Source organism: Vidua macroura, chromosome 4, assembly GCF_024509145.1.
Source record: "Vidua macroura isolate BioBank_ID:100142 chromosome 4, ASM2450914v1, whole genome shotgun sequence".
Taxonomy (NCBI): Eukaryota; Metazoa; Chordata; class Aves; order Passeriformes; family Viduidae; genus Vidua; species Vidua macroura.
Genome location: NC_071574.1, coordinates 26,548,237 through 26,691,869, shown reverse-complemented (window position 1 = coordinate 26,691,869; position 143,633 = coordinate 26,548,237). Strand labels below are relative to the sequence as shown.

General features: G+C 43.0%; 3 protein-coding genes across 6 annotated transcripts; 1 reads left to right on the top strand and 2 right to left on the bottom strand.

Annotated features, from left to right (window-relative positions):
- Positions 1 to 24,539: 24,539 nt before the first annotated feature.
- On the top strand, positions 24,540 to 95,668 carry LEF1 (lymphoid enhancer binding factor 1). Of its 4 annotated transcripts, XM_053976033.1 has the most exons (13): positions 24,540 to 24,732; positions 25,246 to 25,474; positions 26,306 to 26,369; positions 27,844 to 27,977; positions 65,860 to 65,992; positions 69,966 to 70,056; positions 72,286 to 72,369; positions 74,206 to 74,328; positions 75,053 to 75,215; positions 77,860 to 77,967; positions 81,564 to 81,612; positions 82,270 to 82,310; positions 94,555 to 94,643. In XM_053976033.1, exons 2-12 carry the CDS (start codon positions 25,265 to 25,267, stop codon positions 82,302 to 82,304), a joined length of 1,194 nt encoding a protein of 397 aa, XP_053832008.1. In that variant the 5' UTR covers positions 24,540 to 24,732; positions 25,246 to 25,264; the 3' UTR covers positions 82,305 to 82,310; positions 94,555 to 94,643. The 4 variants fall into 4 exon arrangements, with proteins under 4 accessions (XP_053832008.1, XP_053832006.1, XP_053832010.1 ...); XM_053976031.1 differs by lacking the exon at positions 82,270 to 82,310 and having other exon boundaries at positions 94,555 to 95,668; XM_053976035.1 differs by lacking the exon at positions 72,286 to 72,369.
- A 12,699-nt stretch (positions 95,669 to 108,367) lies between these two features.
- HADH (hydroxyacyl-CoA dehydrogenase) lies at positions 108,368 to 125,971 on the bottom strand. Its single transcript, XM_053976476.1, has 8 exons — positions 125,613 to 125,971; positions 122,261 to 122,389; positions 120,777 to 120,934; positions 115,961 to 116,087; positions 114,662 to 114,751; positions 113,076 to 113,148; positions 109,874 to 109,990; positions 108,368 to 108,841 (listed from the first exon to the last, which is right to left on the bottom strand). The coding sequence occupies exons 1-8, from the start codon at positions 125,739 to 125,741 to the stop codon at positions 108,723 to 108,725; spliced, it is 942 nt and encodes a 313-aa protein (XP_053832451.1). The 5' UTR covers positions 125,742 to 125,971; the 3' UTR covers positions 108,368 to 108,722.
- A 1,637-nt stretch (positions 125,972 to 127,608) lies between these two features.
- LOC128805952 (cytochrome P450 2U1) lies at positions 127,609 to 141,722 on the bottom strand. The gene is made up of 5 exons (XM_053974989.1): positions 141,138 to 141,722; positions 135,275 to 135,907; positions 131,899 to 132,060; positions 130,764 to 130,931; positions 127,609 to 130,522 (listed from the first exon to the last, which is right to left on the bottom strand). Exons 1-5 carry the CDS (start codon positions 141,574 to 141,576, stop codon positions 130,344 to 130,346), a joined length of 1,581 nt encoding a protein of 526 aa, XP_053830964.1. The 5' UTR covers positions 141,577 to 141,722; the 3' UTR covers positions 127,609 to 130,343.
- Between the last annotated feature and the right edge of the window lie 1,911 nt (positions 141,723 to 143,633).

Genomic DNA, 143,633 nt, shown 5'->3' with positions numbered 1-143,633 from the left:
CAGCTTAAAGGCTGGCTTTTCTAGCTCATCCACCACATTGTCAAACTTTTTATTAAACCTAATTTTTTCTTCTACTCAATAGCACAATTATGTATTAAATACAAAGAATTGTTAGATCATATTTATTGAGATTTTACCACTGTTGGAGACACATATTTTGCAACATTAAAAGCCTCAAAATATGTTTTAAATTATTTATAAGTATTTGTTTTGTCATATTGTTTGGTTTTGGGTTTTTTTTTGCAAATATAAATATGTTTTGAATAACTGATCTTTATTTTAGATGCATGGAAATCAATTATTTAAAACATATTTTGAGGTTTAAACAACTATACCATGTCTACCTCTTCCATAATCTCAGCCTGCATGTATTAAAATCAAGATGAATCTGCCACTTAAAGACAACTTGCTACAGCTAAATGAAGTATCTGATACAGCTCTGAGATCCCACTGCCTGTATCCCAGTTAAGTATTAAGCCCAGGAGGCTGATAGCAGTCTTTTTGCAAAATGTGATCCAGTAGGATTTTGCCATCCCAAACCTGCCAGACTCAAGATCTATATTTCTGTGGCTGCCATGGGAGCTCTTTGCAAAAAGGCAGGGTCTGAGCAAGAAATAGGAGACTTGAGCACACCACATGAGTTCTTCATGTTCCAGAGTCCAAACCAGCTTTATCTGGAGCCAATTTACCACGTGTAATTTATAGCAGACCCTCTCTGGAATGACTTGCCCTCTCGTGGTGCTTCAGATGTACATCCAATAGCGAGCTGCCACTCTCTGTGGGTGTTAATGCACAGGTCCAAGTACAAAATCCAGCACCCAGAGACACCATGGGGGTCCTCAGCTCTCCTTGAGAGAAGCTGAGCCAACAGCTCAGCAGCTGGGCTACACATATCCATGGATGTGCCAGGATGTATCCCCCCTACTTCTGACAGGTATAATACAGGTTATTTTCTTCTTTTTAAGATTTGACAGTGTTCTTCAATAAATAATGAGGTCCAATAGTTATAATGAGGTTTTTCAGCCTAAGAAATTTGGAGTTTTAACTTTTAACCTGGTCCTTAGAGATGCTGAGCACTGAATCCATGTAATGGAAGAAACGCATGAGGAATATGCAACTTATGAATCTGTGAGACTGCGGTAGCCTTTCACAGAGTTTATGAGCATGAAATTCAGAAGGCACTGTCTAATAGTCTTTTATATGCATCATGCCCAATCTATAAGTTGCATACCTGAACCTGAGCCACAGTGTGTGAAGCAATAGCATCCATCCAGGAATATCTGCCATATGTGAATGAGAAGTGCTTTGGAAATCACACACTGAAGGCATGTCCCCAGTGCACCCTGCATTGCAGGGCAGATACCCAGCTTTCAGCAAATCATCGCCCAGAGAAGTAGCTCAGATTAGGCAGCATCAAGCTCAGAAGATGACCTCTCTAGCAACATTGGTAGGGAACAAAAATAAGCAGAACATAGATAATTTTATTGAAATTACAGCATCAGAAGTCCTTAACTAAAAAAAACCAACCTAAAGCAACACTCTTGTTACTTTTTTTTTCAGAATGGTAGGAGCAGCTTTTGTTCAACCCAGTGCCAAGCTTTCCAGATATTAATATACACAAGGTAGATTATAATCCTCTGTAAAAACATCTTCGACCTGTAACACCACTGTGCTATGAAAAAGCAACCTTTAGCAATCTCACACCACCCCTGTATCCTCACTATTTTCAACAGGAAAGCAAAGCCTAACACTGCATAGGCAGTGGTGAACATAAAGCTGCTATGGCCTCAATCACCACCCTAAATTCTAGAACATCCTTTTGGCTTGACCAAAAGGAAGGAGATCCCTCATGCTGCCTGGGCAATAGTTCTTGAACTACTCAGCAAGACAACACATGCCTCACCAAAACTGAAACAAGTAGATTTTCACTAGCCAAATATGCAAACAACATGTCACATTCTTAGTTATTCATTTTAATCTGCCCACTACTCTCTGGGAAAGGACTAGAGACCTTTCCTGAATATTTTTTGCTGACATAGCAGAAATTGCTACAGCATCAAGTATAGCATGAGTATTTAATGTTCTTATATTGCAAACCCTCTACCACACACAGCCGTCTCACCAGCTTTGATATTTATCAGTGGTAAGAAAGATCCTTTTAAATCCTCACAGCAGTCAAAACACCCCACCAGAGAAAGCCTGGAGGACACCAAGGAGAAAGGACAAGGCTGGATTCATTATTATTTTAACAGCAGCCCGCTCTTTCTAACCAGTTGATACTTCTGAAGGCTGTTTGAGTGGTGGAACTGTTCCTAGGCTATTAATTTGGTGTAAGTATTTACTCTGAATAATATTTTTGTGATTCAGCTGCCAGATCTCTTTTATCTGTAGCAATTTCCAGTTAGTAGGTGTCATTTGCACATTGCTTTACATATATTTAAGGTTTTATGGCTTAGCCGTGTGTTTCCCAGCTTTGTAACAGATTTCCAAGCCTCTTGCAAGAGCTGATTCAGCAATAGGACACCACAGGCTACAATATCATCAAATATATCTTGGGCAACAGATGCATATTTTGACTTCGTCCCTCACATTGCATCAGAGGTATAAAGTATTAGGAATACCAGCTTTAGGGAAACAGCAGATGTTTTTGCTCCCATAAGACCATATAGTAAAATATGAGCTAGTAATGGAGAACATGCCTACAGCTTTCCATGGACTGTCACCATTTTAAGTAGCTAAAATAAAGGAATGTTTTTTCACTCTTTTGCCCTTGATTTTATGGCACTTTTTACAGTCTGCCTCTAATACCTCTAATATGGCACTGAGCAGTCACACAAGACAAGAACCAAGCCTCAGAAGGTTTACAGTTAAAAACAAAAGAAAAAATTACCTTAGGAGAAAAAAAGCCTTGTAAGATCAATAAATATTATCCTCCCATTTCATAGATGGATAGAGAGACCTCTCTGTGCTATATTTAATATACATAGCCTGCAAAGCAATACATCACAGGCTCTATCCAGGCTAGGGATCAACACAAGTAAGAAAATACAGAACTGCCTCAGTTCTTCAAGTAAGCATTTTTTAAAAGCCCCAAACTTCCAGTTATAACAGACTTATACCAGTTTAGATATCGCTTACCCCCTCCTCCTTTTTCAAAGCCTCAGCTTTCTCCATCGTGGAGGGCAGCAATCACCCACAGCAATCCCTGCCCACAGCACAGCAGGAAAGAAGGGAACCCACTTCCCCAGCCCCTCAGCCCTTTATAGTTTCTTTTGCCACCTGGTGTGAGACTCAGCTGGGATGAATCCTCCAGAACTGCTCCACCCAGAACACCAGGCTGTGTAATTCATGCAGCCTCATGGCTGTCAGAGCAGAAAAGGAACCAATCCATCTCCTACTGCAGTAGTAATTCTGTCTGCTAACCAGGGCAGCAGCAGGCCCAGAAGAAAAGTGTTGTGAGCTCCTTGCAAAGTTCCTGCAGAAATCTTTGCAACCTTCTTCAGTTAAAAAAAAAAATCTACTCCCTCTCCTCGATGAATAACACGGTCCCAAAGAAGTCCTGCTTGCAGTCAAAAGGACACTGGCACTTTGTTGGCACAGACCTTTCACAAAGACCACAAAAAGAGTTGAAAGTTGTCAAATTACAGGGAAGCACCAACATTTCCCAATGGAAAAGAAAAGGCTATCAGCAGCAGCCTAAAAACAAAAGGGTTGACTTTTGTTTACGATACTTGACTGTGAGAGCAAACTGGGCCACCCATTTAGAGCTGGATCCTGCTCCCTGACTGTGCAGCTATTTTTAACTTCTGTCTTTTTATAATAAGTCTGCCTATGAACTTTGCTACAGCTCCTCATACAAAGAGAATTTACAGACTTTCAGCAAGACTGCCATGTTTTACATTAGATGGCAATTTTAGCTGAAAAAATGGCAAGGAAAGAAAGTGGCTTCTCTTACTCGGCAGCTCTGTGCCTGTGTGTATTAGGTTATAACATTTTTGTGCTGATGACGAAACACAGTCCCCTTGTTCTCAATCATTCAGCCTGCAGAGCTCGGAGAGAGACCATCCATATCTTATGGCTTTCCAGAGCACATCTGTATGAAACTTGAAGTGTTATTTCCCTGGTTTGGGTTGTTTTTTTCCTAGGGGAGTTGTTTTTTTTTGTTGTTTTGTTTTTTTTTTTTTTTTTTGTGGGGGGGGGTGGTGTTGCTGTTTGTTTGGGTTATTTTTTATATTTCTGTATATAGCAAGCACGGGTGGATCTGCCCTACAGCTGCATAACCGCACTCTCTGTGTCCAGAATCTTGTCCTATCCAGGACCCTCAAGATCTGTTCTGCTACCAGTAGGCAAAACGTCAGGGGACTCACATTTAAGTTAAATTTATGACATTCTCACATAAATCCTCTGCCTCCAACAGCTAGGACTTTGAACAAAATTTGTAAGATTTACGATAAAAATCACCAGGCATACGAAAACGCCACTGAGGTTAAGCAAAAACTTGTCAAGAGGCAGGTCTGCAAAGCAAGCGTGTCTTTTGGCCACAGCACAACCTCCGTCCTCTGGGCCTGTTGCCACAAGAGCCAGCTTTGCCTGCCCCTGACAGTGAAGCCCAGTGCAAGCAAAGATGTCACAAAAGCCATGGTGTTGCCTGCCACACGTACTGCAAAGCACACTGCCTCTAAGAAAACCTGTAAGAGGTGGTGCAATGTCCAGGTCCCTGCAAAAAAAAGCAGGAGAGGACACAGGAGGAGCAGCCCTCCCTGTCCAGGGATGTGTGGGACAACCTGGTCTTGAAGACAAGCAACACTCCTACAACCTTTGTTCCATGTGTTTGTTTGGTGGCACGTGGAAGTGGAATTCCTCAAAGCTGGCCAAAACACAGATGACATAGGTGCAGCTGAAAACTCTGTTCCTCCCCAGTGGCTCCCTCCAGAGTCTAGCTTTTAGCTTCCTGAACTTTAAGGGAAAGCTTTATTTGGGGGATGGCAAAGGTGTTGATGGCTTGGGGTTTTTTAAATATCTATGTGATTTCATTCGATTACCTAAGATAGAAAACTTTAGAAATAAAGCAAGCCAAATACATAAATAAAAGTAGAGAAAAAAAATAAAAAAATGATGTCACCCTCAAGCAGTTCCATCAAGGAATGACATTTTAAATCACATCATGTCTCACACCCATTTCTTAGTGCAAAATAAATCACTTGAACAGAGTGCAAGCCAATTTTTACTTTAAAAAATGTTGTGTCCTAAGGCTCTCTTCTTGAACTTCAAAAGCATACTTCATAATTACTCTACCTATCAAAGGAAACTCAATATTTCACCTCCAACCTTGCTCTGCTTGTGTTATAATTTTTAATTGTTAATAAATTATATTAATTTTAAACTGGTTATTCTCTCTTGAAATTACATCTTTCAAATGGGTATGCAAACTTATTTTAAATTAACATATTTACCTTAAAATTATATATCAGTAATTTGTTTATGACTTTTCTTGCCTATTAATTCTTATATTAGGATTTCAGTCTTTGCTTACCTCATTTAATTTTATTTGAAATCTGTTGTATCAATTTAAGAGTCCAAACCTATTTTGTAGAGCTTGAGATCTCTGGCAAGCAAAAACTTTTATTTATCTGGCATATTTATATGTTTTTGTTTGGACTCATCTTTATGCACTGCAAGGTCTTTTGTCACTGCAAGCTTAAGACAGCTAGAAAATGTGGAGGTCTTGTTTGCAATCTAAAATCTGCCCTTGCAGGTGCATGCAGTCACTCTTAAAGAATACAACACATTGGTGTTTTTAGCGGGGCTACATTATTTTCTTTGGATCACAGATGTTTTACTTAATGCAGAATCCTTGCAAATGCATTCAAGAAAGTCAGGCATGGCAGGTAGGATGTTTTCTGTGGAGCAGAGGGTGCCTCTGGACAGGGAAGCAAGGTTCAGTGCATATTCAAGTGTGATAATGAAGGCATCATTCTTTGTAGATTCCCACAGTCAGCATTTAAGAGTCCTCACTGACTTATCAAGGCTGGTCACATGCTTAAATGGTTAAACAGTTGCAAAATGGTAGAAAAATTTCATCACGTTGTTGCCAAAATGACATAAATCAACACTCTTAAAATCTCCAGCATGCATAAAATACCCTCATGGCAGGACCAACCGAAATAACTTGCAGAATCTTGTGCCTAAGAGGAGCCTGTGCAGGGAAACAGGCTGGGAGGCTCACACCCAAGCAATGCTCAGCTGGATTCTGAAGCTCTCATCATGGACCAAGCCATCCTGGAGCACACTGCAAAGGGAAAAACACATCCTGTTGGTGAGCTCAACTATGTGGCTGAACAAAACATTTCCCCATTGAAAGAAAAATCTTCCCAGAGATGCCTTTGGGATTTCTGGGCAGAACACAGGAAAGAAAAGCAAAGCAGAGATTGTCAGTGTTACGTTAAGTGCCTACAGGATGCTACTCAGTGCCAGGTGGGTAGTCTTTAGTCTTCAAGGTGGTTTTTTAATAAAAATGGTAAGATGAGGACTGTCTCACCATTCCAGTAAATTACATATCTTTTTAAGAGATCTACATTCAATTTTTTTTTTCAAGTATCACTAGATGACTACTTTTTTTCACCAATTCTAGATGAACCAAATCTATGAGACAAATAGCCTCTGTCTCAGACTGCTACTCCCCAAACCTGCCACATTTTATCATCTTGCCCTCTTTATTCTTTATGCACCACAGTCTTCCTGTAGGAAAGAAACCTGGTCTTGCTCTTCCTTCAGCCAAGCTCCCTGCTCACAATCAAACCCACAGAGTCAATCACCTTTTGTGAGTCCTGGTGACACCCATCACAGGAAGCTGGAATAAATCACAGGAAGACGCAAGAAGTACAAGCACACTAAAGAAGAACAGTTTCAAACCAGCTTCATGGTCTTGAATAAATCTCAAGGCAGGCTCATAAGTCTCAGCTCATCAAGATGAAAATGTAGCTCCTAATTCTCCCCATGTGTCTCAAACAAAATTTTATGAATGAAAGATGGATCTTCCTCCCAGTTGCTCCCTTCTAGCGCAACCCACCCAATTCCAGATTAACCCACCTCCTTCTTGTTCCATCTCCTCTGTGTGGTCGAAAATAAGGCAGGGAGCTGCACCAACAGAGACACTGGATTTCTCCTTGCCAAAGGAGCAGGCGCATGAGGTAGGAGGCAACATTTGCTGGAAACCCAGATGTTGAAACACGTGTTTTTCTCCAGAAAAATGAAAGAGGAAAGAATCATGTGGAATGAGGCAGTGCAGCTCCTCTCTTTTATGTTTCGAGAACTTCCAAAAGAGAAGTTTCTTTCAAACAAAAGTGAGGCATGGGTAGTTTTCCAAATGTTCTCGTTTATTTATGATAGTTGTCTTCATTTAATGAGCAACGTGTTTTCTCTCAAGTCTGGCATAGCCACTGGCTGAAGCAACAGATGTACCACACTGATGATCCTGAAGAACAAAAACACATCTGTCTGCAGTAGTTTTTTTGGACTCTGAGGACCAAGTGTACAAGCCTGTGGGAACTTCACAGAAACTTGAAGTCCTAATTTATTCATTGTTGATTTATTTATATATCTTTATGCAAGAGCTTTCGTGCTACACGATACTGTATATAAAAAATTTTAGGATGCAAATTACATTTTTTCCATATTTTAATATATCAAGCAAAAAAAAAAAAAGAAGCATTAGTCATCTGTGAAATGGCATGTTGTTAGATCTTTGTGTTTTGAGGCAGGCATTGGACAATTTATAATGTACACAATTGACACACCTGGGAAAAAAAACATACACTGTTAGCTGAAATGCCTAATGTCTTCTTTAGCACATTTACGGTTTAATTACAAAACCTACTGAACAATTAAAATTCAGGTCAGCACACTGCAGCAATATCAGGCTTTGATGTGGGGTCAGTATTGGTCACAGTCCTGTACTCATTACATAGGTTAATCAATTTGGTGGAGTAAATATGACAGGACTGACCAAAAATCGATGTAATTACCATTGCTCTGAGAGCACAGGCAAGCACAGCTGGTTTATGTGTTTGTACGTAATATTTTTGTCAAGCAGAGATCCAGAGCTGTTGGTCTAAAGCAGATTTGTTTCTTCTGCAAGCAGAAGAAACTGCGCATGTGACATGCAGCAGGGTGTGCACCCCCATGCCAGCACCCTCACACACAGAGGCAGTCAAATTGTACAAATGGATTGGTACAGCTGAAAATGGGCTGGAAATATTTGTTTATGACTGCCCCAGCCACCTTCACACCCTAGCCCAGCTCATGAGACCTCCTGGTTTTGGACATCTTTCAAACAGTAATGACAGAAACTTAACAGAAACAGATTGCTACAGCCAGATCAAGGATTGCTTTCTTTTGCCCAGACATGGATTCTTCTCAATGCCCAAATAACAGAAACCCATCACAATCTGATCACCATCAGGCTCAATAATCAGGTCATTATTTGTTCAGCATGAGGGATGTAAAAGGCAAAAGTGTCAAACCCCTCCGAACTGGAGAAGAGAGATTGCTGCTGGTTTTGGGTAGGATGCACAGAGTTTGCTTCCTGCCCTGAAAGCCAGGAGTTATCAGGTTGTTCAGCCTGGGATTTTTGCAATAGTCACTGAATTTCCGCTGAAAAAAGAGTGACAGCGAGGAGGTTTGAGCTGGGATTTTTGCAACAGTCACCAACCTCCCAGGGAAATTCAGTGAGAGCTGAAGAGTTTTGATCCCTCGCATGGAAGTTGATAGCAAATTAATATGCATTTCCATGGGGGCAGGAGTAGGTCTGGGTGCCACAATCCCATAAGCTCTTTTGAAAATCACAGCCTTAAATGGTAATATTCTGATATTCCAAATATGTGGGGTTAGGTAATTTTTTCTAATTCTTAAAAATATATTAGTCATAATTTTCTTCTGCCTTTCAGTTCCTATGAGATAAAAGGAGTCTGGCTTTACAAGCAGCAAGATTTACCAAAGTAGTTCCAGAAAAGTTTTAAACCATTTTCTACAGTATTTCTGAATTTTTTGCCCAATTTTTCTTCCTGCAAAATGTGTGTCATACAGGATGTAGGACCGAGGACACTGTCCCAGCTGAGCATTTGCCTGGGCTGACTCTTGGGCATTTGCAATGGGTGTCACCTAAGCCCTGTTGCTCACCCTGGTGGCACCATCCCCAGGAACAGCTAGCCAGCCCCAAGTGACAAGAGACCACCTTGGAGGGGCTGCAGGGACAGCCGGCGGGCACACACAGCCAGACAGTGCATGACAACAGGGCACAGCATGGCACTGCCGTGGCCTGCTGGGTTTTCACTAGGGTGTGTCAAAATATTCGAATAGGGCAGTAAAGAAGAAAATGCTTTTTTAATAAACCATGGGTTGTCTCTTTGTAAACCAGAAGTTTAACTGCTGTAGAGACAAGGTCTGTGTGTTCTTGTGCTTGTTCACTGGTGCCTATTTCAGCAGCCCTTTTATAGACTATAGGAATAACAATAACAGGAGCCTTTAAGTGTTGCTACAGTGCGAATGCTTAGTACTAGGAAAAGGCGTTGATGAACAGATCTTTACTGCTCATTTTATGTTTGAGTCCTGCTCCCTACAACACTCTGCTCTCTCATGCTCCCCACCCACTGCATTTAAATGAACAAACCACGTTTTCTTTATGTCATCTCCAGCCATCCCAAGAACTTTGATCACCAAAGGAAACATGTCAGAGCTGGCAGTGTTCTCATTCTGGGAAAAATGTTGATATTTTGGGCTTACTTTTCTTGTGCATCAGAATGACAGCAAGTGTTTTCAACTGGTTTAGTTTCCCAAGGAAGAAAAGTTCTCTGGTCAGGTTAGCTTATTTCACTTAGCTGTAACATATCATTTGTAGGCTGACTTTATTTATTTTTTAAAACTGCTTTATAACTGCCTCCTAAAAAAAAAAAAAAAAAAAAGTAAAACAAACCTTCAAGGAAGAAATTGCTTGGAAAAAAAAAAACAGTGAAGGTGCTTATTGTGGCAGTAATCAAAAAGGAGATATTAATATCTTGCTTTTATATTTTCAAATAAAATTCACTATAATGACCACAAAGCCACTATACAATCCACTTTAAAGAAAAACAAAAGAAAGGCATTTAGTGTGGAAAAGCATTCTGAGCTATTTTTCATGGACAAAGCCCTCTCTCACCTCCCTTATTACCAAGTTTTACTCCCAGCTGTTCTGTGGACTTCAGCTGGGGTCACTGCAGACATGTGGGAGCAGACAGTGTGTTACCCCTGAACCGAGTTAGTGGAGTACCAGCACCCCAGCAGGGACTATAGAAATATGTATCTGTAGCAGACTGGGAAGTGTCAGTCCCTGGAGCCTTCCCTATCACCCTCCACAGCAGCAGAACTGGTCCCACGATGACTATTTTCCTCTATCTCCAGAAACCTCACATGGCTTCCTTTTTTATTCCCAAGTCCGGGAAACAAGGGCAGTGCAGTGCAGAGCCAGCAGGAGGTGCTCCTATAGCAAGGAAATCTGTCCAACAGAATAAATCCTACATCTGTGGCACCAAATTTCCCTTCTGCTATAACACAAAACACGTTTGGCATACTCAATAAAAGGGCTTTTGGCATGGCAAGGGAGCCAGTTTGGGCTCTCCTACTGCAGAAATCTAGATGGATGCAATATTTCTCTTGTTTTTAAGTTACTGTAATCAAGCATATTGCAAAGGAGAAAAAAAAATAAATGAAAATATGTTGTTAGGTTCTAGTAGACTTGCAATTTCTGAATTTCTTTTACAAATGCCCATAGAGTATTCTGTCTTTATCCTCCCAAGTCACTGAGAATAACACATCAAAGAGCATGTTTGCATTTCTATAATAGATAACAGCATTGACATAAGCTTCAGGGTTCATACAAACTATAAACTGAATTACCAATCGCCTGTCTCACATATTTATAAACTGTAAGTCAAGCCTGGAGAAAAAAATCCCAACTACAGGTGAAATAATTATTCCAAAGCTTTTAAAGAGTCACTTCTGAGGTGCGATCTGACTTCTGGTGGATGTGAATTATCAGTTTGGTTTGTACTAGCCTCTGATTGTATAGCAGGAGTCAAATGGCAACCTGGGCTCTGCTGATCACTGCCATGGCAAGGCTGACATCACTGTTTGAACAAGAGATTTTGTAAAAGCTGCAGGTCTCTGTCTCCCCTGGCTGAGGAAGGAAGGGATTTCCTCCTGCCACGCTCTTGCATTGCCTCCAAAGCTCAGGAGAGCTGGTGCTCCCGCAATCCTCTGAGACACCAGAGCCAGAATAGAGCAAGCACCGATAGCCCAGAGCTTCTGCTTACAAACCTAAAAGTATTAAAGACTATGACACTTCTCCTCATGCCTTAAGGTGGAAGAAGAAAATTCTCCTTATTTCTGTAAAGCTCACACAGGGAGTGCCCGTTTTGGGAGAAACCCTAGTTCTCAGGTGAGGATGCGTGTCAGTGGAACAAATATCTGCAGACAGCTTGAGTCATTCATGCAGCAGCTCTCTGTGCAACCACTTCAAGGGTTTTGTGCTATATTATCAGAAAGGAAGACAAAGTGAAGAGGAAAACATTGTTAAAAAGGGTTATCGTGCTGCCTCATGCAAATGTGTTGGAAGAGAAATTGAAACCCACAGGTCAATACCACTTTTGGAACTCCAATACTGGTCTGAGCTAGCAGCTCCTCACCAGAACTACCCAAAGCAACTCTTCTGCTGCAGCTGCTGCTCAGCATGTCCAAAAGGAGAAGTAACAACAGGAGCCAGAGGAAATAATGGCACAGGATTTGAGGTGGGATGTTCCTTTCCTGGGTAGTTTGACAAAGACTAACTGGATTCTAAGTTGGACATGTTTGTCTCTAGACCTCAAACAAAAAAGAGAAGACCCAATATTTTATATGAACTTCTCAGTAATATGTGGTTCTGGAATATACAACAGCATGTAGGCATTTAAGACATGCAAAATTAGTAGACTTTAATTATTACAGTTCTGTTCTGAAAATTCAGACCTCTCCTGTTCAGGACTTAAGAAACTATCTTGTCTGAAATTACTCTAATTTTTCATCTTAGAGACTTTATATTGCATCAGCCCAAAGTTCTTCTCCACCATACAGATAGGAACAATCCATTTCCTTGTGGATCCCCTATTACATTATGCAAACACTGGAAACCTATTAAATCCAATATTATTAATGACCCTGTAACTGAAATGATTACTTGGGGGCTTTTAGCCACATGACAAGAGCTTTTCTTGGATGTGTTGAGCATTTGCTTTTTTTAAAAAACCTTTTCTGACAGACAGGAGTGATTCCAAACAAGACCAGATGTAACATATCCAAAGTTTTGCCACGTGGTGACAAAACCAGCCTATAAAATTACCTTTTGGAGAGTCTCTTAGTCTTGTCAGCATGATCGATTATTATTCACTTATGACTGTACCACAGTTGGCATTAGGATTTGGGGTCAGACCAGCAAAAGGGATTCTGGTGACAATAGCAGCATTCACGAGGTCTGTCAATGCAGCATGGTTTATTTAATTCAGCAAACACTTAGCTTTGGCGGCAGAGAGGGGCACAGAAATGTAGACAGAAATACTAAGGTAAAAGTGCAGGGGAAGAAAAATTTTCCTGGTTAGACCACATCTAGATTCAAAGGTAAATTGAGGGGGGAGCAAGGGAGTGTTGTTTTTGTTGTTTTTGTTGGGTTTTTTTTGTTTGTTTGTTTGTTTTTTAATTAATTTTGTTCCTGGGTTGCTATTTTTCTGAAATAGAGTTATGCTCTTGTGCTGAAAGAAACATGAGGTGAGAATCATTCAGTGATGAAGGCTCTGCAGCTGACAGATTACAGGACAGATTCAGCTCCGTCTCTTCAGCCATGCTTCTCTGCAAACTGAAACACTCTCTCTCTTTGGATACATTATCTAAGAGGATCGATATACAGGAGTGAAGACAACTCAGCTTTCTCAGAAACAGACGCAGCACTGAAAAGACACTCCAAAGGGCTCTAAAAAGCACTTCACTCTTGAATAGGTTAGTATTTAAAACATTGGGCTGTATAAATGAAAAATTATGTATAAATGTTCCAGTAGAATATGCACCAACACTTTAAAATGGAAGTTTACAAACAAGAGACCCTTTGTTCAGTGGCACCATTTCCTTTGGTGTTTGGAGGCTTTTTTGTTCCTTTCTGGCTCCAAACTGCCTCAAAGAAACTGAAAATAAATCTTGCTCCAAAATCTTGCTGAAAAAAAAATACTTCTAGGTTGAAACACAGAAAAACCCACACAAACTTGATGGGATGGTGTACTTGAACAAATCCTGTCAAACAACTTAAGAATTTGGTAGCAATGGAGAAGTGGGGCATATCCTCATGCACATAAAGAAAAAGGCCAACACAACCCCAAAATATGGCTGATAAATAACATGCAGGTGCAATTACTATTGAATGCCCCTGATATTTCCATGTGACATCATACTCTCAGGTGTCAGCTGGGTTTTTTTGCTCCAAATGGTTCACAGCTTTTCTGCATGCACTACTCCATAGCCATCACATCTGACAGAGCTGCTTGTGCCAGGTGCTATGAAATTTGTGCTTGTGCTAAGAAATTTGAAGGAGCAAGGGCTCCTGGGTACTGTAGTTGTTGTGAGGCTCTTTCAGCTTTATGGAGAGTTCTTCTCACCTTTCCCAGGACAGCATCAGCAAAGGCTCATCATGGACTGTAAATCACGTTTTTCTAGGCTGCATTCAGCAGAGGTGGGTTTCTGAGAGAGGAGCTGGGCTGACAGAGTTGAGTGAGCAGATTTGTGTTCTTTGAACCATTTCACTTGGTTTGAGCTTTTAAAGCCTTACAAACTTAGAGAGCTGTCCTTGTATTTTTTATGTCAATTAAATAAATCAGTATTCCTGAAAAATGCCTACTGATAACACCTTCTGGTTATACTGGTGTGTCTGAATGGCCAGACCTACTCACCTTTACAAAAGAGATGGTGGACTGTTTACAGAGATGGTGGACTCTTTATCCCTCCTGGGATAAGCACTTTGGTTACAGGTATAGCCTAGTACAATAACTTGCACAGCAGAAAGCCTTTCATTGCTGAGGGAAAGCGCAGCCAACACACCAGCCCAGCTAGGTGTGCTCACATTGTCCCACAGCTATGTGGTCTGAACTCAGGCAGGGCGAGCAGGCAACAACAAATAAAATGTCTTGGTTTGGCTGCCTCTTGCCTTTCCAGGGAGAGATTGTGGAAACCACTTCCAACAATCCTGTTGGGGCATGGACTCTTTCTTCCTTGGCCTGATGGTAGCCCATGTCTCTCTCTGGGATCCTCCTGCCCCACAGCAATTTTGAAGGAAGCTCAGCCCTCGGGTCAATCTCAAGCCATGCAATTCTCACATCAAGTGATGGCTGGCATTTAGGCTCCTGACAGAAGAAAAGGGGCAGAGAAGTAAAATGTTAACTATTACACACTTACTAAGCTATATTACACTAATGTCTACTATCAGGGAATTTGGATACTGCAATAGGCTACACGTGGAGGTGGTGGAGTCACTGTCCCTGGAGATGTTTAAGAAAAGATTGGACGTGGCACTTGGTGGCATGGCTTGGTTGATGTGGTGGTGTTCAGTCATAGGTTGGACTCAATCATTTCAGAGGTCTTTTCCAACATCATTGATTCTGTGGCTCTGTGGTAGGGATGGATCTCAGAATCGGTGTGAAGTGTTGCTGCTGCTGCCATTTCCTCCTCTACCATATAATAAATGGGTGTTTGTGTTTTTGATGGGAGTAAGGCACAAAGGATCCTTTCCTTGCTTGACAGATGACAGCCACCACAGGGAGAGACCCTCAGCCTGGTGGGAGGATGCCCAGTGGGAGCTCTTGCATTTGTGCAGAGCCCCACTGAACTGACATGCAGGCACTGGCCCAAGCACGATGGTTACAGGCATCGTTCCGCACTGAGTTATATTTAACACAGGAGCCTAAATTACACAGCAGAGCAGGAGAACTCCCTTTGAAAAGGCTAATAAGGTGCCACCTGTTTCACAGGTCAGAGCCAGCACTTTTGAAGGCACATATGTTTGACAAGACCCAGATCAACCGAACAAAGTAACATTAATAGGGCCCCCTCCCCTGCTCGGGCACTGGGCAAGAGGCAGCTGTCCTGGTGCCTGGCGGGAAATCAGGAGCAGCCCCAGGGGATCTTGCAGGCTTCCCCAGCTGTGGGAAGAGTCCACAGGGAGGATGTGCAGCAGTAACAAGGGAGACAAAATTGTGACTGAGGGGACAAGGAACTTCTGAGAGATGAGAATGAGCTGAAGGAATTAATTTCCCTAGATGAGGATAATTTAAATAAGTTGAAGGATATGAACTTCCTCCAGAGCATAAACTTCTCTGGGGCAGAAACCTGTTAAATTGGAGAGCATACTATGTGTAACAGGGGCTGCTGTGTGGGGAGCTCCATAAACCATAGAGTGGAGCAAGAGGGGAGACCTTCCTGCCCAAACCAGACATTCATTCACACAACATCAAATCCACAGCCCAGGTCATGGTGTGGATGAAGTAAATCCATCTTATTGCAGCCCTGTGCAAGAGCTTGCATAAAGCAATCTACCTGGACATCTCCAAGTGCTGCCCTGCACCCTCTCTCTGAATCCACCTCTAGAGTCTGCTTCAGCTGTTTTTTTCAAAACATAGTAGTTTCATCATTTTAATACCTACCTGCAAAACCTCCCAATGCTTTGGGTTCTAGTGAACCACAAACTACCTTAAAAATGCAACATTAAATTTAAGAATTCACTGTTCATAGCTCCAAGTAGGGAACCAAGTAATTAATATACATTTTAATCTACAGCTTCTGCTATCCTTACATAGCTCTAGTGCTTTGGCCTGCAGCCCCTTTGCCTTAATTGCTCTCACTAAAGATAGCACTCTTCTAATGCAGAATAATCGGGTGAATCCTATGCCCATATCAGGGCTAAATGCACAGTGTTTAAGAGGAAGAGAACTCAAAATAACAAGATGTTTGTTTGCATTCAAGGAAAAATAGAAAACCTTACTGAAATTCAAAATAATATATCTTACATGAAATTAAGTCCCATTAAAAAATAATTTTTCTAGTTATCTAATATTATTCTGGTTATGGCTAATATCTCATGGATGGTCCTTTGCTGACTTATAATGGTGAGCCAGAGCCTGTCTGCATGCCAAAGATACCCTCTTTAAAGAAAAATAAATACCACGGAACGCTTCTGATCTTTCTTGTATAAAGATTTTTTTTTTTTAATGAAACACTATTAAGATGCTTCACAGCCAGCAAACATAAATAAGTGTAATAAAAAGTAGTCTTGGCTGTGAGAGAGGTCTGAAAAACTAAATTCCTCAAGGGACAGACAAATAAAGCAGGGAAAGTTTTATTTCATTATCAACATAAGTAGCAGCATGCATCCATCAGCTGGTATCAATCTTGGTTATAGCTTGAGGCCAGTGTCTGACAGCATGCTGCAAATTCAGATTCTGACTTTTCCATCACAGCATGCATTTGAGTAATTTTCTGCAGTTTTTGATTTTCCAATCTGCACTCCTCTGCTGCATCACCTTCCATGTGCCCGGGATGACTGCCTGCAATTGGAGGTTCAGGGACTTTTTAAGCTGGCAGTTGCATCCAGCCAGTTGTTTCATAGACAAAAATTAATTTGCTTAATCCTTTTGTGAATCCATTCATCCTGTCAGACTCAATATCGTATTGCAGGAAAAAAACTTCATAATTTAATTACACATTGTTTAAAAAGGTGCTGAAGTTAGTAAAAGTTATTAAAGCCTTTTAGCTAGGAAGAGTATTATCATCCAGAGTCTCTTGTTTTGTTGAAAAGCCTTGCTGCGTGGGCAAGGACTGTCAGCTCAGCTGCTGACTGGAGGCTCACCCAGACGTGCAACTTTTGCAGCTGCTCCTTCCTTCTGACCAGCAGAGGAGGCAAGGTAGAAACAGGAGAGAAAGTACAGCTTTCTGTGGAGATGTACAGGCCAGAAGCTGACTGATCAATCATGGTGTAACCTAGCAGATGAGCAACAAAGGCCACAATCTGAACCCTTGCTTCCACCCTCTGCAATAGCCCAGCCAGCCTAAAGGGTCCCCCTCTCTCATTACCCTTCTCCAGCAGGGCAGAAACCATTCTCCTCCTTAGGCAGGACTTATTTGAAGACAGCCTGAGCAACCACACTCTGGCTGAGCTCAGCAGGAACCACAAGCAGTCTGGGAGACTCAGAGCAGCACCACACAGGGAATTTTGGAATTTAAGTGACACCATTCACTTACAGTTTTCTCCTCTACCCCACACTGTCCCTAGTGTCATCCCTCTTTTTCAGCACGGGGTCTCATCTGTAGGTCCCTGCTCCAGCAAAATTATGAGTCAGGGTCTGCAGAATTTGACTGAAATCTCCTTGCATGTGATGCTCTCCTTTGACAACTTGCAAAACTTTTGCTCATATTTCTTTACTTCCCTTGGTCTTAGAGAGTCTTTCTGAAACTCTTAATTGCAAGCCAAAACTGCCTGTTTCCCCTGCACATGGACACAAGTAGTCCATGAGACCCATTCAAAGGAAAATGGAGCTAAAGGTGAAATGGCCAGCTGCAACTCAGACTGATCTTGCTCTTCATCAAAAGGTGAGCCCTAACTGCTGTGCCTATAGGTTGTGCCTCTCCGCCTTCCAGTCACCATGAAGACTTGTATTTTCTGATCATTACCAGACCTGAAACTATGAAGCTGTGATGCTGAGATCACAAGGCTCTGAACAATACCCCAGACTCCTGCAAACTCCTCTTTCTCTGGCACTTCCCAATCAAACAGTGCTGCCTTTGACTGGTATTCAGCTGTTTCAGTTTAATACCTCTGTCAGGCAAATTAATGCACTTACTTCCATGGGAAGTGAGAGATGGTACAGTAAAATAAGACCCAACTCCAAATAACTTTCTCAGCAAGAAAGAAAATTTGCCACCTCGTTACTTGCCTTAAACATTTTCCCTGGGGGAGTGCCGCATGTTTCACCCACCACAGCAAGATCCTTGGTACAGCCTGGCTGCTGTTCGCCCTCCCCATCCAGCTGCGTTTTGGCGACGGATTTGGTCAGACAAAGGTCAGGGAATTAAAAAAAGTAAATAGGAGTCATGTACTGCAAGCACACATTCACTGCATCGCTGAACTGTCTTACTAACCCGGGAGTAGCCTCCCACACTCCCATGCCGTTAGTGCACAGCTGCTGTTGGAAAGTTGCCTGCAGAGCCTCTGTCCCCTCCCACCTCTTTCAAAGGACCTTGTCTGGAGCTACCAGGCTTCTGCTGGCAATATTTGTCAGGGAACAGAGGACTACTGTCACTTAAAAACAAGCAAAGGATTACAAGATGCTTTGATTTCGTTGGGAGCACAGAAGGGGAACGATCGCCATTTCAAAAGCCAGAAGGAAACACTGATGCACAGTCAGCTCTGCATGTTCATTATATATTTGGCAGAATATATCAATTGGTGTATGCTGAATTCCAAAAGAGGTCAAGCTAGAGCCAAGCCAAGGGCTATTGTAAAAGGGTGACTGCTTTACAAAACACCTTATATACTTATGGGGCTCCAGATACTAATTTTGCACTGTACAATCAAGTAGAAATAGAAATAAACATTTTCAGCATAAGGCTTCCAACAAAACGTGCACAAAATCCCAGCAAAAGGCCCTCGGAGCTTTCCCTGGTGCATCCAAGAAGTTGCAGCATGAGACACTCACCAGCACTTCCAAGTCCAAGCTAGAGGTGCAGAAGCAGGACTCAGTTGGAGGGGCCTTTGAAAGCCTGTCCACAAACATTGCCCCTGGGTGTGGCATCCTGGCTCCCAGGGATGGAGAAAATCTCATCTGTTCTGGGACATGTATAACATTTATTTTCTTCGGAGCAGAACTTCCCCCTCCAAGAAAGTAGGAAATGTTGATGTAAATGGGCAAAATTGCTACCCTGAAATTAAAACACATTTCTTCAGCTAGAATATCACATTAATGTGGTGTCCCACAAAACTACTAAAGTTTGGATTTTCAAAGGCCCCTTCAGGGATATTTTACTCCACTCCCTTTGAACATCTCTTTGGTCCTTTCAAAAATGCCAGGCTAAAAATCCCTGCTGGGGGGCAGCATGTTGCCGTGCTCTTTTCAGGTCTTACCTTTAATACAATATTAACCTCACATTTTGCATTTTTCCAAGCATGGCTCTCTGGGTTTAGTTCAGAGTCCTGCGTCCCCTTTTATCCACATGCTGTGGATTATCTGATCTGATGAGTCATCAGAAATTATCCTGCAACGGCGCTGTTCAATGTAAGGGTTAGTTTGCAAGCTACTTTGTATCATCATTTATTTGAATAAACCATGCCACTTGCCCTGTATTTTATCTTGCACTTAAAAAAAAAAAAAAAACAAACAAAAAAAACCCAAACAAACAAAAAACCCAAACAAAAAAAAAAAAAAAAAAAAAAAAAACAGCCACTAACTACTAACTATTTAAATCTCAAAATAAGATAATAACACATTCATGAGATCTGAGCCACCAATGCCTTCCTCTAAATAAAAGCTCTTACAGTAAAAATGCACTGGCAAGATTTGCCCACTCAAATCTCATAAAGCCCATGTTGTTGCAAGAGCTAAGAAAACCTAGCTCTTTAAATAGAGTAATTCTGGGCTAAGAACATTAATGGCATCCCAGAACTGGAAAGCTGGATGTGTAAATTAAAAAGCAAAAAGCACATATACACTCTTAATATCCTAATACCTATTACATGTGATCTCTTTCAAAGTAGCTTTAAATGAGAAGTGCAGTTACTCTTTGATATAGCTGCTAGAAACATAGCCAGGATGCCCTTTGTTATAAATGTTAAAAATGAGTCCGTATTTCATAAAAGCTCATAATAAATGAGTCTTCAAAACCGGAACATATTATTCCCTTTTTGGTTTTTTTTCTCCATTTAAAATATAAATCTGCACCAAATACAGAGTAGTTCCCTTCACTTGGCAGAATCCTCTTGACTTGACTGTTGGAAAGAATCCCTTTCAGCCACCAAGACAGAAATTATCATAAGTGCAATGAGAAATCCCCTCCACACCACACCTAAGTTCCCTCAATGCAACCAGGAACTGGCATCAGCATCATCTGGAGGCCACAGCAGGTGACCCACCCCAATAAGCAGCTGGACATAGGCTATGGAGTGTGAGCCACCTTGTCTGCTATCTCAACCTGGACCCAAATCCAAAGGTATGCCAGATATCTGGACACTCTGCTTGTAAAAGGGACTGCACCACCAAAAGGACTGTCTGCCTGGTACAACACAAGAGTGAGGCAGGACACTGGGTTTCCCCCCCTCAAAATCCTGATCTGTTATTTACAGCTTTCCCTATGGCGTTCATCAGAAGAGTCTCTTTAAACACAACAATGCATTTATTCTCACAGAGTAAAAAAAATGCCTTAGAAGTATTATCCTTGTTTTAGAGGCACAGAACAGGTCCATATTTGCAAACACATCCATACAACCTGAGGCAGCCTGGAGCTGGCTCCCCAGTGATGCTGTGCAGCAGTGGGATGTGCAAGGCACCAGCGATAACTCTGCAGAGCCAGGGCTAATCATCACATCCCTGCTCTGGCCCTGCTCACCCCATGTCCTGAAGGAGGAGGATTTATTTGCTTCAGAAGGAATTTGGGAATTCAGCCTATATATTCAACTTGCACATAAATCACAGATGTTATCTGAATGGGGTGGCAAACGCAGACCCGGGGAACACGCATAATTCAGTCACATTGCCTTGAAAAGGCACCGAGAAGGCTCGATTTGAGAAATTTTAAAACCTAACATTCTTTGTTGTGCTTTGCAGTCCTGAGGGAGCAGTAAGAGCCGGGTGACCATCCCCGCAGGCCCGGGGCGGGCAGGCTGTGCCGGGAGGCAGCGGGGCCCCGGGGATTCCCGTGGCGCAGCCTGGCTGTGCCAGCACAGCTCAGGAAGAAGTGTGGCCGTCCCTGAGCAGCGCGGTGCCCGCCGGGGAGCCGCGGGGCACAGCGTGGGCTGCCGCAAAGGGCGCCTGGCCCCCAGCGCACCCACCCCTAAGGGACCACGCTCGACATCGCTTCCAAGGGGGAGAAAAAACCGCGGGGAGTTTGCCTAGAAAGACTCCCTTCGAACCTCCGAACCGGCCTCGCGGGCAGGAGAAGGGAGTATTTGCCACTGGTTGCCCGTTTCTCAGGCAGTACGAAGGAGTTTTGCCCCGCGGCCGCGCAGCCCTGGCCCGGCCGCGCTCCTGGACGCGCTGTCGGGCGGCTCTTCCCGGCGAGCCCACTTGGCTCCACAGCCCGGCGGCTTTAAACAAAAGGCTTGGTCTGTTGGTTCGTTGGTTGGTTTTTATTCTTTTTTTTTTTCTTTTCAGAAAAAAACTGCAACCCCCTTTTGCGAGAATTTTTCCCCCTTCCCTCCCACCGCTCTCCACGACCAGTATGTGCTCCCCCTGCTCCCCCTTGCCTCTGACTGGCACGCGTCCAGGACGGAGGAATTTTTTTTTCCCCTCTTCTCTTATTTATTTATTTATTTATTTTATTTTACTTTATTTCCACTGCACATTTCGGCTCCAGCTCCCCAAACTCTTTGATCTCCCCCGCTGTCTCCTTACCCGGAAGAAAACCCCGGCTCTCTCAGCTGGGAGCTCGGCGCACACGTGGGCGCCCTGGCGCGCCTCCATGCTCCTGCCAAATTTAGTCACACAAAGAGCTCGGAGGGGGGGCGGGGGGGGATGAAAGGGGCCGCCGGCGGGACATCAAAGGCGCCGCCGCCCCGCCCCACTCCCGCCCTTCCCTATATAGGGGGCGCCGGCGGCGGACGCCGCTTCGCACGCCAGAGTGTCCTGTGTCCCCCCCCCCGCTTATTGCGCCCGGAGGGGTCGTCACTGGCACCCCGGTTCCCCCGTCTGCCCGCTCAGCCTCCCTGAAGCTCCACGGGGCTCGTCCCGCTGCCCCGAGCGCTGGAGCTCAACCCGCCCCGGGGCCGGTTTGCCCTCCCCGCCCTGAGCCCGGGCAAGCCGGACTGGCTCTCGGGGACTGCTCGAAGTGCGGGTCCCTTCAACGCTGAAAATGCAAAAAAACCCAACAAACATAAACTCCTCAACATGCTCTGAAACGCTAAAACCCACTCAAACGACCAAAAAAAAAAAAAAAACCCAGAAAAACCTGTCCAAAATTAAACACCAAAGCAAACAAACAAACAAAAAACAAATACAAAACCACGGGAAAATACAAACTCACGCGAAAAGCAAATGAGGAAAAAAGAAGAAACACCTAAAGCGCAAAAATCACCCCTACGAAAACGGCGCGGTAGCCGCTGCGGAGCCGGATGCCGGGCACGGCGGCAGGCGCGCTCCCGGTGGCCCGGGGAGGGCGGCCGGTCCCGCCGGGGGCGAGAGCGGGGCCACCGTGGGGCGTCCCCATACCCCGGGCCTTGCCCTCCGCCTCCGGCCGTGCCCCAAGGACTGCGAGTAAAGCGACAGCTTTGTGTTGTCTCCAGCCAAATCTGACGTTGGAGTTGACGTTTCCTGAGTTTATCTTTTTGTCGTAAATCATTACGGTTTCCACACACACATTCCCCCGCCCTGGTCCCGCCGCCCCCACCCCGGCCCTTTTTTGCCTTCAAAATCTTTCCACCAAAAAAACGATCCGGGAAAGACTCCAGCCCACGGAAAGGCACAGCGGAGGGGCGGGGGGAGGCTGCTTTTCCAGAGGGACACGGTAATGAAACAGAGGAGTGGCCGCGCTGCCGGCTCCTCCGGCGGGGTCCCTGCCTGCTCCCGGGCCGCGCCGCCCCGTCCCGTCGGGAGAGCGGGTTGCAACGCTCAGCCTCTCAGCGAACGTCTTTTTTTCAGAACGGGACCGTCCCGGGGCAGCTTTGCCCGGCCCGAGTGTCCGGTGCCCGCCGAGCTCCAGGAAAGGGAAGAGGGGCGGGAGGGATGCGGAGATGTACATCTCCGCTCAGGAACCATCCCCGAGTTGTCAGTCGTTTTCCAAACAACCGCTTCCCCATCGCCTCTCTGCAGTCCTCTCCGGGAGAGAGGGGGTGTCCCTGCATCTGGGGAGCATTGCACAATTAAGCCCTTTCCCAGAAGTTACATTTCTAATTTCTTTCTTTCTCGATCATTTATTTCACGCACTTGTTCGACTTGGCAAGTCCATCCCCCGTTTCCCACTGCCTTGCTCCCTTTCTCGGGGTTTGGAGGGTCTAATTTCTCAGCTGGATTTTAATTACCCGTTCGAGGACTGTTACGCAGAGCCGCGGGCGGCGGCGTGGGCAACCGGGCTCAGCCCGCCCGTGTCCCGGCCGGCAGTGCCGCTGTGCCGAACCCAGCATCTGCCGAAAACGGATTGAGCATCCACATGTTCCCGTTCCTCCGGCTCCCGGCGCTTGAAGGTTTAGCAACCTGACGGGGCATGTGCAAAGCACAAAGCGCACTTTTCCGATGCCAAAATACTGGGAAGTTGTTTCCTGCAAAATGTGCGCCCATCGTGTTCGCAAAATAAAAGTTGCGGATCCTGACGTTCCCCAAGCGCAGCGCCTGCTTTTGTCTGGATGATTTTTTACTGCACCCGTGCCCTGTTGCAGGGCAATGCCGGATCAGCCGGGAGTTAACGGGCGCGGAGCTGGAGGAACGGGACAGGGTGGAGGGGTGGATCTCCGTTACTGCTCTGGCTCCATTTACGGGTCCGAAACTGGGACGCGCTTACCCCGGCGGGTTTCTCCCCGTCTCTCGGGGGTTACTACTCGTTTCTGCCGGGCACTTGCTGGATTCAATGGGGATGTCTTAATTCTGCCCTTCGTCCGATGCGGGCGCGGGCAGAGCCTCGTCAACCCATCGCACACTTCCCACACCGGAGCAGCGCCATGTGGCGATGGGGAACGCTCAACAAAGCAGCCCTAAAAAAGCAGGTCTGTCCGCCCTTCCCGGGGATTCAGCCAGTGCCTGTGCCCTCCTCGGCGGGCTCTTGGCTGGGTGGGAGAGGAGCGGCAGTGCCCTGGCGCACCCCCCGCGACGCGGACACGCACACACAAACGTACACGTGTGCATGTAGGTACACACACGGACACACAGAGAAGCTACTCCGCGCAGCCAGAGCAAAGTTTGCCCGGGGGCAGCCCCGCACCCTCTCCCTCCCGCCCCCTCCTCCCTCCCGCTGGCGCTGGCCCCGGCCCCCTCCTCTCCTCTCCCCGCCCCCGCCGCTCGGCCCTCCCGGCCCGGACACGGTGTCAGTCACGGCGGCGGTCCCTTTCATCTCCGCTGCTCCCGCCCCGCCCCGCCCCGACGGCGGAGGGAGGGAGGGCGGGAGCGATGCTGAAGTTGCGCTGCCGCCGCCGCCCCGCGCCCCACCGCCGCCCCCCGTGGGGCGCCGCGCCCGCTGGCTGCGGCAGGAGGCCCCGCGCCGGGCGCTGAGCGCGGAGGCGGCCGGGGGCGCCGTGCCGGCAACTTTTTCCCCTGCCCGCGGGCGCGGGAGGGAAGCGGGGCGGGGGGGTCACCTCCCCGCCCGCTCCATCCCTCCCCTCCTGCCCTCCCTCCCTCCCGGGGCTGTTTCTTCCTCGGCCCCCCGCCCCCTGCCCGTCGCGGTGCCGCCGAGCCTAGCCCAGCCGTGCCGGGAGCCGCGAACGAAGCGGGGGACAAAGGCCCGGTGGGTGCGCGGCACGGGCAGCGCCGGCCCCTTCCCCCGGGACGCCCCCTCCCCTTGCCCACCTCCCCCCAGCCATTTTAACTCTGTCCCGCCGGGGTGGTGGCAACTGCACTCGGAGGCGAAACGCGGGCGGGCTCCGCTCCCCTCCGCGTCTCCTTGCCCCCGGGGTGAGCCCGGGTCCCGGGGGGATGGAGGGGGGTCGGGTCTCCTGGGGGCGGTCCCTGGCGCGGTCGGGACACGGGCGGGCGTATTTCGACCTATTCCGGCCGTGCGGCGCGTCGGGGCGAGGGTCCCCGGGACGTCGGTGTCGTGCGGAAGACGGGGTACCTCGGCCCCGAGGGGGCGGGCGGACAGGCGGGGGTCTCCGGCTGCCGCGAGCAACCCCGAGGAGTTCACGGGATTTTTCCTTCTTCTCTCCTCCTTCTCCTGCTCTCTCCTCCTCCTCCTCCTCCTCCTCCTCCCCCCGCTGCTCCGCCCGCTCCCCTTCCCGCGGCGGGCCGGCGGCCGCAGCAGACGCCGCGCTGCCGTGAGGATGCCGCAGCTGCCGGGGGCCGGGGGCGGCGGGGGGGACCCGGAGCTCTGCGCCACCGACGAGATGATCCCCTTCAAGGACGAGGGGGACCCCCAGAAAGAGAAGATCTTCGCCGAGATCAGCCACCCCGAGGAGGAGGGCGACCTGGCCGACATCAAGTCCTCCCTCGTCAACGAATCCGAGATCGCCCCCGGCGCCAACGGGCACGAGGTGCGCGGCCGCGGGGGCTCCGCGGGGCAGCGCGGACGGAGGGGCGCGGGATGCTGGCGGGCTCCGGCCGCCGTCGCGGGGAGGGAGTTTCGGCGGGGCACCGGGGAAAAATTTCCCATAGGAAAAGAAATCATTCCACCCCAAATCCTGTCTCCAGAGGTGCTCCGGGCAGAGCCCGTTCCGCGCTTCGGCCCGGGACGAGAAAGTTGCCGCGAGTTCCCCGACGGTGCGGTGGTATTAGACCTCAAGCAACCATGAAATTTCCTCAGTAAAATCAGCGGGGTCGGAGCGTTAGCTGTAAACTCTTTAAGGGATTTGCATAAAACTGTTTGGGAAGAAATTCCCGACTCTGAAATAACTTCAGGGCCAGCGGGGAATCTGCCTTTTTAAAAATTTTGTTTAATTTTCTTTCTTTTTTTTTTAATTTTTAAAATTTTTTTTCTTTTTTTTTTTTTCCTAAAGATCTGCTAAGGAGGGCAACCTGAATTTCATTATTATTTTTGGTATCTTTTTGCCAAGAGCGTTTTGACCGCCAGAGCGCCAAATATTTTCCAGAAATTATCCACTTTCATTAAATGCAGGGTGCTTCTGCTAGAAATGCTTTGCAAAGCTCTGTTGTTATTCACGTTGTCATAAAACAATAGTTTACACAAACGTTTCTGGTACAGTTGCCTTCCAAGCTACTTAAGAGGAAAAAGAAAGATGTTAATCTTGTGCTCTAAAATCCTCTCTTCCTTCAAGAAATTGTAGCAGTGTGTTTGATAAACGAGCATCCATACAATGACTTTTCTTCTTTTTCTTCTTTTTTGATTGTGGATTCCTTGTGGTCAGGTTTCCAGGCAGACTCAAGCACAGGATTCCTACCATGATAAAGGCAGAGAACACCCCGAGGAAGGTGAGACTTGCACAGTCCCATCTTGCAATGTTGTCCCTTTGTGACCCGCCACACAGTCCTCAAACTGGAACTTGGTTTCTGTTGGAAAACATAAATTTAATATCTTTTGCGGGAGAGAGATGCCAGAGCGCTTTCAAAGCACATTTAAAAAGGAGATGAACATGCAGTGTGTTTATCTTGAGTGACCAAATGGTATTCCAGTTGTTTAGAAACTGATAAGTAGGCCAAATGGATCTTCACTGAAGAAGTAACTATTTTTAGGATATCACCTTAAATACATCTATCTCTTCACTCATACAGTGTACAGTTGTGTTCAGAAACCCTCTGCTTTTCCCCATAGCCAAAGTCTGTCACTTAAATCTCCTTCTTCAAATCTAAGTATGAACAGATCTCCTGCATTTTTTAATGTATCGAATGGTTAATTTCAATTGAGGAGGACAGAGGAAGTAGCAGAGTTTATCAAATATCATTTAGGAAGCTGGACACGCATGCAAAGAATGTGTGCTGCGAAAGGTGGGAGATTATGTTTAAAATTGAATGCTTATCATCACAAGCTAAACCAGATTATAAATTCCATATAAAGACAGACATAGTTCAGTCCTGGTGCTTTCCAGGATTCTGTGGCCATCTTCCTCCAAATTTGTAATTAAGCAGCCTAAAAGCAATGATGTCCATGCTCATAGCATTTGGGCAGTGAGGGGGAGGTGTTCAACTCTGGATAGTTTTCAGCTCTGCATCTTCTTTAAACCTCACTTTCAAGTAGTAGCCTTGTCAGTGGGCACGTAGGTGGGAGACCTGTTCACTCTATTTGCAGGACCTGGACCCAGACACTCTTTTTTCCTACCAAATAGCCTCCCTCACTGGGGTTCCCTCTTGACTGTAGTACCATGTGTGCTTAACAGCCTCCCTCCCAAATTATTAGGATCTCCTTCTAAGCCACCCCCTGCCCTTTAATTGTTCCCAATGAGCATAGTCAGAATGAATTATTTGCTGCACACACAGTCTCAGCAAGAGAAGGAAATGATTATATCTAGTTACCACAGCCTTGTCCTCCCTTTCCTAACAATGATGTTAGAAACCCATACTGGCAATAATTCTGAATTAACAAATCCTAGAGGCATGTATAAAATTGGGGAAAACTGCTATTTGAGAAGTGTGATGTCATTGCTGATGTGTCTATTTTGATTTCAATGAGTACTAGCAAAATTATTTATCTTGAGGTTATTCTGTATTTAAAACATAAACTTCTCACTAAGAATACTCACTCCTTTAAGAATTTGCTCTTCCTAAAAAAAAAAAAAAAAACGTTTTTACGAATTGCTTTGTATCATTTTATGTCAGCAGTAATTTCCATGAGTAAGGAAACATTTGCATGCAGAACATTTTTATATATGCACGGTACCTGTTTGAGTGCTCTAACTCATGAGAAATGCATATGTGGGGAATAATGTAATCATTGTTTTGTCTTCCATAGGAAAGCATCCAGACAATGGCTTATACAGCAAGGGACCATCATACTCTGGTTATTCTGGGTATATCATGATGCCAAATATGAATAATGACCCATACATGCCTAATGGATCTCTGTCGCCACCCATCCCCAGAACAGTGAGTTATCTCTTCCAAAGGCTGGTTTTGGCAAGCTGGCTTTCCTCCTGTTTGGTCTGCAGAGCCTGTTTACAATGGGGTCTTTTGGTAGCTTCAGTGATGACGAAGGTTGAGTTTCTGCTGTTCAGAACCTCTGTCCAGTGGAGTTGGAGAGCTCTTAGAGGTGTTGGTCGTGATCACAGTGGAAAAGCTGAGATTAATGTCTGTGAACGGGGCTGGGGGCTTTGTGGGGGGAGCTCTGGTTTACTACTGTAGGATAGTGTATGGCAGAATGATGTAAATGCTGTCTTTGTAGTGACTGGGACAGATGTGAATTTTCTGGCTTTAACTCTTTGTTTGTTGAGGTAAATCAAGGGAAGCAGAACTGCTAAAGTAACATGACAGTAAGGTGAAAAGATCGGATTTTTTTTTTTTTTCTTCAGATGTGGCATTGCTCTTTGCTGATTGATATTTATTTCCACCATCAGTTGGTCTGCATTAAGGCTTTATCTATCTGGCCGCATTGCTTTGAAACATGTTCTGTATCTTCAGCCAGAAATTGTGAAATGGTCATTTAGGAATTAATATCAACCATGATGCAGTAGTTACAGCTTTCCCTTACATTGTGGCAAGCACTGATTCTTCCAGGTTGGTCCCTCTGTTTCCATTGGTGTAGATTCATGTTTAATGTATTTTAATGTACTTTTAATTCTGGATAGTCAATTCTCCTTTATTTTTGTAAGCCTCTTGGTATACATATAGAGCAATGGAGAGGCATTTTTAAAATGAGCTGTGGAAATTACATTAGTAGAACCTGAGTGGAGCGGGAAACAATTTGCTTGTAGGCACCATGCTGGAAAAATGCCGCCGCCGTTGTGCGTGCTGTGAGAGGAGGAGTTGGATGCTGTTACTTCCCTGTGATAAAGCAGTTTTCCCTCTTACTGGCTCTTAGATTTTTTTTCTTGGAGGTCTCTGTCATAGCATTGTTTTGCTCTCTGATGTTCTTGGTTTTTATTCAGGACAGTGGCATTTAACTTCTTAAACAAAAAGAAAGGGCCTGATCTGTACTGGTAATTTGACAGCAGCAAAACATGTTAAATTAGTGTATATTTGGAGTCGGAATGACAGGGTGCTTTGGCACTGTAAAACACATGGATCTGCATTTGAAAGATGCAAAAACTCATGCAATATACTGTTTTCTATAGCTGTGGGGATTTTCTGTGTATAAATTCCAGTTTAGAGGTCTACAGCCATTTAGGGTGAAGCATGATGATCACAGTCTGTTGATATTTGTTGTTGTAAACGTTGTTCTACATAAAACTTCCTTTTGGATGTATCATAGGGAAAAGCATGCAGCTTTTCAAGAGGGCACTGAGACTCAAACCTGCCCTTTGGAGGACTAGGAAAGTTCAGACTTTATTTTTTACCCCCTCTTGTTACCTTCCTAAGAAAGTCCTGAGTGCTGGTGCATGGCTTAGAACAACAAAATCCAATTTAATTATTCACTGAGGATTTTCTCCATATATGCTTGCCGTGGGGCTGCCACTTATTACAGATCTGGCATCAATGCCCTTAGAATATCATCTTGCAGAGGCTCTTGAGGAACTGCCCTTTGTGGGTGTGGTGGCGGGGAGGAACGGGGGAAAACGCGTCTTGTTTTTAATTGTAAAGCTGCCTGCTGAACATCTGAGGGGCTAATTTAGTTCAGCGCTGCTCTTGCATGTTACAGCAGCACCACTATTTCAGTAAAACAGTGCTGTTGCAGGGCTGCAATGTTGACATAAGCCCGGAGTTCTTTCAGTTTAACCACAAGCCTACACGCTTGAGTTATTAAATAATTTTTTTGTTTAATTGAACTGTAATCTTTGCTAGGCTCGTTGCTGACAGTTGGGTTTTAATGCGCGCGAGATCAAAACGCGGCACCCAGGAGGTGACATGCTCGCTCTCCCCGCGGCTTTCCACGGCTCCGGCGCCGCGCCGCGCTCACCTCCGTGGGGTCCCAGCCGCTGCCCTCCAGGTTTCTCTGCCTCCCCTTTCCAGGGCAACCGGCCGGCGCTGGGGGCGAGGGGCAGCTGAGATCAGCAAGCACTGGAGGCAGAGGTCTCCCCTGGGGTGTCAGTCCTCCCCAGCCATTTGTGCCTGGTGTGTACCTGCGCCCTGCTATTTGCATGACAAAGACGCTTCTTGTTGATGCATCTGTTGCCTGGAGGTGTTAGCCAGGATTAAAAAGGCGCCCTGGGGCGCTGAATCTTTTTTTCCACCTTGGAAGGACCTGCTGACTGCAAACTGCCCCGGGGATGCACCCCTAGGGAACGGCGTCCAGACACAGGGCAAGGACCATCTATGAGAAAGGAGAGCAAAGCTTTCCTGGAAAGGGAAAAAGTTACTTTCATCACCATATGTAGAGGGGGAAAAAATAAAACCTTTCCTTTTTTTAAAAAAGGTGAATGCTTTAAAAGCTTGCTTTGTAAAATTAAAAGTACAAATCTATAGTCAGACACAACTTGCCTAATAAACCATAATAAAAAATAAAAAAAGGAAGTCTAATTTCAGCTTTTGGAAGGGAGAGGGTGTTTGAGAAGGATTCAAAATCTTCCTAAATCTGCTGTTGTTAGAGAGGTCTTGTCTTCCCCATTCTCCTCCTCCTTTTTTTTTTTTTTTTTTTTATGTTCTTATTTTACTGGCAACTGATTTGCTATTTCCAAGTTGTATTAGTAGGAGCAGGAGAGTGTTAATTGCAAGTTCAGGTAGGAGCCTCCTGCCGCAGTACGCGTTATCAGATAGGTGGGTGAGTGGAGAAGCGCAGCAGTGGGTTCGGGTGGCTGCAGGAGAAGTGGCGGGTGATGGTGCCAAACCGCAGTAACACCTGGTGAATGTGCATCCTGTGCGCTCGAGATATCTCTTGGTGGTTTCTGAGCGTCGCAGGGGTACTGAAGATGGGAGATGGAGACAGCTGTTTGTTTTCTAACGTGTGGGGCTTTTTCCTTTGGTTAACAAGACTAGTTTTGGGGTGGCAAAGCTTTCTTGACTGTTTGATGGGAATGTGGGAACAGAGGAGGTGACTGAAGAAAGATAATTTTTCCATGTTGTAAATTCATCCAGAAGATAATTTTGGATTTAATTCTTATTCCCCATGAATTAAACTTCCTATGGAAAGATAGGGGATTTCTGCAACCTACCTTTTGTCTGTTATGTGTTCTTGGGGTCTGGCTTTCTTCCTGGCTTAACTGCCGCTCTGTAACAGCTGGATGTGTTAAATAGGTTGGAGGATACAATGTATAAACATTTTATGGCAACTTGCACAATGGAGCATATCTGAAAATGACGGGGAATTCTTCTAAGAGAGTTGGATTGCTAGTAACAACACAGGACTAGCCCAAATTTTGGATATTCCTTGTGTGTTTCTGCATGGCAGGGGTTGCTACAGCAGGGGGTATGGAGTTAGTTCTCATCTTGAGGAGCTGATGTCCCAGGAGATTCAGAGGATAATATAGGCAGAAGGAAGGATGATGGTAGATATAGCAAAAATGAGTGGCTATGGAGCCTCAGTGAGAGGGTTTTGTTTCCCTAGCTACATCATCTGTTCCTCTGAAAGCGGGCTGATTCACTTGCTTGTGGGGAAATTTTGGAACCCCAAGGGGAATGTATGGGAGCTGCAGAAGGACACAAACCTGATTTTTCATTGTATTGTCTTTTCCTGAGAATTTACTTCTTCTCACTATGCAGTTGTAGGGAATTGCTGCGAGCTGTGGCCAGCTGAAACCTCCCTGGCCCAATATAAAATAGGCTTTCACAGTGCAGAAATTGTGGCTCAGCTCCTGCTCTCATATCACCCACCAGAAACCTTTGCTCTGATTCCCAGTTGACATTGGAGCAGGATGCTCTGGGGCTTTAGGCAGCTGTGGTCCTGTCACAGATGTCTCTCTTCCCTCCACAACCCCAGGCCCGTGCCCGAGGAAATGGGCAGCTGAGGGGCTCCACAAGCCAGAGCTGCTTATCCAACACCGAAGCTCTGCAGCTTCACCCCGCACAGCGCACGGCTTCGCAGTGCAGCTGAATGATGCTGATTAACTCCTTAAATAACTTTGAAATCAAGCACAGAGGAGCACAAAGCTTCCTGGCTGTATGGAAGCAGAACTTGATGGAAGGTATTAGCATTTGCCCAGGGAGGAATTTTAGCACTGTTTTCTGAGGATCTCAGTGAGTCTTGCCAAATGGCAGCACCAGGAAAGAACAGGAATCTGCTCAACCCTAGTAGTGGCACCTCATTGCTACAAACGTGTCTCTCAGCTGCTCTGACTCAAGGAATCACGGCTGATCAGTCTAAGTTAGTCAGAGTCAGGCCACTGTGAAACATAAACCCAAGCCATGAATGGTCATGGGATGAGTTTTGGTGGTGTTTTCTTTTTCCCGCTTAATAAGATGAATCCTCCATTTGGAAAAGGGGGCAGAAGAAGGTACCGCAGTGGCTCTAGGATGTCCTTGCCTGAATTTTGGTCTGGTTGCTCTGGCATAGAGCTCCAGGCAGAGTCTTAGGTATATAGTTCATTGTTACTGTGATCTTTGGCGCATACTGGTGAAGAGAACACCTTTTCAGCTTTTGCTGCCTCCTCCTTGTCACATTGATGCAATTATCAAATCTATGTAATTGTGAATGGGGAAGGGAAAACAAAATGTTCTCCTGATGTGTCAGTGCAGAGGCAGCAATTGTGTGTGTGGCTTGAGCAGAGGCATTATCAAAAACCCCACCCATTGCAAATCATCAAAGTTGGAGCTTTTGTATAGCAATATGTGTGTGTGTTTATGTTCTAAATATCCCTCTTTTTCTATACATCTAGGAGCTGATTCAATATAAACTTTAAATGGTAGAGCTGCTGCTTACTTTTTAAAGTGGCTTAAGCAAAATGTCATTCCTGTCTCTTTTCCAACTTAATCCCAGCCCAGAAAAAATGTTAATAAGAATAGCTTGTTATGGGCTGCAAGTGCCAAGGAGGATATGGCTCAAGAAGAAAGCCTGAAGCTCCACAGGTTCAGGCATCAAAAGAGGAAAAGGCTTTTTCCAGATAGTTGCAGCACTGCATGCCTGCAGGCATTGAAAAGCCTGGGTACCGCAGGCCTGGTTTCTCTTGAGTACTTAACTTCTGTTTATAGTTAGTGAAAATGCCTCCTGATATGGGAAGGAAATAACCCACACAAAAGCATTTTACTGCTGCTTAATATTTCTGAAGTCCTATCAGAGGCATGTGCTCTTTTTTTTTTTTTTTTTGCCAGTAGTAAAACACCATGTCTCTCAAGAAGACAAAGAGACATACATGGAAGAGTCCCTTTTAATACGGACACGGAACATTTTGCAGCGTGAGGTCTGTGCGTGTCCTGCTGTGATCCCCTGTGCTGCTCGCATGTGGATGGACAGTGATCCAGTGTCTGTCTGGTTCAAGGAAAACACTGTTGGGAGCCAGGCAGTCTTTCCTTGACCTGCTTGAGTCAGGTTGTCCTCAGCTTGTGTCCTCCCTGCTGCTTCAGGGGAGCCATGTGCTGTGACAGTCCAACTGTGCAGATATGGCTCCCATTTACCCCAAACTGCCTTGTCCAGGGTAGCAGACATTTCTCTCTGAGCTGGTTTTGGTTGTAAGATATGTTTGGGGTGAGGACATCTGGCTGTTGGGTTTGGTCCCTTTCTGCAGGACACTGGCATGCTGCTCCTGCCTGGGCACTTGGGGATTAGTGTCTCTCTTGCTCCAGCCCTTCGTAAGCATTAGAGTCACTTAAGAAAATTGCACTCAGAATAACTTAATCTAGCAACCCAGTGGCTTCTGTTTGAGACTTGGATCTTGTGGATATGTTTATTTAGTTTGGGATTCCCACTTCAAAGGAATCCGTCCTCTCAGCAAGAAAGTGATTGAGCACTTAAATAAAAATGTATTCATTGAATCTTTGGGATTGAGCTAAAAGTGCAATAGGGAGTTAACATGTGCACCAACTGTGCTAATCAGTCAGGGATTGCCTGCTCTCCTAAAAGGGAAGAAAAGGCACCTGAACTGCCTGAGGAAAAATGACTGGCCTTCTGAGGCTTCTGGTGGTGGTGTTGCTTGCTGGGGCTTCAGATGGAGGATGAAGGAACTAGAATATCTTTGCCTGTGATCTTCAAAGTTACCAAATCCCTTGTGTAGAGCAGCATTTTCATGGAGCTGAAATGTCGACTCAATGATTGTTTATTTTCTTTAAATGGCTGTGGTTATAGGTAAGGTTGAGGCATAAAATCAATGGGATGAGCTTAGTCAGCAAAAATTACAAGTGTAAAGTTACAGGGCTTCGATTGAATATTTATAAAATGGGCAGCTCAACTTAAAAAGTAAGTGTAGTGCTGTCACCAGCTGTAACACATAAACCAGAGAATTGCTTTGGCTAGGAGTTATTAAGCAAGCCAGAGAGCAGTTAATTCCCAAAAGCATCTATCTATCCAAGCGCTTTCAATACTCCAGCCCCGTACTTCAAACAGTGCCGCACGAGTCAGCGGGCAGGTCTGCTTCACCCAGACCAGGGCAGGGGAAGGAGTCCCTTGGGAGCATGGGACTTCCTGCAAGTGTTTGCCAAGAAGCAGGGTACATGGACACGTGCTCGTGGTGAGAGGCAGCCCTAGTAAGGCTGCTTTGCCAAAGAGCAGCAGAAAGCTGCTTGTGTGACCCTTTTTTTTTCTTTCTCTTTCCCCTCCTTACTTTCTGAGTGGGGAAGCTTTAAAATAGTTTGAAACAGGCTGGTGCTGCACATCCAGCACAGTGCCAGGCTCTGCACATATCCAGCAGTCCTGCTCTGAGAAACCTGGAGATTGTGTGAGCTGCAATGAACCTCACAGTGTCAGCACAAGGAGGGAGATTGCACAGAATTGGAAGGCATGATGCTGAAATCCTGTGGATACTGATGACAGCTCAGCTTCATCTTAGCTGACTTGAATGGAGGTGTGGATGGGGTTGCAGTCATTATCAAAAAAAAAAACAGTCTGAAAATTGTTTGAGTCATCATGTATGTTCAAAAAAACAGGGAAGGGGATCACTGGACTTTTGCTGGGCAGTTTTCTTGGCTCAGAGGTAGAGAGCAATGGACTCTAAAATGCTATCCCTGTAGGCTCTATATTTCTGAGTAGGCATCCTAGTGACACTGGCTGCTCAGAGCTCTCTCTCTGTAACTGGTCACTTAGCTATGCTGTAAGGCTCTATTTCTTCAATTTTCTGCCTTTTTCTGTGTTTCAAAACTGTCTCAGAGGTTTATCTTTGTGACCGTCTGTTGTCTCTCCACAGTTCTGGCATATCTTTTTTGCCTTGATCTTTCTTCATCCCTATCAAGTCTTGCATTGGCAAGCTTTGTCTAGCATAAAAAAAGTACAATGTGGAGGTGACGATTAAAGGTGTCAACGCTTGTCAAACACAGACCACGGTCTGGGAGAAGGCCTTTTGCCTGCTGATGTGCTAAAAGGCAGATAAATTGTGTCCAGCAATGCAAATATGTTTACTTTATTTAAATGCCACAATCCAGTGATTTGTTGGTCTCTCCTTTCTGAAGTTTGAGTGGTGCTGTATTGAGCTCAGGGAGCTGCAGTTGTGACTGGTCATTGTGTTTTCCCTTGCTCTTTATTTTGCTCCCTGCCAGTCCTGTACTTTCTTCATTGCAGTTTTGTATCATTCCCTTGTGCTGTCACAGTGAGCAAGGTTCTTGCCACCAACCCATGGTCTGTCCCATGCCACAAAAATCCATTGTACACCTTCTTCAATTAGTTTTTACAGGCTGGCTTCATTCTCACATCTGTGCCCTCTCCTCAATTTAGGCTTTGTGGCAGCTTTGTTCCATCGCTGTGGTCTGATCAGCAACACTTCTGTATCTTAAACTGAAGAAATACTTGTGTACAGAAAATTCGAGGTGAAGCCGGGGAATAGTTGGGCTTGACCCAGTGTAGGATCCCTCTAAACTGGGGGAGGCTGATTTCTCCCCTGAACCTCTGTATGTGAATTAGGCCCTGCCAAGTGTAAAAACTGCCCTTGTGCTCACGTCCAGGTCCTCCTTTTTCAAATACAAACGTACATGCAGGTTCAGCCTCTCGGGGAGTTTTTGGGAGTGGGGCAGGAGCTCACAGGTGAGCAAGAGTCAGCTGTGGGAGCCCAGGGTGATGGGGCAGGCCCAGGTCCCCTCCAGCCTGCTGGAGATCAACAAATGAAGTTGCAGTGAGCTCACCCAGCTGGCACTGGGAGAGCCAGTGAGGATCTTGAGGAAATAAGCCATACATCGAACATACTGGAATACATTTTTGAAAACTCAAGTGATTAAAATAGTTTACCCCCTTAGAATGCCCCTTGTTTGGCTGCCCTCTGACAGTAGCATGCTAGGCCTGTATTTTGGTCTGGTTTTTACTGCTCGATTACCTCCTGCACACAACTGAAATTCAACTTGAAAAAATAAGTTTCAAATGAACATGTTGGATTTGAAAAAAAAATGTTACTCAAAGGCTTCTCTCTTGCACTTTATTTTGTTTCTTAAATACTCTTGCTATAGGAAGAAAAGCTATGCTGGATTTAGAGGAAAAAGGAAATAAAACTTTAAAAAGCTTAGCTCTTAAGTGTGTGGATTTTTCAGGTTTTGTTGAGACTTTTTTTCTCCTATCTCAGTTATTTTGAGGATATTTCTAAGATAATAGTGCAGCGATCCTGTTTTAGATGTAAATCTTCAGAAGGAAGGATTGGAATAGGAGAACCACAAGAAAATGCTAATTTATTAGGTGACTCCCAGACAGTTTGACAGCAATGTTGCAAACACCTTTTTTTTTTTTAAATAACTGGCAAATATAATCTTCCTATCAGAGTGACCTGTAAAAGACATACTTTGTAATAAGGAAATATTAAGAGACTGTAGAAAAGCTGATCAAAACACTGTTTTGAAACATTTTTTAATTCAAGGGTGCTTCCAAAACAGCTTGTGTAGGGAGCTTTCCCTCTTTCTTTGACACTTTAAATCCTTCCTTTTATTGCTTTTTCTTTCCAAGGATATGTGTGTAAGTGAGAATAATGCAGGCTAATGGGGCAGAACAATAAATGTTCAGTTGGGAAACGTGGTTGAATCAAAGCCAGTTCAGAAACCCCTGTGTTTGGGGCACAGACAGACTTTCTAGGAGAAGGAGAACTCAGCGGTGGGTTGGTGAAGCTTGTCTTCCAGGACTCCAAGTAAATACAGTCAGATAGTTACACAGTCGTGCTTACTGCACAAAAATGCCCTTCTCCATCAAATGAATCTCTCTGGCCAACATCTAGTGGACAGATTATTTTTTCAGACTCAGTCAGCAAAAGAGCCTACAGGTGGGTGTTTCATTTTTCTTCTGGAGGTGGCATGTCACAGCCCAGGAGCTCATAGCTGATGTTGGCCTTTCTTGTATTACCTGCACTTCCTCTCTCTCTTCTGCTGGGTTCTCCCAGGAGGGGTTGGCTGGTTAAGCCAGTGGCTGAGATTTGATCCTAGGAGGTTAAGCCAGAACTGGCAGAAGTGCCTGTGGTAACATAAGTGCCGCTGGTAAGTTATAGCTATTTCGGGGCTGGAGGAAAAGTTTGTGCCTGTGCAATTAAGCATGAAATAGGTAAATTTTGTGTATAATTGCCCAACCTAGAGTGTAGCATGAGTACTTGACCCGTGGAAATTGCGGTGCATCAGTGACTGCTGGCAGATTCCTGGGAAGTATCCCTGATGCCCATGCTGGCAGCAGGGTTATGTGTGTGTTTGTGTGTGTGGATGTCCTCTGCTTCCCCCCCACTCCACTCACAAAGGCACAGTCTGGGAGGAGACTTCTGCAAATGAGGACCTGAAAAAGCAATATTTGTTCGGAGCCTTAGAGAAAGGAGATTGCAGAGGTGGGAATAAATTCTGTTATTTCCTGAGTTCACTTTGGGAATTCATCTGAAAGACAGCTCACTTCTAAGCATATGTTTCTTAGGTTGGTTTTGATTTTAGGTTTTTTAATGAAAGCAAATGAGAAGTCTGAGAAAGTAAAAACTGAGATGTGTGTGGTGGAGAGAGGGAAAATAAGAGGATTGAAGCCCGTGCAGATAGGAAGAAAGTTTGTGTCAGTGCTGGCTGTGGCTGTGTTTCATACCTAGCCTTTGAATGAAGGAGCAAACAATCTACTGAAGTTTCTAAATAAAAGCAAGAAGGGGCCTAAGAAAATTAGCCCAAAAAAGGTTTTGTCAAAAAACAGACTTTGTGTTTTCTCTTTTTCCCTCCCTGCCACACAATAGCACCCATATCTTCCTGCTTGGTTTTCTGTTTGCTCTCTCCCCTGCAGGGGAGCAGGCTCTTTGCCCTCAGCATCATTACTTTCATTCCCCACTTTTGTCTCCCTCCCTCTCAGAAGTTCAGTGCAAACACAATTAGATAACGAGCACGGTGTGCTCCCTCTCCTGGGAACCTGCCATTGATTCACAGCTCTTGCACATAACGTGCTGGGAATGACCAGCCAGGGTTTCTCTGTCAGCTGCCCTGGCACCAGCCTGGTGGGACTTCTCTTGTTTACTGTAGGGATGGGAAGACCTCAGAGAAGCTTTTTGGGATGGCATCTTGGCAGCAGTGGCATCTGTCTTCCTCTTCCAGCTGTGGCGGGCACCTGCCAAGGCCTCAGTGCTGTCCGTGCCCTGTGCCTTGGCAGCCTCTGGTGGGAAGAATGGTTTGCAAGGAGGTGCCTGCTCATTTGCAGCTGGAAGCTTTAAACTTTTTCCTGGGCATCCTGAAATATCTTCTATTTTAATACACTACAGGCAGACTGTGTTTACTGGAGCACAGCTCTCAGCTTCCTATCTGCGCTTCTTAAGCGGTGTGCCCTGGTGCCAGTGCTCTGCCAGGGTTAGCCAGGTCATCTGTGGCGTTTTCTTTTGTTTCTTCACACCTCTGGAGCTACAGCTGATACGCTGTGGCCACAGCTGGTGGCTGCATGGTCCCCAGCACCACAGCCACACTTAAAACTCAGTTTGTTGTGTTCCTGCAGGTAGTCACCTTGAAGGGATTTCAGTTCCTGATTTCAGGAGCTGGTGAGGTTGGTTGTCAGGGTCGCTGACTCTCTCATACAAAGGATCCTGCATGAGGAGAAGCTGTGCCTCTGCCTGGGCACAGGTTGCTGCCTGTGCAGGTTATGGAGTGGGCTGCATGGGGTGAAAACCTGGCAGAGAGCTTTCAGGTGCCTCTTTTGCGCTAAATAGTGTCTCTTGAATTTCATTGAATAGCTACAAAATAGGAGCAAGCTTTTGAGAAAAAGTATCAAGTAGCAAGTGAATCCTCTGTAAACGAACATAAAAGTCCCCGGAAGGGAAAAATTAGCAGTAATTACAGTAAAACATACTTTTTCATGATAGTAATGGTCTGATGTTGAAAGGTAGGGTTGCAGTATCATGTAAAAGTTATTTTTCTGCTGTGTCTTCATAGTGGTGAGTGTTTTGGAGACTTTTGCAATGCTATGCATGTTATTTGCTCAGTTTTTGGAGGCTGGCATTCTTTTCCAGACACTTAAGACTCCTTGTGGGATAGGCAGAAGTTGGTTTAGCTGTCCTGAAGATAATGGCAGCAGATCCCTCTGTTTACAGTGATGGCTTCAGCTCCCTCTATCCTGCCACTCTTTCCTCTGTGCTGCTTTGCAAGCATCCCTCTGCTTATCAGAATGAACACCAGAGCCACAAAGAATTAGTCCTGATTTTAAAAAGCAGACTGTGCAGAGGAAGTAGTAAATTTGTTGAGGATGGCAGGAGAGTAGAGGGAGGGAAAACTCCAAAACCTTGGATTACAACAGAAAAGACTTCTGTCTTGATACTAAAAAAATTATAAGCTTTTACATCTTGGAAAAGAGCTTGCTACGTTTGACTCTAATTTCAGCCTCAGTATGGTTAGTGTGTTAAGGAACAGTCAAAGTGAAAACGAGACTGTTTCCCAGCCTTGAAATGACAGGGACATAAGCTCTGTGTCCATAGGGAGGGAGGCCAGATCCCTTTGCTGTTGTCTTTGAGTTGGGGTTTTAATGACTACAGGGAGGAAAGGAGTGTTAGTACAGCAGAACAAAAACGATACAGCTAAGAGGAAATTATTTTTATTGCTAATGCATGGGTGCTCGTAATGTTTAATTCTTTACAGTTTGTGCTTTATTTGCACATTCTTCCTTCCTCAGCACTCCACACACTATAGCAGCAGGACCATATTTCAAAATTACTGCTCTTAAAGGCTCCTATTCAGTGGTTTTACCATGAATAAAAATATTTGTCAGAGTTGCCCAGGTGCTCAGACTGGGCAGCACACGCACACAGAGTCGTTCAGCTGCTGTGCCCTCCTGGGCTCTTGCTTTTTACATCTTCCTTATCCTCCCTCCTTTCTGATGATAGTTTTTTAAAGTTTCCTGGAAATATTTTTTCAGGATAATGTAGATGTACGTTTAATTAAAATTCGGGACAGTCTTTTCTTGATAGACATTTACTTTTGTTTTCACCAGCAAAGCCAGATGAGGAGAGAGAAGGAGCGTGGGAGCATTTGATGCCCCTGAAAACCATATTGTGGCAAGAGTAGTTTTAATGCAGTCCAAGAATTGTCTGTATGACTGGAGGAGAGGGAGGCTTAAAAAAAGCTTTGCAGTATTTTATACTTTTAGGTCATTATTTATCTTTTTAGATAATTAATGGAGATTTAGTGTTTGTCATGTGCTGTGTGTCTGGTTTAAGGTAAGTGAACTACTGTCAGTTTGCTACAAGGAGCTGCAGAGGGGAGACAACAGCCTGGGCATCTGCATTATTTTCCCTTGCATCAGGTGCTAAAAGTCACTAAACGTACTGTGAGTCACAATATTTTTTCCCAATTTGACTCACTTGCCCAATCGTATTTTTACTTCAGCCTTTAGGCTTGAAAAAGCATGTGCATAATCAGTTCATTTTGTGTGGTCTAGGCTATAAAAATGCCCCCTCTGTTCTTTCCATATGAAAAACGTGTTTTTAATTTTGGGGAACTTATATAATTTTCTGTGCTTTCTTTTGTATCTCAGATTAAAAACAAATGCTCCCTTCCCCTAACTTTGCATGTTCCAATTATGGAGTTGTGAAAATAAGTCATCCTTCAGCTTTTGTTACTTTAAAACAGCTATCGGTGATGTCAGAGTCAATACTAAAAGCATTAAGAATGCTGGCAGAATGTAATGCAGCTGCAATCCAACATGATGTTGGAAATGGGGTTGAGAGCATAAAGGCTTTCCATATTCCCAGGGCGCACAACTGCTCGCGGCCTTGGCTTTGATCTCTTCAAAGGCTGCTGCCTCCTCCTAGATGGAGAGACTTGGCTGCCACTCGCTCGCATTGAAAAAAGGCAGAGGTCTCTATTCAGGCAGAAATCAATCACTGTGCAGAAACAATTATGTGTAATTCAACCATCATGAAAACAGGGTGAGATTATGGGTTTGTTACCTGAGTGACTGCGTGGAGATGGGGAGCAGCGGACGCGGGAGTCCTGCTGACATGCCACATCTTGATGACAATTATAGACACATGAATGATGTGGCGGGCGGGGGCGGCAAGATGACAAATGCTGGTCACGCTGTCCAGCAGAGCAGAAAATGAGGTTACAATTGGGAGATAATGTTTGCATATGTAACCATATTTCAGCAAGCTGGGCAACTTTAGGGAATAGCAGAGACTGGCGATCGTAAACAAAGTCTGTGTGTGCCGTGACTGTCGGCTTTCCACGATACAGAAATGTGCATGTGCAGTGAGAAACCCGTGTGCCACGTCCTGAGGAGCTGCTTGTTTAAAACAGCCCAGAGGCATTTTTGGGGCTGGGGGGAGGGAAGAATTGCCTGGGAAAAGGAGAAATCTCCAGAGTTTGGCCCTCAGAAGGCAGAGGAAGCAAGCAAAAATCTGTCTCCATCCCTCCATGTCTTGGGACGGGCGGTATTAACACGGCAATGAGCGATGGCTGTTTACCAGCAGCGCTGAGGAGCGCATCTCTGTCTCCTGCCTTCCCCTCCCAGCGGGGATTTTCGCTGGCCTCATGGCAGCGCATCTCTGAGCGAGAGCATTTTTACATTTGCATGGTAACATTTTGGCTGCAATAGGCTGTTGGTAGTGTGACGTGATGCTCAAAATATCTTCTGATGTATAATGGCCTCCTTTAATTAGGAACTTTCTTTTTCTTCCCCTGAGTGGTAAGCAATAGCTGTCTGTCTTTAAAAAGGGAACTGGCATGTGCAGTACCTGCCACGAGAATATTTATTTAAAGTATTATTGCTTATAAAGTCTCAAAATAGTTTTCCTCCCCAAAAGGCAAAATAAAACACAGATGACTGATTATAAAATGGTATCCCTGCTCACTTTGGTACACAGGATGAGCTTTACCTTTTATACTGCTCGGGCTTAGACATCAGAGGCGCAAGAAGCTGCTTTGAGTTACAGATCTTCAAACAATAAGTCAAAACAAAAAATCAATCCCTCCAGTCCCTGGGTGCAGTTAGCTAAAGATAAAAGAGAAAAATAAAGTTATGCTAAAGCAGATAGAGGAAAGGAACAGATATGCCAAGGAAACACAGAGGACAAGTGCAGAGTTGAAGTGGGCCTAGTGTGAGCCAACATCAATGAATTTTTATCTTATCAAAAAGTTTTAGGGTTGCCAATTCTTTTCAAACTGGATCCACTCTGCTCCAGGGCTGCCTGAAGCGTTGTCTTCAATAAAAATTGCTTCTCCCTACCCCCCACATACCTCCCTCTCTCTCCTAAATGTAATCACATGCAGGGATTAGGCTGCACCTCACTCAAGGTATGAAACTTTACTGCAGACTTCAACAGTAAATCAAGGACTCTGGTAATCTTTTGTTATTACAAATATGAGTTGAGATTTCTTTTTAAGTATTTGGTGAAAAATGTATAATTAAAAAAAAAAGTAAAACTATTTTCTTCTGGGGTTATTCCCCCCCTCCCCGCCTCCCAGTAAATTTAAATTACAAAGGAATTTCTAAAATAGGATTTTTTTAAATTGATTGGAGTTCTTTAACATTTTTTCTTAGCTCTTTCATGGAAATTTCAATGTCAGTTAACTGCCTTTATTGAATCAAGTATGTGGCTTAAGCCTTAACCTATAAAGAGGAAAGCATTGCACCTCAGTGTTGTGATATGCAACATAAATCTGTCTGTGTATCTCTTCAGGACTGACATCTCAGGGGTCTAACCAAGCCAAAAAAAGTCTTTTTTGAAAAGACATCTGTTGGCTTTGACCTTTTTCTGTTTCTGTTGATCTTTTGGGGTGTTTATAACAGGGGTGAGCACGTGCTTGTGTACTGTTGGGAGGAGCTTGAAGTGTCTCTCGGCATCCCTGGATCAGGACAGCTAGTGCTGGTACCTGGCCATGGGCACATAAGAGGCAGACAGGAGATGATAATGCTTCAAGTAATAGTTACAGAAAACATATCTATCCAGCCAAAAGTGAATAATAGACCTAGGTTGTACATTGCCTTCAAAAATACCTAGAATGAACAGATAGTCAAAGGATTTCGGGAAGTCTTGTTGATGCACAACTTCAGTTCAGTAGCTGGTGTCTAAGGGCCTGTTTCTCTGTCTATAGTGTGGCATAATATCCATTTCAGAGGTGGGGCAACAGAGCAGAAAAGGAAGAATAAAGGGTTCAAGGTATGCAGATTAAAGAATGCTAAGGAAAGGCTACTGATGTTAGGTCTTGCTCTTCAGTGAGAATTTGAGGGGGCGATTTCAGACAGCTGCCTGTTAAACTGGAGCTGGGTCTTCTCACTTCAGGCTGTTGAACTGCTGCCTTCGCTGCTTTGAAAAAAACAGAAAGCATTCTTTTCTACGTGAACAGTTGCTTGAGCTGCTACAGAGGTGTTTATGGGATTGTGGACTGAATGGGAAAAGGGTTACTGAGTATAGATGTTACTGTGAAATGGTATGGAATACATGGCCCATGCTATAAAAAAATTAGTGTCTCTTGTTTCAATAAGGTGGAAGTTACTGTAGGTAACTACTTAAAATGAATGTTCAGCCAGTTATTGCCTTAAAAAAACACATAAAAATCTGCAGCTAGATAATTATTCCCATTCACCTCTGGGTAGATTACATCCTAAAGATAATATTTTTTTAATTGCTTTCATAGTTCTCCTTATGGTTGTCTTCTTTGAAGTGAGGAGCAGTGTGGCATGATACAACAGCAGCGGCTGCACAAGGAGCTGAACTGAATTTGAAGGCTGCCCAGCTACAGCTCGGTGTTGTGGACCTGCTTTTGTCCATTACCAGTTTTGATTTCCTTCAGTTCAGCTGTAGGTGAAGCTTTGTCATCACTAACTGTCAGCCTCTCAAAAGAAAAATTTTATGTTTTTGGAGGCAGAAATGGGCTTGATACTCACAATGCTTGGTATCGGATATAATGCCTGCTGACTGGTGTAGTTTTGCAAGAGCCAGTGTGAAGACCAGTGGTCCTTGGAATGGCTGATACAGAGCAGAGATCTGCAAAATAATAATCCTACCCAAAGGAGGAGGATATGCAAGGCCCGTGGAGAATTGTGATCTTTTGTGTCCTTCCTGAAGAATGCTATGCACAAGCTGCAAGGAGTGTTGGTTTGAGTCAGGATGAACTAGGAGACTTACAGGGCTTAAGCAGCCCACTCTGAAATGGAAAGTGCCTTAGCTTGAACTTACGGAATATATTTTGGGTTTTTGTGTGTTTATTTGAAGGATTTGTTGAATGGAAGCAAAGCTTGGAGGAGAGGTGAATGGGAACTGCAATGCTCTGCCTGGCCCCTCTGCCCCTCCTGCCCTAGGAAAGCAAGCTTGTACCTAGTTGCTTTGGGAAGCATCAGCCATCTCCCTTTCCCATTCAAATATTTTGATTGAAGTATCGAAGACAAATGTGTTGATTGGACCTGGTTCCTCCCAGTGTGAGGCTTTTCTTTCTTTGTCTTTTGATCTGGCCTAGCTGAGCATCGCAGCAATAGCAGCTAATTGACTTAGCCTGTGTCAACTGACTGCAGCACAGAGACTCGGCTGTTTCAGCTCTCCCAGTACAGCATGCAGGGAATAAACCCAGTAGCTAAATGCTGTGTCAGGCTGGGATGGAGCCCGGGCTAAATGCAGAGCAAGGGCATGGCGTGGAGGTGTGTGCCGAGGACCCAGGAGCCCCTGGGAAACCTGTGGGATGGTGGGGCATGCATGCTTTCTCAAAGCTGGCCTACTTGGCCTCTGAAGTAAACACTAATTTGTGGTCTCTTCGTAGGGAGGGAGCAGTCTAATAACGCTGGGATAACTTTCTTGCCAGCAACGCTGTTGTTCAGGGCAGCATTTAACTTCATCTAATTGGGACACTCAGGTTTCAACAGTCAGCCTGCAAAAATGGCAGACAACCTGAAGGTGCCAGATGATTTGCTAGATGCCCACAATGAGACACACATCGCTGTGTCCTCTGAAGGGTGACACCGGCTCATTGGCACCAGCAGATACTTCTGGTTGAGAGGGGGACGGAGCTCTCCTTTGATGGGAGCGGGAGCATCAGTGGGTGCGTGGGGAAAGGCTCAGAGACGCGAAGCTGGATGTGGCTGCGGGAGCGAGGAGTGACCAGCCTGACATGCTGGGCACACTTCTGCCCCGGGATATCTCTGGCAGCAAGGAGTCCTCCATGGACACCGGCTCAAAGGTCTGCCCTATTAAGTTCTGTCCCAGTGGAGCCGAGCCTTAAATAACAGGCAGATGTTTGCAGAGCGCGTATTATGGAAATCAGACCAGTCATAACTTGACTGCTCTAAAATAATGCACGTCTCTTCTAAAGAGTGTCGGCTTAGTTTTTTTTGGCTCGAGGCAGAGACAAATTTGTGTGCGCAAGGCAGTGGCCTGTGTGGGGCGGCCGGGGGGCCAAGCTGGGCCATTCCCATCCCTCGGGGCACTCGCGCTGTCCCAGGGCGGCACCGACCTGGCAGCACACCCCCTGCTCCCGTGGGAGGGTTTCGCTCCTTCCTGCTCCTCCCGGCTATTCCCAGTCCCTGCCCCGAGAGAGCTGGGGGCGCCGTGGCAATTAGGAGGTTGCCGAGGCAATTAGGAGGTTGTCGGTGTGGCCCCGCAGCTGCTGATTTGCATGTCTGCCTACATCGGGCAACTTCCATGTTCATCCACATTCCTCCCCAGGGCTGCCAGCACGTGGCTGTCTCTCAGGAGCTCCTTCCCACGCCCTGGCAGGTGCTATCCAGCATGTGACCTGTCCCCGGAGCTGGTGGGCTCAGCTTGGTGGGGTGGCTCAGCAGCACACGGCAGGTTGGAGACCTGTGGCTGCCTTTCAGAGTTCCTCCTCCTGGAAAGTAGTTGTGGGCAGTGCTGCTTTGTCGTCAGCACTTGCACAGAGTCACCTGCAGGAGTAATTCAGTGTTAAAACTAAGCCTTAGTCTTGTTGGAAACTTAGTTTATTTTTTTACATTTCCTGTCTTTCCAAGACGTGAGCTGTTCACATTGCCCTCGAGCAGGTGGTGGTGCCGAGGGAGGAAGGCTGTCTCCTGCTCTCCCTTGGCAGCCTCATCAGCTGGACCTGGAAAAGTATTGAATTAGCTTCATTATGCCACTGATTTGAAGTCATTACTGGTGTAAGCCGATGCAGTTCCATTATTGTTGATGGGATTGGGACTCTTCATGTCACAGGTGAATTGGACTCAATTAACCAAAGCTGTGGTCTTAATTAGAAGCTTGGCTTTCAGTGGCCTCCTCCTGGGCCCTGGAGGTGGGACACCCCCTGCCACATCTTGCTGCCCCACAGGACTCAGAGAGTCAAGGGGAGAAGGTGCCACTTTTTCCCATGCAGCATCTGCATGGACCATGTAGCATCCTCTCTTGTGCTGCACATCCCCACAGCTTTGCTCTGTGGGAGAGGAAACCCAGCACAAAATGTGGAAAGTGCAAACCTGCCCCGTTGATCTTGCCAGTGCAGACACCGGTGCCTGTGTCGCATCAGCTCTGGATCTGTCCCCATAGCCTAAGTAGTCCAGCCAGGGAATGAGAGTTTTTTTGCCCTTTACTTAGAGACAAGTCAAGTGTTTTGTCAGATACTTGGCTTGACAGGCAAAGTGGGAGGTTTTGTGTTTTCACTAGCTGACAAGTTTTCAGTGGCCATGCCTGGCTCTCCTGGCACCTAGATGAAGCAACATATCTGTAAGCACTTTATGAAAAACCTGATGCTCATTATTGCACTTAGAAAAACCCCAGCACAGGGAAGGAATCATCCATTTGTGGGACCGGCCAGCAGCACAGCTCCCAGGGAGGTCCAGGGTCCTGCATCCCACTTGGCCTCTGTGGAGCAGGAACCTCTACCCAGTGACCTTGCAAATGGTTTCATGCACCCTGTCTTCACCTTTCCAAAGGAAAAGGCGGCTCTCCTGAGGCACACTCATGCTGGGGTGCCAGCACGTGCCGCTGCAGCAGGGCTGGAATGCAGGACCATCCCAGGGGCATGCCTGGCTGCCTTCCCTCTGCTGCTGGAGGGGGCGACAGTCTTTTTTTGAAAGCATTCACCCTCCTGCTAAATATAGCATCAGTGCAGGCTCTATTTTTAGTGTGAGTTTTAAGTGCCTTTTTCAGCAGAAGCCCTGCAGGATTTCAGCAACAGACCCCACATCTGGGTGTCCCAGGGGTTTCTGTCCTTTCCCAGTGAGGAAGGATGTGCTGGGGATGGAGAGCTCATGTGGTGCACATCAGTGGCCCCGTGTACCACATGCTCACCCGTCTGACTGCTGCAGAACAGGCAGTGTAGCGGCTGATTGCTGCCTCCTGCTCAGGAAGAGCTCCTTCCTCTACCTGGCTGCTGGGTTGTTTTGTCCTTTTTCTTCCCTCCCAAAGCTGGAAGGAGCATAGTAGCCACTTGGAAACCTCTCCTCCAAGCTCAGGTGTGGCTGTGGTTGGCCAGCCTCCTCTAGAGTTAAAAGGGACTGAGCTGTAAGGGTGAATATTGGTTTAACCTGAAGCCTCATGTAAATCCCTTTCAGACCAGTCTCCCCATTCAAAATTAGGATTTGGTACTTGTTGCTGTTGCACCCTGTCCAATGTCTAGCTGTGGACTTGCACTCCCTCTAGATAGCGAGGAGGGGGTGAGAAGAGGAAAGCCTGGGCGGTGGGAGAAGGCTCAGCTCACTGTGGTTTAGGCTTATTGTGAACTGTGTTGCTGTAAGTACTCTCTCATCTGGTTTTACTGCAGGTGGCAGCTTTCCTTGTGCCAAGCAGGAGTTTGAACCCACAAGCAGCCTTGGGGGGACTACCCCGCTCTGCCCCACAGCTGTTATGAATGGCTGCCTTTGCTGGTAGTCATCCAGAAGGACTCAGTGGTTCCCTAACAAGTGGCTGGAAGATACATGAGGGGAGACCCATGCTTAGCACCTCTGAGTTTGTGATCTGCAAAGTGTGTTTGTAGCTGCACGTAGTGTCAGTGCCGTTCTGCATGTGGCCTGTGCTGGGGGGAGGCAGGGGAGAGAAAGGTGCAGCTATTTTTGTTCCAGTGGTGGTTTATGATGGTTGTTTCATTGCCTAGATAGCTTACAGTGGGTGGCATTCACATCAGACACTACCCCACACCTGAAAAACAGAAAACAAACAAAAGCTGAGATAAGCGGTGCTTTAAGGAAGATCAAAAAGTTGCCTGCATGTTTCTTCTTCTTTGGGAAACCTACAGTACTACTGACAGATCAAATGCAGGTTTAGGTGTGTATTCATGGGGCATTGGTGGGCCCCATTCTTCCCCTCTAAAATGGCAAATGAGGGATATTACTGAGAAGATAGGACAAGTTTGGTATGAATCATCCCATCAACACAGGAAAGAAGAATTCTCTGAAAAGATTATTTTTGACTTGAAGTAGATGGTCAAATATGGCCTCAGAAGTTGCAGGGACAGTGCAGTGTATGATGGGGGACAGTAAAATGGCTATGTTTCAGACTATAACCACAGGAAACACACTTCTTGTTACTTTATCTCCCTCACAAACTTGCAGTGGTGCGCAGGGTACTTTGCGAGCCTGTTTTATTCTCATTTCAGCCAGGCTGTGCTGGAGCAGCTCTTGCTGGTGCTCAGCATACACCTCTGTGTATTTCCAGCCATGTTACCTCAGACGGGTTGAACCCTGCTGGCCGAATGAAAAGCGTAGCATTGCTGAGCTGTGCTCTCCTGCTAAAGGTTTATGTGCATCTTCATTTCACTTGAATAACTTGCATATGTAGGGGCTACTCTCTGCTGCTATTGCTATGCCAGAAGTCAGCCTCTAAACTTAGCTCTGAGCCAAGACATCTTCCCCCAAAGATGCACAGCGTTTCTTTTCATCGTCACTGCTGACAGGAGGGGGTTACATAATTCAAAGTTCCTCTTTCAGTGCTCTACAGTGCCTGTGCTTGAGTTTTACCCTCTCATTCCATGCGTGGTGACCCTCCTGCTGCAGCAGGGGGAGCGGTGCCAGGCTGTGCTGGTGTAGGCAGCGGGGCGGTGGGTGCCTGGCATGCACGGCTGCAGGAGCTGCCGCTGGTGTTTCAGAGGGCACGGAGCTGACTCTTCTCCGATCTAAGCAAAATTCTGTGCCAGCTGGGCGATGGGGAGAGATTAATGACTGCCTTAGAAGCCAGTTTTCCAGCCTACTGGCCAGAGGGCAAGCATGATAGTTGTAGCAGCTGGTTTGGAGAGGAGGGAAATGAGGGGAAGATAAAATTGCACATCCAGAATGCCAGGGTAGTCTGTGTCCATGCTTTGATGTCTTCTCCCTCCACACCCTCCTGTGGGTTAAAAATGAAACTAGACTGCATTTATAATGGGTGTGTGAATATCTGTATTTAGCTACTGCAAGCAGGCTCCTGGACTGAATCCTTGTATGTGGAGAAATAGTTTGGCCAAATGCAGGAGTGGGTGTTTTCTATGCTCTCATGGTGGGGACGCACAGACACATGTCATTTCATCAGTTCAGACATAACAGCCTAACAAATTCTGACATACATGTACATGCTGGGTTATGAAAAGGGATAAAGGGAGATTAAATACCCTTTAATTCCTCCTTAATGGTCCTGAAGTGTCTAAGTCTTGGTTAGGGCTGTGGGAAGAAGGCCCATTCGGGTCTGCAGTGAGTCTACAGGCACACAGGTTTATTTCCAGTTAAATAAACAAATGTAGCTGCCTCTAAACCTCTGAAATTGATTTGCACATCCAGCGAAGCAGGGCTGAACATCCTCTCTGCAGTGCCCAATGCAGAGGGCAGGAGCCATCCTTGCATGTTCAGGAAGACCAGGGCAAAAGATGGGGCTCCTCCCGAGTGGCAGATGGGGTTTGCACGTGGAGGCAGGTAGCTCAGAGGAACTGTTTTCTTTCTGTTACTGTGCAACACTTCTGCATCCACTTTTGCATGGCGTGCTTTAATCAGCAGCCCTCCCCTCTTGGCCCCCGGGCCTTGAAATTCCACAAAACCCAATTAAGAGAGATGAGAGAGCTCTAGCATGTATACATATGAAATTTCAGAAGGCTGAAAAAGAGACTCTTAATACCATAAAGCCTGCCCTAAAGTAAAATTTGCATCAGAAATCTACATAGTTAACCCCGTGAGGAAGACAGTGTAGCTGAGTACAACTTTTTTCCCCCCCCAGAGGGGTAACTTATCCAGGTCTGCTGGGCTTGGCATCAGCCTGCTTGAAGCTGAGGAGTGCTGCAGAGCAAGCCCTGTGCCTCATATACAGCCTGCAGAGAGCATCAAGGAATTGTAGCTCCCACTTCAGAGACTGTGCTGCAGTGTCCCAAACAGAACAAAACAAAATACCACCCCAGCCTGAGAAGATCATGCAAACTTCTCTAGGTTGGTAACCAAAACCAGACTGGGTGGATGAAGTGCTTGTGTAGACTCATTAAAGGAAATATTCAAGACTGATCTAATTATCACCTACAGATCCAGCACATTCAGTGCAGTGTTCCAAGTATTTCATGATTTACTAACCTGGTGCTACACTGGCTTGTTTAAATTGCCCATCATTAACTATCCAGAGAAAGACAGCCACCTTTAAAAGAATCACAAGCAAACAAAAAACCCTCAGCAAATCCATTCCTTTCTGTATGGCTTGATTGTTCAGAGGGGAACTGGGGATAAAGCTTTATTCCCCTTCCATGCTTTTATCTATCTCTTTTGCTATCTTGTTTGTATAAGATACAAAATTTCTCCTCCTATTATCCTACTTACAGCTTAATCACATACTAATTGGGGACCTTACTTCTGTTGCTCTGCTCTTTTTTGAGTCTCTGTTTCCTCCCTAAGAATAGTGCACAAGTACCCTCTTCAATTAAGAGAAATTAAACAAGAGCTAAAAACTCTCATCCGAGGGCTTTACATGATTCCCTTAGTTGACAGTGTTGAGTTTGGCTGTAAAGTGGCTGAAATCTGGGGAGGACGGTGGTGGCAACTGGGCAGTGTGCTGGGAACACAGGTAAGTATTTCCCTGCAAAAACACGAGGCCTCAAAGCTGCTTTTTTTATTACCTCCGGATTCTGCAAAGGGCTGGTTATCTCACGCTGCGAGCCAGCATGATCAAAGCCCCGGGAAAGGTCAGGCATTCCTCCAGGAGTGACACTCAGCTGCCGGCAGCGCTCCTCCAGCCCACAGCTCCCACAGCCCGGCCGCGGCACCGAACTGAAATCCTTTATCTTGTTAACGAGTGAACCTACAGATTAGCCAGCCTGGCCTTAGCTTGATGTCGAGAGCATGTAACACCTGGCATGGGCCTTCTGAAGAGGAAAGGTGGTTGTTTTTAAAAAAAATAATGTTGTGGGGGAGGCAGCATTTCCTTCCTCTGACTTAGTGTGAGAAAGTTAATGCTGATAAAAGCTGTGCTCTGTCTCTGTGCTGCACCGAGGGGCTGCTCTCCTCATGTTCTCAGCTCCTAGTTCTGTGCAATTGATAAAAATGGTGAGTGCCAAAATCCTGGGCAGATGAGAAATCATCTACAGTGTCTTCCAGTGAGAGGATATTGTTTTCTCACTGATTTGATAGACTTTTGATGGGCTCTATTTAATGGACTGGCATTCAGTTTCTCACTTTGAGCTGGTTGTCTCCCACAAGTTGCTTGTGCAAGGAGAGGGAGGTTTGGGAGGGCGAGTGGAATGAAGAGGTGTTTGAGATGAGCAAATCCTGTCTGTCTCTGCTTCCGCACACGAGGTGCCATAGTTTTGAATCTGTGCTACTTCAGTGGCATGGGGGGAGTGCATCCCTCGAGTAGGGGTGACAGGGATTCACCCCGTGGCTCATGGTCCTGTCTCTGGCTGTCTGGAGGCTGACTTTCCTTAGCCTGGTTGGTTGGCAGAGGGTATTTGGCATCTTTGTCTTCAGGCATGGATGCTGAAACTCTGAGAAAGGCTGGGGGAACTCTGCCTGTTTCACGGTGTGAATAGTGTCTTGGCTGTGAGATGATGGAATTATATTAACTTCCTGAAATTTGGGGTGATTTTCAGTTCCAGATGAGGCTAAGGTATCCTTATTCTAGGTGTAGGATAGAAGTAAGAGGGACCATGATTTCTCTCCATCAGAAAGGGTACTTTTGCCATAAATAGGACAATAAATTATGTTTTTTAGAGCAGAGCACTTGATTCCTTGATTAAAAGGCTGAAATGAATGTGCCTTAATCTGTCTACCAGTCTGCTTATTGAAAAAAGGGGCAGTAAAAATTTGCCTCATCTGCAGATAAACGTGGCAAACTGTGTGACTGGTGGACATGCGGCCTCTCAAGCAAACTCAAAATGTCTGTGTGCAGCATCTATGGGGCCTGCAGCAGGAGTGCCTGTGTCTCCTGCCTGACTGCCAGATGATCCTCAGATCATCCAGCTAAAACGTTTGCTCCCTCTACAGGGGTGAGGTGAGGGTCTGGTCTTTGCCTCTGAAATGATGGCAATGGGGAAGGAGTATGCCTGTTCTGGTAGGAACAGGGGAAAAAAAAAAAAACAAATAAAAAATTGTCTCCAGTATGTGATTGCCAACCTTGCCTACATTGCTGGCTAGGGGTGACAGCTGGAGGGGTTGCTGGGTGGGAGCATTGCTGGCAGAGCTTGCCCAGCCCCAGTGCCAGACCAGACTGGACACTGCAGCAGCTCCAGGGTTTGCTGCCCCACCACAGCCACTGCAGGATGGGCAGGTCTTGTGCAGATCCCTTGTGTGTCCACACCAAAAAAGAAAAGGATTAAAGTTGCATTGGGGCATCTGTGGCACTCTTGACCATTTGCTCTGTCAGCAGTGGAGGGGGGTAAGGGGCTGAGTGCTTCCCCAAGCTCTCCTGGCATGAGCTATTTTTTTGCCTGATAAATTGTTTAGTGGTGTTTTGCAGACTCTAACGTGCTGTGTTTCTCTCAAGCAGAGCCTTTATTGCAGTGAAAAGTAGCAAGGAGGGATGTAGTTATGATAAGAAATTGTCCATCCCAGCCTCTGCCATGCTTTAATTGCACAGGGGAAGACTAATTGAATGAAAAATAAAATTGTTGGTAATGACAGGGTGATGGTAAACTTTGGAAGTGCCTCTTTAATGCAGTCAAGCATAACTCTCATATAATGTTGTTTGAGTTTAGTAGGATTGAAATATAATTGCAGGGTGACCCATTACTACTAGTGGGGTCTATGTGCAGCTCTAAGCCCATCTGGAAGGGTGATTTACTGGAGGTTTGGGCAATCTGGCAGTTTAGGCTCTTTTTTACGATGTTTAGACTTCTACCCATGTTGTAAAGCACAGCTCAGGGCTTTTATAAGGACATAGGTGCCTGCTACACAAAACCTAGGCTGTGGGCTGGGTATATTTTTTTGTTTTTAAGACTGATTTTTAAATTTTAAAGGCAGCTATTGAATTTATAAAAAAAAAAAAAAAATCAAGTCTAGCAGCAGGCAGAAATATCCTGTGCAGGATTTAAAAGATATCACGTGTCTTGTGCATACCAGCAACCCTTTTTAAGCCCTGTGGCCAAGTGGGTGAAGAAGCTTAGTGGTAACAGACCAGATTGAGTGGGGTGGGAAGAGGAGTAGGTGAGCCCCATGTTTCTTCCTGTCTCCCCCATCTCATGGGCTGCCACCCCAGCCACTGAAGTGTCTTCAGGTCAGTGCCCAGGACATCCGTGCACCTGCATGGGTAAGGCCTGAAAGCTGAAGGAAATGCCTGGTTTTGGGGAGCCTGAGGGTGCTGTGCAGTTAAATGAGCCAAGCAGGGCCAGGAGGCCCAGGAAGCTTCCCAGGGGTGAGTATGGGGTGATGGAGGAGAGGCAAGGATGGGTGGTGAACAGGGCTAATGAAGAGTTGGAGGGGAGCCAGTGCCACCGACACAGGGAAAAATGCATTTTCTTAGAATCATAGAATATCCTCAGTTGGAAGGGACTCACAAGGATCATCGAAGCCCAAGTCCTGGCCCTGCACAGGACACCCCAAGAGTCACACCACATCCCCAAGTTTGTGTACAAACAATTCTTGAACTCTCGTCAGACTGGTGCTGTGACCACTTCTCTGGGAATCCTGTTCCAGTGCCCAGTCACCCTCTGGGTGAAAAACCTTTTCCTGATATCCAACCTAAACCTTCCCCTGACACAGCTTCACTTAGGGTCCTGAGGACTCCCTGGGTCACAGGTGTGGGTTTCAATGGGGATAGGCAGCTCTTAGGGGATGGTCTAACTCCAAAGCTGATGTAGGAGCATCTCTCCAGGGCTTCTTTGTTGGTTTCCCTCTGTGTCTGGAGGCAGGGCTTGTCGTGAGGTTGCCATATCTGCTTTTTGGGGAGCAGAAGAAAAACGTTTCTGAAGCTGCCCTGGGAGAGATGCACACAGGCACAAAAGTGGGGTGCTCTATCTTATCTGGATATCCTTTTTCCACTCCACCTGCAAACAGGCAGCTTGCACAGGTCCATTATAATTACAGTCCTCCCCTTACCCGAGTCATCTCCCACCATCAGCCCATGGCTGGGAGGCATCAGTCTGGATTTTTTTATGTCTTCTAAGATGCTATTTGGCAAACAAGACTAAAAATAATGAGCATGTAGATTTTGTGTCAGTAGCTCAGCATCCAGCTGTGTTATGTGGTAGTTTTATTGCTCATCCTTATTTCAGGAGTCCAAATGAAACATTCAACATCAATGGTTTGGGCCAAAGAAAGTGTTTCCAGCCCTGCTTCTTTGAGCCCATGTCTTGTTTGGGTCAGTCATTGCTCGTCCTTAGCTGTGTGATTTTTGTATTTTTAGCTACATAAAAATGTAATTTTAGGGCATGTTTTTGTGTGTCATTGATGTGACAAACCCTTGTGGGAATGTTCTATAAAATTAAGTTAGTAGCTTTTCAACACTTTTGTTTGTACTGAAATCATTTTGCATGATGTGGTAGAGAAATAATTCCTGTTGTGACCTTCTACTGATGGCTCAAATAACCTGTCTAAGAGACATCCTGTTTCTGGAGGGCCCTTTTGCTTTAATTCCTGTTAAAATTGGTTTTGTCTTCTGTGGAACAGTGCTGCCGAAATTAAGTACTTGCAAATGCGTTTTACCTCCAGATAAACGTTGCAGTTTGCATTTTCAATCCCAGTGAAGCTTTAGCAGACTGCTACTTTTGGCCTAATCATTTGTACATTTGTAGGGATTTTTTTTTTTTTAAGTTTAAAAATGAATATTTTATTTTAAGCCTTTGGACCATCTTGCCCACATCCAGTGATGGATGTCTAATGAGATGACTTTTTGCCTCCACTAAATGGTTATATTGTTTGCACTGATGTATGCTAAGACTTGATGCATTAAATCTTTGGTCATTAGCCGATGCCATTAGCAGAAAGTCCAAATCACTTAGAGCTGGGACTTAAGAGTTTTCATTAAAACCTGAATTTGCATGTTATTGGATAAATCTGTTAATACGGTTTAGCTGGACTCAAGGAAGTACTTGAAAACTTTTTACAGTGCGTACACAGGGTCAGTGATGTCTGAGAGTCTCGAATTTGGAGAAAATGCCCTGTCTGAGGATGAGCAACGCCTGCATCCATCCCACTCAGCCCTGCCTGCCCCTGCCACCCGTAATGCTGTGCATGCAGCCCCAGCTGTCAGCACTGCACTTCATGCTGGGCTCAGATCTGCTCCACTGCTGCCGGGAAACCCCTCTGAAGGAGCTAAAATCCCAGCAGCAGGGTCTCCTCACCTCATGGCAAATCGGGGCAGCCACTTGGGAGCCAGAGGGGCTTTGGCCTTGGCACTGGTTTCCCTGCAGGAGTCTTCAGCATCAGTGTGGTGGGGAACAGGGCTTGCCAGGAGCAAAGGCCAGCTGAGAGGAGTCATTGATGTCATCAAATTCATCACTCCTCTATCATCACACCTGTTCCTATATTTTTTTCTTTTTCTCCCTGTTTTTTAGAAGGTGGATGAGGCAAGAGGACTTCCAAAAACATCAGTTATGTTGGGTAGCTTGACCAGCCCAGCATGATCTGTGCTTTGCTAGAAGTAAGAAGATGCTGCCTGGTCAACCTCTAAGTTGCAGACTTAGCCATGGTAGACAGAGGTTTTGAAAACGCAAAGGTGTGCCTGGTGCTTGGACAGGTGTAGAGCCCTTGTCCTTACCTCCTCTATGACAGAGCTAAGATGTTTTCCCAATACATGCCATACTCTTGCATTTTCTTAATCAAGAACATCTCTATTCAGTGCACCTTGAAAACTGCAGCTCAGAGAGAAGTTGACCCATTTCTCAGTTTTCTGGGCCTCTGATAGTCTTTGTTATGACATATAGTGTTGCATAGGCTGTAACATAGACTTAATATAAATACATTTAAGAGAGGTCCTATTTCAAGCACTTTTGATCCACTGTGTGCGCAGTGCTGAAAGGCATCTTCCTGTCACCAGGGTGCAGGATGGATTTTTTTTCTTGGTTCCCCCCAGGAGCCTGGATCTGTATCCTGTGGGACTTGAGAAGGCCAATGAGGAAAAGTCATCCCATCCTGTGACGCACATTGTCTGCCAGAACAGAAATGCTGGGCTTCAGAGGTTGTTGTCAGACAACCTGCTTTCACACAACACTTGTGTGTTTATGTGGTAGATGGAGTTTTACTTGCCTGAGCCATTTCCAAGGTTTGAACACTTGACTGAAGCACATCCCTCTGCCTGTGAGAGAAGCACATGATCTTGTGGGTCTGAGTACGCTGGAGAAAATGCCAAAGTTGTTATGAGCAGGGATCCTGATAACCTCGAGGCAAGCAAAGCAAGCTCATGTCTTTGTTTTAACTCAGCAGGCAGCTCTGGTGACAGAAACCAGAGCAGCTTTGTCCCCAGGAAAGAGCTGAAGATGGCACGAGAAGTGACACCAGGATGGACTCCAGCCCCCTTCCCCCCACTCAGAACCCCTGGGGGTCCCTGGTCACATTCCACTATTCCCCCCCCGGCAAGCTGCTGGGCTCTGGACACTGGCTCCTCTGATGTTCAGTGGGCTTCCTCTGGTGGCTTAGGACAATTGTCCTTATTGTCCAAGCAAGCAATAAGCCAGAACTCTGCAACCCAGGGGCTCAAACTTGGGTTTGTTAAAACATTACTGGGCCTCTGTTCTTTTTAGCCAATAACAAACTGAAATTGTTCTGGACAGATCAGGAAACCATGGGGAAAACATCTTTCCAGCTGATGGAATTGCTTGTATGTGACAAGGATGCACTAGGCTAAAGAAGGGATACTGTGCAGGGTAAAGGCCCATGGGGTGTGTCACCATCCAGAGCATTTGTAGTGGCAGCAGTCCCATTTACCAGGTTTTTGGGGGTGCTAAGAGATTCCTGGGGTTGAGTGTGTGATTTGATGATGCAGGTTCCTGCTTGTTGGATGTGGGGCTCGTCTTTACATCAGGAAAAAGATGAGCTGTTCAGGATGGCCAAAGTTAAAGGACCTTCTTGCAGAAATCAGAGCTTAAAACAAGCATTGGCTGTCAAATTGTGGAGTGTTTGCTGGCAGCTGATCTCCATCTGAGAGAACTCATTGATGAGTTTAGAGAGGGAAATAAGACATTGCAAAATATTCTAACAGGGAAAGTATTTTCTGTGAGCATGTGGCTTTTCTGCTAATTAAATACCCTATCAGTGATATTTCCAAAACCAATGGGCTGTGTAAAACTGGGTGTTATCTCTGTATATGTGAACTCACAGTGCAGAAGTTGACGTGAGCTTGTCCTCCCCTGATCAGAGCCTTACAAGACCTGCCTGGCTCCCCACATGGTTCACCAGCACTCCAGGTCTCCTGACAGCCTTCCTGAGCAGGCAAGAACAAACAAATTAAGAAGTCATGGGAGAGAAGAAAATGGAGATAGCAGGGGATTTCTAATCAAGCTATTTTAATACTGGGTGTGCTTTAATCACTTACTTAATGGCAGAGCTTAATGAACACTTGAAATAAAGCGTGTTTCTGTCAGATATTCAACACCCGTGTTTTTAAAGCTGTCTTGAGGGAACTCAAATGCTTATTACAACTTTCAAGCAAAAGAAAATCACAGTTATGCTATATTAATTTCCAAGATTGAAGGGGAGGGAAGGGTGAAAAAGTTGGAAATAGACAAAAATGTAGACAAGCCAATAGTGGTGGTTTCTCACTAATGTTGCAATTAACCTGAATTTAGTGACTAATTGTCATCCATCTAGATAGGTACTTATTCTAGGCTTTGTCAAATCACATTTACTCTTTCCTTTGCAATGCTCCCCTGGCTGTTACACTGAATTTTTTATTGTACACCAACCTTTGGGTTTCAGGCAGAGCAGTTTTCTCCAGTTCCTCTTGCCTGTCCTTGTATGCTTCCTGCACTTTCAGCCATGACACCCGTTTGCTTCAGGTGCTGATCTCTGTGCCTGTGGACTGTGGCATGGTCTTGTTGGCCATGAAGCTGCCTTTCCTGTGCATTGCAGACACAGCCACTTGCTCCTGGGCTTCCCAAAAAGGAAAGTGGTGTGAGCAATTGGAAAAAGGTCACAAACTTTTCCTGCTTCCAAATAACCATGGGAAGCTCTAGCATGCATCCTGGGTGCCTCCTTTACCTGCTGATGATGTACTGGCAGCTTCTTTTCTCCAACTTCTGAGGGCTCCTGCATGCTCTGGCTCTGGTTTCATGATGCAGCGTTTCCTGGGGAGATGGGGAAACTTTCAATAACTGACTTAGAGTACCTTTCTTGCTCTGCCCTTTCCTGACTCCCAGCACTAAGTGCAACTTAGTTCCGTGGTGAAGAGTTGAATACAGTACATGAGGAAAAGGGAGACCAGGAGGATTTTTTTCTGACCTCATCAAGCCATCAGTTTGCCCCCTGAAATGTGTGGTTTTGATTTTAGTTTTGTTCTGAGTAAGTGTTAGCAGTTGTGAAGCTGAAAGTTTCACATTATCATCGATGCAGCATTTCACTTCACCTCCTTAAAATGGCGAGTCCCTGGGGTGTCCCCCTGCTGCTGGTAAGCATGAAAGGTCAGTGAGATAAATGGCCTCCTGCTGCCCAGTTGCGAAGCAGGGTTAAAAGACTGTGCCTTTTTTATTTGTCTTTCATAAATCACAGTATTCCTAAGCCCCTGTTTCCTGTGAGCAGTGTGTTCCTGTGGGCATGCCTTCCTATCCCTGTTCCTTTTAGCTTCAGGTGAGGCTAAAAGTAATGCTGCAAGCCACCCCCACCATAGCCATTTTGGCATTTTCCCAAGTGCACTGTCCAAGGATTGGAGAAGGTTTTGAAAATTAAGCATAAAATTATCTCTGCTGTCAAGAGCCTAGAAAGAAGCTGGCTTTGGACATAAAACTCTTTCTCTAAACAGTGGCTTGGGGATGAGGGAGTAACCTGAGCTCTCTAGATATTGACCTTGCTGCATCTTTGCGAAGTTGTCTATGAAAAGCGATTGTACAATTGCTCCCAGGGAAGTGGCAAATTGTGATTGCTATTACTGCTGGTGCTGATGAGCTTGTTTCCTTTACTGGTAACTAGTTTTGGCCAAAACATGTTACTGTTACCTCCTCCTTTTCCACCACTGGTACTCCTTTGCTGAAGCCCATCTGTGATGAACCCAGACGAGGGCCTGGTTTTGACATTGCTCCAAAATAAGATTCTTCTTGATCTTGCATTTTTATTGCAACAGCTTGTCAGCAAAGGCATAAATACAGAGTTAGTTTAGACATTAAAATGTTGTTGGTATTTTGAGAAGGCAGCTGAAACTGCTGTATTCTGGGTTTGCTGAAACCTTCAGCCTAAGGATGATTTCGGGGGTCCAGAAATGGGAATAGGCTTAAAAAAGGGGTGAATTTTTCTTGTCTCTTTAGATCAAGGTAGTCTCAAATTCTCCCACAATAACAGGACCATTTAGTCCTTTTATTTTGAGGTACTGCTATAACAGTAGTGGAAAGGTTTGGAGATGTTTTGGTGGTGGGGATTTTTTGAGGAGCTATCTGTTGCTTTCCCCCTAAACTTAACACTTGCTGTCAAAAAGTTGAAGCTGTTTCTTCAAATGGCCCCTTCTTTCAGGAATGAAAGGAAATGCATTCATTTATTCATTTATTCAGTTGGTTTGGTTTGGGTTTTTTTTTTTTTTTTTTTTTTTTATGTATTTTAGTCTTAATTGAGAAGACCATCTGCTAGTATCTGTAACCAATGCATAACTTGCTGACAGGAGAGGAAGAGTGGACAGTCTGGGGCCTTTTTTTTTTGGCTTTTTAGAAGTGACTTTGTGTTTAAAGAAAAGAGGAAAAATAAAAACCAACCCAGCACCTCTTTGGATGTTGACGAGGGACGCTCGGGTCTTGTGTGCAGAGGCTTGCTTGCCTCATGGATCTCTGCAAAGCTCCCTGCTTGCCTGCAGCCTCCTGTGTAGATGCATGTCCTTTGAAGGGTCATTAATTTAATATCTTTCTCTGTGCAGCAGCTGGAACAAATGGTGGCTCCAGCTCCAGCAGGAGCTCCCAGCTGCCTGCCTCGCCCAGCGCTGACCTATAGGCATTTTTGCCGTGGCTGTCTCAGGCTTTTTATAGTTTTTGCACACTTGTTGCATATAAGATACCTTACAGGTGTGGGCCTTCACTGAAGCATTAGCTGGCTGTTTGGGGAGGGCTTGAGGTTTTTTTTTCTGGACTTTTGCTTTTCTTTAGAAGTATTTCAAAAATGAAGAAAAACTTACTGGATTCAGACTGAATTTGTGCCACAGCATTTCACCACAAACTCACCAGAGATTAATCTGAACTGTCTCACAGTGTACTCCTCGGATGAGAGGGCAGGCACATGTCGGAAATGGCGAGTGGCTCTGTGAGTGCAGGTGCAGCACTGCCAGTACAGGGCACTTGCAGGGGTCACCCAACCATGTGGCAGCAGCTGTGCCAGTGTTGCAGCCAGGGAATTTCTTACTCTGCTCCTTGCCCTGGCCAAATGCCTGAGTAAGTTCAAGCTTTACCACTTGCAGACTGTGATAGCTGTTTGCAAGGGAAGTGTTTGCTGTTGTACTGACCTGTTCCTGAGTTACTTTAACACAGCAATAGCTTTAAACAGGTGTCTGGTGCATAGCAAAGCTCCTGCTGGGATAATGCCAACTGCTGGGTCAGGGCCCTCTTCCCTGCAAGCTCCTACCCTTTGCCTACCAACATTGTACTGGGGATTTTGGGGTTTTATTTCAGGTCAGTCATAAAACTGAATAGCAGTTTCATCTTAGCCCTAACTGGCCAAATAATTTGGCTCCTGCTGTTTCCAGTACAGTTGGTGTCCTTCAGGGGACTGTCCCCTGCCTGCATTGCCTTAGTTCAGCCTGAGAGCACATGCTTGGGAGAAATGAAAGATACCAACTGGGAAGGCCAAGCTGATGAGAAAAAGTGCCCCAGGGAGGGCTGCACAGAGGCCAGTTCCCAAAGGATACTGGCATGGTCTGTGCTGCAAGACTGTGCTCTGGGACTGGAGCCCTGGTGGCCATGTGGTCTCTGAGAAGGAGACCACCAAGGCTGAGTCACTCAGGAGTGTCCCTTTGAGCTCAGTGCTGTGGGCACAGCTGTGTGTCCCTAGGCCAACAGGAATAGGCTATCCCTTTGCCATTAACCTTTAATGTTTCTAACAGGTAACATATGCATGATAAGGTATCCTAAAACACAACAGGAGGTCTTCAGGTTGTAAACAACAGGTCCTCATTTTTAGTAATTTAAATTTTCCAAATTGCATATCTTGTGCTGTACTGTGTGTCCCATTTCCTTTACTTTCCAGGCCGTGTGAAGAGCCTTAGGCAAAGAGAACGGAACTTCACTGGTGTGGTGTGGTAATACACCATTTAGGTGGCATCGGAGCTGTGCTAGGGACAACTTCAGCAAACGTTCAGCTTCTCCAGACTGTCTTGGAAATGAGAATAGAAATGGAAATTTAATCCTCATTCACTTTATTGTGGTTTTAGAAGCTGCTTCAGTACCTACTTGCACCAAAACGCTATGTTTTGGAGGGTGGATGAAGTATAATTTCTGCACTGAAATACCAAAGAACCTCACATAGGACAGTGCTTAATTATGTAATTGTCTCGTTGAAGGCATGTGGACTGATTGGGTTTTGCAGATTTTTGGGCTGTGCTGAGGAGAAAAGACACTCTGTGGACCCTGCCTGTATTAGATATAAATGTCACCAGAGTCCCAGGGAGAGCTGGTTGTGGGCTTGGTCAGCAAGTGCTCAGCAAGCCAGGGGGAATGGTGTTCCCCCTGCGTGGAGGTCATGTTGACCAAGATTGGATCTCTGTCAGTCTCTCATGTGTTTCTGCAGCTGTATGCATTGTCTTTGGAGGGTTTGGGGAGACAAATGTAGTAGGGATGCCATGTTTTTGGGAGGAGGAAGCCAGTGGGTAAAGACTTGGAAGCAGTAGAAGCTGTCTTATCAGCACAGTTTTGTACCTCAGTGTGAGGTAGGATTTGGCCATGGTTCACAGCCCTGGAAAGCAGTAGTGCCCACTGGGAGCAGTAGATGGTGGAAGGGGCTTTGGCAACATCCTGAGCCCAGATGTCCCCAGGGCAAAGGGTGCAGGACAGTGTCCATGGGACATCCCATGTCCATGGGATGTGGTGCCTAGGGCCAATCCTTTACTGCAGCAGGGGATGGGAGGGGTTGAAGGGTGGCAACAGCGGTATCCAGGTGTCTGCATATGAGGTCTTGGTCTCCTGCCCTGAACCCTCTCTGTGAGGAAGGCCCAGATAACCCATCTAGGTTGCCTTGTAGGGCAGGTGCTGTGGCAGAACCACTTCAAGTCCATAGGGCTTTTGGAAAATACGTCATCAGGCCTTTCTCCTCCTGGTTTCATCGTGCATGTATCACCCTGTGTGTCCTCCTGCTGTCAATCACTGGGGCCATCTCAGTGGGACCAGAGGGAACGGGGAGGTTCAGCCTGTGCCCAGCGAGCCCCCGTCTGTTGTCTCGCCGGGGCAACCAGCAGCTAAATCGCTGCCAGAGATCGCCGGGTCTTCCCAAAGCAGTGTGGGGCAGGCAGGCTGGGAGGCTTTGCATTATTGCTATTTTTTATTGTTACTTTTTTTACTCCCAATTTCTGGCTCTGCAGACCCCCAAATGCTCTTAATGGAAATATGGCCTGTTTATATGTTAATTTTAAGCCCGCTGACAAGCGGTTTGCTTTTCTCCTGACTTCTCACGGTTCCTTAGCCCGTAGAAAGCCGCTGCCATGGGCTTAGGGGATAAGATGCCGAGAATTAGAAAATAAAATAAAATCTGCAGGATGCTGGAGAGTGAGGGGGTACAGGGATTGGCATGCTCCAAGTATAAATGGTGATTTCTGAAAGCAAGGAACCTTGATACCAGGGGCGTGCATGACAATTACATCCAGTACAATACAAAATGTTAATTACTAAATTTTGAGAAATTAATGCTGATTAGCAGCTGTGTGTGTGTGTGTGACCTAAATACATCTATTGCTTATCTTTATTCATAATATACAGTTTATTGTTGATAAAGTAATGGCTGAATGGTGGGCTGGCCCACGAGTCTCATAGCTAAAGACTGAGGCCCGATTTGTAAATCGTCTGAAATTTGTTGGCATCTGTTTTTTGTGGAATTTATATGGATCGGGAAGATGAATAAGCAGTCTGAGCTATCCCCTTTACAACCCAACTCATAGATATTATTGAGAATTCATATTGCTTTTATTATTTGGTCAGAAAAATGGACCTAATGCTTGTTGGCTTTAAAACACCTACTAGCGCTGCTTTCTCTCTCCATCTTGCAAAATATAAGACAAGGCCGAAGCTTAAATTAAAATCCTCAGGTTCTTATCTCTTTCCCACAGGAAAGCAAATCTGTGTTGAAAACCGTAAAATTAAGAGGAGAGCAAGGATAGCATAATTTAGCAAAAATTCATGGCACCAGATTCTGAGCTATATGACTGGAGGGATAGGTCAGACATTAAGAAGATACTGCCTGCTAATGCAAGTTCCTTAAGGTGGTGCTCTGGAAACAAGGAAAGCAGAAAATGCTGCATTGGTTCCCGTTTGCTCCCCTTCCTCCACTCCTACCAGCCTTAACAATAAATTGAGTTGTCCATTTAATAAGTCACCTGTTTCCAGAAGTCCAGAAAAATCATGGACTCGTGCATGGAGCTATGTCCTAATATCTGCTTTGTGCCAGAATTTCAATAGTGACCTCAATGAAAATTAATTTCATTGACCTCTTCAATTACTATTTTTTTTCCTGTAAGGACAGGCTGTCCTTGCTGTCAGTGTGTCTGTCTGAAGGATAGCTTTATTTTTTTGGGGGGATTTATTAAAAACGTGTTTGTTCCACAATTATTTGTGCTAAGGGGCAAGGTAGAGTGGCAGGGCACAAATGAGGAGTGCCTGTCACATGCTGGCATCATCGCTATGGCTTGTCCCACCGTGAAAAGAGCAACTTGAGTTTCAAGCAGCATTAATAATGCAGGATTTCATTGGGATTGAGGAGTTCCGTTGTCTTGCAACCTTGATCTAGGGGGTAATTTTGGACAGCATGGTTCTCTCGTGCTGCCTGCCTCCTCCTGTGTGCCTCTGCACTCTGGGAAGTGCTGGTGGGAAGTGTGCATCTTGCCCTGCAAGGACATCACCTTATGGCACCCATTTCAGGACCCTTGTGGGCGTTTGTAGCGCTTTGAGTTCTCCTTGATAGAGTCAGAGGCCTTCCAGCTGTCCCATGCGCTCAGCAGGTCTCCCCTCTCACTGACCTTCTTGAGAGGCCACTGCCAACTGCTCATATATGAAATCAGCCTTCTAAGGGTGACCCTTTAGTTACCCAGTAGACAGACAAGAGTTTTCAACCAGAGTTTGTAAAAGGGACAAACTTGCTGTTCCTCTGGTGATGGCAGGGTTTTGTCCCAGCTGTTCCATGCCACAGCCATGCAGGAAGAGCAGTGGGGAGGAAGAGGGAAGCTGATGAAGCTTGTGTTGCTTTTAAGGCTGGAGATATGACAAACCTGTACTTTAAGCCTTCTTTTTTTAAATGCTATTCCTGTAACCAAAGGGTTTCTCCAGCACTACTGCTGACTCTGCTGTCCTTAGGTCACAGCCCTTGGTGCACAGTGCCTGCCTGCCCAGCACGTTGCTCCTCCTGCCCTGCAGCTCTCCATTTGCCATTTCCGCAGCCCTGTCTCAATGTCTCCCAAATGCCTTTCTTCCTGCTCCTGGCCCCCACCCATTTCCCTGCATTTCCTCAATATCTGCATCCCTCTTCGGGTGCCAGTGGTTTGAGGACGCCGATTCTGGCAGCAAACCTGCTTTCCATCCATTAGCCCCAGTGTCATGTCTGTCCATCTGTTTCCCCCGCTTCAGTAATACAAATATTTAAAAATAGCATTTTGGGTGGGTTTTTTTTGTGTTTTTTTTTTTTTTTTTTTTTTTTTTTTTTTTTTTTTGCAAAGCAGAAGCCTCACCTCACTAACACAATTTAATTTTTGTTCTTCTCTTGCAGTCCAACAAGGTGCCCGTGGTACAGCCTTCTCATGCGGTTCACCCCCTCACCCCTCTTATCACCTACAGCGATGAGCACTTTTCCCCAGGGTCACACCCATCTCACGTCCCCTCTGACGTCAGCTCCAAACAAGGTAAGCCTGTCCTTTCCCAGCACAGTGGGGATGCAGGGTGGCCCTGGTGCCCTTTGTGCTGCTGACAGAGCCAATATTACCAATTTGTAATATTGTAGAGGGAGGCTTCCAGGTGCCTATGCCCACTTTCAGAAATGGTAATTCTGCCATGATGCTGATACTTAACTTGGCTGCTTAAATTTTTATGCTCCTTCTAATGTGATAATTTGGGCTTGCTTTTCTCATCAAAGTCTTTCAAAATCTCAGTAAACAACAGCCAGTCTTCACCATCTCCTGTCGTGCCCAAGGCTTCCAGTATGCAAATACAGAAAGGGCAACCATCCCTCACCTTCTAGAAAACAGGGGGCAAGTGCTTTAGTAGTGGTGTTATTGAAAGCTTTTCTCTCACTTTTTTTATGCCCTTGTATTCTGGCTGTCCATATTCTTATATATGTCAGTTAGCATAATCAAAGCATAGCCCATAAAAATAGTTTTGAGCCTGTGCAAGTAAAAGCTTTACAAATCTGATGTTTTTTTAACCTTCTTGTGCTGGCTGCCTTCTGCAGAAAGCATCTGTTTAGATGTCCAAGTCATAGATGTCAGTTTTCTCTGCACCTTCAGGACCCCTTAAAGCAAACACAAAACCCTCCTAGATCCACATCTGGGAATGTCAGAGCAGCCCTGCTCAGGGTCAGTCTGCAGGCCCCCAGGGAAGAGCAGACAGTCTCCAAGGTGTCAATCCCAGCCTGTGCCAAGAGCTGCTGCCCAGTGCCCAGGAGAACACAAGCAATTCCTGGGAAGGGTGTGCTTGCTTGCAGTGGGTTGCAAGAGCTGGGGAGGGATGTGATGGAAGTTGGGAAGGTGCAGGGGGAGGACTGGCCATGGCCATCACAGGTCTGAGCCAGGGTTTGGGTAAGAACCTGAGCAGAAAAAGCCTGCATGGGAGAGCTGGTGATGAGGAGGGAAGGAGAGAGAGCAGAGGCTTTACAAAGGCATTCACTGTAGTCTGGATATCTCTGCATGGGCAGGAAGCCTGTCAATGCCACGACTGGTCCTGGAGGGTGCCTCTCCCTGCCTCTCTCTGCACTCGCGTGTCCAACCGTGTGCTGTGGCACCCATTTGACAAAATCTTGAAGCTCTGCTTTACCTGCACACACATCCACATGCACAGTTGTCCCATTTATCTGAAGAGGCTTTTTAGTCATCATTGTTCAGGGAGAGAGACTTTTTTTGTTCTGTCCTTCCCTGAATGCCTAGGTTTTATTTTGGCTGTGCTATGGAGATAATAACATGGGCTACATCCAGAAAATGCTATGGCCTGGTGGCTCTCTGTGGTTTTTGCTGTTTGTTGGTTAGGTTTTGTTTTTTTCTAGGGAGGGGGAATACAAAAATCACTCTGCCTGGAAAGCCTGGCCTGTAAATACTTATACAATATCTTTTTCAGACTTGGAAGAAGCAAATGGAGACCTCCTGTCCTCATTTGTCTTCCTCCTTTGCATCAGTGCCCAGGAGAAGGATATTCACACTCATTCCTTGAAATCCCAGGGGTGCCACGCGATAAGAGAATGGGATTTCCACCTCTTGCAGAAGCTGGCTGTGACAGCTGGGGCAAACCCACTGCTGCAGTTTGTGAGCTTAAGAGGTTTCTGCTTACTGCATGTTGAGCCCTTCTGTGCCCCATCTTTTTGCCTTTACCCCAGTTTATTTTTGTATTCCTGTACAGCAGACCCCAACTGAACAACATCTGGTTTGTTGGCTTTTTGTTTCTGCTGCACGTCTTTTTTTTGCTTCTTTTCTACCCTCTCCCCTGTCCAGCATCCCACCAGTCACGAGTGCAAGCCTGCTGAGGGCCTCTGCCAAGGAGGCACAAAGCTCATTGCCCTCTGGAGTTCCTGAACAGGCTTGATCCCTTTGCTCAGTGTCTGGCAAAGATGGGGATGGATGATGTGGATAATACAGGCTGGAGACTACTGGTTTTGTCTGGGATGGTCTCCTTGATGTGTGTGGTCTTTCCGTCCATACTCCGTGTTTCGGCGCCACTGGCGTGTGGGAGCAGCCGCAGTGAAGTAGCCCATGCAGTTGCTGCAAAGAGAGGATTTTTTTTTCCTCAGGTCCTCTGCCAAACGCCTCCAACCATTGTTTCTGTCCTCGCCTCCCACTGTGGGTCTGGAACAAGGCACTGCCCTGGCGCCCTAGCCCTGGTGCCCTCTTCCCACCAAAATCCTCCAACAAGGGGGTCCACAGCTTGCCTTCAGCACTGCCTCTTGCACACAAGGCACTTTGGGATGGACACACAGCACTGCCTTCCTAAAGGCAGTCACTTCTTTTTTTTTTTTTTTTTTTAATTTTATTTTTATGTTTTTTCCTTAACCCTCTCAAGAGAACTTGCTTTGGAGGGCACTGGCCATATGGTAGCTCTGTGTGCTCCTGTGGGCACTAGGTGCTGGTAGCCCTCCATAAGGGGCCAGAAGTTTTGGATTTGCAATAACTACTGTGCATTAGGTAAGAGAGAGCAGTGTTGTCTCCGTGAGTCAGAACTGCAGATTCTGGGGAAGGAGTGGCCCAGCTCCTTTTGCAGAACTCAGTCTGGCTGGGGCAAGGTCATGTCATCACTTCCAGGAGCATCAGTCATCATCACAGATGTGAGAGATGAGACACTGGGCTTCTTGTACACCTTGTTTGGTTTTCTTTTTTTTTAACCACTCGGAAAGAGTGCTCCCTCTCATGTAAAAGCCCTAGGATATGTAAAGTGTTTCCTTTCCTGTCAGCTGCCAGCTGTTTTACACCTTTGAAAAGACAGCTGGTCAGAAATTTGATCCTCACTTAGGTTGTGGTTCCAAGTCTGAAAATTCAGGTTTTTTGAGACAATGGCACCACTGGTATTATTTTCCACGCTTTCCTGTACACAGTCCTGACAGATATTCTTCAAATCCTGTAATTAAATTCAGAAGATTTAAGTACAAACTGGGCAGGGGAATAAATCAGTAACATCCGTCTATAAACTCTATAAGTCTCAAGGTAGCACACGCTCAGTCTTGGACCTTTGGAGTGTCACCACATAAATATTTAATATCCTTTTAAAGCAGCTGATTTAACATGTGGAGTAGACTTAACAATTCCTTCTGCTTCACCCCCTCTTCCCCAAACACATTTAAATAAACCAATGTCTTTGTGGCCTCTGCAACTGTAATTCCATGTCTCCTGGGGGCACAAGGTTTAGGTGAAGAATGGAGACCACAGACCCTTTTGGGATGAGGATTAGCTTTAATCTTGAGGTGATTCTTGCAGTTGTAGGACTCTGTGTTCTGGGGAATGTGAGCTGATGGATCATTCCTGATGGGACTCTTATTTTTCCATGAAATACTTACCATTGCAAAACAGATTGACCTTGGAGCCCACAGGAGTCAACTTGATGAAGAGCTTAGTTGGAACTGGAGTGACAATTGGAAGCCAAATGAATCATATCAAGTGTGACCATTACAGGCCTGAAAATTATTCTTAATTAACCACTGATCCTCTGTGGTAGCAAGTTTCCAAAATCTGTGAATCCATAAGGGAACCCATGAAAATATAAAAGTAGCAATTTACCTAATCTAATAGCTCTGCTGTGCTGCCTCTTTGACGACGCTTTATTTTCCCCTTGTTTCATGATGTGTTAGAAGAGGTCCTCAGGATCCTGTTGGGTTTGGTGAGACCACTGAGAGGACAGTAGCACCTAATGCACTTCACAGGGATCTAAACTTGCACAGGTCCTTACCCACACATTTATTTCCTCCTTCCATGTTGTTTTTTCCAGTATCTCCCTTTGAATTGCAGTATCGTGTGCAAATTGTTTTAAAGGTGGCCCGTGGTGCCTTTTGCTTTTAACACGAACCAAGAAGGTGGTTATTCCTTATCCACAGCATTAGTTCCACTGTAGTATCGGCTGGGAACTGTAGGTCATATATGGAATATTTTGAGGGGAAATCACTCATTCTTCTGTGCTTTTTAACAGGCATGTCCAGGCATCCTCCAGCTCCTGATCTCCCTACCTTCTATCCCTTGTCTCCAGGGGGGGTTGGACAGATAACACCACCTCTTGGCTGGTAAGATTTTTTAGCTTCTTTTCAGACAGGCGCATGTTCACACCATTTGCTATTGTTGAATCAATTGCAGCAATTACAAAATAACAATAATGTCATTCCAGTAAGAAATTGCTACTTTATTTTAGTTGAAAAGATGAAAAAAATGTCGATCTTTGAAATTAAATGAATCTGTTTTTTGAACACAGTACAGGAACTGAAGTGTGTAGATTTCACTTTGAACTCTGTATGTTTCTTATGGCTCAGATTTGTGGCTCATAGCTTTTGGAAAGATAGCAGAAAACAGTTCTCAAGTAATTAAATGTAAATTTCAAAAAACAAAATTGCAATTACTGAGGAGAGGGGAGGTAAGAAAAAACTTTGAAGGGGGGGGGGGGCAGAAATCTTTAAATTGCCCCAAATGGAGAACAAACTTTTGTAGCCTTTTGCTGTTTTTTACAGTTTCTGTATGGAGAGAAGCCTCTGTCACTGGGAGATCTTGCTGCTCTTGCTAATACTAGCACTCTCATGATCTCTTGCTGCCACTTAGGGTGTCATTTTCCTTTTGGAGGAAAAGTGGTATTTTCAGAGGAATAGATTTGGCAGAGTGCTTTATGTCTGCTTGGGGTAGATATGTACTTGCCTTCAGTTCTTTTGGAGCAGGGAATAAGGCAACTCAGCCACAATTTCAGTGCTTTACAATCTGTATTCTGACTAGTCTGTGCCCATGCAATGAGGGATGCAGACTTTTTTATTTTTTAATGTCTCCATGGGAGGGAAACATGATCCAGATGACAAGAGGCAGAGAAAGTAGAGAGCAGAAGATCGTGAAAATTCGTATTGCTGGCATACCTTTCAGGAAAGGCCTCATGCCTTTTTGGAACAAATTATTAATAGATATCAAAGTAAAATATGGAAGTATCTGACCATCTATTTTTTTAATCTTCCCCCGCCTCCCCTTCCCCATTTTGCTGCTTAGCTGACTCCTCACTTCCACTGCCACCATACAGTTGCTAGCACGCATTTTCCAGATGTGGTCAGTCATTTCTTCTGAATGGTTTCTTGGTGCAGAAACTGAAGGGAGGGAAGAGAGAAAAGAGAAAGAAGAGGAGAGACAAGATCCAAACTTACAAGGCTCAGGGATGTGTTCAGCAGCACTAACCAACAGCGGGACATACTCAGCTGTCCCTTATGCTATGGCTCCCCGCTGTGAGGTAGCACTGTTGAGACTTCCTTCAACTTTTTTTTTTTTTTTAATTTCCTCTTCCCTTTGAGCACTGTTCATTTCCAGTAATATGCTACAAGAATGAAATCTGTGTCCTGAACCTTACAAAGGCCAGGTTCCATTTTTTCTCACCTGAGAGCTGATTGACCAGTCGATAAGCAACTGTTTGAAAGGATTGATGTGTATGGTGTCCCTCTGGCTGGTAGAGGTGTTTGGGCTGGTACTTGCTCACGTTACCATCACATGCTGCATCAGGGTGCTCATTGTAGTCATGACTGAACCATTGGAGACTGAAAGTAATCAAAATGTAGTGATGATGATAAAAATTAAAGACCTCAAATGATGGATTGGTGGCAAAATATTCTGTATATGTGAGAGTGCAAAGGAGGCAAAAACTTCACACAAGCTTCTCTTACTGGACTGCAAGGTTTGATCTTTAAGTAGTAAGATAGGCTTGTGGCGCTGTGGGCTTTTATGTGGTTGGGTTGGGGTTTTTTTATGGAACCAGTTTCTACTTAGAAAAGCTGTCCACTTGTACCTCACTATAGCATATGCTAATGGAGAGAGTCCTAAGTTTTCAAAGACTTAATAAAACTGTTCAAAAGGCTTTTTAGCTTAATAATTCACCATCTGGTGTTCTCACTCTGATCTACAGTAGAACTGTTTGGAATAAGACGTTTTTTTCCTAAGAGCTTGTTTAACAAATCTGATTCCAGTGCTTCTAAAACTAGGTGAGAGAGGGATGGAGATAGAGGAGTGTGCATGTGTATGTGTGCCTTGGGGGAGGAAGGCTAGTTGTTTTGCTTTCCCTCCCAGTGGAAACTTAGATTGGGAATCTTTCAATAGCAAGGGAGAAAGTTCAAAGCATTTAAGTATTCATTAGTTTCATTAGCAGAACTCTTGAAAGTGTTAGCTCTTACTATTTATTTGTGACTAGTACTGAGTTCCCATCAAGAGCTTGTAACTCTAGAATAACCATTGAATACCATATCATATGATTGATGGGTTCCTTTCTTCTGTGACCTCAGGCAAGGTCAGCCTGTATATCCCATCTCGAGTGGATTCAGGCAGCCCTATCCATCCTCACTCTCAGTCGACCCTTCCATGTCCAGGTAGGTGTAGGAGGTGAATGACTCACTGGGGAGTAACTGCTGGCGTTAGAGGGCAAGTTGCTCTTCTGCTTGCATCTTGGTCTGCCTTTGCTTGCTTTTCAGTCAGCTAAACCCTTATGCATACATTTTTATTTAACTTTTGTGTGTATATGCAGTTTGCCTGGATCCCACACTGGTCTCATTCAGCATTTTCTTGTCAGTCTCTGAAGTGTTGCAATGAGGAGCACCCAGTGAATTGTCAACAATTAATCGAGCTGTTTCATCTGAAATGAGTCATTAGTTCATTTCTAGATGCAACATAGCATAGCATCCTTGGGTTTTGCTCATGTCAGTATGCAACCAGGTGGATTGTCACTCTAGTCTGTGTTCTCTAGTTCCAATTTCAAAGTTGTTGGTAATTAGTCTTGAATCACTTAGGTAATGATCTCTGTGGAATCTTGCTCACAGGTAGGTATTTCATAGCCCAAAGCCACTAATGGCAGGGGATGCCAGCACAGTATTTGTACTGGTGTGTGACTCAGGCACTGTGTCTTCATGTCTAAGTGCAAGCAAGCAATGCTAATTGAGACTTGGCCATGACACACTCCAGACCTCCTATGCCCTGCTTTCGCATTCTAAAGACAGCTTCTGCATCCTGTGCTTGGTGTACAAGAGGTTGCAATACACAATTCTTGGGGTTTTTTTCTGTCCTCTGTAGAAGAGACATCCTCCTGCACAGGGATTTAAGGCAGGCCACTTGATAAGTGGTAGGTCCTCTTACCTCTTTGTGTGTGGGCTCCTTTGGATTATCACTGTCTCTTCACTTCTTTACAGGGGAATGATAAGCATGTGCCTGTCAGGGTGACTGGGAAGAAAACACATTCTTTCTCCATGATAAAATCACTTGATTTGGTTACAGGGCTTTGTGTTTCCTTTATTTTGATCACATGAAGGAAAAGGGCAGCAAGGCGACTAGGGAATTGTGAAAGGAGAGGCTGGATGGCATTCCTTAGCCATCACTCATTCAGCAAAACTTTGGAGCATAAGCTTTTCATGTTAACAGTACTTTCCACCATTTAAAATGCAGCATGCAGGTTTTCCGCTGCACCTGAGCTTGCAATGCTCAGCACCTTCAAGATCTGTCTCAGCTGTCCTTGAGAACGACCTGGGTTAGTAGGGTGGGATTATTCAGTTAGTGGCATTTTGGTTTTATTTTCCATTTTCCTTCTTGTACAAATGAAAGGAAGCTTTAATTAGGACAAAAAAAATCTCTCCCTGCTCCCATCCTTCATTTAGGATGCAGGATTTTCAAAGTTTATTTTAAGCATTCAAGGTAAGCATAGTGGCTTCAGATAAAATGATTTTAAAATCTTTTACCTTAAGTACCTTGAAAAGTAAAGAGAGCCATCAGGTACTTCTTGAAAAGATTCTTCTTTCATTTTTTTTTTTTCTGCATGGCAGTTTCCTCCTTTGCATTGGCTGGTGGTGGATATTTCAAAGATGGTTATATCTTGGTGTGTAAATACATTTTTTGGTTAAGAAATGTGTATTTTTATTGCTAGAAAGTGCAACAGTACAAATATTAAATATTTCTTGTGTGCATTGCTAAAAGTGTTTGCCCGAAAGGTAATAAAACAACTTCTCTACAACCAAAATGTTGACTGATTTGTTTGTTTTTCTTGAATAATTGGGCTACAATGCACAAATCTTAGCCAAATATTTTTCACGTGCTCTTTCAGAGTTGTCTTCATTGCAAGCTCCATAGCATTTGCATTCTTGGAGTGTTCTGCGGCTGTAATATATGTTTGATGCCTGTCTTCAGTGGGGTTACAGACTTTGCTTTGTTTTCTCTTTTAGGTTTTCACATCACATGATTCCTGGTCCTCCAGGCCCTCACACAACTGGAATCCCTCACCCGGCTATTGTAACACCTCAAGTAAAACAAGAACATCTGCACAATGACAGTGAGCTAATGCATGTGTGAGTCTGCCTTTCTGCTCTAGCCCTTAATGAATAAATGTTTGAGAATTAACTCTATCTGAAGAAGAGTCAAGGATGCTTAAAAAAAAAGTGCCTTTCATGACCTCTTTGAATTTTAACTCTTCTCCTATAACTAAAACAGGGACTGTGGGCTATTGTTTACTAAGGGTAATGAGAAGCCATTTTTCATTCCAGTCCAGCACTTTTAAGCTGTTGGCAACAGCCATCTTGATTCAGTAATAATCATGGACCTGTCCAGTTGTGACTGGTGCTTGAGTGTGAACTCATGAACTTCTGCTGGAAAAATTCTTACCTGCAAAATTCACTAGTAAAAAGCAGTCTCATTGCTTAGTACTCAAAGGCAAAACACCTAGGAAAGAAGAAGATAAAGAAAATAGCTTCTTCATTAGAGGAAGCTATTTTGCTGCCTGAGGCAGTGGTCTTTTAGGGTACCATGGATAGCCTTTCAAAAAGAGAATTGAGACAATTTTGGAGCAGATTCACAGATGAAATGTCACTTGCTAGAGAATGTCAACCTGACATCCTCCCTGAGTATTAAACTACAGGATAGAAAAGTGGATGGGACATGACCACTGAAATTTTCATTCCTACTACTTGAGTGCTACTGTAACCACAAGTTAGTAATTTTATATTGGATCTTTTTAGGTTGAAGGCAAATTAATGCTTTTTTCCCTTTCCTTTCCCTTTCCCAACCACGTTTTAGGAAGCCTCAGCACGAACAGAGAAAAGAACAAGAGCCAAAAAGACCTCATATTAAGAAACCTCTGAATGCTTTCATGTTGTACATGAAAGAAATGAGAGCAAACGTTGTAGCAGAGTGTACTCTGAAAGAAAGCGCAGCTATCAACCAGATCCTTGGCAGAAGGGTATGTACAGGAAGGTTTGTGAGTGCTCACGTGTGCTGCTAATTTGTGTTTCCCTTTAGCTGAGTTAACTTTCTGCTTGAGGTGATAACTGATGTGCAACTATCAAATTAGCTATAGAAGATAAAACATGCAACAAAAATAAAAGCAGTATCTTGTGGTTTTTTTTTTTCAGCATTAAGAATATAATCAAATTTGTGTTTGTTCCACTCACGTTATGGTGTCAGCATCTCAGACATGAAATACCCTCAGTCACACATAGAAGGAGCATTCTAATCACATTCTGGGTCCTCCCTTAGGGTGCTGTCCATCAGGGCAGGAAGGGATCTTTCAAAGATGAACACTGGATGCCACTGGAGATGAAACTCAAAAGTGAATATAACATGGTCCAGTTTTAGTTATGCAGGTTGGGAGGGACCCACAGAGGTCATGTAGTCCAACATCTGCACAAAGGAGGTCCAGTTAAATCAGGTTGCTCAGGAACCTTCCCAGCCAAGTTTTGAATGTCACTGAAGTCATCAGCTGAGTACTGATGATCCCAGTTCATGTACCAGAGCCTTGCTGAGTGCTGTATGCTTCTGAGGCATTGTAGTTGTGTTTTGTCCTTTCCACACTCACAAAAAAACCTATGCACGCCAACTCAGCCTTTGTGTTCTCTGCCAGTGTCGTTCTTCCAAGGGAAGGCAGCAGAGGTAAATGCCCATTTTGCAATTTGACTCTCAGAAATGAGGAAAGAGGTGACTTTTGTATCAATCTGAGTTTGAGTAGGGATTATTCAAATTCCCAGTGAACACCTCCTTTTGATCACTGACCAAGGCAGTGTTGAGGCACTGTTAAGTGGGAAATCTGTACATGACCTTGAAGTGCTCCTTTTATATTAGAGTTGGAAGACTTCCCCCTCCAAACAGAGCAGAAATCTACTGGTCATTGTCCCAGTTCATGCAGCCTTCTGCCTTCTGTTGTTTTTGTTACCTCCCCTTAAAGGACATCTTGGTACTTGCCTTTTCCATGCTTTCATGCAAGCCTCTAGGATCATGTATGAGCCATGTGCTTAAGAGTTGGACTTGATGATCCTTGAGAGTCCCTTTAAACGCACAGCATTCTGTGATCTGTGAACTACCCTTACAGGTGATGGCAGTCCCAGATGATTGATTTTAGTTGTGTCTGCCTTGTTTTCTTGGCCTGAACCAGGGCAGTAATTATCTCTGGGGCTTATTTATCTCTGTTTTGGTAAGGAATCAGCCTCAGGGCTTTTTTGCATGCTTTTTTTGCAGCTTGGACTCCTCTTTTCAAGTTACTGTTCTCCATGAAAGTACCTCAAATTCCACTTTTCCTGTGATGCAAATGAAGCATGAGTTACCCAGTTGCTTGGACATTAATTATTGGACATAATCAAGTGTTTTTGTGTTCGGTCATCCCGGTCATTATTTACCCTGTGCTGTCCCAGAGGAGGAATGACCTCCATACTTTGCATGCTGCTGGGCTCCCACAGCATTGTGTTCATCCCCTTCCAGTTTTAGAATATGCATGTGGAGTTTGAGAGCTGCAGACAGGCTGAACTGCTGTGCTCTCAATAACACATCCAACTTGCCAAGTCAAGGCAGACAAGAGCTTTAGTTCACATCCTCCAGTGTGAACCAAACAACATATTAAATCATACAAATGTGATCTGATCTGAAATCTTAGTACTGTATGTTAGTCTTGTATGAGTGTCTTAATGATTTCTTAATGATTGTTTGTCCGGCTTTTGGATTTTTTTTTAATCACTTCTTCTCCCTTTACTTCCCCATGGATGTTGTTGATCAAGAAGATGCATCTAATGCTGCAGCAGTGGAACTTAATTCTAAATAAGAGGCCTTTACTCTTCTTGGTTCAGGTCTATGAGAGATGTTTCAACAAGATGTTTCAACAATAACAAAATTACTAGATACTACTGTAGCTGGTACCTTTCCAAATGTGCAGGTTGTGAGGTTTTTTTGCTCTTTATTTTGGCAGGTGTTTTTATTTTTAAGTACAGGAAACCAGGAAATTTATTCCTGCTTGGCTGCAAAGGTCAATTAATGTAATTTGTAAGACTGTAGTTCTGTGATTTCTTTATCTTTGCAAATTTGCAGTTGCCATTTCCTTTTTCAATCAGAAAGCAGGTACCTTAAAGTTCAGTACTTAGAAGTTGATTTTTGCAACAGGGGTGCCGGTGCACAGAAAGCCTTCTGTGTTGGCATTGAAACCAAGACAGCAGACCCTTCTGTCAAGGGGAGATTGCTGCCCTTTAAAATCAGCACAAAGCCCCTCAGTTCTGTCAGAACCTAAAGGCTGGTTTTGTTGCTGTTTTTTTTATTGGGGTTTGCTTTTGTTTGTTTGTTGTTGGTTTTTTTAAGTAGTGTTGGGAGAGCACAGTTCTGTGAGCAGATTATTTGGTGAGCCATGTTTCCATAAATAATTTTGTCTTGCTCAAGGCACTTGGCAGTTGCAGAACTGAGAAATGCCTCAAAGTCGTTAACAAACACAGGTGCTTGTAATTGCTAATGGATTTCATTTTTGCAGTGGGGAAGGACTGAATCAAAGTCACTAAAACACTTGCTCAAGTCATCTGTTGCCTAGGTGTAAGTTAGTTCCTAGTCTAAAGGTGTGTTTATTTTGTTTGCAGTGGCATGCTCTCTCCCGTGAAGAACAAGCAAAATATTATGAACTAGCTCGGAAAGAAAGGCAGCTACACATGCAGCTTTATCCAGGCTGGTCTGCAAGAGACAACTATGTAAGTCACTCACTTGAAGGTTCTTTTAAAAAATTCACTTTCTTTTTGTAACTTCTAAAATTATTATTGTTTCTTCTTTTTCTCAATAACTTGTGGAAAGTTCTGGATGAAGGGATGGTAAACAGATGTATAACATAAACGTTATACTTGTTTTCACTTCAAGCACCCAGAAGACTTGGGATTTTGTTGTTGTTGAGATGCTTCTTATGAAATTCACAGTTTTTGAGGGGAAAAAATAGCATGGAAAGGTTTTTTTTTCCCTAAGACAATGGCCAATACTGTCTGGAAGCTCATGTTGTACTGTACAGCTGTGAATTTTCCATCATTTTCTATTTGATTACTTATTATGCAGAAATCTTTCTTAGACCTGAGGAAAAAAAAGGGATGTCTTGCTTTCAAGAGAACTGGGTCTAATGCAGATTGAACTGCAGCTGAAATTAATTCAGAACGGTCCATCTGTGCAAATCTTGTATAAGTAACCTTCATGGTAGAGCCCACTGTTATACACAGATATGTGTATATGTTAAGAAGTTTTCTTACAGTTACTCTTGTTTTATAATTAAATATCAAATAGCCTGCACTGCATGGTTACACTCTGGTGCCTACAATGAGCTGTCAGTGTAGCCAAATGTGATGACATCAAACACAGAAGGTGCAGTTCTGAGAGACTGATCCTAAAGCGAGATCTGAGCTCCTTTCTGTCCCTCCATTAGATGTGACACCATCTACTGGGATAGGAAATGTACATGCTATATCTGGCCCAAATTTCCTTCCGCATTAGGGGGACAGTAGTTTTTCTCTACTTCAGTGATGTCTTTGGACATTAAGGATTGAGGTACCTAAACACAGTGTTATTAACAGAAACTGTAGAAACTGGCACAGAATGCATTGACACAGAAAGTATGTGATTATCTCTGAAGGAAATGCCCTGGTCTTGCTGACATGCATGCCCAGTTTTGTAAGCACAGACGCAACTGAAAGCCCTAGGAGCTTCTTTCTGTCCGTTTTGTATGGCCAGTAAACTGTCTTGACACTACACAGGTAGGGTTTATTTCCAGTAGCCAGACCCTGTCAACACAGCTGCCTTGAAATATAGTTGGGAACAAACAGGGTCTTAGGGAAAGACTCCCTGGAAACAAGGAGGTGTAGTTTGTCCCAGATTTACTTGCTGGAAAATCACACCACTTTGGAGTCTTGTCAGCTTGTGCTTATTGGACATCAGGCTTCAAGATGGTCTTGTGATGTTTGGTCATGTTGGCTTTGAGAGCCCTGTGTTCTGCCCCAGTCTATGCCACACAGCACAAGCAGCGGACCTGCGGTTTCTTAAATGCCTTGACAGACATTTGGAGTGTGTGAGGTGGCACGTATGAGTTATCTCTTTGATGTGCTTCCAGCCTATATCCTGTGTGGAAGTATAGCTCTGACATACTCCAGTCCTGTATGTTACAATGAAGAACTCTGCTAGCTTCCTCTTGCAGCCTCCCCTCTGCCTCTCCAGGAATGCACATGTTCTGCAATGGTGGTCAGACGGTGATCATAGGAGAGCACAGAGCACAGTTTATCACTGAAACCTTTTCAGATATATGGCATCTTTTTTCTCTTTTTTTTTTCTCTTTGGTTTTCCTAACTTTAGCAGTCAAAAAGTGAAATTGTAATTATTTAGCACAGGTATTACTCCAGTTTTTTGAGGGTTGAAAGTGACTTAGGGGTGGTTCTTCTGTTTCACAAAACAGTACAAATTAAAAATTGTACTGTTTGGTTTTAGTTCTTCTATTTTGATTTGCCTGGTTATTCAGAATTTTAGGAATTTGAAGAAAATGTTAAACATTGGTATTCAACTGTTGAAACTTATCTTTTTCATATGTTTTTATTACTGATACCTAAAGCAGTCATGCAAAATTGTGTGATAGATGTGAGAAGCACAATATTTTCACAATATGAGGGTCTATGTGTGCTGCAGTTGTCAGAAACTATCTTGCTTGGGAATGCAGACAATTAGTTTTCAGCCCAGTCTTCTATTTGTTCACTTGTGTTATCTCATGGGTAGATCTCAGATCAGCTTTCAGTTTATGCTTTAGCACTTGAAGTCAGACTGACACAGAGAATAAAACAAATTTTCCTCCCATGATTTTTCCATGTTAACATCTGCACGAATGCACTTTCCTCTCTAAAAAAGTATTGCCTTGGTGCCTAAGTGATAAAGCATATTACTGGGAGTTCCCCAGAGCCCTTGAAATATGTTTTCCAACTTCTAGTCTCACAGGCAACTTCTAGTGCTCACAAGGCATTGCCCAGCCCTGTTGCCTGCCTTGGGATAAATAAGGACAGGAGCTTGAGAGTCAGGCAGGCCCAGACTGTCAGAGCAGAGTGGAGGCTACTTAAGTTCATGTGCTGGAGCTTCACCACAGCCTGTATTTGGAATCCTTCCTTGCTGTCTGTCACTCAGTGAGCACTGCAGGGGTTTGAGGTGGTTGCTGTCCATCCCAGCACCTTGCAGAGCCAGCCTGTGGAAAGATGTGTCCCAGCACCTCAGCCCTTCCCCTCTGAGGCCAGTCTGTGTGTGGCATGCTCTGTGCTGAGACATGCAGCTGCCAGCCATGAGAGTGGGGGGCCGGAGGATGGGCAGCAGGCTGCAGCCCTGCGCACAGAAACTGCACCAGCCTTTGCCAGAGCTCATCTGTTGCAGCCTGTCTGGAGGCTTCTTTAAAATATAAACGGATATGATTTTTTTCTTAAAACACACACAAAAAGCTTTCACTGATTATAGAGGGCAATAAAGACAAGACATATGGAGGAATATCAGTGGTGGTTAGGATGGTGCAAGATGATTGAGGTTTAAAATTGTGGGTCTAAGCCGACCTTTTGTTTCAGTTGACAGACTGTGTGAAGCAGGAGCTGTGGCTATTTCCATAGATGGGGGTGCAGGAGAAGGCTGAGTGTGTAGGTTGGCAGGCTGTGGCCAGTGTGGTCCCTCAGAAAGACAGCTGCCAGGCATTCATTTGAGTTCTGCACTTCAGCCATGTTAAGGGTGCTCTGCTGTACAGTCTCTGCTGTTTGGTTATTGCAGAGTGCACTCTCTGGGCACAGCCACACCAGACTTGGCTTTTGTTCAGGTACCAGCATTATCAGAACAGTTCTAGTTGGCTGGTTTGCACCCTGGGGACAAGTCATGGTTGTCCTAGGTACTTTCAACACCCTGTCTGCTCCTACCATGTATGACAGTGTAAGTACCTGAGTGTGTGAAGAGTTCTTGTAAGAGCTGTAAATTATGATATCAACATACATGTCATCAGATTATTGAGCGTGAGAAGTCTTTTCAGTGCCTGCGGCTGCCAGTGTTAGTTGAAAAACTGCCAGAAATTGTAATTCCATGTGGATATAAATATATGTATTGCTGAAGTGTGTATTTCTCCATAGGTGCTCAGAGCAAACTTTGTTACCGCTGAACTAGTTAAAAGTGGGATAGAAAAGCTACCCTGAAAATAATTGGGTTTTTTCCTAACATTTTCAGTGTCCAGATGACTTTTGCTGTGAGGTAAGTGACAAAAAAGAAGTTCTGTGAATGTACTGGCATGATAAAATTTCCTATTTTTCAGGGGAAGAAAAAGAAGAGGAAGAGAGAAAAGTTGCAGGAATCGGCATCAGGTAGGCCATGACCACCTCTTACTTGCCATTCACCTCAGGTATATTTTAGAAACCAGGGCTTGTGCTATTTAATTTTTACGAGCTTTTGTCTAACCCTTGCTTCTGATGGACGTTTTAAGATATTTCACTTGGAATGTAAGCTTGTGAACATGCACACAACTCATGCCTCCTTTCCCTTACACCTTTCTGAACGGCAGTCCTGATGGCATCAACATCTTTGGCTGAACTTACGCATTGCTGCAATCACTGTCCTGTCTTACCTTTGCTTTTTTCCTCAATCCGTGTTGTATCATCTTTAGACTTAACCATGTCTCAAATACTGCGTGGTATTTTTGGGCACTGGAAACTTTACACAGACCTTTTGAAGTAACTGTATTTTATCTCACTGTAATTTACCTTTCTTTGTACACTAACAGCTGCTAGTAGGTTGGCTAAAAGCATCAGTGAGGTTGTCTCTGCCTTTAAAATATACATAAAGAAACACCCTGTTTTCCCCAACAAAAAAATGGCTGGTATAAGAACCATAAAAAACCCAAACAACAAAACCAAAAAACACACACAAAAAAAATTCCATGTAACACTGTAGCAAACAAACTTACTTGGAATGTGCAAAAAGTCTGTAAAAGAAATTTGTTAAAGGAAAACAATCTTCTACAGGTACAGGCCCCAGAATGACAGCTGCCTACATCTGAAGCATGGTAAGAACATCTCTAAAGCTTTCCTGCTGATAAAACTGAATTGTAAAATAAGCCTTCTTATAAATTTTATGCAATAATATGAATTTAGCAAAATTGCAGAACTATCATATCCCAAAGCTAATGTTACTTTGATTACTGATGGTTTTTATACCGGCTATCTATTAGGTGTTTACCATTTCACTGCTTAACCATAATATTTTCAAATTGATCACACCTCACTGACTCACTGCAAGTCTGCCTGTGAACCAGGGTTTATTAAAGTGGTGCAAGCCCTCCCAGACTGTCACAGCTCATAAATGCAGGGTAGATGCTGGCTTTGAAACACATTTTATGTCCTGACATCAACAAGATTCTGGCTGGCTGGGTACACCTTTTTAAAACAATTCATTCACCTGTATACTAACAAAACACCTGCTAAGAAAATGGGACTGTATTTCAGTTGTCTCAAGAATTTCTCCCATAGCTGTACCGTGGTATTTCATGTGTGGTGCAGGTTGGGGTTTTTTGTGGTTGTTGTATTTTCAGCATGTGTTTTCTTTCTTTATAGCATATTACCTGCACTGAGGGTGGAATGACTAGTGATTACACATGTGCAATAATACCATCTACTCAGCTTGTGAGTGCACACAGTACCACAGTGAGATTCTAATTTCTCAGTGTCTGTGTTGGAAGGCTGGTCCTTCTCTTTCTCTCAGTGTGATGTATTTTCTTGTAGGAAAGGCATGAATTTGAAATAATAGTTGCTTCTAAACTGTCTAATTAACCCAGATTGTTCTTGGGAGATCTCCAAGAATTCTAGGAATCATGCAAAAAAAAAATACGACTTTTCAAAATCACTTATGCACTGTATCAGAAATGGACTCTGTCCTCTCTTCCTCTGCCTTGTTTGGCCACAGGTTCCCTGTGGCACTCAAGAGTAGTCAGCAAAGAGTCCTGTTGGCCCTCTGCTCTGCTTGGACTTTAAACCTGAGAAAGCCAACTTCACTTTCCTGTGTGCAGTGTGTCAGTCAGCAGTCAGCATGATTCAAGCCTCTTCTGAAGTTATGCCATTATGCTGGTTAGTCTAAACTTGGTTAAGACAGTACTTTGGTGGTTTGTTTGTTGGTCTTTTTTTTAAAGCTAAAGTAAAGTGAAAAGGCAAAATGTATGCTCTTTTTTCTTCCTAATAAGCAGAAGTTTTTCAGGCAAGCAGGCAGCCTTGCCCTTTGCAATGTGCCTGAGTCATGCTGATTTGAGATATGGATTGCAGTGTTGGGGTTCTGTAGCCTATACAACAAATGTAGCTGTAAAATATTGTTACTTAGAGCATTATACCTACTGAAAAATAAAGTGCTTTAACATTGAGTTTTATAATTGATATTTCAGTTTAGTTGCCCAGGTCCATGACTGTTGTGAATATTTTTCACTTTGATCTTACCACAGTACCAGTAGGCAAAATACCCATAATTTTATCTGAACTCATGCAGAGCACTTAATTGGGATTGGAATACAACTAAGGTTCAAGTGACAGCGTAAAAACAGGGAATATTTGGTTTCTTGGATGCCTTACAGTCTTGCCTATGCTGACCTACTTTTGTTGGAGTTTCTCTGCATTTTCTGTATTACAGGTTAAATGTTCTGAGTGTAGGGTTTTTTTCTCTCCCTTTGACCTTTACACTCCTGCCTTCCTGTGTCCTCTTAGGTTTTGTAACAGTGTGGAAACTGTTGGCAATATCCATCTCTCTATCTTCAGGCAATTTGTAACACAGAGTCTGAGAACAGTAGTATGTTCTTCAGGGAAGAACACACTTCCCAGTGTGCTGTTGAGTCCATATATGCATGTGAAGGCAGCCTCACTAAGTGTTTCATGCTGAGTGAATGATCTGCACTGGAGATGTACAGATGTACTCTTGCTGGAAGTAGATGCACAGAACGATTTAGGGAACCTGAATCAACCAGACTTCAAAGCAAACTTCTGAAGGTTAAGACTCTTGCCCTCTGCAAGCCTAATCCAAAGAATGTTTTGCCCACAAGCATAATATCTTACCAGGCCCACAGCAGAGCTGCTGTAGTCTTTACTGGATGGAGATAATAAGTTTGGGAATAGCTTTCTTACTTGCATGGATGGTGTAAGGAAGAGGGAGAAGGAGGGTGGGAGGTCTGGGAAGGAGACAAGCGTTCTGTTATCTGAGAAGAATCAGAAACGAGTAGGTGGCAAGACCAAAGAAAGAATCTCAAGATCAGCACAAAGGAGATCAGCCAGGGCTGTAATTACAGTGATGTAAGTGAGAAGGATGAAATGGTGGGAGGGTTGTGTGGTGAGATGTTCAGAGGAAAGTAACGGAAGAGACATGCAAACAGACATGATTTAAGATACTGTGAAAGTTTTGGGTGTGGGGTTTTTGTTGTTTTTTTTTTTTTTTTTTGTCCATGAACATTCAGCCAGTAATTGATTTTTAAGGTGGACCTGCCATCCTGCTTTTTGACTTGAACATGATTAGAGTGGTGAAGTCAAGGTGGTAGCATTAAGTTGCCCCTTTTCCAAGAGTTGTACACAGCAGGAAGCATCTTATGGCTTCACTGCTTAGGATTTAACTGAGTTCTGTAATCTCCAACCTACTGAATGGCCAATCTGTAAAACACTTCAGAGTGCTCTAGGAATACTGTGACCCTCTGCACCAGTCTTTGCTATATTTTCCTGGGTTATTCCAAAGCGTGTCCTTCAAGAGTTGTGGAACTGTCCCAGGAAGGATTTTGTTTGCAGTTGACATGGCCCAACACACTGTTTGAAATAACTTTGATTTATTGAAGAAATAACTCTTATTTATTTTCTTCTTTTGAAATCAACCAAGAGTGGAATTAGACCTGATAATGCTAAAAATAAATTGAGGCGAGGCAGAGGGAAGGGGAAATGAAGAAAGCTAAGATAAAGGACAATGTAGAGATCACCCATTGAGCACCTTTCTGAAAGGTGGTTTTTTACTTTAAGCACAGCCTTCTAGGGGATTTGTAAATAGGACCAATTCTGTCTTGGAAGTGGAGATTTCTAATTTCCTGTCAAGTCTGACTTTTGGAAGGAAAAAAAAAAGGTGATTTTTAGCATCTCATGAGTATTTTGAAATCAGTAAGGGAATAGAAGGGTACTAACAAAAATTCCTCTTTGTTCTGCAGCATGGAAATACATAACTTACGGCTTGCTCTGTACAGAACTCTAAAAGGCATATCATTCAACATATGGCTGGACGCAATTGGGAAACAACATAATTTAACATTGTGTTTTGGCATATCTTCAAGGGCTAAAAAGAGTGATAGAGAAGCTTAAAAGACATCTGAAAACCTGTGAGAAATTTATTTGTGGCTTGCAAAATTCCATGACAATTAGCATCTATATTAGCAAAGCTTTCAAAACCAAGAAAAGTTGACTAATACTGATTTGAAATCAGAAGTACTTAAAAGGATCAGATTAAGACCATTTAACTTTGAACAATGAATTATCTTAACATTTTAAACTTCCTATGTGGAAATTGGAGCCAAATTTCAGCACAGAAGTGATTTTTAGGCAGTAATTTATGACTGGATTATGTTTTCCCTATTACGTAAAAATAAAAAGGAATGTGGCTGTGAAAGCAGACTATAAAGTGGACCAGTCCACAGCCAGAATAGTGTGGAAAATAAGTGTCTGATGACTGTGGTCATGGTTGACCATGGGTTTCTGGCCAGCATCTGAGAAAAGAGATGCAAAGAGGATGTGGTACCTTCCTTTCTGAGGCATATTTTCAAACCTGGGTTTTCCAGTGCTCTTGAAATTGCTCCTGGAGTAGTTCAAATTGAAACAAATGCTCCACTCCTTCCCATAGCTTTTGACTATTCAGAAGCTTTAAACAGAGCTTGGAGAACTTGCACAGAAGTTAGTCTCTGTGAGAATGTGTGTGGTGATGGTGGTGCAGAGATTTGTCCTGATTGCTTTAAAAAATGTTTCCTGTGTGACCCATACTTCCCTATTCCCCATTTTGCCCATGAATAGTGGCCTTCAGCACAGGCAAGAGGGACAGAATGAGCAGAAGAAAATGTTCTGGATTTAAATATTTGTTTTATTTCAGATAGGCATAAAATTTCCATAGAAAATGAGTATAGCTCCCCATAGAAAATTATTATAGCCCTCAGACAGATCATGGTTAGGATTGAAGGGGACCTTAAAGGTCATCTAGTTCCAATGCCCCCCCACCATAGCCAGGGACACCTTCCACTAGACCAGGTTATTCACAGCTTCATCAAATTTGGCCTTGAACACTTCCAGAGATGGGGCAACTTCCCTGGGCCTCACCACCCTCACATTAAAGAATTTTCTTCCTAATATCCAATCTAAACCTATCCTCTGTCAGTTTAAAGCCATTCCTCCTTGTCCTATCACTACATGCCACTGTAAGAAGTCCCTCTCCAGCTTTCCTGTAGGCCCCCTTTAGGAACTGGAAGACTGTTATAAGGTTTCACTGGAACTTTCTCCAGGCTGAACAAGCCCAGCTCTCTTAGCCTATCTGCAGAGGAGAGCTGCTCCAGCCCTCTGAACATCTTTGTGGCCTCCTTTGGGACCAGTCCAATACATCCATGTGCTTTTACTGTTGGGGACTCCAGAGCAGGATGTAGCACTGCAGGTGGGGTCTCACCAGAGCAGAATCCCCTCCCTTTCTCTGATGGCCATGGTGCTTTGGATACAGCCCAGGATACAACTGACTTTCTGGGCTGTGAGTGCACATGGCTGAGTCTCTTCCACCAACACCCCCAAGTCTTTCTCCACAGGGCTGCTCCCAGTCCATTCTCCAGCCTGTATTTGTGCTTGGGATTGCCCTGCCCATGTCCCTCTGCATGGCATTCTGTCCCTCCTGTGTGTCCCTCCAGAAACTTAATTCTGACCTGACATTGATCTTGGTGGGGTGAAAGACAGAAGCTCTCCTCTCTTCCAGGCTCTCTGACATCAAAGAAAAGGTCAGAAGAGCAAACCTGAAGAGAAGCCACGGCCCCATGCAGGTGGCAGGTACAGAGGGGCACTGACACCTGCTGGGAGAGATGCAGCAGAGCAGACCCAGGTCCCTGCTTCCTGTTATCATCCTGATGGAAGTCCCTTGTGAAGGATAGGGAAGGGAGGGAAGGGAGGAAGGGCTATTTTCAGTGCAGTCACGCTGTGGGAGGGGTAAGTGAGGGTAGTAGCAAAGCATAGGTTTTACAAATTAAAGAACATCAGAACCCTTTCAACTAGATAATCAGCATAGATATGGGATTAGAGAAATAAGAAAAAATGGTAAGGAATTTTGCAAAATAAGTGCAGCATGGTCAGTTATGAAGCTGATCTTCAGCCTTTCATATTTTAACTTTACACTGACAAATGGAAAAAATAGGTAATTCAGGAGGTCAATATATGTGTTTGTTTTTGGAGATACTCAAGTTGCAGAACCTACTGTGAAATTAGTGATGCTTAATGAAGTTTGAACTTAACCACATTTTTGAGTTATTAAAAACCCCCTTACTGTTTTACTTCTGAGGTGTTAGCAGTAAGCGGCTTGGGCAAGAATGAAGGAGAGCAGTGGGACAACTATTGTTCTAACTCTTCCTGTGGGATAGGGTGGGGACAGGGAGTTGACTGCTGGTGCACCATTCTTCTGTGGATAAAAACGGTGTATTTTGGTGGATTTAGTAAACTCACCACCAGACTGAGAAGTCTTAGGTCATGAGAAAAACTGTAGAAACAAACTCTTTCATAAATAAGATGTAAGGTTTTGAAGTGTTGTTTCATTTCCATTGGAAGCAAACTTCAGAATTTTAGTGTTTTTCTCATGTCTGCATTGCGGTTTCACTTTTTTTAGTGTATTTACATGAAAAATTTCAAAATGAGTTTTTTATACTGTGTTCCTGATGAGCTAAAAAGCAAGCTTTTATGACACTGTCAAAGTCCTTCCCATTTGTTTGTGGAGACTAAGTGTAGGTGAAATCTGTCTTGTAATTTCAACAGACTTGTATTCAAATGCAGTTCTATCAAAGCTTAGCAAACCCTAGTATACCCTAGCACTGAGTTTTGCTTCCATTTGCCTCTGATTTTAGAGATTATGTTTAAAGAGGTCTCTGATACACATGAATGCAAACCTAGCCATCCTGAAGACAAAACTAACCAAAAGAACAGAACAAAACCAAAGAGCCTTAACCGTGATATTGCAGAAGTCACTGCTAATAGATCAAACCTTCTCATACCAGTCAGTTCCTTAATCCTCCACTTTAAGAATTATTTATGCAAGTCATCTTCTAAATCTCTGATCCTTTACCAGCTTGTTAAGACTGTACCATACAGACAGTTTTGAAAGCTTGCAGTTTGGAAAGCTGTACAAGGAAGGAGGCCCATAGCATGGCCAGCTGAAGCACCACTGTTTGGCCAGTTAAAACATGAGCCTGGCAAGTCAGTGAGATGTTATGGACTCTAGTGAGAGCTTTCAGGAGAAGAGCTTTCAGCTCCTCCTTCCAGAGGTAGGAGCAAATGTTCACACCAGTGAAAGTGTCACTGGCACTGGGGTGTAGTGTGTGAGCAGGGTTAGAGGCAACTGAGGAAAATGGTACCAGCGACCATTTTTGAATTGGTGTTCTTGCCACAGGTGTCAGTGCAGTGGGATTAGGGCTTGAAGAGAATTAAGTAGGCTTAAGTGAGCAGAAAGACATAATTTCTGAAGTTGCTTCCTCCTTGCAAAAGTTACAGGATATGTGTTCCCTCATTAATATTAAGTTGTATCAGAGTTAAACTCAGGAGTTATGAGAGTCTTCTATCTATCCTTCCTCTCAGGGATACGTGAAATTGCATGTGGTAAAATATTATTGCCAAAATAACTACACAGAATTGGTTTATATGGTGTAAAGGCAAATGCACATACTAGGTGGGACTACATTTTGATGAACAGTTGGTTTTCTTCACATATGTGGGTCTTTTGAGGTACACAGACTTCCTGTTGTGTATTTTGGACCAGTAGAGATTTTATGATGAGATGAGTTAATTGCATCAAAGTGAAGTTGGTATGTTTGAATTCTGTAGTGGTTTCTGTGTCCTGTTGTCTTATGCTTGTAGTGTTGCTCTGTGTATGCCTGTGTGTAGAAGAGTTGATGGAAGCTCAAGAAGATATTCAGGTTACATCTGACTTGCCTTTGGTTTCATGAAAGCAACTATTTAAATTATTCCATGTATCAGAAGATTTAACTGTTGAGATTGTCTTTCAAAGTACTGTAAATTCTAACCTATGTTTAATTGTGGCAGAAAAAAAAAAAATCTACAAAGGAAACTGTACCCGTGTTATTTCTTTCTTCTGAAAGAATTTTCACTTATTGCTTTAGCAATACCTCATGTTCTTCTCTGTTACAGCAGGTGAAAACTGCAATTTCAGTGCTCCTAGCTCTCAGTCTAAAAAACAAATAATTTTAAAAATACTCTTCTGAATATTTATTATATGCCATAAAGATACAGAAAGGAGACAAGTCTGTTTCTTTCTCCCTCTTCGTCGCCTTTAGGATACTGTTCCGCTTTAAGAAGCTGCTAGAGACAGCTGTCTAGAGGCAATCTGGTTTTTATTATAAACATGGAGCCTCTCTCCCCTCCCACACCCAACAGGAAAAACATGTCTTGGGTCTTCCAGTAAGATAACTTTAAAGATTCTAGCTAAGTGATAGAGCTTGTAGTTTTGTGCTGCCTACACTGGGGGCCTTTGATAAAAGAGCCACACCTGCTTGGCATCATTGCCGTCAGCTGCACAAAACGGGAACCCTAAAATACCTGGGTGTTTTCCATGCTGAAACTAATCTGCTCTGGAAGAGGTCTCTGGCTTGGGAAGGCTGGGGGAGGAATATTCCTGCTGCTCACTTAATGCATCTAGCTGAGGTCAAACTATGAGGACAGAAACTAGGACTCCAGGCCCCACCTGTAGTTAATGGAGAGGTATTTTCAGGGGCAGTTAATTCAGGGCATTTAAAACAGCAGTGAATAATTTGCTGTTGGAGTCTCCATTCACAGTTAGCAGCAATGGACCAAGGTTAAAAGTAGCAAGGGAGATGGAGGGGTTAGACAGACCAAGAAAAACTTCATAGTACCATAGTTTCAACATGGCAGCATCTGTTACAGTTTTATGGTACAATTTTATGTCATTTCTTTGGATACAAAGGCAGCTTAAAAAGTTTCCTCTGCTGCCTGCTGGTATCCAGCTCTTTAAGAGAGGGCTTTTTCCTGTCTCCCGTAGGTCTCTCCATCCATGTTTAGTAACAGCTTGTAGGACCCTGCAGCAAATTGGATTACTTAAATGACTGGGGTTTTGTTGGGAGGTGCTTTTTTTGTTTAGAAACAACAAGGGTTGTGGAGTGTTTGTTTGTGTTTGCCCTGAACATCTCAAGGATCTGGTTTGGGCTAAACCCACAAACCATGGCACAGCTGGGCAGGAAGAGGAGCAGACTGCAGCGCCGGCATCTATCTGCTTGCGCCTGAAACCCTCTCCAGCTCTGCTGTTAAAGAAAATACAGAGGGACTTCACAAACACCATGAACTGCCCTGATAAATAATGCCCTGGTTTTGCATAGCTGGGTTTTTGAAGTATTGAATAATACTGACAGTATTGGCTGACAGTAAGTCGAACACGTTCGTTTTGGACTTACAAAGAAAATGATTGTTTCAGCTTTTGGGTCCCTAAATTTGCCATGTTGTTTGAAGTGCTGGATTAAAAGATAGGTTTGGAGATGAACTTTTTTTTTTTTTTTTTTTTTTTAAATACATGTAACTGCCTGTTATATGTAGTCTTTTGTCTCCTTAGAATTGTATCCAAACAATGTGATAGGGAAAGGCATAGGAAAAAAAATACCTCATTTAAAATGTTTAATATCCCTTGCCCTCTGTGAAGGGTTAGGTATGTCTTTTACTTCATGTTTATTCCTATACTGACCCGGACATTTCTGACTTTTTTCTATAACCTTTTCTGATTAGCATGACCTGGATGAAGCTGCATAATTCTCTCCCTTGCTCTAGAAAAGTAAAAGACCAGAGGAGGAGAACAAGACCTTTGCAGACCCACCCTTCATCCATCTCATTCTGAAGCATGGGGAGGACTTCAGATCCCCTTGTGATCCCCTCAGCCACTGAGCCCAGGCTTGCTAGGAGAATTCAGTTTTACTGTAGCAATTCCTGAATTAGATTTATCACTTCGATAGTAAGGCTTTTCTTTTTGCACTTCATTATTCTTGAATCTTATGTCTGTTTCTTACTTGAGGTGTTGTTTTCTTTTTCTTTTTTCCCCTCTCCTCCCACAGTGAGATGTGCACTGCAAATGGCACAGACAGTGCCTCCTATTGTGGCTCAGGCTCAAGACTTCACATATGTAAAATGTGACTTGCAGCACTTTCTTTGAAGCCTAACCACAGCCAGGGAGCTGTAATTGCAGTCTTTGATTTGTGCCGACTTCACTTGTGGATTGGGCTTTGCTAGGGCATGCCTCGCCTGGCGAGACTTCAGCTGCAGCCCCCCAGTGAAGCCTTAGATGTGGGAAGTCTTCAGTCTCCTTAGCACATGCCTGTGGTTTCTTGAAAAGAATCCTGATTTGACCTGTTTTATATCTGTAAGGCAACACCATCATCACTCGTATTTTTTAGGTATTATTTGGTTATCAGCAGTAGAAGCAATTTCCAGCATGTAGCCTTAATGTGCAGCAGAGGAAAGGCTGGGTTCTAGATACTGTTTTCAGGATAGCTACTCTATAATTTGCTGTACTGCTTGGAAATAAAAATATGTGGGTCTTCCCTGTGCCTGTCCCCTTTCAGAATCACCGTGGTGTCTGCAGCCTCTCTAGAGGAGCTGGCCATAGTTAGGAGCTATGGAAGGGAGGCAGGCGCTGCAAAAGCTGTCTCTGGATTGAGAAAGAAGCAATGGCCGCTGCTGGAAAAAGCTGAGGGCCAGAGCAAGGCCATGGTCGTTATTTTAACCTCCTGACTTCAAAGACAGCTTGCTGGTAAGGGAAGGGGGGAGGAGGCAGGGAACCATCTCAACAGAAGAGCATTTCATTTCCTTCAGTGAAGTAGACATTCCTGGCTGCTAATGGGGAGTAGCTCTGAATCACAGCGCTTGTATCAGACTGCTGTGAACTACTGGCCTGGCGCCTCAAGGCCATTCCTCAACAGGAAGCTGAATGTTTTCATGTAAGACTGAGAGGAAAACCTTCCCAGGAAGAGCAACCTGGACCAAACCTTTGAAAATCCGGGATGAAAAGGCACAAAATAAATATAAAGCTGCAGGGTGCTCTCCCCAGTGTTTCTGTGCTGTTTGCTTGGCCTGTCTTTCGTGCTCCTTGGAAAGGTAGAGCCCTTCGTAGCTCTTTGATCTGCACGTGTTGCGGAGCACTGCGCTACTTTATAAAAAATTTAAAAAAGGCAGGAAGCTCAGGAGGCTTTTTTTAGTTGGGACATGGGCTGGTTTTATGAGGAAATAGGAACTGAATTAGTCAATACAGACCACCTCTGTTGAAACTGCTGGTTTGCCAGTGGACTTTTAGCTGTGCTGTTTAAGAGGCCTCAGTGGCTTTAAATGTCCTTTTGTGGCTACCAGCAACAGATGTAAGTTATTCCTTGTGTATCAGGGATGGCACTACGTGGGCAACAAGGGAGTCTGCATCAAATCTAAGCTATACAGAGCAGTTTGCTCTGTATAAATTCATGCTGGCCTTTTCTGCCTTAGTCTGCAGCTAAACTTAAGCGTCCTCAACTTTCCACTATAACAATTGGTGACCTCTGATAAGGAGTCAACTTGCTTAGTAAGATTTTGGGGCCTCAGCTTATGCTGATTAAAATCAAAGGGTACAAATCAGTTTTAGAGGCTTTCTACCCTGTACTACATGAGGCTGTGTAACTCCTTACTCAGGAGCTGCCACGCTACTCAGCCACTGTGAGCCACTTTGTGTGGTAATGGTTGATATGGAAGCTGCAGCAGATGGAAGGTAGATGCTTAGTTATAACTGGCCCTGGTTTAAATACTGCTAAATGTAATGCAATGTAATTTGCTGATTAATTCAGCTTGTGGCTCTTGCAGGCTTAAGCAGTCTATCTATCATGATTAGTCTAAAAGAAGTTTGACTTGTGGTTTAAACCATTTCTTCATAAACTTGTTCTGTCTTGCCTTGCGTGACTCAAGGTGCTGGCAGTGTATCTTTATGTGACTAAGCATTTTGTGTCTCTTCTGGTGAAAATTCATTTGCCTTCTCCACTGAACTGCATTCTTGTGTGAATTTCGATCACTCAAAAGCTTTGCTCATTGAACCTTCTACTTATTTGGCAGTTGAGTAGTACATGGAAACCTAGAGGTTAATGTTGATTTTTCTGACATACCAATAATCCCCAAACAGTTACTGGAGAGCATGTGTCCATGTGTAGAAAAACATCTGACTCGTTGGAGAGATTTTGGGTGGAGACTCTGTTATAACCCACTTGTCTGGATCAGAATGGCAAGGGTGATGATTGAGTTGGCAATTTCATAAATCAGCTAATGTAACCCAGAGACCTAGACTGTTCCACTCTGGATAAGCAATTCCTATTAGGCCTGCACTGTGGGCCATTTCACATGCTCTAAGACTATAAATCCTTCCAAGATCTAGTGAACTTTACTGCTAGGGAGGAGACCCATGGTTCTTACACAGCTGGAAGATGTTCCCTACCCCACTGAAGAGCAGAACAAATCCTCCCCAGTCATGAGGATGGATGGTAGAATCAGTGTTCACACAAGCCTCATCCACCACATTCCTCTACCAAACTGCTTGCAGAAGACAGCTTTTTTTTGTGTCTGCAGGGAGTAGAGCTTGAGGCTCTGAAATAGAGGTTTAATTGACCTCAACCACTGCACTGCAGTACTAAAGCCCGAGGATGTCTAATTTTGTAATGGTATCTGGGTCAAATGTTGTAGATAAATGAAATCCACTACTAAAGGGAAGAAAATCTGTAATATGCTGGATGTTTAAAACCCCACCTTTCTAGTTGGTATCTCTTTACAATGCAACGTACTTTCCATAAATATAGTTGCAAACTTCAAGCAAAAGCAAGTAGTAATAAATTCTGCATTTAACTTTGACATTGTAATGCACATTCCACTAATAGAGCTGTAAGAGTTACAGTGACCCATCACCAGCTTGTTTGAAGAATTATTAAAAAAAAAAAAAAGGCTTCAGATAGTCTTTATCACTCTCTCTCTCTCTCTTCCCCCCCTCCCCTTTACCTGTAGGTGGGAAGAGAAATGCTTTCTCAACTTGCAAAGCAAAGGCGGCGACACCAGGACCTCTTCTGGAGATGGAAGCTTGTTAAACCCTAGGTGTGTCCTTCATCCGCACAGACCACCCCAAGGAGTCTGTCTAGGATGTCATTCACCCTGATGTCACTGCTAGAGACACTGAATCATAAAGACAATCACTGCCAAAATCCTTCACAATCACAAGGTCCAGCCCCGATATAAATAGAGCAAACGAGCTCCTGGGTCAGCAGAGCAGCTTTTGTCTTCACCTCTGCCTTGCACTCTTAAGCCCCCGTCTCATCTGTGTCCATATTGAGTCAGCAAACACAGTAGCATGGCTGTCTGTGCCTGCTTCAGCCAGCAGAATTACGTAGACCACAACTGCCCCATACAGCACATCGAGGGATGGAATTTGCCTGGACCAGGATGACACGCTCAACCTTCTTTTTATTTAATGGTGCGACAGGATCAATTTTGGTTTTAGCTTTTTTTAAGAAACTTGAATGCTTTTATATTTTAACTTTTAGTTTGTAATTTCTTTGGTGTATATTTTACTAGGTATGAGCTTAAACAAGTGTCAGAAATCTGAAATACTTTTTAAATAAAAGGAATTTTTCTTTTTTTTTTCTGCCAGAGGAAAAACCTGTATGGAAAAAAGGTGGCTGTTTTGTTAAACTATTTGTAACAAATAGTGGCCTCTCAGTCTATATAATACAGTGTCCTATAGAACTAAATAAATGTAACAACAGTCAGCTGGTCAGTAGACATGTTAGTCTTGCATCATCTACTCTGTAAACATAAGCAATACATCCAGCAAATCTGACTGCAGTGAGTTCTCCTTCTCACCCATTCCCCTTCTCCTTGTAAAAAGCCCAGCACTTGAATTATTACTTCAATTGTTCTGTATTTGTATCTGTTTTTGTTAGCCTGTTAGTGGGATTTTATGCCAGTTGTTGAAATGAGCATTGATGTACCCATTTTTTAAAATAGTAAGGCACAGCCTTTGCCAAAAATACTGTCAACCAATTTTTTTTTTGTCATTCCAGTTTGAGTTAATGTGCTGAGCATTTGTTTTTTAATAAAAGCTTTGTAATAAAATGAAAGTTAACTGTCTTTAAAATTGGCTTAAAAAAAAAAAAAAAAGTGGTTTTTGCTAGAATCCCTCAAAGGTAGAAGCAAGCTCAGGAAGGCACAGTCACTTGTAAGGCTGAAGACTTCTGGCTCAGTCTTCTGTTGTAGGAAATACAATGTGTCTGTTTGGCTGTTTGCTCACCTGAAGTGATTTTGGAAAATGACTTTTTCTTTGAAAAGTGAGCAGAAGTCTCAGTTCCATACCAGGAATAAAGGAATGGGGAGGCTCAATGGTCCCTTGTGCTGCTCAGTTAGCTTTGGCCTAAGTGAAAGTATTAAGGATCCCTCCATCATCATTTTCCTAGCAAAATCTTAGGGAAGGGAGCAGTGGTTTTAGGCTGATGATTATGAATATGGATTTGCTTCTTTCTGGATGCGCTCCATGCCCACACAAGAGATAGAGGCCTACAGTTAAATTTCTTGTAGCTGTATAAATTATTCCTCAGTCAGGGACTGAAGCTGGATGCAGAATCAACTGTGCAAGGCCCAGTTTCATGGTCTGAGATCCAGAGTCAGCATGGCCTGCCTATGCCAGTGGTGCCTGGGAGATGTTCCTGCCATAGCAAGCAGCACAGCATCCTCACTTCTACTAAGAGATGTAAAAAAACCCAGACACTGGAGCCATAGATGGAACTACTCCATTGATTCGTGAGTGAAAAAGAAATATTATGAATTGTACATTGAATCAGCATTCTTTATATTCCAGCTCCCAAATCTTCTTTGGTGTGAGACTGGACTGTGTCAAGCTACAAGAATTGGCATAGGTCAGTTACTGCCTAAGGAAGCTTTGGAACTGGATTGTTTACAAATGACCCTTTAACTTGGTTGCATAAGAAATTTCATAATCAGAAATGTTATAAAACAACTTCCTCTTAAACCAGTGTGCACTGCAGATTTAAGGCTGTAACCAGTATATTAGTTCTTGCAATATTTATTTCTAGCAACTGGTGATTATGTTAAAAAAAAAAAAAAAAAGAAAAAAAAAAAGAAAAACAAGTGACCAGGCTTTCATATGGCAGGAGAAAATATCTCTTGAGAGAATAGCAACTGTATACTGGAGTTTTGCAAGACTTGGCTATGTTTCCATTCAATTATCCCAGCCTTTGCTGGAAACCTGTCTGGCTTTTGGTTTGGGGTTTGGTTTTGTTTTTTAAAGGGGAAAAACGGCAAGTACTTAGTGCTGAAATTGTTCTAAATCAAAGATTACTGCAGTGAGATCTGCAAATTACATGTTCCAAAGACAACATTTCTCTTTAGAACTTTATAAAACATGACTACTTCATTTAGATTTTGTAATGGCTATTTAAAGAGCCATTTATCCATTCTGAAAAATATTGTTCCCAAAGGAAGTGTTAGCTTCATGTAGCACATTGTCCCCAGTACACTGTTGTGAACAGTTGCCCGCCTTAAGGATGGAAGGTCTTTCAGCTCTAATAGTGAAGAAAAAGAATTTGGGAGCTAAAAATAATATCTCTGCTGTTAACATACAGTGAACAAGCAACATGTGTTGGGCTCATTCATAGATCAAAGATCTTTCACATACAGCAGCTATGGGAAAGGTTAACTAATATGCTAGGCTTAGGATGCTGCCATGAGAGCACCTGAAACAGTAACCCTGCTATCCCGGAATACCCCCTGTGACTTGGGTCTGTGTCCACTCCTGCCCTCCCCTGCTAATTGGCATTTCGGTCCCCTGTGGGACCAAAAGAGCCCTCACTGTACTGTGCCAGCTTGTCAGTGGAGACAGATGAGCTAGTAAAGATGACCAAGTGGTGATGGTGCTACCCTGGCAGTAAGACTAGGTTTAAATCCTTGTGACATGGAACAAATTATTCCAGGTGAGACTCAAAACCAGCACCTGAATTCCTGATGTGCAATTTAGGCAGACATCGGAATCTAACCTGGTCTCTTTTGGGTGCCTGAGGAGATGACTATCATGTATTTCCCACAGAAAATATCTTCAAGGATTTAAATGCTCCTACCTAATGGCTGAGTTAATTATCCAGACACTTCTGTACAAGCATTCACAAACCACTCTCTGCCCCCACACTTGGTTCTGTGCATGTACTAAAAGCAGTTCCTGCAAGGATCACAGCACGGGTAGCCTAGTTCATAGACACAGAGCTATCCCAGTACCTAGGAAACACACAGCCTTCCCCCTTCCCTCACCAAAACCAGCAGATACAGAACAGGGGAGTTGAGCCAGGATTATTTACAGTTAATCAGGCCAACATCACAGGATGGTCTGGCTCCTCATGCTTCTGGATTGCCTGGACCAGAGCCATTTTCCCTGTGTTACATAAAAGAACAATGCTTCAGCTAACTTTGGCTTCTTATGCAGCAAGTGATGACAGATTCACTAGTTGTGCTTATAGGGACTCACCAGCTCTACTGAATTATCTTCCACTTTGGATTAGGCAACAGAAAAAGCAGTCACTTAGTTTGATGGCTGGGTCAATTTGCAGAAAATGTAGGACCTTAAGGACCCAATCCTTGCTCCAGGCTCTAGGACAGTAGAATCCACAGCATCAGTTGTCTGCACTCCTTTGAAACCAATGCAGTGCACAAGGCTTTGAAGCAACCATTCTGTTTCCTGGTGGCCTCCTGCTCTGATCTACATGGCAGCTAATCAGGCTAAAGCAAGACTGGCAGAAAATGAAGGACACTACTGAGACTTAAGAAATGGTTTGTAACCTCTCCCATAAGGCAGCTGCAGTTTTTTCCCTTCATTTGCAAGGGGACTAACATGCAAGGGGACTAACATGCTTATTCTCCTTCAGAATAAGGACTTAACACAAAGTAGAACATTAGAGGGGAAATAAGTAAGTCCATAAATAGCCAGAAGTCTGTCAGCTATATATATATAATACCTTTCTCCTAAGTCAGGTCAGTGAAAGACTACTGGGCTAAAAAGGAAGTCAGCCAAAAGGAGAAGCTGTAACAGGAAAATGGTTGTCTTATAAACACATTCCGAGATGAAACCAAAAACCTAGAAAGTATGCCCAAACACATTCATTTCTTCACAACACATCAGGAAGAGAAACTCTGGATTAATGTATGAATTTACCCTCTGAGTCTCCTCATAGATATGAAGCTCAGGTTTAGAAAGCCAAGCAAGCAAATGGGCATCTGCCGAGGAAAAGGAACATATGTGCCAGAAATAGGGGGAATGAACCTCTTAATCACCAGTTTTTGACTTGGTCAAAACAAGGACTGAAATACTGCTCCCCATCCTCCCAGATAAACAGTCATGCCTTCAGGCCATGGATTTTAAATGATGGCTTCTCCTGCAACAACCATGCCTTCACTGAATCACAGATGTCTGCTTGGCTGAGATAACAGTCACTGCATACCTGGTCTAGGAACCCTAAGAAAACCAAGGTATTCTTCTTGTGAATGCTGTTCTACAATTCACATTTTGATAAACTCACCCATCTCACCTTCCAGAAACCCAACAAATACAAATAAGAAACAGGTTCATTAACCTGTCAGCTATGGAAAATCAGCATAAACCAGAAGAGCTAGGAGAAAAATTTCTGCTTCATACTAGAAGAGCAACTCACCCAAAAAATGGACTGTACTGTTCACTGTGCTGAGAAAAGGTAACTGACATAATAAAATCTTCAGCAGAATAAGAAAAGTAACATACTCCAAAACTTAATGATGGTCAGAAGAGTTAATGATGGTCAGAAGAGTTATTTGGATAGGCCATTCTTTGAATTTGTACAAATTTCCTACAGCTAAGAAGAGTGGCTAAAAAAGTCCTACAGGATACCTATTTGGCTGAGTTAGGACATCTGTGTCTTTTAAGACAGAGAGAAAAAGCCACACAAGCAAGGACTCAGATCTTGACGAAGCAGAATGCTATAGAAGAATTAGTTCTTCTTGGCACCTGCCTGTGAAAGCAAAGTGCTGGGTAACAAAAGAGGAGACAGCACACAGCACAACATGGCAGTGACTACATTCTTTGACTGAAAAAAGCCCAAGATGGACAAGATTCTTACATTCTAGTTTTTGCTTTTGCTACCCTGAAATATGTTTCCTTTTTACTCTTCTCTGTGAAATGTTTAATTTTGTCATGATTAACATCAACAGCAACAACTTCTTTCATTCTACACTCTATTAATGCTAAATTAATAGGCAGTAATCATATTTGCAACTAAATCATGTGACAGAACAGCCGCTGCTTTTTTCCTATAAAAAGACCTGATAGCTTCAAACTGTACTCAACTTTTTATGACAATAACCTGACAGAATTTACAATCAAAACATCCTAATCTAATAACTCTCAACAAATTTAACCATGAATGGTTTTAGCCACTGTTTGAAAATTCAAATTTTATAAGGCAGATTTCACATATGGTCAAAGTTTCCCTTTGAGTGGGACTGGTATAACTGCATGACCCAGAAATCAAACCACTCACAGCACTTAGTTAATCATGGAGCAGTCTAATTCTGCCTATACTGGTACTAATATTGAATTGTTTAGTAAGTGTGAATTTACTGAAATTACATACTGAAAAGGAATTGCAAGCCATTTCTCAATATTCAAGTAGTTTATTCCTTTCTTCCCTCTAGTCCATTTGATTTCACTTCTACTCTAGGCCTCTTCCCTCCTCCCCCTCTCTCCTGTGTTTGACTCCTCTGCTCTTGGCCTGTCCTCATTGGCAGAAGAGCGCCCTGCTGACGGAACAGCTTTGCTAACTGCTCTCGCCCATTCAGAAGCAGTTCCCCCTTTCCAATGACCTAATGCTGGATTTCCTATGAAATCACTGCTAATCACATAGATTTTGCTATGAAAACCTAAAAAAAAAAGGACTTAAATCTATCACAGGTCTAACACTTCTACTGTATTTTCATTCTGTCCTATTTGGAAATAAATACAATTTGAAGGAAGAAAGGGAAGAAAGACTATTTTCTAGACAAGTGAAGGAAGAATTCCCTGCATATGTGTTCCCCAAGCACATTTGAAGGATGGTACTTCCTTAGCTCCCAGGTATGTTGTGAGGATCAGATACAATTATATGTAACTCATGTAAACCACAGACAGAAGAATTAAGAGATTTTTAAATGAGATGCATACAGCTACACTACAGGTATAGTTGTCATAACAGCTACCACACAATTATAGAAATGTGGAATATACTGTATTTATCAACCAAAATTCAAAGAATTCTTCAGATCACCTTATTCCAGCCATTGTCTCACTAGCTTAACCCTTTGCCATCTTTGGGCAGGAGTTAGCTCACTTTCAGAGGCAATGGCAAGGAAACCCAGACAGAACAGAGAGAATAAAGCACAGAGAAAGCTGATGGGTGTGGATTTAAGAGTTTCACCTGAGCTATTTTCTATTGGGCACTACTGCTATTATAGCATTTACACTGCCATGACCCCAGGGAAGTGTGGAGAGACCTATGCTTAGGCTGAGGGTGTAACTAAGTAGAAGCAGCAGCTCACAGGAAAGATGAAAGGGAAAAGTGCAAACACCAGTTCCAACTACACACCACTCTTATCTGAACAATGAAGATTAGGCAGGACTTCCTCACCTGTCCCTTTATTACCAGATTTCAAACATTTTATTTTAGACATTGTGGCCAATATTTCATTAAATTAAGCAGAAGACAACTCCTAACCAGGACTGAAAAGCCTGCCACATTCTTTGCAGCATACAGTAGTTGGGGTTGAAGGAAGTCCTTGCTAATTCACATCTTGAAATCACTTCTAGTCAAAGGTATCTAAAATCCTCTAACACATGCTGGATTTCCAGCTACCAAATATCAAACTTTGTTACTTCTCTCTCCATTTCCCAGCAGATCCAGCAAGTTCTCTAAAACCACCTCCTTGCCTGCAGAAGGTAGAGAATATGGCACTCCTTTTAGATTGATTTATTTCCCAGTTTCAATATAAATCCGTAGCAAGTTGAGCTGTGTGCTTGTGGACTAGCACTACTCTCATAATATGAATGACATGAAATTCTGAGTCAAACTGATACCAGCAATAGCTAAGCCCAGTCTTATCTGTCACTGAAACAGTTCATTCCCTAAAAACACAATAAAAGCAATTTTTCAAAGTCATAGTTTTCACTAGAAACTTTCCTCCTTGTAATGTCAGAAATGTCTACCACTGTGGAAAAGCTCTGGCTTTTGCTAAAAAGCAATGAGTCTGGGGGTACAGACAGTGCCAATTGTACAATCATTTGACATACTCACCATTGTTTGCCATTATTCTCCCCTTCCACCTCTATTTCAAATATCATATGTCAATAGGCTAAGCAATTATTTCAGCTGTAAACATGTGCAAATAGTATTTAAAATATAACTCTGTCTTTGAGGTAAACTATATGTTCATCTTTTGATCTATGACAACCAAATGTCCTTACAAATTTAGATCCAAGTAACAATACTGGCTTCAGTTCATAGATTTGCCAGTTAAGCGTCAACTTAGGCAACAATAGCTTTCAGTCTTAGCCAAAAATCAAACGCTAAGTCCCTAAGAAAGAGAAAGACTTCTTCCTTGGTTTTAAGTAATGTTTTTGTTTAAAGCAATAAAAAAATGGTATCAGGAAAACCACTAATGTGAAATTCATAGCATCTTCTCTCTGTCCCCCCATATTCTCTCATATTAAAAGAAAAAAAATACCATTTTAAAACCCTCATCTCTCTAGTACTAAATTAATTAAATTCTCCAAGTATCTTCTGTCTCTTACTCTAAAGGAAGCTATTTAAATGCCCATTCTCAATCTCACACTTCACACACACTGCCATGTTCCTAAAAGCACCCTGACTGGTTTCAGAATCCACAGCCTCATTCAAATCAGCTCCCTCTCAATGAACTATTTCCTTGCACTCTATTTCACCCATGCTCCTCCTCAAAGGACTCACAGATGTCTTTTAAAGCACTTAAAATTATTGGGGTGTCCACTGCTCACTGTCTGGCACTGATGTCAGAAGCACTCAGAAACCCATCCATAAGCAGATGGGATAACCTTCTGACTCAAAATGAAGTGAAAGGAGAGGGTGAAGAAATCAGAAGGCAGTACCTTTTTCTGACCATTAGAAGCACAGTCTGATTGCTACTGTCTGAAGTTACTAATTAGCAAGAGCAGAATTTTATTCCTGCAAGTAATTGTGTTCGAGGAATTAGACAAAGAGGAAACAGAAGAAGAAAAGTATGAAAGTTGCTGTTTTCTTTCACATTGTCTCAAGAACTGAAAGGAGGTGGAAGAACTTGCCATCAAAGTCCATGCCAGCTCTTTTCTAATATTCCCCATTATTTTGGAAATTAGGTTCAAGATTTAAAAGTAAACTAGGGCCCCCAAAATCAGGCTCTTCAATAAATGCTTTTTTAAAGCTCTGAGAGGGATTTCAGTGCTGAGAAGAAATCATAGGAAGCTAGATGCCTCACCTGTTTAGACATTCTGGAAAACATCACTAGGCTTCCAACTGAAATAAAAGGCTTTTAGAAATTGCACCCTAAATTGTAATGAAAAAAAGAATTTGAACATCAGCTGTAAGGAACACATTAGCCCTCTTGACATATTCAGAGAAATAAAGCAGTTGTCAGAAACAGTTTACCTTTTACAACCTCTTTAGAGAAAACTAACAACTAAAAAGCCTGTGAAATACAAATGCAGTGTATCTTACACCTGCTTATGATTGTGGCTGTGTAGGAGTCAAAGCAGCAGGTCTCAAACAAAGTTAATGTAAAGTAGGTGAAGATTCTGAGTTGAAGCAAGGGCTTCCTTCCAATGACTGCAGTGCTTCAATCCATGTCAGGGCACCACCACTGCATGCCAAGGAGTCAGGGATCAGTGGTCCCTTCCTTGGATTATATGTTACTTACATAGGTCCTGCCACCAACAGAGCAGACAAATGTCAGCCTGAGCCCAACCAAGATCCACTTACTGTAAATGTGTGGTTTTACCAATTTCTACTGCACAAATGTTTAATAGGTCCATTTGAGTATGCAAGGATAATTAAGGAAAAAAAGGGGGTTTTATTTGGTGCTAATTCACCACATGCAAATTCCAGCTGTTTACTGTAGACCTACCACCAAGCATACACTTCTTCCCACAGCTCATCAGAAAGCCTCTTGCTGGTTAAAGTGGTTAATCCACAACATTTTTGTTGCTGAAGCCAAGACTCCAAATGGGGGGTTTAAGTTACTAATGACAAAAACTTGCATTCTTTAACTAGCGAATACTGTAAGGGTTTCTCCATTTACAGAAAACCACCCAGAAGTGGTTGCTGGCAGAAAAAATGGACCAGAATAGAAGAAGCTGTTACCAGGCAGGACAGAGATGCACAAAGCAAAGCAGCAGCAAACAACAGGCTAGGAAAAAATCCTGTTATCTGGCAGCACGGGACAGCCAAAGTAAGCGACAAGTTCCTTAGTGCCCGCCAAGTAAAAGCCTTGTGCTAAAATATCCTCCTGTGCCGCGGCCAACTTGCAGCCTCTGAGCCCAGGCTGGAAACAAAGCTTGGCCTTACGCCTCACTGCGATGCCTTGTGCCACCACATGACAAAAAAAAAATGGCTCCTTTAATAACTAGGTTTGATGTTTTGTATTATTCCTACCCCAGAAGCAACCAAAACTTCCAGCCAGCGTTAGAGCTTTATGGTGCTGGTTTCTCCAAAATGCACTGCCGTGAGATATTTGCAATTTATGGAAAACCAAATAGAAAACCTCTAGGGGAATCAAAGAGAAGAGTGAATTGAACAAGTGCAAAGTTGCTCCATGGGCATACAAACCTAAATCTAATATATTATCAGTAACACCTGACATAATCACAGATTGTTCTGTGATCTCATACATTTAAATTAAGACTCTGCATAGCATTGCATTTATAAACAAACAAGTATATTGGATAGTAAATGGTATATAAAGAGTGATTTCAGTTTTGATGTGAACTTTTGAGAAGATCAAAAAGCTCAAGGCAGATCATTCTACAAATCATCTTTACAGTTACCAGACTGTGGCTCTACTTAACCCTTCTCTAACAGAATTCAGTAGAAGCACATCCCTCTGGCAGTGAATAACAGAAAAAGCTACTGAAGGAACATATAACATGAAAAGATATAGCTCTCAAAAGAATCACAGCATCTGCTTTTGCTCCTGGTCTCAGCTCTTCCAAAAAGCACAAAGAAAAGGCATTATTCAGGTCAGTTTTAGAATTGCTCACATAGTCACAAACTGTAGTGAATAAAAATATTGAGATGTGGATCACTGCTGTGGTAGAAAATAATGTAGAAAAGAATGTAGCACCACAGCTATGGGTAGTTCTCTTGAAAAACTTAGCTCCAAAACTGTCAGCAATAAATTATTAGGAAAAGTTGGTCTCTACAAACCACAGAAGCTGTGTGTAGTTTGTCCACATCTTTAAAGTCACTTGATATTGTAAAGGGGCTTCCTCTAGATGCATTAAGAAGCATGTATTAAACAACAGAGAGTGTCTGCTAGTACCTCCCACCTCCTAGCACCACACCCGGCCACAGGAATACACTGCATTGCATTAGCTTACACCTAACTCACTTGCAGACTTTACTGACCAAAGCCTGGCACAAAGTCAAGAACATATAAGATCTTTTCACATCAAATCACCTTTAGGGCAGGTAAACAAAACACCTATTTTTCAGATGGCCTTCTCATTCTAATAACAGATACAGATTTAACAAGACAATTGTATGTCATTATTTCTCACTTCATACAGCAAATATCTTCTTTCTTGCTTCTTCACCCTGATAAACATTCGCTAATTTATAATAAGTGGGTCTCCAGAAGAGATTGGTTGATGAACCTCAAAAGTTTCACAGATACCTGGAGGTATGTAAGAGCCCCATCCACAGAACAAGCCACCAAATATGGCTTGAAAAGAAAACAAACTCAAACCACAATGGAATCTCATTTAGAAGCCACTACCTTGCTTTTCAGAGACCTGATTCACTGCTGAAGTGCATGGCTGGGAGTACTGGATCTCATTGCTCTGAAGAGCCCATGCTAGATGCTGGAGTTAACTCCTGTTAATTGGTTTTTGAAGGATATTTGCATTGTCACCTCAAAATCCTTGGGTCAGATGGCTTGGGGGACAAATACAATTCATCTATGAAAGAAAAAAAGATACCTTTCCAAGTTATTTTATGCAGTTGCTGGCTCAATCACTTCTACACACTTAATTCCTGTTCAGATCAAACTTTACTGCCACCTCTTGCACTTTATTCTCCATAAGCCACTCCTGCAGAGCACCCTCCTCTGCCCAATAAAGATTCTGCTTTCAAGTCCCTGTTTAAAATTTGCTGTGCTCCCGTTTTCTCCCCCGCCGTGTCAGCAGCTAGGTTGACCACAGATGGAGCACATTTGGCAGCTGAAATGACCCAGATGCTGAATCTGAAGCCATCTTCCCAGCTGCAGTCGCTGGGCTCACGTCCGACTCCTCAGCTGCTGGCTGTCAAGCTGCCCTCGAGCTGTGCCAAGCGTACATCCCAAAGCTTTGACCAAAGTGGGGCAAATGTTCTAAATCTGTGAGGCCTGCTGACAGAAAGGATAATAGACTAAAGGTTTTAAAAGTAGGCAGTGAGGGAAACCAAACACCCTTCCCTCCTTTCTCTTCTATCCCTCATTTGTTTTCACAATCTCTTTTCCACTATTAATAAAAATTTAAGGACAGCTGAATGGTGAGAGCAGGTCTAATGTACCACATCCTAGTCTGAGGTACTGAGGTACGCAGGAGATTCCCCTTCATCCACACTGTGTGCAGTGGAAGGTGGCTCATGTACCTCTGCTTCAAGTCACAGCCACAGCAAGAGATGGGAAATAATTTTTACTGAGGAAAAGGTGGCAACAGACAATTCCTTTATTTCATTACATATTCTTTAGGCTCTCTAGAAATCTTTAAGCTATCAAAGTTGTAGAAATTCTTGTAAAATTCAGGAGTGACTACTTAATATCCTACTTCTGGCTAATTTCCTAGCTTTCCTCTCTTTAAAGGGACTTCTCCATGCCTCCCCACTGAGGAGGAAAAGAAAAGGTTTACCTTGTTTCAATGACTACAGTCATTCAATTACCACCCTGTATTCTGATCTAGATTTAAGAGGGAGGATTTGAAGTTTTCACCCTTTACCTCATCTCTACTCATCCTGGCACAGCACTCCACATGCTGATAAAATAAACTATCCCCACCCACCATTAAGGTACCTCCATAGCGCCTATTCTGCTAAAAAAGGAAGTCTCTTCTCAAATAGCAAGTTCAACTTAAAAATGCCTCTATTTATTACATATACATACACTGTACTTGTTAGAGCTCTTGAAAGGAAAATACTGTTTTAGAGAAAGTTTATAAAATATCACATTTACTAGTGAAAAATATTTTGCACATTTGACATTAAATAGCCTATGCCTTTCTATAAACCTTCCCTTTTCCAAATTAAAGATCACTGTCCAAGTAAAGGGAGCATTAGCAAATTACTTCTACCTAAATGTTTTTTGTAAAAAACAAATAGCATTTTTTAAGACACAAGAGTCATACACATTCCCATTTTAATTACTACTGAAAACAGTAGTACTGAAGCTAACTTCACCCTGCAGTATTTAAAATTCACTAAACTGAGCTACAAGCATTGAGAACCTTCAGTGAAACAGACTTCATATGTAAGAAGTAGACTATATTCCAGTAAAACCAAGACAGTTTAATAATTATTAGTAAAGGAAAGAGGCTGTTTATAGTACTGTTTCTTTCCTTTAACTCTTTTCTTTCAAGGCAAGTGGCTCAAAATTAGATGATATGTAATTAAGGAACAGGATCCAATAAACCAAAAATTTTATTCTCTACTCAAAGATTTCTTATGTGATCATGTGCCAGGAAACTAACCTCTGTCAGCACTCAGTTTCTTTATATGAAATCTGAATTAGATGATGGAGGAGAGAGGAAGAGGCAACTTGGCATTAAATAATTACTCATAATTTCTGTAACAAAATATATCTATAAGCACTAAGTACACAAAGTAAAGGAACACTACTACTGAGTTGAACTGGAACACCAATCCTCATACCCACTTGCTCTGCAATTTGATGCACTCCCACCACGGACAAATTCAGCTCTGCCAAGCGCCAAGGAAATGAAGTTGCAAAAGAGAAGGTGCTTCACACAGCCAGACACACTTATTTGTTTACACAGCACGAACTCCCAACTGCAATCCTGAAGGTGCTCAACTATCACAGTAGTGTATGGTGTAAAAATGACACTTTAAGCACAGCCAATTTACAGGACTCTAGAAAACATTCAGAAGCTTTCACCAGCATCCTAGCTTATGCCCCTGAGACCAAAAATCCCCTAGAAACCTTCATTATGTTTCTACAGCACCTAGCAAAAGTAGGCCCTCAACTACTATTTGGAAATGCTAGAAAACCCCAATGCAAATCATGAGCTCTGCTTTTAAATGCTTTATTGGGAACTTTCTATTCAGGGAGCAGCCTGCCATTGTGGGATTCTTTATTTATTTTTAAATATGTCCTTCAAAACATTATTGTTCAAGGCACCGTAATTTACATCTACAGACTAGTGGTGGACTTAAGAAAAATCCTAACAAAACAACCCACTGCCTTGCCAGGCTGCATTTGCCAGTGTGGGAAAAGACTGCCACCGTGTGGGCTCCATCCAAGACACAACTGCAAGCCCTCAAACTCAATACAAAATTGTTGAAAATTTTATTTTTAAGAAAGTGAGGTTATTTTTCGGATTTTCCCCATCAATATAATAACGTTTCAAATACATAAATTCACTTGTCATGCTGTACTGCACCTGAGAAAAATCAACATTTCATGAAGGCACTGTACATTGAAAGCTTTTTGGAATTACAAGAAAGAAACAATCTACCAAATCAAGCTTTGACCATAGTTAACTAGTGCAATCACTCAGTTCACAAGTGAGTTATGTTCTAAATGCAGCTTGTGCCGCCCTTGGGAAGGTTTAAACACCTGTATTATGGCAATGCTGAATAGCACATACAGATAGTTTAACACCTCTTGAGGTCTGGAGTTCATTTGTATTTGTAAAATCCTTCTCCAGTCTTTTTACCCAGCTTCTTTTCTTCTACCAGTTTATTCAGGAGTGGGCTGGGTGCAAAAAGAGGATTGTTGGGCTCTAATGAATGCCATCCTGGAAAGGAAGGGAATTGGATGAATTAGTAACAGTTCTGTTTAGATGCAAAGATAATAGAGATTTGCATCTGCTCAGAAAAATATTCAAAGGTCAGAAAATTGAAGGACTGGAACTTATTCTAGGCTCTCTAAGACCCTGCAGTACAGCTTCATAAAGCCCAGGTCAGTATTGATAATTATGCACATATCTAAGAATCAGTCTTCAGGCTCAGCATACACCAAACACCTTATAATCACCACAATTTTTTAAAACAATTAAGGAGAACTTTTGAAAAATAGTTAAGTACAAGGAAATAAAATAAAGGCTCTGCTGAAAAGAAATTCAAGTGCAAAGAAATTCCAAGTTGAATTTCTACCTGTGAAACACATGGTTACTTAGAACAATATAACACTACTCCACAGTACAGACTAAGAGCAAAAGAGGTTCCACTGAAAATGCCATCATCAAAGTGACATTTTGCCTCAGAGAATGTTTAAGCTGCTCATTCAAAAGAACACAACAACCATCAACAAGCCATCACCAATTATGTATGCTTTTGTAACTGTATTGACATTCACCCACTTATTAACTGAAGTGACAGGGAGATGGTTCACTTACATCTTTTGAGATATGTACTGGGTTTCCTATTAATTAAGAATGAAAATATGGCTGGTAGAAAAAGGATAGGGAGTCTCAACATTTGTTGCTTTTCATAGAATTCCTCACCTCCAGTACATGTCACTCTTCCCATTGATTCTTTTTAGTTATATGAAGTACCATTAATGTTAATATCATTACTATTTTCCAAAAGCACTTGATGAAGTCAGCAAAGCCGCCACTGTTCTGTCCCCATGTACAAAGGGTACAGGCATGCAGTACAAATGCTGTACTCACACAGCATTCTGTGCTGAATTCTAACTCCTTTCTCCTCAACAGTTCAAAGGCTATACCATAAACATTCAGTTTAAATAATTAAGAGTCACATTTGCATTAAAACATCTACAATTTAGCTAGAAAGTGGAAAAGCAGAAAAAAAGAAGCATGCAGTACCATCTATAATGTATTTACTGGTATCCAACCCAACATAGTCCAGCAGTTCAAATGGACCCATGGGATAGCCAGCCCCAAGCTTCATAGCAACATCAATATCTTCCTTTGATGCATCTCCTAGAGAAAAGATTGACAGTTTGATGAACAGAGAAGATTCTGCATCTCCTTGGCACCACTTATAAATAATTAACAGGGTGTTATTTCACCCTGGTGCAGCTCTTCACAGAAATCTCTGCATGTTTCACAGCCACAAAAACTGGAGTCAGCATACAGATGCTGGAGCATAAAGCTGAACCTCTCACAAAAAAAAAGAAAAAAAAAAGTAAGCCCTGCAGGCCTGCTTTCCATTTTCCTGGTTTCCTCTTGCATTTCAATACAGAGCACTGCACTGCTGATGGAGCCAGAGCTACCATGCTGACCCTATCAGAACGACTGAAGGAAGAACTGGTTACTATGAAGAAACAAGAGCTTCTTTTAGAGGCAGCAAAACAGGGTAAGTAAGGAAACAACTCCATTTCAGCTTCATGAGATCAGCAGCAGCTTTTGAACAATGCACAGGACAGAGCTACCCTTAGACTACAGCTGCCAGAACACAAGTGACATCCAGCTGATGGGTAAGGCAGGCATGGAGAGGGGAGCAGAAGCATCTGAGTAACATGCTTAGCTACAGCACCTATCACCAGAGGATATCTGTTGGAATCAGAAATGGAAGATAAGAGAGACCTGAAATGACTGTGCAGGTGCAGTTGAATTCATGAATTCCAATATTATTTAGAAAGAAATAATCAAAATTATCAGAAATTTGTTACTTCTACTTCAGTCTGTGCCTATAAAAATACAAATTCTGCACTGCAACATTGTCACAGTTAACTTTAACCTCATTCTTTAGCTGGGAATACATATTTTAGACTGTCATCAAAGCAGATGCACCTCTACTGCATACCTGTAACTGATATTTTGAGAAAGGCAGCGCACTTTCTCTGCAAATGCTACAAAAAGGATGAAGTTATACAAACCCCAGAGGTACTTGTTAAGTAACCTCTGTGCTCAATGAGTACAAGCATGCATGGTGTCCGGCAGCTTGGCAGACACAGCCTGTGCAATTTACACACCAAGATCACAGAACCCTAGAAATAAATCTACAAATTCTCTTGTAAAGGTAACTTCAGTGACAGTTCTGTATGAACTAATAATTTATATATAACTCCTTTTACTCTTTAAAGCTGAAAATGTTTTTTTTTAAGCCACATTTTAATTCTGAGAAGCTGCAGAGAATAATTTTACCTAATTCTAAAGTAATTTCAGTTCCCCAAATTCAAACACAGCTAAATCCTCAGCTCATTTGCAGCTGATGCAGGTATACAGACTTGTTCTCTCAACAGATTTGTCCCACTTTGTCAAACCTGGGACTTGGCCACATGACAGTTTAATTACAACACCATAAAAAGCAGTAAAAGGGCAAACAAGGGCTATATCCCTACTTCATTCTAGTCTCTCCTCGTATAAAGCAGACTTTAATAGAAACTTAGCTGACTGCTTTTTAGTTTTTCCACTAAGGACAGAGCAGTACAGACCACCATACATCAATGTTTATAATATGCTCTGTTTAAGTAATTGTTAATATACTAAAGGTATATTGCTTATGCAAAACTGCACATTTTACAGAATGAGATTTTGTATAAATAAAAATGCAAGGAATAGGCCAATAAAATGGCATTTCAGTGCTTGGGGTTACCAGGAAAGAGACACAATTTCATTTAATGTAGATGACAATCTGGCTCAAGTGCCTACTCTGAGAATAAACATAAAGGATATGATAGAAATTTAACCTGATTCACTGGAACATATGAATTAAAAGCCAGCCATCAACCTTCCCAAGACAACAACTAGCTTTTAAAATAGATTTCATTAGAGTTAAAAAGTCACAAATTAACTTTAGCAATTTTGGAAATATCATACTGTGTAAGAAAATAGAAAAAAAAATAAGGATTAAATCAAAATATTGTTTTGCTTAGGCAAAAGCTGTCAGTTTTAACATACAAACTCAGTAACTGTTTTCTCCTGCATTTAATTAAAAGTTCTGTTGTCTCCTGAAATATGCACAATGATACATGTCACTTAACAAAGGCACCTCTTTTAAACACACTGAAACACCCATACACTTTATTCAAAACTGTGACTTTTTCTAAAAGAATAATGCCCCCTCACATTCATGCCTTTGCCTTTCAAGTCACTACATTTGCTCTTTTCTCCCTTTGAGATGTAATTAGGTACATCTATTGATGGATAAACAAGTAGTGTTGTTGTTTTTTTTTTAATCAAATCATCCCTTCCATGTGCTTTAAAAGAAATTTTTAATATTTAAAGCATACTTGGTGGAATCCTGAAATGGAGTGCTTTAATCTGTAAAAAGGCAATGATTTCAAAAACAAAATGCTTCAAATGACACTCTTAGTAGCACAGAGCTACAAGCAGAGAACTTGAAATAAAAGCAATTATAGTCTGTAATTTCATCTTTATCCACTACATTCATTATTGGCTTATTTTCAAAACAAGCTTCAATGCTTTGAAAAATTCAGTGGTGCTTTGGGGATTCATAATTATTTTTACCTACATATTAATGTAAAAAAGACCAGCAGTGAGACTGGAGTTCCTGAAGAACCTATGTCTAAAAATCAACACAGAAGGGGAACAAGATGTTTTATGTGGCAGTAGCTGAGCTCAAATCACTTCAGTGCCAGTACCATAGTGTGACACTATCACACCACTTACCTCAAAACTGGTGGTTTATTTCACAAACCTCATATAAGTGAACTCAGAAGAACTTTACTAATGGTCCCATTATGGGACTTTCAATCACTTTTATCAATGTCTGGGACAGAGAGAGGAAAGTTCCTGAATAGCTGGCAATTGATATTTTTACAATGGCACTACACTCACCTTGTCACCTCCAAGCCAGAAACATTTTCCACCATCAGGAATTTCACACACAAGTACCTTCCAACTCTGCATAACCTGACATTTCAAAGTGAAGGCAAAGCCTTTCCAGCTACACATGTTGGCTCATATTTAACATTCTCTATTGGTTTCCAGCCTTTAATGTCTGAAAATTTTGAGGGAATCCCATGGCTCTTCTGAAGCAATGTAACATTTATTACTGTTATATGTCAACATCCCTGGAAGTCAATATCCCACCAAGTACCTCTCTCATAAAGACGAACAGCTTCCATCATATATGGCACCAGGAGACGATTGACAATAAACCCTGGAGTATCCTATGAAAAATAAAAAAAGGATTCTAAGTAAACACTCTTTACCAGAACTACACTCAATGCTACGTGACAAATAAAACAAATGGATGAAGACACTTATTGTATCATTACTTAAGATACTCTCTGAACTGTATTTTCATCTCATTTATCTGCTCAGTATTAAAGCATAAAACATAGTGAAATTCAAACAAGGAATGGCATATAAACAGTCATCATGACTGAGAACAATAAGACTACTACAAGCCAAAGCAATTAATCTTAAAACAATTTGTTATGGCTAGTCTTTTTTTAATCAAGAGTCTAATGATACGATTTCCTGAAGGTTAGGAGAAAAGCATTTCTTCCCTAGAACGCTTTTTTGTGTGTGTGTCTGCTACCAGAAGCACTCCTGACTAAATAGTCTGCTTCTCCCCCACTGCTCACTGGTGATCCATACTTTTGAAAGTTAGGATAGTTTTAACAGCAAACATCAACACTGACAATGAAAAGGTAAGACACATGCTGTCAGAAGGTAACGAATACAAAACTTCTTTTGAACAAGCACAAACAAAAGCACAATCAAACAAAAGTTTTGCAAATACAATATTATTTTGTATATTACTACTGTTTCAGATGTTTATTATTCATTCTACTTTATATCAATATTTAGTCCAGGAAACCCCAAGCAATGTTTCCCCTATAAGCAAGAATTAAAAAAAAAAAAAAGTTCAGGTATGAATACTGCATTATTCTCTATCCAAGCTAATTTATAACAATTCATCCTATATTCTACACATTGCATAGTACTAAACTGTGCCAGAAATAGGAAAAAAGTCAACTAAGGCCACAGAACAATTTAGCCAGAATTTAGAGAACATAGCCAGATTTAGAGTCCAGCATCCAGAAGCTGAATTAATTAAGCCGGTAACTACCGGATTGCAGGCCCTTCTTTTCATTATCAACGGTCTCCTGGGGGCTGTGAAACCCAAAGCAGTAGCTTGCATGAAGCTATCCAGACCACAGCTTAACTGATTCAGAAAAAGTGAGCTTTCGAAGTAGGGTGTTTCTCTAGAGAAAAAAACCCAAAGCTGAGAAGAAATTAAGATTAATATGTGTCTAGTTACTGCAGACTTAAGAAAAACTTGCAATGAGCACACAGCATGGAGGATTCAGCCAACTGCCTCACAGTACAAGAGGCAGCAGGTTTGTCTCTGGCATGGCTAAAGATGAGCTCCTGCTTAAGCTCTCCAGTCTATGCTTCTGCAGGACTTGAAAAAAAGACTCCATAACAGTAAGCTCTGATACCTGTGAGTTTTGCTGCTCTAGACAAGATGTCTAGAGTCACTGGACTTTGAAGAATTTGTGGTAAATGTGGGTGTTTTCTTTGTCAAATTGCTTTTAATTGTGAAGACAAGGTAGACAAGAAGCAGCCTGGAAATTTTTGAAGTGCTCATACATCTACTAAAATCTACCACCTTAAAATTAGCAGTCTACAAGGACAGACCCTCTGAACACTACACTGTCAAAACGTACTCACCTTACAACTGACAGGACTCTTTCCTACGGCTTTACTGAAATCCACAAGTGATTCAAAAGTCTTTTGGCTGGTCATTGGAGTCTTGATGACCTGGGTACAGGGAAAGTAGAGAGAACATAAGCATATTTCTGAGTAGAATCTCTCCCATTTCCCCATTACAGCAATGTAATCCAGAACACTCTCCCAGAAATTCACAAAATGTTTTGCAGAAAACCAACTTCAATGTATAGGTATGTAACAGACACAGAACACTATTTTACAGAGATACTGCATTTTGAAATACTGTATTTCTTTAAGACACTTTCCCACTCAGCTATTAGGGAAGGATGGTAAAAGGAACCATTCTTTGAAAGCACACTTAGGAGATTATAGTGTATCAAAACAACTTTAAAAGCTCCATAGTCTCTTGTCTTGGGAAACACAAAGACATCACTCTAGAGACCCATTTAAACAGCCATAGTTCCTGATATAACAAGTTCTAGTAGCTATTCCACCTCACTACAACCTCCTCTCAGGTAATTTCAAGGAGTGATAAGGTTTCTCAAGCTAAACAATCCCAGCTCCCTCAGCTGCTCCTCATATGAGTTACTCTCTGGACTCTTCACTAGCTGTGTTTCCTTTCTCTGGACACACCCCAGCACCTCAATGTCTTCCTTGTAGTGAAAGGCCCAGAAATGGACACAGCATTTGAGGTGCGGCCTCACCAGTGCTGAGTACAGGGGGACAGTCACGGCCTTGGTCCTGCTGGCCACGCTATTTTTGACACAAGGCACGATGGCACTGGCCTTCTTGGCCACCTGGGCACACACTGGCTCATGTTCAGCAGCTATCAGCCAGCACTCCCAGATCCTTTTCCTCTGGTCAGATTTCCAGCCCCTCTTCCCCAGCCTGTAGTGCTGGAAATATTGAAACAAACACGACCAACTTTGTTTCAGAAGTGACAAGGCAATAAGATTTCATCTCCTGCCATTTTCTATTTATTTCTACACTGGTATCAGCAATTCTTATGAATAAGCCTCCCTGCTTGAAATGATGGCTATAAACAGCACCTCTGTTGGCAGTTCAGTGGAGAACTCAGGAGTTACCTCTGTCTCTTAAACCCACCCCTCAACAGAGACTGTGGCACCCTCTAATCACTAGAGGTAGCAAATTCCATATCAGAACAGCTGCAAACAGAGATCTGCTCTGTCAGTCTAACTGAAATCCCACTGCTGACAATTTCACTGCTGGGCTGCAGTTGCTACTATGATGGAACATGATGATAGCAGCCCCTGTAAGGTGTGCTCATAAGACACTCACCTCCACGAGCTTCATCATAGGCACAGGATTGAAGAAATGGAGACCACCAAATCGGTCCTGCCTGGTGGTTGCGTTTGCCATCTTTGTGATTTGCAAGGATGAAGTGTTGCTTGCAAATATTGTATGCCTAGAAATAAGAAATATACAGACTGGATAAAGGACAGCAGGAGACTGAGGCACTAAACATAAATAGACATCCACTGGATAACTATCCAAGAATTCTCAGAAATATCCCTGCAGTTTATCACGGTCCTTTTGCTGAGCTCTAAGCACAGCAATGATTAAATAACCACTGCAAAGACCATGTGAGTTTCTGATTCTTGAGGAATAATATTGAACACTTTTATTAGGGCTAGAAAAAAAGACTGTGCAAGTAGAAAATTTTATTTCACTCTCCATATCCATTCTAGGTAATTCCTTCAGCAATCCTGGAAACTTTATTTGAGGGTATCTTTATTTGTTGTTAAACACATTTACACATTTATTGAAACCAAATCATATGCCACGTCAAAAATGCACTTTGGAGTCTTACAGAAAATCTGCAATCTACTTTGTTTTAAAATTATCAGTGATAGACACGATGAGCAAACCTACCACCAGAGCAAAGATTTGACGGGAAAAAAAAAACAGAGAAAATTTAGAACACTGCAAAGGATACACAAAATGCCAAGAATTTTAAGACATATATGAAGTCCTTTTCAGACATAAACCAGATTTACTAACTGCAATTTATAATGGTTTGAGTTTTTTGTTTGTTTGGGTTTTTCTTCCCAGAAATGTCTCAAAACCTCAAAAGCCCTGCTATCACATAAAAAACTTAGAGAAATGGCTTTTTCTTCAAATCAGAAGATCAGAAACTAAATTAGAGATTAAAACCTACCTTTCATTTTGAGTTTTATCCTACTATCCCTTCAAAAAGTTATTTTACTGGACTCAGGAAATGTTTATCTATGTTGATATTTTGCTTACATTGTACTAATATGTAACTGAGCTTTACAATACAGCTTTCAGAAAAGTTATGTCCAAGTCATGGCAATATTTTATAGTGGCATTAAAGAAAACATTTTAGGACAAAAACACCCGCTTTGTTTTCCATTTTTTATTATGTTTTCTTTTTTGTTATGGTGAAGGAAATAAAGTGTCCTGAAAATTCCTGTTTATTCTTCTTAAAAATATTCTCTTATTATTTCCCCACCATGAAGTGGCCTTATACTGTTCTGAGGTGAGGTACTAAAAGGAGCATTCTGCATTTCATAGTTTTAACCTTGCAAGGTCAGTGCATACAACAGTCACTTACTCATACCGAAAATTTGCCACTGTATAAAAAAACTAAAATATTCATATAAAAAAGAAGCACATTGATTTGTGAAATGTAATCATTGCTAGGTTTATATCTGAGTTCACTTAAGAGACTTTACCTTAGTACCTCTTCTTTAGCCTCACACAATAGAAAGCCATGGAAAAAAGAAAAGCATTGGATTTGCACTGTGAACAAGTGCATTTTAGTTACACTTTCTTCTCTGACCAACCAATTCATTTCAGTTGAATTTAGAATAGAATTTTCATGCCTCTGTGACTTAGAATTACACAATCCATGCTTCAGGTGACAGCAGTTGGGAGGCTTTAGGAAGCCAATACTAGTGAAGCCATAGAAATAGCTTTCCCAGCACCAGAGTGCTTTCTCTTGGTGCCATCTAGTGGCTCAGGGAAAGACGTCAAAAGCAGAGCCCAACACAAGAGAAAGCTTAATAAATATTTCCAATAAATCCAACTCCTACAGTCCAGCTGCCTTACACAGCAAACAGTGAATAATACTTCTTTTTTTAACAGTTTTATAACACATTCATTCTAACACAGTGAACAACTGAAAAACACTGGCCAGGTCCAAGCTGAGTTTCCACATCTAAAGGCAAATCCTAGACCGAGGAATATTCATGGGCATTTCCTACATCCCAGAAAAAAACAGAAATCAAGTACAGAAAAGTTCTTAAAGTGGATACGCAAAAGTTCTTTTGTCATACTCCTTGTGACCCGGTTTGGAAAAGTGCTGCAGTGTCTACAAAAATCCTAGCCTGACCTTTTTCAAAATGGAAATACAAGACTAACTCCATTCAAGAAAAGGAAAACAGAACTGAAGAGTAGGTAGGAATGCTTTACACTGCTCCAAAGATGATGACCATGTAACATAGTAATAAATATCAAATATGAGTTTAATACTGAGAGGAATAGGACATACAATTCTGCCTTCCACATCTTGCAAAGCTCCAAGAACATAAATTTTCACAAAGTTCCAAGAACATAAACCAGTATGTTCTCAGACTAATGGCACCCAAGAAACAGCATCCACTGTTTCACCTGGACAGTTACCCAGATGAAGAATACCCCGAGTTTCCAAGGTGCTCCGGGGCTGCCAAATGCTCCTGGCTTATTACATTTTATTTGAACACATAGGAGAAATTCACTCCCCACTCACAAATACTACTTCTCTCAATAAAATAATAGCTTTCCTATCCCCTACATGTTTAGATCCACTTTTAGAGGAATTACAGTTACTTTATAGGAAAAGGAATTAAGTTAATTGTGCCATGCTTTTTCAATTTTAGTTTTTTGCGGTTCCTAGACTTATTTCTTTTCCATGAAGATATCTTCATAGTGCAAAAATGGGAGATGAACAAGTACATGTTGCAGCCTAGGAAATGCACGAGACATGAAATACATCACAAAAGAAGAAAAATGCACGGTTTCACACACCTTGTATTTCACAGGCAGAATTCATCATCTTGTCAGAACAACTGTAATACACAGCCCCACACATTTCCACCCACTATCATCCATCCCTGTGGGAAGTCCTGAGATTTGACTGAAGCCAAGCCTCCACAGCATCTTGGTCTTTCCTGGTCTTTCCCTGTAACCCACACTTCAGAGGGCCATCAATGCTCAGAGCCCTTCTCCTGAGACTCAAAGCTGTCTTTAAACAAATCCTGTCTTTGTTACCAATTAACCACAAGTCTACCACCCCTACTGAGCTGACACAACAGTCAGTCCATACAATAGGATTTTTAAATTTTGTACTATTCATTCTTAGAAAAGACTGTAGAATGCTTGCACTGACAGGGAGAGCTTTCCATTCCAGCACAGTCCCATGAGGCATGAGTAAAGCCTACTGCCTCCTTCCAACACATGGAAAAACACTCACTACAGGTTTCCGTCTTTTCCCACACTCTGCACACCATCTGCAACTCTATACTCTCTCACAGTTACAAATTACCTTTTGTATCCAAAGCTAATATTTTAAACACTTGGCTACTAAGTTTCACTATTCTACCGGTTTTTCATCTAGACTTTCTACACTGCAACCCATTTTTTTTTGCCATCCACTTAACCTTCCTTTATCCTACACGTAAGATATCTGTACGTTTATAATAGCTTCCAAATACCCTCTTAAAAAAAAAGGCTTCTTGTCTTAGCCATTTTTCCCAACCCTGCAAAATCATCCCTTTCGCAACGGGCAGGAGCATATTTGAACAACTCCCAGTATCTTTTAACACTGTGATAAAAATTTTGATGTTTTACAGCAGCTATGCTGACAAATAGCTCAGTCTTACAAAAAATAGCCTCAGGTGTTCCAAACATACGTGTTTTTAAGTGAGGCTCTAAGTACCCATGCCCACATTTCCTTGCTGACTGGTTTTAGACAGTTTACCATATAGTACACTCCAATTTGCTCATTAAATACTTGGACAAACAATGGTCTGTTTGCACAAAATAGGCACAAATCAAACATAACAAGGTAGTCTCATAAATGTGGAAGCCATCTACTTATTTTTGTCTGTCAGGTTAATGGCAAGTTACCCTGTGCTCAGTACATGGCTGCTTCTGATCATTTACTGTTTTCAAAATTGCCAGGTAATTTTAATTACTGACAGTAGGAGAAAGCCTGAAAAATCTCCCCAGGCTGAAGTCAACGAATGATAACATCTTTTCTGCCTTGATATGATATTCAAGGCACAGCTTGCCCATTTGACAGGTCAGACAGTCTAGAATACCTCTTAGCTAATATACCCCCAGATTTACCTGCACTAGTTAAAATCTCAACAAGCAGTCCAGGTGTTGTGATCCTGATTAATCAATTACAAGGCTCAAATTTCTGAGGCTGCATGCTCACCTTAACAGCATTTTTGGGTTTGGATACAATTCAACAGTAGCTTCCAACAGTTATCAAATATAGTCCAAAGACATTTCCAGGGACTTCATGTAGCTGAATGAGTACCTACTGAAATACTATTTACCCTTTTACAGCACACACAATAACAGCAATGGCTGTTTCTCAACTCCTGTAATACAAAGTAAAGTTAGTTCACTTAAGACATTATTGAGATGACTGAGACTTCTTAAAACTTGTTTATGACAGATGTGCTGGAAACAAATACTTTATCCTCCCAATTCCCTATTTAAGTATGGGAACACAACAGTAACCCATGTCCACTGGAACAAGTTAATTCTACTGTTCTGCACTTGAAGTTGGATTAAGATTTGAACTTGCCAAGTAGATAGGCAATCTTAATGACTAAACACACCTGGAACAACAAATGAAGCAATGCAACAAGCAAATGAAGCAATGCAACACACCTGAGAATGTTTATAACATATGCACCTGGCACAAAAACTATTCCACACCAACACCATAGTCTGAAGCTAGTCTAAGACAGCAAAACTCATTCTTAAATAAAGCAGCTAAGAAAACAGAGAACTAGCTGTAAGTGTACAAACAGGAAATAGTCTAAGTTTCAAAATGTAACAGGAAAAATACACATACTCTGGAGCAAACTTATCCAGCGTCTTGAAGAGTTTATTTTTAACTTCCAGGTTCTCCACAATGGCTTCTATCACCAAATCCGTACTGTGGACCACTGATGCTGCATCTGTGCTTGTTGTGAGGTTCTTCAAGGTCTTCTTAATGAACTCAGCACCAGCCTAAAACATTTTCAAGCAGCTGTAATATCTATTTACAGTGATTTAATTTACTTTTACACAAGAATCTCCTTATGTTCTCTGGTGATTTTGACCCCCTCAAAATGCAGGCAGTCTGCCACATTTCCAAATCAATGAGAAAGTTCTAAGTTTGTAGAGGTACAATGCTTTCCACTGACAAAATTTTCCTAGCCAAACAAATCTGTTTTGAAGCAAATAGGAGACCTTTAAATTCATTCTTTTAGGAAGACCATTTGCTGTAGTCCAACCTTCAGCACAAGAGTCTGAGTGATCACCTGGTTGGTCAATCAGTCTTTATAGTTTCAGTGAAAAAGTGGGGAAAAAATGTTTCCTCACTAGTAAATCTGTTGACATAGTTTGCGAGGGTAGAACTCAAACAGAAATGCAAGACTCTTAGCCAAGGGTAAATGGAGACACAGTACAAATAAAAAAAACCCTATATGGTAGAATATAATGTCATACAAAAAGTGCAAGTATTATGTGGACAGTTTTCTTTGTGATTAAAAGGCTCTCCATAATTATATATGTATGCTCTACTTATCCTGGCACTTCCATACTCCTGCAAACAAGCTCTTTTTATTTCCTTCGTCTGCTGCATCTTTTTCTGGCAGTCATCAATATCAGTATACATTGTATATGTATAATAATATGTATCAAAAGAAGAAATGAATCTGCTGAGGAATTTAGAGAAGCAAGCACAGCAACAAGTAACCCTTAGGATACAAAGCTAGACTTATCAACTGCACCACAGTGGCTTGCTGTATGCAAGACTTGCTCAGCAATGCAAGTGCAAAGTTATACATCTAACACATGCCACTTGCATTCTCATTTCCTTTGCAGTAATCCTGTGCCCAAATGTGAGGAGAAAAAAAAAAACAAAAAACTCCTTACTCAGGTATTAGGACAATTTTGTTACTATTTGCTTTTGGAGAAAATGGGTGCATTCCCAGGTAAGCACTCAAAGACTGCTTGCTTTTATGTTACAGTGAATAGTTTTATTCCATTTCACACTTAGCATCTGTTTTAAAAGATTGCCAAGTTGGTTTAAATCTTTAGCTTAAAGCTGAAGTTTATTAAGGAAAGAAAATGAGGTAGCACATCTTTCAACCTCTCTGAATTAAAAAAAAAAAAAAAAAAAACCAAAACAAACTGAAAGTCCAGGTTCTTAAGCACACTGGGGAAAAAAGTTTTCTTCTGAAGCAAGTATAATAACATGCTCTATAATGCATAACTGCAGTGTCATAGTTTCAATATGGCAGTTTTTGTTCTTCAAACTTTTCCTAGAGGAATAAAGAAGAAGGTGTCAACCTCAGGCTTATCTGCAAACTTCTTCTTTATCACTCTCTTCAAACTCTCTTCAATTCCTTTTGTAGACTTTTTAAGGATTTCATCTGACTGGTCAACTAACACCACAGTGTGACCACTGGCTGCTGCAACCTGGAAGTTAAAAAAAATAAAAATTCAACATCAATGTCACAAAACAACCAACCATATCGATTTGTGTTGACAGACAATACACCAGGCATTTAGGCAAAAGAGAGCTAAAATACATTGAATTAAATGCACTTGACTAGAAAAATCATAAATGCCTGTATACAGTTGGGGTGATGCTGAAGGGATAAAGGTCTCAAACAACTTGAGGGAAAAGGAAAAAAAAAAATCTCTCTTTCCCTCACACTGTCTGCAAAATCTTGTGTCTGAAGGCATTGAAATTCAGTGGCTGTGGCTACAGAATAAACAGCTGTCTTGAAAGGAACAAGTGTTTTAGCTGAGAGCCTTGGATCTTCTAAGGAAAAAGGGCTTTGGAGATCAAAACTGGAATGCTGGCAGGGTGAGCAGGTGGCACAGGGGATGGCCAACCCTGTGCCCCCAGAACACAGCTCTGCTGTCAGGCCATGAGCATGTCCCTGCAACAACAGGAAGGTGACAGCAGAGCTGGGAGCAGGAGTGAATGTTTGCCACTCCAGGATTCCATACAGACAAGAATGGCTGCAAAGTCTCCTTACTCTGCACTTGGTACAAACACTGGCTCAGCTACACACAGTACTACTGGATTGTCTTTTTGGTTGGTATTTAAATTAATTTCAAACACATAACGTCACTGTCTTGCACTGTATTAGCATATTAAAGATCAGCTGCTTGTTATCTGTTACTTCACTTTTACTTTATTTTTGTTCCTCTTGTTTGTTAGCAACAGCCTATCTTCACTTCCAGAATCCTTGAACTAAGAGTTGTGATTTAGTAACTGTGTAAAAGAGATATTAAAACACAGTTCAACTGATGGTTTTAAAATTACTCAACTTCAGAGCTTCCCTTCTGCAATCTTTTACCTTACATTTAACCTTACATCTGATGACTAAAGACTCATGCACCCACAAGACCTACTCCAACAAAGCTAGCTGAAATGGAAAGTACAGCTATCTCATGAAGAAAAGCATGGTGATATTCTCATCCAATTTGCCTCACTAACCCAGCAAATAAAGAAATGCCAGACTGTCTCTGGACAGCAGCAGTAGAGCTTTAACAAGGGGTCAGTCTGCAGACAGACATTTCTTAATCCAACTTGTTTTTTTATTTTCACTATGACCATTCCATAAAAGCCACTTAAACCAAGCTTGCACTTCTACTCCTAGCACTTCATCTGCTGCTGATCATTTGTAACAGTGATTTTTCATCTGAAGATGAAAAATCATTACCAAGCATTTTTAAGAGGTGCATCACTGAGGATCCATTTATGACACCATCACTGACCAGCTGGTGAAAAATCCTAGAAAAATTAACATCTCCCATTTCCCACCATATTTACATGAACAGGGAGGAAGAAAATGAGACAAGATCATACCATTTCCTTGCAACTCAATCACACACTTGCCTAAACTCTACTATCCAATAATCTTAAGAATGTGTTTCTAAATAAGAAGCACAAGTGCTGGGGAGGCAATTAATGCTTTTTTCATACAGAAGTGCTTTTCATAGGGCAGAATCAAAAATTATGGCTTTCAGCCATACACTTTAGCAGAGGCTTGCTTCACCTGACAGTATAAAAAGCCAAGAGAAGAGGAGACACAATTTCTTAAGTGCTCAAAAAGGGATGAAAAGCAGCTTTATTAATAGGGTACAGGGGAGACACCACTTGGTGTTATAATGACCTCTGCTTTGAGATAAGTTTGGATTGATAAACTGGAGGCAGATGGTCAGCAAAACAGTCCTGGGTCCTTAACAGTGGTAGAGGCCTGCAACCCCTGTTCCTGTCAAATACCAGACATGTTTCTCTTGACAAGCTGCTCTCTGAAAATGTGCAGTCCAGCAGAACAAGATCAGCACACTTACCTGGAAATTATAAGCTTTGCATAATCTGTATCTTCCTTAAACAGAAGAACAACTTTTTTCTAAGTTGTACTTTGATGGCTCTCCAGTGGAAACCTCAAGCTCTAGTGTTATGATACAGAGGAGTGTTTTTATCAGAAAAGAGAACAAACAACTATTTTCTTAGCCAAAAAATTGTCTCTGTATTCCATCTGCTAGAGATTTGCCAGGAATGTAAGAAATCTTTAGTTCTGAGAAGCAAACCTATTAATTCATTGAAATTGAGAACAGCTATTCATGAGCTCCAGCCTCACTGTCAGTTTCCACTTGGATGTTTGCCTACCCTCCTTATTCTTTGTGAAGTTTGTGAGCTACCCTGGTATCCTGGGCAACAGGTTCTTTCTCTGAATTAACAAAGTGTCAAAATTTTCGAACACTGAAAGGACTCTTCAAAATTTAATGTCCTAAAGCTATCAAGTTAAAGGTGAACTTAAAAGCCAAAAGCCTGAGATTAAACTCTGGGAAAATAAGTCCTATTTAAATATTAACCACTTCATAATTCTGAAAATGACTGGCAGCTAAATGCTTATTTTAGCTGCTGCATTCTACTGGTAAAATGTCTAAAATGTCACTTGATCTGCTCCCTTGCCAAGTTAAGGAATCTTCAATCTTTTTTTCCAACCAAGAATCTTCATTCCAACCACATATCATTACCCACTGTCTGTTTAGAATTAGACCACGCATTGTCTTAAGAACCACGTTAAACAATTTAAGCCATCAGCCTCGGTTCTTCTCGCCAAGCCGCCTGACCTGAAGATGGGCGGATCAGCAGAAGTGTGAGAGCTGAGCAAGCAGAGAGGAGCGGAGCGGCAATACTTTGTACCCCGCCTCGGCAGCAGTCGAACCCAAACCCGCGGCAGTCTGGCAGCGGAGCGCAGGGGCGCGTCCCAGCACGGCCGAGAGCCAGCGCAGCCACTGCTTCCCACACAAACACAGCCTGGAAAGGCAAGCGCCTTTTGAGGAGTTTGACCACGGACTATAGCAAATTCCGAGAAGCGCTAGGGGGGTTGTTATGTTTAGTTGCGGGCTTTATTAATGCTGGTCCGCCAGCAGAATGCTCGCCCCTTCTCGCCCGGGGACAGCGCGGAGCGCAGCACCACGGCCGAGCTCAGCTCCGAGGGAAGAGCCCCAGCGGAATGCAGGGGGCGCAGGAGCAGCAGCCCGGGAAGGGCCCGCGCTGGCCGTAGAGCTCGCCCCGCGGCCCCGAGCACCCGCCGGGCCCCGGCCGCCCCGCGGCCGCCATGGCGCCTCCGCTCCCCCCCGCCCCGCGGCCGGGCCGCCACACCGCGCTCACCTGGGCGATGCCGGCGCCCATGAGGCCGCCGCCGATGATCGTGACATGCTTGATGAGCAGCTTCTTGGCGGCCGCCGTGGTGGCGTCGGAGGAGGCGGCGCGCACGAAGTGGCGGGTGGCGAAGGCCATGGCGAAGGCGCGGAGCGAGCAGCGGGGCCGGGCCAGGCGAGACGGGGCTGGGCGAGGGCCGCGCTCCGCCCCGGGGGAAGGCGGCAGGTTCCGGCTGCCCGGTCCCAGCTGCCCGCCGAGGTGGGAGGCGCGTTGGGTCTTTCACCTTCGCTGCCTCTGATTCCTTAAGAGCCAAGTAGCAAGGACAAGGTCAGCACTGCCGGAACGCCCGCAAGCCCCCGGCTGGCGCTGGGCTGGCGGCCGAGGCTGCGCTGGTGCCCGCCCTTTGCGCTCACCTTCCCGCTGCCCTAAATCAATGAGGTTGGAAAGGCTTCCGAGACGATCGAGTCCAACCCATGACCAAACACCACCATGTCAACTGGACCACGGCACCAAGTGGCACATCCAGTCTTTCACTAAACACCTCCAAGGACGGTGACTCCACCACCTCCCTGGGCAGCCCATTCCAGTATCAAATTACCCTCTCTGTGGAACAGAGTTCAACCTAAACCTCTCCCGGTACAGCTTAAGGCTGGGTCCTCTTATCCTGTCGCCGGTTGCATGGGAGAAGAGGTCTACCCCACCTGGCTACACCCTCCCACCAGGGAGTCGTAGAGAGCGATAAGGTCTCCCCTGAGCCCCCTTTTCTCCGGGCTAAACAACGCCAGATCCCTCAGCCGCTCCTCACAGGACCTGTGCTCCAGACCCTTCCCCAGCCTCTTTGCCCTTCTCTGGACACCCTCCAGCTCCTCAATGTTCTTCCTATTCACATCATTAGAAGCTGTCTCTCCACAACAAAAGTTTCCTGACTAGAAGGGGATGCTATTTCCAGGCCAGCACAAGATACATAATAAACAAATATAATTTAAAAAAAAAAAAATTCTTCCATTATAAACACTAACAGCTGAATCATATCAGATACAGACTGCCCTGATTTCCATCTAATTAATTTATCACCAGAAAATCACTGCACTTCAGTAGTAGCTGACAACACAGCAATTACTACCTGAGTCAGCATCAGGGTAAACATTAAGCAGCTTGTTTTATTCAAATAAAGTGTTGTACTCTCATATCTATGCACTTTGTACCACAAACCTACTGCAAAAAAATTCACCTGGATTAGGCAGGAGCAGAAAGTGGTTGTGGAAAGAGCTTCATCCAAAGACTCACCCTTAATGATCTTTGTGTATACAAATGACAACTGAGTGGTAATTTCCCCTAATTTTCCCTAAAAAAACCCCAACCAAACAAAAAATAGCAGTATGCCAAGTAATCCGCAAGCTAACTCCAGGGCATAAGACACAAGATTCCCACCCACGGCTCTTGTTGCTGAGTGCCCAGCTCCTGATTAACACCAGTGCTAATACCCACCCCCTCCCCACAAACACTTCAGTTGGCTCCAGCTCTGCCCTCTGCTCTTCCATAGGGAAGGATCTCCCATTCTCCCCTGAGACCCCTCGGGTGCTCTTTGCCCTCTCCCCCAGGCTCCTGCTTGGCACCCCTTTCCCTCTCTGCCCTCTGTCTCCCTCGATGCCAGGAGTGAAAAAAAAAAAACCTACACCTCAACTTCTGCCCAGGTTTTCTTTCCTGCAGACTGCACACCTCCTCCTGCTGACAATTCATTTGCTCTTTTACCTCCCTCATCTCTCACCCTTCCCTCTTCTACTTTGGGTAACAGTGTTTTAAAAAAAACCTCTTTCTATCATTCGATCATCATCATTCTATCATTTGATTTGAGGTGTTTCCCCACCTCCTTCACTCCTCATCCATAGCATTTTTAACATTTTCTCACTCAGAAGCTTTTCCTGCAAGATGTAAGATGCCAAACACGACATGTTTAGTCAGTAAGTGGAACTCATTGAAATGACTATGCAAAGCTGTGAAACACTTACTTGGGAATTACTTTATTCAAAATAAAAACATATTGAAGTGAAGTAATTTTAGAAATAAAAGATATTTGCAGCATTCAGAAACAGTCACTCATTTATCTGAGCATACATTTTTCAACAAGTCATTTGAGATGCTTCCTCTGCTAAAAAAAGGAGGGAGAGGATACATTTACAAAAACAAACCAACTTTGCTACCACTCTTTACAGTTTGCCAAAGATGGCAACACACTTTGAAAACCACAGATTTTGCTGCTTTTATGCTATTGTTTAGCTACTTTTATGGTATCCTGTGAAAATTTCAATGCACCTGGAAGGTATGAAAGGCAGGTCTTTATTGTCATTTCCAACAGCATCACGTATTCTAGCACACCTTGACATGGTTGGAACTTCCAATCAGTAGTTTTAGCCTGTCACACATTGCAGCATTTGATTACATATATAACCAAAAAACACATTCTCAAAGTAGTATTTGTAGAAGGCTAATTCTCAAAGGATAGTTTTCAAATGTGACATTTAAACTAAACTCAGCAGGCAAAACAAGCACAAATATGTACACTTTCACATACCAAGGGATTATGTGAATCGTATCTTCTTTGGAATCTGTAAAAAAATACTAAAGTGCTTTTCAAATGTGTCCTCATTGATTAAAAGGACGGGTATTTTGTACAAGTGATCAGTTGCACACCAACATCATTATGTTGTTTAAAGAGGCATTTCAACAGAAAGATAAATATTATCAGCACTTAATTTTAGCTTCTCAATTAAGCATAATTTTAGGATTTCCAGACAAAAATCCCAAGTCTACAGAATCTATTTATTAATTCAAAAATAAAAAATTAAATTAAATAAAGTGCTTAATTCTCCAGTACTGTCTGGTTTTAGAGCAAGTTCACTGGCATTGGTACCAAACTCAACTTTTTATTGTACTAAGTTTTCAAAAACTTCATACCAAAAAACCAAACCCACAGAAGCCTATATAGTCCAAAGTTAACCTAATTAAGAATTGAAGGTTCTCACACAAACAGTGGGATACCTGACCAACCAAATACATAATTCAGAAATTAAGGCACTCTGTTATTCAAAGCAGGTAACAGAAAACCTTAATTTAAACACAAAATAACTATCTTACAGTCTTTGTTAGGCACTATCTGGCTTTTAAAACTTCAAGGTTAAAAGTGACAAAACCAGACATTAATTTAAAGCTGAGAAGTTGTCTCTTCTTTTACAAAAAAATTTAGGTTTTGTTTCTGCTATGGAATACCCAATTCTAAATTACATTCAAATTCACATTCCAGTCCTGTAAACTTGACATTAGGAGGGCTCTGGGTAATTCTCTAGATCTCCAGTGAGGGGAAAAAATATATAAGAACTTAATTCATGTGATATGAAATTCTGATAGATCAAAAGGAGTGTAAAGAGATTAAAGAATGATTAAGAACAACTATTTAAAGGTTAGTTGTTACATAGTCCCCCAAAAAATCACTTTCCATGTCTGAAATACAAGGCAAGACTGAGTGGCCTGCTCTGAAACAATTAACATGAGGTTTCCTTGGCAGCTGGTTTGACAGTGGTTAAGAGCACTAAGATTCTGCATGTGAAAAAAGTACTGATACACTAATGCTGTATGAACTACAGATACTTTTACTCTGTATGGAAGATAATAAAGAGAGAGCTACTATAGTCAAACTATAGTCAAACCTCAAGTTTGTCAGCTTCCTCCTGTTCCATGGTAAATGTATAAGCAGTACCTGTACTGCCGTATTTGAGGACTCCAGTTCCCAAAGCCAGAGGTTGTGGCAGTACTGTCCACACTGCCTGTGGATAAAAAATCTGAGCACCAGCCTTGACTTCAGGACTACACATGTAGTATTTTCCCCAGTGAGCAGCTGCTGGTCCCGTCCAACCTGCAGCCACTGCTGCCATGAGGTAAACAATGAATGCCAAGAGGCAGCACAGATGTCTTGAATATGTTTGGCACCAGAGAGAACAGAGTTCTGCTGTTTCTTGTTAGAGAATTCTGCTCTCGTTTGTATTCTGAGATAAAACATCTGCATCCCAATTCTGCACACTCATTTCATGCTGAGAATATGGCATATTCAAGGATTCATTTCACCTCAAATTCTGGCTTTTCCAACTTGGTACATGCTTTTTTATAGTGAGCCCTGAATCTTAAGGATATTTGGATCCAATCTACTACACCTATAAGTTAGTTGCAAAAAAGAATCCTCCAAGGTTAAAAGTAATGTCATTTGGTAATTTCCAAAAAGTATAAGTAATTATTTAAGCTCAGTTATAATCTTTCTTTTCACAGAAAATGCTAACAATTCATTAACACCTTTAATATTACATTATGTGCTTCACTCCTTTGGTAAATGAAATGTTTATGTGCTGCTTTCACAATTTTTTACAGTTACTTTTTGCCAGAGCAGTAACAAATGTTTTGGACCATTCTCCCATAATCAACACTTGACAAACTGACCATAATCAACAGAGGTTAAGCCCACCAAGTTTTACTATCAAATTAAAAACTATGCTGTCAGTTAATTTGTGGAATGCAACAGCTGACCAAAAAAAAAAAAAAGGTCTTCTTTCCAGAAGGCTAAAAAGCCTATGCAGTTTGGGTTATTTTCTGGAAAGAAAGTAACAAACTAAGCTGGAAATAATAAAAATAATTTTTTAAAAGCTGTATTTTAAAAGTGCAGTATTTCTTTGCTTAATCTTTTTTGACACTGTATCATTTCTTCAAAGCTATTATGTTGAATGGACATGGAGCTAAAGTTAGACCAAACCTTCCCTCCATAGATGGTTTTGCAGCATTTTCAGGGTACACAAAGGTAAAACTTTGCATAAGACTTGAAAAAATCAAGAACAGCTCCATTTTTGCCAACTGCTCTCCCATGCACACACGTTTACCTAAAGAACAGTTAGAAGAGAGGTATTACTGGCTTTATACAGTTGACCAATTTGTTAACACACATGCAATTTCTGTCCTACCATAGCCTAAAAAAGGCTCAAACTACCATTAAGCTATGACCTCTGAAGCTCTGGCCTCCTGTATTTGAGTCTAAGCCTTGCTCAGCTGTACTAGTTCAGATTAACAATATTTACACCACCACCCACTCACCCAGCTAATGACTCCATGTGATTATCTTACCCATTCCAAAAGGAATGAATGACTCTTTCTTTATTAGCTGGCCATTTTCATCCAGAAATCTTGACGGTTGAAATTCATCTGGCTTCTCCCAAATGTTAGGATCTCTGTGTACTGACCACAGGTTGGGCACAATCACACTACCCTTAGGAATAGTATATCCCTGGAGCACTTTAAACAAAAGCAGAGACAGAAATGTGACAGAAAAGTTGCTAGAAGAAAACATGTGAAAAATAGCAGTAAAAAGACAACAAGAGGATGCCACAAAAAATTACATCGATCCCTAGCTGTGGGCTGCAAATGTAGCAAAAGCTGAAGGCAAAGGTGATCTCTGCTACCCTGCTTGAGTCAGAATCAAACATGCCTGAGCAGCTGGAAAGACACCAAGTTTCACCAACAGCTTCTGCACAGAGAAGGAAGCAGCACTTGTCAGAAATGCACTCTGCAGCACCCCAATACTGTGACCCACTTTCCTCCTGCTCTCCTGTGCTGTCTCAGAGCCCCACCACAGTCAAAGGATGGATTTTGAACTGTTGTGACACAATGGTTTTGAAATCACTAGTCTCATTTCAGCTTGTTGCACCTCATTCTCCTGCAAATCAAAACATTTAGAAAAGCAGATCAATTCAGTAATAGGTTTAAAAGTAGAGTATTGCTCTTTCACACCAACTTTGGCCAGTGCTCAGCTATGTTTATGAAAACACATAGATGAGTTGGAAGATAGTATTTCTTAATGTTTTCTGTACATGTGGAGGTCAATGGTAAAAGCCTTTAGCAAACCAATTACTCTAAACTGATGTTTTCAGACCTCTGTGTCAGAATGTCAAGAACAACTCTGCTGTTTCGGGTACAAAGGTGGAGTCTCAGCTGCCAGCTATGACTTAGCACACTAATCAATACAAGACCCCCAGAGGAAAAAAATCACTCAAGATTAGAAAAACCGCTGGATGTCAGGTCAGACATGCAGCTTACATAGAGAACTATGTCAAGACCTCCTGCTCCTTATAAAGAGCATTTTACATATTTGTTTTACAGGTCTAATACATAAATGAGGTCTCTGTAAATTATCACTAGATGTCCCATCAGATCTTCAGCCCCAGAGGAAAATCAGTAGTAACAAGTCTCTAGGAATGCTTACCAGCAGTTTCTGAGGCCATTCGAGGAATAGAAAGGGGAACAACTGCAGTCATCCTCTGCACTTCCATAATGGTTGCCTCTGTGAAGGGCATTTGAGCCTTGTGAGCAAGAGAGGGAACTTTGTCACGTCCTAGAACTGCTTCAATTTCTGCATGAACTTTCTCTATTCAAAGGGAGCAAAAAAACAAAGAAGTCAAAAGGCATAATATGTGAGAAGACATCATCTCAATTTCATCTGACTGTGCTTGCTTCACTGTTTACATAGATTTCTCAAAAATTGCTTCAAGATGTGATTCCTAGCTGAAACAGCTATGCCAACATTAGCCTTAGGAACAGACTCAGCTAAGAAGAAAACGACCAAGCACAATCTTGACAACAGTCAAGAGTAAAGCTACTGAGCTGACAGACACTGCTAGCACTTCAGTATTGGAAAAGTACAGGTAAACTCCTGTTGCTACTCCAAACTCCTAATCTTATTTTAGGAGTTTAATTATACAGTAATTTGAATGATGAAAACATCAAGCTTCTGCTCTGCAATTAAAAACTTGAACCGTAAGAGAACTGCATGCAGTGTGTGCCTGAGCGTGAAGAGGTGGGAAAGTTGTTTATGCAGTTGCTTTAGATACTTCATTCTGGAGCAGGAATTCTGGTGCTGTTACTGCAAACATTGAAGCCGTTTAACTCATTCTTGCCATTTCCTGCTTTCTATTCACATAACCTAAACTCAGCTATTTCCCCCAAAGGCAGGAGCAGATGCTCCTTTCCCACACAGCCCTTATGCAAAGTCAAAAAAGTTCATGAGCTTATCAACTTTCTCATTCATGGGGAGCAAAAAATATCAAATTATTTGCTTGCCCCTTTCATTTCACTAAAGGCTCAGCATACAAGTAATTCTCTTCATAGAAGTTTCCAAGATTCAGGATTTGCTTCACCTACGTACATACAGGATGATGCGCCTTTTCTTGCAGGTAACTTGCAATCTGGCTACACTACAAAAGACAATCTTGAAAAAGGAGACCTCTAAACTAACCCTTACTCAAAAATAATAGAAGTCAGTTTTCATTTTATACCCTTTATATCCTGCATACTTTGTGGTTGTTCCGCTTGCCTTTTCCACCAGGCTGCTGATGCTCTGAGCTTTTGCTCTTTTCTCTCATTAGCAGTAATACAAGATTAAATAAAAGCTCAATGCAAAAAAAACTGCCCCAGTTTCCCGAGCAGCATCCCCAAGTGCTGCCTGAACTGTGTCTAAGGAGCTGCTGCTGCCACCTACTGGGTTTGCCCCAGAAGAAAAACTCATGCATGAGGAACATTAAAAACCACAAAAAATACAGCAAAAGATGTGCTGACAGAGTGGCTCTCCAGTAACTTCTTTGTGGGGGTTTGCTACTTTTATCATCATATCCCTATATTCAGGCATGTATGTTCACAGTAGTCTAAACAAATAAATAAAGTTTTCAATATATTAAAAAAAATAAAATAATGAAACTGTCTCATACCAAATGTCACACCAGTGCTTTATCTGAACAACTCATTTGTTCAGAGTTTCTAAAAATATGAGGAACTATATAGACAGCAGCCAAACTGATGCTCACATTACTAGCTGCAAAATGTAAACTCTAGTAGTCTCTGCAACAGCATGTTAGTTGAACTGCTCCACAACTTTTCATACACTTAAAAATCTCAATGATCTTCAGAAGTCAAAGACCAAAACAAAGTCACGGAACAGAACAAACCAAATACTCCCCAAGGCTTCACCATATTGTCCATCCACATAATTCTCTATTTCCATGTAAAAAGCAAAACCATTTTCCAAAGAGAAAAATACTTTTTTTTTCCTCTGATAGCCCTTAGTTTTCTTCCATGACTGCAAGCAACTTTTACTACTTCTAAAGGATACACAATTCAGGTATTTTCTCTAGGGAGGAAATACATTTAAGACAAATGTATTGCCAGGAATGAAAAAAAAGGGGCCCATACATAGCTCCAAGGCAATCAGGACATAAGGAATGGGATACTAAAAGTGATACAGTCTGGACTACTGATTATATTTAGATTACTTGACAAGAGCCACAGCATAAGGGGAGATCAGAGAGAGGTAATAAAACTGTTAGAGATCAGGAGAAAAGTGAAAATTGACTAGCACATACACATACAGTACCAGGCAGAAGGAAAAAAGGTTAAAAAAACAAACACAAAACTATTCTGGATTCCATATGTGTAGTTCAGAATACATCTAATCCACGTAACTGTATATCAAGTCAAGCAGTGATAACACACGCCATTAAAACAGAAGAATTGCCTATGGCAATAAAGTTTACTTTACATTTGTCCCCAGTGAACACTCTCTCCCATGTACTGAACTGGTGCCCTGTTTTGCAGTTTGTTTGACTTTGTGCAATAAACTATGATCTTGACCTATTTAAGGAGATTTTTCCAAACAGATCCAATTCCGGGTAGATGAGACTACTACCAGTCATGACTCACTCAGTTTTGAAAAATTCCAAAACCAGAGATTTTGTTAACTCTCAGGGCAATCTATGTCACTCCTTTGCCATACTGACAGGGCAATTTCTTTTCCTGGTATCTGATCAGAATTTTCTTTTTGTTGGTTGTTTCCACTGCTACCCTTCCCTTCCCTCCGCTGCACACCTCAGGGGAGACTGCCTCCATCTTCTTAGCATCTTTTGATCAGACAGCTGTAGATAGCATAAAGTTTCCTCTCAGTCATCCTTTCCTAACACTGAACAAGACCAATTTGTTCTGCCTCTGTTTTTGTCCCCTCCATCCCTCATCATCAGCAACCCACCCAACTGCCCTAAGCACTCAAGACTGACAGGGAGAGGCCCTCTAACAACACTGGCAACTGCTGCTGTGCATTTGTGCAAGTCCAGTTTGCTTAAGCTGTCTCTGATTTGATCTTCCTCTAGAGCAGGTAGTGTTCTACTTCCCCAGACTCTGCTGCCAGGCTCAAGAACCTCCCTGCTCAGGGAGTCATAAAAGCAGACCTTAGCACTATGGTCTTCACACATCTCCTACCACTACTACATGCCTAAAATGTCACAATTGACAAAGTTTTTCAAACATACTAAAGTTCCCTGGAATTGCTTGGGAAAGATAAAGTTGTCCCATACCAGAAGAAACTCACAGATTAAAGGGCCATTTAGCACTTAATATATAGCATTAACCCAGAAAGCATCATAGAACAGCAGGATAGAAGATGCCTGATTACATACCAGCCTTTCAAATCATACATACAACATGAACCGTTGTTTCTCCAAATGATTTCTTCACTGTCGTTGCTTGTTTCTGTTTCCAAGCATTCATCTGGAGCTTTACAGTCTGGAATAAATCATCTAGAATAAAAGTAATCTTACCTTGTACTTCAGGGTAAAGAGACATGTAGAGCAGGCACCACAGCAATGTGTTGGAAGTAGTATCTGTGCCTGCGATGAAGAGATCACCAATGATAAAAAACAGGTAATCGTCATTAAAACTGCTCTCCTTGTTGTTCTTCTCTTCTTCCGCGTGGATGAAGTACATATCAATGAAGTCCCTGGGATTTGCTGCATCCAGTGTATCCCTGTGCTGGGCAATTATTCTCTTCAGAAAAGCAGTAATGTCTAACTCAGTTTGCCGAAGCTCCCGGAAAGGCCCAAAGGGAAGGTAGTAGAGCCAAGGGCAGATGTTGACCAGGATCATGTAGCTGTTCACGCTCAGCTCCAGGGCACGGGCCATGTTCTTCAGCATCGTCTTGAACTCATCATCCTCGTAGTTAAAACGCTTGCCAAAAGCCATGGAACAGATAACATTGGACACCGCGTTGCGAATTATTGGGAAGGGATTAAATGAATCCTTTCCATGCTTCAGCATTTCCTCCTTTACAAATTTCAGCTCCTCTATGATTTTAGGCTCTAAGCTGTGTCTCCCTACTCCAAAATGACGCAGTGTTGAGAGAGAGAATTTCCTCTGTTGCTTCCAGACAGGGCCATAAGGTGCAAAAATAACACCTGAAAGAAAAAGGGAGAGACTGAAACCAAAATACCCAATTTTCAATTAGACATAGTTAGCTATGCCTGCAACCCAAAAGCCAGAAGAGAAGGAAATGATGCACAGCAAATCTCTCCCAAGCACCTGGTCTAGGAGCTAAAGGAAAAACACAAGGTTCCTTATTATAGCTTTTGGAAATCCTGTCCCTCCTTTTCCTCATCACTGAAACGAATATTCAAGTTACATCACTAGTTTCATTAGACTTTGCAAGACAAATAGACGGAGAAGAGGTAACAGTTAGTCTGGGGTATATGTTAGATATAGCCTTTACTCCCAGTGTCCTGAGACATTAACTTCTTCAGCAAGGCATAACAGAAGACATTAAAACACAAACTGATTTGCATTCTTCCCCCTTTGTGTTATGCAAACTTCTCAGTACTTTTTGTAAGTATGTCTATTACAAGTGAGCTTTAAGTTATAATAAAAATACAGGATACTCACACTGTAAGAAAACTGGGAAGGTGAAGACAGGTTCAGAAACACCTGGCAAAAGCCTGCTTGATGTGTATCTCAACACTTTTGATGCCCCTAGGCACTTGCTCTGCATGATTGTGTCATTATGAAACACCATTTAAATTAAATCCCTATTATTCACTTTCAAATAGAAACATCTCTTATGTTGAATTAAAAGACCACACCAAAGACACCACAGGGTAACAAATACACAACCTGCAATTTCTAATGTACTCCATGGTTAACCTGAGAAAGTTTAGTCACCAAACATGATCTAGTTCTGGATTTCTTTTCTTCTAGTAAAATGACACCAATTTTTGTTTTCAGGAAAAAAAAAGTTACTTTGTAAAAGCAACATCGATTCTTCTGTGAACTGCAAACCTTAAAGTTGAATTTAAAAGGAGAAATGGGCATGAGAAAATAGAAGTAGTACATAAGTACTAGAAGATGCACCATGTTTCAATAGTTTACTTACATTTCTATTACAACTGAACATTTCTATTAATGTTCCTAGCCCTTAATGCTAAAAGAATACAAACACATGACCTAGCTTAAAACATCCTAAACAACATTAGGAAGAATCAGGACAAACTCAGAATCAGCTGAATTTCATCTTCTCTGCATGAAGACATTCCTCAGGCAATCTATTCAAATGCCCACTTCAATCAAAAAACAGAACAATCAAAAAACAGAACAATCAAAAAACAGAACCAAAACTTTCCAGATTTTGTCTCTCAACTGTTTCCTGTTAGCATTGGTGTCCTCAAGTAGGTTAAGTGAAAAAAACAGGAGTATTTGGGGCTGAATTTGGCCAAGAACCAACCTGGGTTGAATTTGGCCAAGAACCAAGAACCCTGGGTTTCCAGGGCTTGTGGCTGGGTTGCGAAAGAAACATGGATTTCTTGGAACAAAACATAGTTATCACTATTTCTATCCTGCAATACAACAAGTATCTCCAAAGCAGGCTATGCATCCACAGTCTCTTCCCCCCCCTTTTTTTTTTCTTTTGGTTAGGAAAATTAGTTTTAGGATCCAAATACTTTCATAAAAGAAAACAGATCTATTGTCTTGAATGTAAAAGAGACTTGCCTAAGCCCACAGAAAAGCTAACACCAACAACAAACCTCGCCACATGCAGTGAGCCTCTCCAGCAGTCCTGCAGAGAGCATGGGTGTTTTCTGATGTCCCTGAACCCCAAACTGCTGCAGAATACTGACAACTGATTTGTAAATTGGGAAAGAATTATATAGAAGACAGATTAAGGAAGAAGAAAAGCATAAAGACAGAACAACAGAAGTAAGAGAAGAAAGCAAGCTCTCAACTGCATCCCTACCAAGCTACAATAATGGAATAGTCCTTTGTTGATTTCAAAGAAAATCTACCTGCCCTAAAAAGCCAAGTTACTTAGCACAGACATCCCTACTCTTAAAAAAAACCCCAAACAACAAAAACAACCTCCCCTGTAAACAAATTAAAGCAAAGCAAAACAAAACTAACAACAACAAAAAAAAATCCCTGAAGGACATACAATAATAAATTCTGAAGCAACAATAACCAGGACTTCATGCTCACTACAGAGGCCTAATTTCTATGAGCTGATAATGAAACCCTTTCAATACAACCAACAAACTCACAAAACCAGAGAGTTCATTTTATTCCCCCTTTTTACACAAAAGAATTCAAATCCTCACAAGAAGCAAAGGCTTACTTACGCCTCCATCCCCTGCATTTTTTACTGCTAGCTCTAGTGCTGCTACAATACTGGGAACGTTGATAAACACAGCACTCATGACATTTAATAACATTCAACTTCTGTACTGTCAGATGTCCACATGTGGATATGTACAGTGGCAGACAACCACTCTGACTCCATGTACTCTGCAGATTCAGTCTTTGCTACCTCTTGTAGCTATAGAATACAAAAAACCAAAATACTAAAATTAGACCACAAAAATGTCTGTTTTTCCTCAGTCTACTACTTCTCTTTCTGCAGACATATGTTATGATTAATTAAGAATTAAGAATTGATTACTCCTTTCTCCCTTAAGTTATGGCACTTTCTGTGCAGCCAAGGCGGCCTCCCTCACTTACTAATCAAGTTGCTGAAATGTAGTGTTTGCCATTTCTGATACTTCTACCTGCTCTCCCCAGGCACAATTATTTTCTTTGCATCTTACATGCAATAGAACCACACAGCTGAGATAAGCCCCTCGTTCTTCCATACCATACCTAGCAGGGCAGCTCAAGGTAAAGACAAAACTATACCAGCAAATGTAGCTTAGAATAAAATATCTCTGTAAGTTCATACCACAATAGCTCACTTACAGAATGCAGGAACCCAAAATGGACACTAAACCTCCCAGAGCTGTAGTACCCAAATTGTGAGTGGTAGATCTGAAGCTATCCATCATCCTGCCCTTATTGTTTCTTTTCCCAGTACATACTAACATAACTGCTGCTGTCCTGACCTGCAGAAATATCTCACCCACAATCTCCTGAAATTATCTCCCAAACCAATCTTAAGAGGCCTCCAGTTAGAGTGCTATAACCCATCTGCTTCCCCCATGAACCACAGATGAAAAAAACAACACTCATTAGCACGAACGCAGCATCGCAGAGGCTCAGTCATCTCCTCATGCCACCACTAAACCCAAGGCAGCACAGGGACAGCATCTGCAACTTCCACTGGCATTTGGAGAACCAGCTTGCAGGGGGCAGTGGCCCCACTGCCCATATTCACCCTTTGTGCACTCAGAACGCATCATCACCCTTGTGGTTCACTCTACAATACTCCTACATCTGTGGCAATCCAGCATGCTGCTAACATGAGCGCTGTGGAACAGCTGGGGATGTTTTATGGACCGCTGGGCAGCCCTGATGCTGCAGTCCTCATGCCCGAGCACAGCTATGGTGACTTTCCAGATAAAACCCAGAGCAACACAATGTCTTCACCACAGTGCAACACAGACAGACACTGTCCCTGGGCTTGCTTGCAGCATTATCTGGCTATGGACAAGAGGTTCCTGGTACATTCAACTCTCCCGGAGCACCCACTGGTGGAAGCTGCCACCTGTCCTGGCTACTCTTTGCTTCACCATATTCAAAAAGGTCTGACAGAGAACAAGAAACATATGAAATTCATGGCATTCAAGGAAAAAGAAATCTACCATGAGCCTGAACATGAGGTTTTACAGCACTGCGAAAATTATCTAACTCCTCTTCCCCTTTCCTCCTCCAGTTCTTGTTGAAGTACTGTACCTAAAAATACTCACACATGATAACAACATGCCAGTAAGATCTGTCTTGGAACAATATCATTAAACAAATACAATTAATCGTTTATTTTTTTATTCTTTAAACTGATTTCAGCAATGGTACCTGATAGCATTTTAATAAACATGATCTAGCTCCCTCACTTTCTTCTCTCTTTACTAGGGCAATTCTGGAAAAAAAAAAAAAAAAAAAGAAAATAAAAAGAGATGTTTCATGCACTTAAAAACCAGATTTTCCTAACCTTGGAAAAAATAAAAATAGGTAAGCTTCACAACAAACTAGCACACTAACAAGCCTTCTGGGGTCCACCTCCTGAACTGAAAAAGGGTAAGTATATTTCCATAAACACTGAGATCAGTAATGACCTAAAAACTAAACATGAAGAAATTCTACCTGCACTATTGTCAGCATATGTTTAAACCCTTCATGCCTTTTTCCTGCAAAAGCTAGTAACTCTCCTTTGGACTCTTTAAAAAAAAAAAAAGACAACCAAACCCAAACATGCTTAGTAAGTTTTGACAAGCAGAATAACACACTTGCAAATATCTCAGCAACTGTAGCCTGCGCACAGGCAGCGCAGACTGCACAGCCACGGGACTCCACAGAAGTCTGATCTCTGCCACCGCTACCTTGGTAAGAACTGGGGAATTGCTCAGTTTCATACCACTGCCCACGTACTCGAAATTTCTTCCCTCACACAGCCAAAATTAGAAAGTCCCCAGGTGACAGACCATCTGTGCCTTAAACCCCTGCACAAATGCCAGTCACAGAAACAATGAGCTTGGGAAAGACCTCTGAGATTGATTCCAGCCCATGACCGAACACCACCTTGTGAATGGGACCACGGCACTGAGTGCCACATCCAGCCCTTCCATAAACACCTCCAGGCACGGTGATTCCACCGTCCCCCTGTGCAGTCCATTCCACTGTCAAACCACCCTTTCTGTGAAGAAATTCCTCCTAATGCCCAACTTAAACTTCCCCTGGTGCAACTTGAGGCCATTTCCTTTTGTCCTATCCCTTATTACCCGGGAGACCAACCCCGCCCTGGCTACAAGCCCTTTTCAGGCAGTTGGAGAGAGAGATAAGGCCTCCCCTGAGCCTCCTCTTCTCCAGTCTAAACCACCCCAGCAGCTCCTCAGTCCCTCTACTGTGCAGAGCTAAAGGGATCAGGCACTTCAGTCACCCAGAGATGCTCTGTGGTGCACGGCACAGCACCGCCAACTTCGCGGGGATGCTGCATCTCAAGGCAGGGCGAGCTTCTCTCTGTCAGCAGCAGGGCGAAGGACACACGCGAGGAGCAAAAAACAAGTAAATAGTTCAGTCCACAATTCGTGGGAATTATTTATAAATTTCGGCAGAGCAGCCATGGTCCCGAGCAGCCCCCGCTCCGCGTCGCTCCTAAGCATCACCGGGCGTGCGGCAGCTCCCCGGGCGGGACTCGGGGAGCCCCCGGGCGCTTACCCTTGTGGTGGGTGATCATGAGGACGATGGGCACGGAGGGCCGGTCGCTGAACACCTCCGCCTTCTGCACCAGCGCCTCCCGCACCGCCCCGAAAGTGTTGAGGATGATGAATGGGCGGCTGCCCACGAAGAGCCGGAAGATGCTGCCGTACATCTTGGTGAGGCCGGTGAGGAAGACATGGGGCGAAAAGGCGGGGGAGAGCCTGTCGCCCTTCACATCCACCGCCCACCTGCGCAGCAGCGGAGGCGGCAGAAGGGCGAAGGCGAAGTTGCCCACGAGCGGCCAGGGCGCGGGGCCCGGCGGCAGCCCCGACAGCGCCCGCGGCCGCCGCCGCAGCAGCCAGTAGCAGCCGAGCCAGCACAGGGCCACCAGCAGCAGCTCGGTGGCCGTGGGCGGCCGCAGCAGCCACGTCCGAGCTTCCGCGCTCGTCCCCGCCATCTCCCCGGGCAGCGGGACCGGCGGCCTCGCCTCGCTGCCGGCGCGTAGCGGTTTAAGATGGCGGGGGCGGGCGGGAGCCGAGGCCGGCGGCGCCCTGACCCCGGCCCGCCGGGCCTGTGGGCGGGGAGCGGGGCCCGGCCCCGACACCGCCCCCGGCAAGGCGTGACAGAGCCCAAGTTTATAAAGGATTAAACATAAGCCCGCATGTCCTGCCCGTGTAAAAAAAAAAAAAAACAAAAAAAAAAACAAAACAAAAAAAAACAAACCAAACCAAAAAAAAAAAAAAAAAAAAACAGTAACAACAAAAGAAGTGAGAGATCCTCTCCACACCCCGCAGGACTTGCTTTCAAATGCTCCTTACGCAAATAGCTATTTTTTTAGCGGTTTAGAAGGGAAGGAAATGCAGATGATCCTTTTTCGCCGTTCCCAAACACAAAAACCCGGCAGTACGAGGGAATACACCGAAACTTCTGTTTCCAGAGCCAAGGACAAACCTAGAACCATATTCCAGCTCCAGGTTCCCTGCTTGGCAAATGCAGAACAGCACAGAGAGGCTTCGATGAGGGTCACTTAAATTTTAGAGGAAAAAGACATGTAGCTGCCCTCCTTTCCCTCAAATAAAATAGTAACTAAAAAACCCCAAACACAAAAACCCAAAACACACACAAACACCCCAATCCCCCCCAGAACTGGTGTTGAGGATAACTTCTCCCTCCCTCTAGTAAGCACTGCAGTGCACTTTTCCCAGCTGATCAGCAATATAAAATTTAACACCTAGAGAGGTAATTAAAAGTCAAAAAACCGCCACTGTTCAGTCTTCCCAATAATTTGCTGCAGTATCAGTAGGTTTAGTAAGTGCTCTTGACATACCCTCACTAACAGAGAAAAGTATTCAGGTTTTGCTCACAGTGCTCCTTCTATAAAGTGATCCCCAAAAAAACAAACAAAAAAAAAATGGACAGAATAAAGGGAGTTTTCCCATTAAAAAGGGTTTTGCTAAACAATTTTTTAAACAGTTGAACATTCAGTAAAGATAGTGACAAGTTGCTCATAAAATAATGGCTGAACTGTATTAAAAAGGTTTTATTGCAATTATACAGAAGTTACAGCAATTTCAGAAATACATAAAGCTTTAAATGGTCAAGGTCAGTTTTCCTCTGAGCAATTAAGGCAACTGTCTCTTTAATCTAAACAGCAAGTGAACATTTTACCAGCCATGGATTGAACAAAAGAGGAAAAACTAAGAACAGATTTTGAGTGGCAGAATAGAATACAGCTTTTGTTTTGTCCATATTTGGCAGAAATTCAGCAGCTAGTTACAATGTATACAAAAAAAAAATGCATCTATTAGAAAAAAATATATAAAAACAGATGAAAGTTTAGCTGAACTAAAGATATTTTAAATCTGAATCTCCAGAAAAGTTTAAGTTCTGTATTGTGAAAATAAGAAGCTAATGTATTCAGCACAGCTGAAACACATTATGGTTTTTGCCTGTTTTCTTTGTACAAGAGTAATCTAGCCTCACTTCCTTCTCCGTCTAGTCAAGAAGCTGAACTAGATTAAAAAAATGCCTTCCTTCCCTATGTATGCAGCTGAAAGTTTGGTTTCAGTGGCATATGGCCAATTCTAGGCTGTCCAGATATTAAATTGCACATTAATTTTGATAGAAAATGTGATTAATTTCAAAATTGTAAGTGATAAAATACAACTTTTCCTCTAACATACCAGTACATAAGTGAATATTTCAAGTTAAAATAACAGCTGTTGCAACATTAAAATCAGTTTCTGCAATTTAAATTAGAACCAAATAGACTCTTTTTAAAGTATGAAATTAACAGCAAAACATATCTAAGTACTTTACTAATATTCTGCATACCCCTAATAACTACATATAGAAGCTTTAGCACTACAGTACTTTCCATGGAAATCCTTCCTATTCAGTCCTAGCATCAGTGTAATAAAACTCACACCCCCTTTAATTCTGCATTTAAGGAAAAAACGTTCTTCAAACTCTTTTACCCCTAACTGAGGAATCAAAGCATATGGTGATTCCACT

Bases quoted from the DNA above. Each gene is read 5' to 3' on its own strand.
- LEF1 (XM_053976031.1), top strand. From the start codon at position 25,265: ATGCCGCAGCTGCCGGGGGCCGGGGGCGGCGGGGGGGACCCGGAGCTC. The intron at 26,370-27,843 runs GTGAGACTTGCA...TGTCTTCCATAG, and splicing joins CAGAGAACACCCCGAGGAAG to GAAAGCATCCAGACAATGGC. The intron at 72,370-74,205 runs GTAGGTGTAGGA...TTTCTCTTTTAG, and splicing joins GTCGACCCTTCCATGTCCAG to GTTTTCACATCACATGATTC.
- HADH (XM_053976476.1), bottom strand. From the start codon at position 125,741: ATGGCCTTCGCCACCCGCCACTTCGTGCGCGCCGCCTCCTCCGACGCC. The intron at 122,390-125,612 runs GTGAGCGCGGTG...TTTAACTTCCAG, and splicing joins TGGGCGCCGGCATCGCCCAG to GTTGCAGCAGCCAGTGGTCA. The intron at 109,991-113,075 runs GTACTTGGTGGG...TCTTTTCTCTAG, and splicing joins TGTTCGTCTTTATGAGAGAG to GAGATGCATCAAAGGAAGAT.
- LOC128805952 (XM_053974989.1), bottom strand. From the start codon at position 141,576: ATGGCGGGGACGAGCGCGGAAGCTCGGACGTGGCTGCTGCGGCCGCCC. The intron at 130,932-131,898 runs GTAAGCATTCCT...TTTTGTTTAAAG, and splicing joins AATGGCCTCAGAAACTGCTG to TGCTCCAGGGATATACTATT. The intron at 130,523-130,763 runs GTAAGATAATCA...ACTGTTCTTTAG, and splicing joins ATTCATTCCTTTTGGAATGG to GTAAACGTGTGTGCATGGGA.